The 144,179-nt window shown below is 33.8% G+C and overlaps 9 protein-coding genes, 1 long non-coding RNA gene and 2 pseudogenes across 12 annotated transcripts in view; 2 read left to right on the top strand and 10 right to left on the bottom strand.

Moving 5' to 3' along the window:
- The window catches only part of LOC107175134 (uncharacterized), a 5,865-nt gene extending 5,091 nt beyond the window's left edge, over positions 1-774 (bottom strand). The window contains exon 1 of the mRNA XM_015526509.2: positions 1-774. This exon is cut by the window's left edge and continues 5,091 nt beyond it. Coding sequence (XP_015381995.2) covers positions 1-774 — 774 coding nt within the window.
- A 6,793-nt stretch (positions 775-7,567) lies between these two features.
- On the bottom strand, positions 7,568-8,527 carry LOC127902068 (40S ribosomal protein S2-4-like; annotated as a pseudogene).
- A 20,960-nt stretch (positions 8,528-29,487) lies between these two features.
- On the bottom strand, positions 29,488-32,152 carry LOC127902693 (uncharacterized). Its single transcript, XR_008055133.1, has 3 exons — positions 31,533-32,152; positions 30,873-30,941; positions 29,488-29,956 (listed from the first exon to the last, which is right to left on the bottom strand). It is a non-coding gene; the product is annotated as an uncharacterized LOC127902693 (long non-coding RNA).
- Positions 32,153-33,250: 1,098 nt separating this feature from the next.
- LOC102624846 (probable methyltransferase TCM_000331) lies at positions 33,251-37,313 on the top strand (annotated as a pseudogene).
- Positions 37,314-41,759: 4,446 nt separating this feature from the next.
- On the top strand, positions 41,760-42,507 carry LOC127902202 (uncharacterized). Its single transcript, XM_052441023.1, has 2 exons — positions 41,760-41,763; positions 42,197-42,507. The coding sequence occupies exons 1-2, from the start codon at positions 41,760-41,762 to the stop codon at positions 42,505-42,507; spliced, it is 315 nt and encodes a 104-aa protein (XP_052296983.1).
- Positions 42,508-64,044: 21,537 nt separating this feature from the next.
- LOC127902201 (disease resistance RPP8-like protein 3) lies at positions 64,045-66,603 on the bottom strand. Its single transcript, XM_052441022.1, has one exon. The coding sequence runs from the start codon at positions 66,601-66,603 to the stop codon at positions 64,045-64,047; it is 2,559 nt and encodes an 852-aa protein (XP_052296982.1).
- Positions 66,604-72,562: 5,959 nt separating this feature from the next.
- On the bottom strand, positions 72,563-75,588 carry LOC112495471 (uncharacterized). Of its 2 annotated transcripts, XM_052442156.1 has the most exons (3): positions 75,488-75,588; positions 74,170-74,608; positions 72,563-73,291 (listed from the first exon to the last, which is right to left on the bottom strand). In XM_052442156.1, exons 2-3 carry the CDS (start codon positions 74,569-74,571, stop codon positions 72,875-72,877), a joined length of 819 nt encoding a protein of 272 aa, XP_052298116.1. In that variant the 5' UTR covers positions 74,572-74,608; positions 75,488-75,588; the 3' UTR covers positions 72,563-72,874. The 2 variants fall into 2 exon arrangements, with proteins under 2 accessions (XP_052298116.1, XP_024952834.2); XM_025097066.2 differs by lacking the exon at positions 75,488-75,588 and having other exon boundaries at positions 74,170-74,638.
- A 1,215-nt stretch (positions 75,589-76,803) lies between these two features.
- Positions 76,804-79,538, bottom strand: LOC102618975 (uncharacterized). Its single transcript, XM_025096985.2, has 2 exons — positions 79,140-79,538; positions 76,804-77,194 (listed from the first exon to the last, which is right to left on the bottom strand). Exons 1-2 carry the CDS (start codon positions 79,257-79,259, stop codon positions 77,000-77,002), a joined length of 315 nt encoding a protein of 104 aa, XP_024952753.2. The 5' UTR covers positions 79,260-79,538; the 3' UTR covers positions 76,804-76,999.
- Positions 79,539-100,069: 20,531 nt separating this feature from the next.
- On the bottom strand, positions 100,070-137,734 carry LOC127902602 (disease resistance RPP8-like protein 3). Of its 2 annotated transcripts, XM_052442154.1 has the most exons (4): positions 137,511-137,734; positions 101,646-103,167; positions 100,548-101,564; positions 100,070-100,437 (listed from the first exon to the last, which is right to left on the bottom strand). In XM_052442154.1, exons 2-3 carry the CDS (start codon positions 103,145-103,147, stop codon positions 100,592-100,594), a joined length of 2,475 nt encoding a protein of 824 aa, XP_052298114.1. In that variant the 5' UTR covers positions 103,148-103,167; positions 137,511-137,734; the 3' UTR covers positions 100,070-100,437; positions 100,548-100,591. The 2 variants fall into 2 exon arrangements, with proteins under 2 accessions (XP_052298114.1, XP_052298113.1); XM_052442153.1 differs by having other exon boundaries at positions 100,548-103,167.
- LOC127902200 (toMV resistant protein Tm-2 netted virescent-like) lies at positions 119,870-121,000 on the bottom strand. Its single transcript, XM_052441021.1, has one exon. It carries the CDS (start codon positions 120,998-121,000, stop codon positions 119,870-119,872), a length of 1,131 nt encoding a protein of 376 aa, XP_052296981.1.
- On the bottom strand, positions 121,094-122,173 carry LOC127902199 (disease resistance protein RPP13-like). The gene has a single exon (XM_052441020.1). The coding sequence runs from the start codon at positions 122,171-122,173 to the stop codon at positions 121,094-121,096; it is 1,080 nt and encodes a 359-aa protein (XP_052296980.1).
- LOC112497718 (disease resistance RPP8-like protein 3) lies at positions 133,769-136,750 on the bottom strand. Its single transcript, XM_052442155.1, has 2 exons — positions 134,011-136,750; positions 133,769-133,912 (listed from the first exon to the last, which is right to left on the bottom strand). The coding sequence occupies exon 1, from the start codon at positions 136,565-136,567 to the stop codon at positions 134,024-134,026; it is 2,544 nt and encodes an 847-aa protein (XP_052298115.1). The 5' UTR covers positions 136,568-136,750; the 3' UTR covers positions 133,769-133,912; positions 134,011-134,023.
- Positions 137,735-144,179: the final 6,445 nt, after the last annotated feature.

Below are 144,179 nucleotides of genomic sequence, written 5' to 3'. Positions count from 1 at the left end.
ACACATGGCGCTCTCATCTACACCCTTAATAAGCATTTGGTCACGGTATAGCTCAGCATGCTCCGAGGGATCAGTGGTACCCGAGTATTGGGGTATCTGAGGCATGGCAAACGCCTCGGGGAGAGCTGCTGTCCTAATCTCCATAGTGAATGGCGATTGGTAGGTCATTGGCGTTGGTGCAGCTGTGATGTTTTGCTTCTCGGAGAGGAGCTTCACTTGGGCTTCCAGGTTCTCCATCTTTTCCACAAGTTCGAGGGGTACCCTCGGTGTACCTGATGATGTCGCCGCCATTTGAGAAGCCCTTTTGGCGTTTAACTTCTCACGGAGATCCTCGTGGGTACGCTTTGCACGCCTCGTACCCTGGCTACTGCGGGAATTGCAAGAGGCGGTGGAACGCTCGTCGCGGGAGCCCATGGTTTGAAACTTAGAACGGGTACCCGATGGCCTAGGCTTTGGCTTGCTGGCCTCGGGTACCCCTCTTCTGACCATAGCTTGGTCGTCCGTTTGAGGTGGTGGAGCTTCTAGCGTCACTGGTGGAAGTGAACTTTCGGGTGCCCGAGATCCAACCGCCCTAAGTATTGCGTGAGCAAGATCCTCAAAACGCTTGTGCGAAATAGGTTCTTCTTCTTGGCGAACACCCGTCGACTGCTTGACACTCTTGCCCTTACTGATGCGGGCTACCCTTCTCGCGGGATCACTGCCTTCACTGCTGCTGTCCTCTCTCATCCTTGTAGGATCCCCCATTAAACCTTCGGGAGGTACGTCGGGTGCCATGTATTGGAGTACACACAACAACTAGTTTGGTAACCGTGGAGGAGGCTTTTTGTGCGTCTCCCCACAGACGGCGCCAATTGTTTTCAACTGATTTTGGGGTAGGAAAATCCAAAATCAATCTTCAACAATGAATTTATATTTTTGGGGGAGATGGGGTACCTCACTAGTTTATTGTGTGCGGTGCGGTGTATCTGAAATGCGGGGAGGTGAGAAAGGGAGAGAGAGTGGTAACAATGGTGGAAGATCAGAAACAAGAGAGGTATCCTTCAAAATGAGCTTCACGCCTGCAAAACAATGAAATAGAGGTTAGAGGTGAAGCCAGGGGTACCCCGGCGTTCACACTCCGACGCTCAAGTTAGCAAACTCAAGCTTTTATTGCAAAGAGAGCTAGCTAGCCCTCTGTAAATTAGGGTTTAAGGTTGAAGAAAACCTCTTTTTTGGAGTGTGAGTGTTTTTGGGCGAATGAGAGCATGATGGAGAATGAAACCTAGGCGCCTTTATATATGGAGTACCTTAGCTGCCACGTGGCATACCCTTTTTGGCTAACGTCCTTTTACCGCTTTTATGATTCTTGGGGCCGTTATGTGCATGTTCGCGGCGTATCTCATCTTTTGGAAACGTGGCGTGCGCTGGAGAGTGGTCCAGGGTACCTCTGCAGTAGCTGTCGGGTAGGCGGCTAGGGACCACTGTCCTTGGGACAGTGTCCTTCACTTTTGGCAGAGGTAGCAGACGGCTGTCCCTCCTTTTAGCACGTCGCTTTTGATTCTTAATTCTGACAAAATCAAATGATATCTTTTAGGAGGCGGAGACGTTTCTCATGGCGGATATTTTCGGTGGATTCTCTTGCATCCGCTTTGCCGGGTACCTCGAATTACATGGGGTACCCCCTATTACGCAGGGTACCCCTATCTGTATGGGATACCTCTATTTGTATGGGGTACCTCTATTTGTATGGGGTACCTCTATTTGTGTGGGATACCTATAATTGTGCAGGGTACCTCTATTTATACGGGGTACCTCAAGTCATGTCGGGCACCTCGGATTATGTAGGGTACCTCCGATTGTGCTGATATCATTCCATTGGCTGACACGTGGCGCTCTATTACCTTTCCCATCTTTCCCTCAAACAAATATTTTTAAAAGAAATAAATGTGTGTTTATTAAATATTGAGCCTAAGAAAATGATTTTTTTATCATATATTGAATATATGAAAATGATTTATTTGGAATTATTTGTTATTTTGTTTCATCTTTATTTTTTTAATATTTGTACGGGGCATAGAAAAATATGTCAGTTCAGAGAATAAGAATCATATTTCTATGGGTAAGGTGGGAATAGATTTTACACTCTTTATTCTCATTTTTTATGGGTCCCATAAAATTGATTCTAATTATCAATTATATTTTTAGAAAGTAAACACCATCATTCAATCTGATTTTCCATTCGAATTATATAGTCTAAACACGCCATTGTTTTATTGTCTAAGGATGCCAAAGGATGTCCTAGCAGTAAATTTTATTGTTTTTTGTTTATTGGAATCATGAAGTTTCCTTTTATTTTTATTCTTATAATCTTCAATGCCATAGTTGTATGCATTTTATGACAGGTAAAGCTCACTGCACCCCTTGCTCAGTTGTAATTTTAATTTTCATTTAAAAAAAAAAATTCCATCGTTGTACTTAATTTTCTGCTCAGTAGAAATGACAGAATCATGGTCCAAAAATCAGTCATGTTATTAAACAATCACATTTTCATTTATTTATTTAACTAAGAATATACAGATTACATATACAACACAGAGAGGTAAAAGGATACAATGCAAATATGACTAGAGTGGACCTTTATTTATTTATTTATTTAGATGAATCTCGTTATAGCGAGGGCTTTTATTGAAAAAAAAAGTAAACGGAAACACGCAAATTAATTGCTTCTCAAACACATAAATAAATTATAAAGAGCAGGATGCAATCAAGGGTAAGCCTCAATGAGAGACCATAGCCCCAGATTAGGAGTTATCTTATAGTGGCTGAAACCTGCTGCCAAGAAGAGCTTCTTCCAGTCATAGACACTCCCCTCTTTACCATTGAGAAAAGTCGCCATGAGCAGGTCAAAGCATAGCTGTGTCTCCATTGTTTCTTTGCCTTTCGTTTGGTTTTCGATGGCCATGTCTATGATCTATAATCACTTTTCTTCCCTCATCTTTGCTTGGAATTGATTCTTCACATTTTTTTTTTTAAGTATCTTAAGCTCTCTTCATCACTCCAGTCATGCAGAATCCACTAGGTATGTTGATCAGTTAATTTTGTCAGATTGCAACAGTTATTAAGAATCTGTAATATAATCGGAATGCAAAGGTCAGATACTCATTTAGGCCATAAGGTTTAATTTGAGCCAATTATCTAGTTAACTACGCTTTGTATTTTTTAAAATTGCCAGAACTTCTATAATATATACTTGCTCTATTAGAATTTACTTAATTAATTATTCTCTTCTTTCTATTTATTCCAAGTCAATTGTGTTTGAATTTTTATATCAGATGATAATATTATTTACGTTGAAAAGAAACATCCGACAATTAAGAAAGTCAAGGCAAGGATTTTTAGGTAATTTTCAAGATATATGTATTAAATGAGCAATTGACACAAACTTAAGGACTAAAGGAAAATTACTTAATTTTACAATTTTTTTTTTCCTTTCAAAGATATGGAAGGATGAACAGAAATAAATTATATTTTTTGGCCTCTAACTTCCCAAGATTTAAACTCGGTGTTTGGGGTAGGGAAATACCGCTACTAGATATTGATGGAATGGAACAAAACCTACACCCTTCACCTTGGAATTACCTTTGGGTGATCTAAAGCCTTGAGGAGGAGTCTAGCTGGTTGCATGTGCAAGATCGGCCAGGAGACTAGAACCTGGTCGATCGTTCCAGATACCTCAGTTAAACTCGAACTATCGAGCTCCTCCCAGAAATTTAACCATAGCGTCCATGTACACCTGGGCGTTGTAACCGCAACTTAATAACTATTTTGTAAACGAGCGCATTAATTTACGATTTAAGTGGCGCATTCAATCCGATAACAGCCATGCATTGAAAAGGACGCGATAATCTCGGGCGCCTATACGAACCCTAAAAAATCCAGAAAAAAAGGTTTTTTTTTTTTTCCCAGATATACAAATTTTCTTCCAAAAAAAGAGAAAAAAATGTTTTCCTTGAACCGAAAAAAAAAAAAAAAGATCACGAGAGGAGTGACGTAAGTTTCTTATAAGAGAACCCAATTACTAACAATTCTCAGTCATTGCAGGTGACAACGGAACGGATCGTACGTGGCTGATGATATCCACTCCATCAAAATGGTAGTAGACAATTCCCCATTAAAACAAATTGTAGAGCTGATAAGGCAACCTAATCGCTATCATAAGCTCGACCAGATTTTCACATCAACACTTGGTTCATCAAGTGGTAATTTTACAACTTCTTATAAACTCTTAGTGACATATAGATGATAAAAGTAAAAGATAAAATTCATTGTTTAATTACTTTGAGCAAAACCACATTTGCAGGAGGTATTGCCTCAAACTCCAAAAAAAATTCTAGATTATTAGTCCCCCACCAAATTATCCACCATAAGAGGCAAATTAAAACAATGCATTTTATATCAGGAAATGCTGTAGCAATGGCTCTTGCCATAGTTCCTGTGCCACCACCAACATCGACCAAGGACTTCAAGCCCTTGAAGACCTCTTTACAATCTTCAACCACAATACTTGTTATACACTACTAGAAAAATGGTCTTTACTGACTTTAGAATAGTGTCAGAAATTACTTTCACTGACACTTGTTAATTGTGTCAGTAATCTGGGAGTCAGAAAAATAGTGACACTTGTAAGTGGTGTCAGTGATTACTATTACTACAGTATCACCGATATTATGACACCATAGTGTTAGTAGTTATTGATATTTTATTAGTGTCTATGATTACTGTTACCATGGTATCACTAGTTAATTTATTTTTAAAAAAATAAAAAATTGAATTGAATCATTGCCTATTGATTTATTGGTAAAATTAAAAGCACCACAAAATAACAAAAAGAAATTAATTTATATCACAAAATCTTTCATTTCACATTTAAATATTATTAGTATATATTACAAATTCAACTTCAATAGCCAAAATATGAGATATCCTACTCTCATAACTAAATAATCCAAATTCAATACATAAAATTTCTACCATCCAATCAAATGCCTACTACTTGTGGCTAAATTTAATAAATCTAGAAGCTAAATTGAGAATGATGACTGTCTTTCCCTCTTTGAATATGAGTAGTATAATTGCGTTATCACAGCAGCAGCTTCTCCGTTCAATAGACTGTATGGGTTAGGATACAAGTGAAGTTGAGGAATAAACACTTCAAACACATTGAGCAAATATGCATACATGGAAAAGGGAGAAAAAATTAGCTGCCAATTCCCAACCATTAGAGAAACAATGGTTAATATAAATAAATCTATTTTGTTCTAAAGAAAAAATATTCATACACTATTTATAAGTAAACTCAGTTATTTCAAAGAAAAATTAGTGAACAAGGAAGTTGTAGTTTATTTCCTTAAAAATACCAGAGAAATACAGTTTATTCAACTACAGATATAAATAAGAAAAAAGGGAGTTAATGATTATTCTCTTTTGGTAAGGTTATTTATAATAAGTTAATGACTCTAAATAGAGTAAGAACGATAACTAGGTAAAAATACAATTACTTGTTAAAAATTATTCACTAGATTCCCAGTAACTACATCATAATGTTGAGCAATTAATTACTAAGACATCAGCCAAGTAGTTAGTGTAGGGACTGACTTCATTCATTCCCTTAAAGAAATCCAATAACCTTGTTGCCTCCTTATTTATATGCATACTTCCAATGTTTAATTATTTTGCTGCAGAGAAAGAAAGTTAATAGAAATGACAAACTAATAGCGTTTCTGCAATTTTCAGATAATCACACAAAGCATTTCTTTTATAAATTAACCGTCTACTTGATCGATTAAGCACATTCTTGTTAATTTCCTTAAACTCCTCTATTTTATTTAATAACTTAATTTCAACCTTCATCACTAGGGAAAAAATTTTAAAAAATTAAAAAAAAAACACTTTCGCAGTGGTGAAGGAGATGGCTAAATATATGCACAGCAGAAAAAGAAAAATCCTCACCGTGTTGGAATTGCTGTAGCCTGTACAAAGGTGTAAGCATGCGTAACCTTCACATTTTCTTAATTGACATATCACTCCTGCGGTAAAAATATAGAGTTCTTGAAATAATAATAATAATAATTTTAAAGATTATACAAATAAAATTTTCCAAGGTGAAGTCGCCATTTCTGCATATAGCTTCGGGTGACCAACAAGGAACTGGAATTTAGAATTTTGCAGTTTGAATAATTTTAGCATATATAAACAACTGGAGTAATAAATTATTATATGTATATATTTAAGGATCCTATTGGAAAAGTATGTCAAGCTCAAATCTCTGTATTTCTCAAGGAACAACCAGGAGAGTATAGATTGGTAGGAATATGGTGAATTCAATAAGTAGGGGGGTTTGGGTACTATTTCTCAGTAGAATCACTTGAACTACGTGTATATATACATATATATTTGCACATTTTGTGAAGCTGGGTGCTCTCCTTTGATTTATGCCTTGATGGAAAGCGAATAAAGAAAGAAAGACCGAACTTGGTTTTCTATTTTTGTGGAAAACTAAGAAGACCAAAAATCATCAGAAGCAAGGTTCGGTTGGTTAGAAAAGGAACACGTGAATCCAAATTAGAAAAACCACCAAATGACGGGCACATAAGTGACACTTACCAATTTGATATAATGGCCATGTTTATTCTTGAATGGTTTTGATGGCAATGTTGAGAACTTGTGTAAGTCTGCACCATTCACATTGAAAAGAACCTGTGTAAGTCTGCACCATTCCCTGTGTAATTATTCGACAATTTTTTTTTATTTTTTATTTTTAATTGACAAGTACATTATTTTAGTTTCTCATCCAATGGAAGCTAGCTGCAGTATAATTTATACAACCCAGTACTAAAAAATTACTGCAGCCAATCCAAGAAGTACAGGTAAAGTCCAAGCATGCATCATCACTCAAGCCAGAATAACATCTCACATTATTTTTATCATAATTCGAGCACATAAATCCAAAGAAAAATTTGACAAATGAAGATTATACGAAAGCTATATATTATAAGTGGAGCATTTCATGTCTAGCCTACAGCACAAACATTTTATATGACAGTAGTTTGAAATTCCATAAATATCACTAAATTCTATTTTTAGTGTAAAAAATGTTTAATGTCGTTCATCGGCAAAATAAAGTTAACCTTATAGTGACGATCACCCTAAACACAATATTTTCCAAAGTAGATATAATAAAGGCTATTTGGTGCCAATAAAAGAAAAGAAAGTAGCAGAGAAAAAAACACAATAAAAGCTAAATTTTTACCTTCTTGTTTCTTCCAAGTAGCCAAAGAAATAATACCTTTTAGTTTCTTCCAAGTAGCCAAAGAAACATAGAAGCTCTTCTTCAAATCACTTATTTAAACCTAAAAGAACAATTAAAACAAAAAAAAATCAAGATCTAATGATAATAAGAGAGACCCGAAATCATAAAATAAGAAAAGAAACAAGAAGTTAGGATTTTGAAGGCAAATGGTGAACATGTGCCACCGGTTTAACAGGATCATGGCTAAGCACTTTTTGACAATTTTTTTTTAGCCAATGATAAATAAACATCCATTCAAGAAAACTCTGATTGTAAAACTTTAAAGCAAACAATTGTCCCCAAATAGCAACATACTAGTCCTGCAGCAATAAAAAACAGAAAAGTCTGTAACAAACAAAGCTATACTATAAAGTCGACCAAAATGCCTTTCATTCTAATGCTCTCCTCTCCATGCAGCCATAAGTAGCTTAAGGCTCAACTTGATCAACTTTTGTGACGACTGCCTTGCTGATGGGCTTTGCCGTCAAAAGATCTGTGTACTCTTGGTATGGAGATTTCACAAAGCGAGTCTCCCTCCAAAAGTCAGGTGTAAGGAAGCCATATGTCTTCAACAAACACTCAAAGGTTGCCTTGACAAAGTTTCCAAGAGTCTTGGTCGACCCACGAGAAGATGTGAAAACATCGTCAATACCAGCAAACTGCAACACCTTCTTTGGAACCCTAGCCGCCATAATTCCGGCACCACGTGAGGCCGGAACCATCCTCACGATGGCACTGCCACACTTATCGGTCACCTTACACGGCACGGTGTGTGGCCTCCCGATCTTGTTACCCCAGTAACCCCTTCTCACCGGAATCACCGACAGCTTCGCCAATATGATAGCGCCACGGATGGCAGTGGCAACCTCTTTGGAGCACTTAACGCCAAGACCCACGTGGCCGTCCGTGTCACCGACGACGACGAAGGCCTTGAACCTCGTCCTTCAATTTGTGGTCGATAAGCGTGTCGATGATTTGATACTCCTTGATTGGGAGCGAGTGGAGGTAGATTTGCTCGAGGCTCCTGATCTTGCCTTCTCTCACCAGACGGCCGAGTTTCGTGACTAGGACCCACTTCTCTTCTTCCTCTCTGCGTCTAGCGCGGCGACGGTCACATGGGCCTCCACGGTCGCCGCGGCCACCACGGTCGAAGCCGCGTCCGAATGCACCACGCTCGCCCACTTTTTGACAATTTGGATGTTAGGGATTTTTCAGATCTGGGAAGCTTAGGAGGGAACAAATACTTTGGTAGAGGGAGTTGAAAAGTTGTATTTTGGATAAGATAAGACTTGTCCATTTGTTTTGTTTTTATCCACTCAAAAAACACAACTTTAAAAAAATTAAAAATAATTCGTAGCCTAGTGGTCTTTTGATTCAATGTAGAAGCTCTAGGTTTAAGAGGTCTTGGGTTCGAATTCGGACTAAAACAAAATTAAAATGATAATTTTTAATTCCTGATACCTAAGCGTCATTGATTGCTATTACTAAAGCTATTGATACTTCAGTATTAGTAATTAGTGATACATATCTGTTAAACGCGGAAAATGATCCAAATATATGTATATACTGATACTTTTAAATAAAGTGTCAGAACACAAGTATCAGTAAAGACCATTTTTCTAGTAGTGATAAGCTCAGAGTCAGCAATCATGGCTTCACAGAGGATGCTTTTTAGATTAGGCTCATCAACTACAAAATCCAAAAAGTTTTTCCCATAAGTTGTCTGCTAAACAATCCTAAAAGTTTTTCCCATGAGCTGTCTCAAACAACATCTGACCTGTTGGAGAACATAAAGGATAAAATTCAATTTTTTATTAAAGAAAGCTTAAAAACATTACAAGAACAATTCACACTCTCTCACAAATCACTCTCAAAAGCTTTGATTTGCTTCTTATGCTTTCTTCTTCTTGGAGTTGATACATACAACACAAATGGCATAGGTATTTATAGTAAATAAAACAAAAACATAATCATAACAATACATATGACCTAACATGTTCCACCAAGCTTTGATCATAGCACCAAACACATTCCACTCACCGAACATTCTCTAAAGGAATCCTTTAAGGGCATCCAAAGTGTAAAGCTAATATCTACTCAATTAGATGCTTTATGGACATAACATTATTGAACCATGATGATGGAGCATAAAGATGAAGGGCCATGTACATCCAGCACCTCATTCCACATAAATGAATTATTTATGAAAAATAAGTTTATTGTTTTCAACATTATAGAACTATTATGATGGAGCATAATGTTGGAGATGCCAGGCACAAATAGCCTGTGATCAGGGTCATCGTCGGAGGACCGACATTGGCTGGCGATTCAAATAGGTCCAGGAAGAATGATTCAAGATGTCCAATAACCAGCAGAGACGTTCTATGCAATATACTAGCCACGAAGCGAGCGAACACTAGGCAGGTGCCCATCATGTGGACAGATGGCGATGATGAGGGAGTGTTGTACCGGCATGAAGACGCATTAGTGACTAGTGCTGTTGTCATGAGCAAAATGTTCGTTTGGATATTGGTGGATACTGGGAGTTCAATAGACGTCTTATTCAAGTCAACCTTAGACGAAATGGGAATAATGGACCTGAAGTTGGAGATTACTAGCAAATCCTTGAAAGGGTTTGGTGGGGAAAGATTGATTCCCCTCGGTCTAGTCGAGTTGCCTATCACAATAGGCTCTACCTCTTTCTAGAAGACCATGATGTTGGATTTCCTAATAGTGGATGAGAACAACCCATATCAGATAATCCTAAACAAGCCTTTCTTGAGAGTTAGCAAAGCATAATATCTAATCATTGCCTGACTTTTGAATATCACATAAACAAAGTCGTGGGAGTAGTAAAGGGAGATCAACGGATTGCCCGAGGGTGCTATGCTGCAACAGTGAAGGAGACAATGTAAATCACCTCGTTGGACACTCAAGAAGACTCTAAAAAGAGTTGGTATGAACCAGTTGAACAGTCGAAATAATGAGTATAAAGCAAGAGGAACTAGAAAAGACTATCAAGATCGGATCAAGGCTAAAAAAGAGATTGAAGAGAAAGCTGAAATACTATCTAAGTAACCCAAGAGGGGGGTGAATTGGGTTATCAAAATTTATGTAAAACAAACCACACAATAATTTAAATCTAATGCCTTAATAAGAACAAAAATAATATATTTAATCAAGCAAGATAATAAAAGAGTAAAGGAAGAGAAATCAAACATGTGATTTTTACGTAGTTCGGCTAACCGTGCCTATGTCCACATCTCCAAGCTCACCGGGCTTGAGGATTCCATTAAACAAGTCTCCAAGACTTCAACCGCTCTTACAATTGACTTCCAAGGTGTCAATAAACCTTTACAATAAGAGATTATCCTCAATCTCTTAACCCAAATGTATCCCAACACTTACAATCTCTCAATTTAATTTTCAAGAATATTACAAATTAAAACTCTCTCACACAATATGTTTGATTACAAATGAAAATCTAAAGTGTGAGTAAATGAGATGAATACAAGAATTTAAGGCTTAATGAAAGTTATATACTCAATAATTTGCTCAATGATAATTGTTGGAATCGTTTTTGTTTGAATTTGATTGAGCTTATTTATAGTTGAAGCTGGAATATAGCCGTTGTTGACTTTCTTTTGAATGTCGGATCGTTGTTAATTAGATGTCGGATCACTGTTTTGACTGGTCAATATGACCATTGGACTGAATTTTCAAATTGTCGGATTACTGTTTTTAAGATGCCGGATCGCCGTTTTCAAGATGTCCAGAGGCTACTCTTCAATTCTATTCGATGTCAGCTAGCAGTTATCAAGATGTCGGTTAGCAGTTTGCTAAAATGACTGCTATAGTGAACTATTTTATAGAATTACAATTTGACCCTAAAACTTTATAAAATTATACTATGACCCAAAACTTTATAAAACTTATCAAATAAGTCCATCTCCAGAATTTTAAGCAATATTTGCTAATTTGAAAGTTCTCAAAACTTTTCAATTTAAAACATGAACATGAAAACAACTAATATCATAAAATCACTTTTCATTGAATATAAAACCTTTATAATATAAAAATATATGAAAAATAATTTGAGCATTTAACAATCTTAATCAAGTTTGTTATCATCAAAATCAACATTAAAGAAATATTTATATTAACAAAAGCTGGTATACTGCTTATGAACATATGCTGATGTGTTTACCTGGTTGTATGATGACATGTCAGGGATAAATCCAATAATTGCCTGCCATAAATTAGTAATAAATAAATATGTTCGACCAGTGAAGTAAAAGAGAGAGTGTTTCAACCAAGAGAGGTATGATGCCTTAAACATGGAGGTGGAGAAGTTGTACGAGCAGGCTTTATTAGGGAGGTTAAGTATCCTTAATAGAACTCCAACGTAGATTTAGTGAAGAGAGCAAACGAAAAGTGGCGGATGTGTGTGGATTTCATAGACCTCAATAAAGCATGCTCGAAGAATAGCTTCCCATTACCCAAAATTGACCAGTTGGTTGATTCAATAGCTGGCCATGGTCTGCTAAGTTTCATGGATGCCTTCTCGGGCTATAACCAAATATCAATGTTTGAGCAGGACGAGGAGCATACTGCTTTTATTACAAACATTAATTTATTCTATTACAAGGTGATGCCATTTGGCCTGAAGAACAGAGGCGCAACATACCAAAGATTGGTCAATAAAATTTTTAAACCATTGATTAAATGAACAATGGAGTTGTATGTGCATCACATGATTACAAAGTCTAAAGATTTGGCTGAACACACGCTACACTTAGAGGAGACATTCGAGCTGCTGAGAAGGTATAAAATGAAGCTTAACTCATAAAAATGCATATTTGGGGTGAGTTTATGGAAGTTCTTAGGGTTCATAGTAAGCCACAAGGTCATTGAGGCAAACTCTAAGAAAATCTTAGCAGTCATAGAAATGAAATCCCCTCGCACACTTAAAGAGATATAAAGTCTCACAGGAAAATTGGATACTCTAAATCAATTCATATCGTGGGCAATAGATAAATGTCATGTCTTTTTTTCCAGATGAGGAATGGGAGAAAAATGGAATGGACGGTGGAATGCGACGAGGCGTTTCAACAGCTAGCAATATTTGCTTAAGGCCCTACTACTATCAACGCCTCAAGAAGGAGATAAGTTATACTTGTATCTGGCCGTATTCTAGTGGGCTACGAGCACAGTTATAGTAAGGGAAGAGGCAGGGATTCAATACATGTTGTATTATACCAGTGGAGCGCTACTCGACCCATAAATGAAGTATCTGAAGATGGAGAAGTGGGCTTTGGCTTTGGTTATTGCAGCTCCAAAGTTGAAGCCTTATTTCCACACGTATCTCGTGATTGTAATGACAGATCAGTCGTGGAGACAGGTGCTGCACAAACCATAAGCTTCTGGCCGCTTGGTAAAATTGTCTGTTGAATTGAGCGAGTTTGACAGTAGTTATCAACCCCGGGTTGCAATCAAGGCTCAAGCTTTAGCATATTTTATTGCTGAATGTATTGAGGCAAATAAAGAATCTAGCAGGGGTAATGGAGTAAATAAAGAAGATTCCGGTGGAGTATAAGCAGTGATGGCGGATGGCTCCAATGGGGAATAAGGGATAGGAGCAGGTGTGGTCTTAATCAGCCTAGAAGGTGTGGAAATTTCCTACGCTGTAAAGCTCGAATTTAAAGCCACTAACAACCAAGCAGAATACAAAGCCTTATTTATTAGGTTAACGCTAGCACTAGCACTACAAGCAGAAAGAGTAAAAATTCAAACAGACTCTCAGTCGGTGGCTAATCACTTCAATGAGAGCTTCCAAGTGAAGGATGAAAAAATGAAAATTACTCTAAATATTCCAAACAGATTGTGGCGAAGTTTAAAGAAGTGGAGGTTAAACAGATATCAAAAGGAGAAAATTTTCGAGCAAATATCCTACTAAGAATGGGTGCAACCTCAAATGCGAAGATGTCTGAATTGGTTTTAGTGGAGGTTAAAATCTTTCCAAGTATTTGGCAAGAAGCGAAAATGGTGTATTTAGGTGCAGGAAAGTCATGGATGGATCTGATAATCTCATATATCCGAGATAAAACTCTGCCTATAGACAAATGACAAGCGAGGAAGCTTAAATGTCCGGCGGCTAAATACATATTGGTCGACAGGGTGTTGTACTTGCGAGGGAGGGTATACTTTGCCCCTTTTACGATGTCTAAATGATGAAGAAGCAGATTATGTATTGAGGCAAATACACGAGGTGATTTGTGGGAATCACTTTGGAGCAAGATCTTTGGCTTTTAAAGCCTTAAGACAAGGGTACTTTTGGCCAACGATGTGTCAAGACGCACATGAGAGGAATAAGAGTTGTAAAAGTTGCCAAAGCTTTGCCAACTTCCTTACGTAGCCACCAGAAAAGCTTAATTTGATGTTTTCACCATGGCCATTCACTCAGTAATGGGTTAATTTAATCGGGCCCTTCCCTAAAGGACATGGGGAAGTAACATACGTCATTGTCGCCGTAGACTACTTCACGAAGTGGGCCGAGGTTAAAGTTTTAAACAAGGTCTTAAAAAGAAGACGACTAACTTTATTTTGAAGAAACATTGTGTGCAGATATAGGGTCCCTTATGCTCTCATTATAGATAACAGTAGGCAGTTTAACAATCATAATTTCAGAGAAGTCTGTAAGAATCTAGAAATACATTTGAAACTTTGCTCACCAGTACATCGACAAACAAACGGGCAAACAAAGGTAGTAAACAAAACTATTAAAGCTTCTGAAGACTAGGCTTGGTGGGAAGAAAAGGGCTTGGGTTGATGAGCTACCTAGCGTGCTATGGGCATTTAGAACCACTCTTAAGATAGCCATAGGAGAAACCCCCTTCGCATCGGTCTTTGGACACGAGGTTGTAGTTCCTATTGAGATTGGAATGAGTACTCACCGCCCAGAGTATTTCAATGAAAAGAAAAAAAATGAGTAGATGTGTTTAAACTTAGATCTATTAACTAAAAAGGAAAGAACTAGCCTCAAGAAGAGTAGCAGAATATCAACGAAGAGGTCTCGCTATTATAATCAGAATGTATGGCCGCAGCAGCACAAGAGTGGCGATTGGGTGCTCACGAGGGCAAATCAAAACATAAGAGATCCCAACCACAATGTGCTTGGTCTTAATTGGGAAGGATCATACAGAGTCTTGAGAGCGGTTAGACTAGGGGCATACAAATTGGCTTATGTAGATGAATGGGAAGTAAAGAGGTCCTAAAATGCCGAGCACTTGAAAAAATATTTCCAGTAAGCTTCTTATAAGGATTCAATCATTTCTTTTAGCAGTTTGAATTATTGAGAATCTATGGCATGTAATTTGTTTACTATGAGTAAAATTTATATATGGACGTCATATTATTTAATTTATTTGCAATATGGGAGTGTTTAATAAAAATACTCAAAGTCTCGAAGCCTGCTTAAGGCAAGATAAGAGTCAAAGTCTGCCTCACTAGATTGATATGATGAAATCGAGCGGACATCATAAAAAATTGCATAGCAGATAAAATGCTCGAAGCCTGCTCGAAGTAGGACAAGAGCCAAAGTCTGTGGTTAATTGAGAGCCAAAAATATAATTTGAGTAAGGCCTTAATGAGTTTTTAAAGGAGGATCCACATTTGCTCCCTGGGATTCCCTGTCACAGGAAGGGGCTGCATCAACTGTGGCCTTAGGAGGTCCCCCTGTTTCCCCACCATCGTTATTCTGCTCATTCATGTAAGCATTCACACTAGCCTCGAGCTTCTTTATGTCCAGCTCTGGATACTCAGTCTTTAGCACAAACATGATACAATCATAGCAGAATGATAATCCCGAGTCGTATTCATCAACATTATGCTTTTCCAAGGAGTCAATCTTGCTTTAAAGACAAGACGTTTTTGCTTCAAGATGGCACTCAAAAGCAAACCTCTGGGTATCGAGATCTTTTCTAGAGTTGACAAGTTCACCTTTGACGCTCGATAACTCTCGTTCGAGATGCGATCCTTTAGACTCAGATAGGGTCACGTTCTCTTCAAGCTCGAGGATCATAGTATTAGTTGATTGCTTCTTTTCTTGCTCCAACTCTTTCTTTAAGTTTTGTTTTTTGCTTTCAATTTCTTATCACAATTGGTAACTCTGGACTTATAAAGCATAAAAGCAGCAGAAAGTTGGTATGCACTCCGTTGAATGGTACTAAACAATTCAAGAAGGTTACGATCATTCAGCTCCATGAGAAACTCATGCTTTATGTGCTTTGCGAGGTCCTTCTGGGAGGGGTTCAGGAGATTAGGTTCCTGACTTTACTAAAGAGGTCATGATCGTCTCCTCGAGGGAGTAAAAATCGTTAAGTCTTGGGTTGAAGACTTCTTAACTAAGCCCTTAGTCTCTACAGAAAGAGGAGGAGGAAGTGCTTGAAGGGGAGAAACATCGTTTATGGCACCAGGTTTCTTGGGAGGAGCAGATAAGTTGCTTGAGGTGCTGTTAGTGCAACCTCGTTTCTTCATTTGGCCAAAGATGCTACTCATTATTTCAGCTTTGAATACTAGTTGGAATTTGACCAAGCTGTCAATAGATAACAAGTCTCTGCACGAGCTTGCATTGACCAAAGCTGTCTCAACTCGTAGCTTTGGCTCTTCGTTTATGTTGTAAACCATACTCTAAGAAACTGAAACACAAAAGGATGGGTGAGAAAGACAGTGAAAGCTAAAAAGAGAAGTACAATGGATAGTGAGCAACCAGGAGTACAAAAGCGGGTAGGGGTGCGATTGTCTCCTCTGGGTGTAGAGACTACTTGATTTTCTTTGCTAGAAAAGCTTGCTCTCTCAATTACCCCATGAGGTTGGGAGATCTACAATATGTTTTTTTCTTCTATGAACTGCTCATAAAGTAGTACTAGCCAGCATCTTTTGGGCTACTTCTTAGCAGGTACAAGTTCTTTATCTCTTCCTCAGTAGGTTCGCCCATTTCACACTTCTGGTATAACACGTATAAACCGGAGAGGACCTTCCACCTATTAGGATTAAGCTAGCCAAGAAACAAATTTAGCCTTCCCAAAATTTTAACAAAATAGGTCTGAAGTGGCCGCTTGACACCAAGTTTGAAACATTCTAAGTATAAGGTTACATATCCCTTTGGGGGTCGACTAGAAGTATTGACTTTATTAGGTATCCTAAAATCAATATCATGAGGAATGTTATACACCGCCCTGAGCTTATCTAAGTGTTCTTATGTGGTTTCGCAATCTATAAAATCAGTAGGGTAAGACTCGGTTTTAGCCTTATAAATAGTCTTGACTTTCTTCACTGGTCAAGAATCCTTGGGAGAACTCTCTTCACAACTCTCATCCTTACCAGTGCTTGTTGCTACACTAACACCAAGACTCTCGCCATATCTTGTTTTCCTCTCACAACTCTCTCGTGGAATCTATCTTCTTCCGATGAGGAAGAAACCTCAAGGGACATCCTCATAGAGTTATCTCTAATCCTGTATGGTCTGGCTTCCTCTAAAGGGATTTTAGGGTTAGGAATTGACCCTTTAGATGGGTCAGGTAAAACGCCCAATTCATCCCCACCATCAATGTCTATCATTGTGTGCTTTCCCTGGACATCGTAGCAATGAAAACCAAAAATTAAAAAAAAAAAACGACATGGAAACAACTGAGCAAGATCAAAACAATGAGTTTAGGGAAAAGTACCTGAAAAGATCTGGAGCCGGGAAGATGAGTAGCGCAATATAGCAACAGAGGAGAGGGTACTTGTTTGAAAGTGAAAGGTATAGTTTAGTCGAGATTGAGGAAGTAAGAAAGGGAAGAAAAAGAAGAGGGAAATTAGGGATTTATTAAAAATGAAGGAAAACGTTTTGGGTGATTTCATGATGATTTGAAAAGCCGTACTACGGGAATCCAAAAACTCCATTTTAAGGTTCAAACGCTTGGCCAAGTTTTAGCCACGTCACACACATTTAAAGCGAAGAGATAGAAGGACAGGTCATTAAAGGTTTTTGGAATAGAAATCCATCTCTTCCTGGTTAAATTTGTAGTTTCTAGTCTTATTACATTTCACTTTAAACACTAAAAATTGGGGGACTGGTGTTTAGGGTAGGGAATTACCGCTACCAGATATTGATGGAACGGAACGGAACGAAGCCTACACCCTTCACCTTGGAATTACCATTGGGTGATGTAAAGTCTCAAGGAGGAGTCTAACTGATCGCATGTGCAAGATTGACCAGAAGACCAAGCTTGCTCAGTCGTTCCAGATACCTCGGTTAAACTCAAACTGTTGAGCTCCTCACGAAAAGTTAGCCATAACATCCATGCACACCTGGGCGTTGTAACCGCAACTCAATTAATTATTTTGTTGTGTGCACATTAACTCATGATTTAACCAGTGCATTCATTCCGATAACAGCCAGGTATTGAAAATGATGTGATAATCTCGGGTGCCTGTAAGAACCCTGAAAAATCCAGAAAAATGCATTTTTTTCTAGATATACAAATTTTCTTCCAAAAAAGAGAAAAAGATTCTCCCTGAACCAGAAAATTAAAAAAAAAAATCACGAGAGAAGTGACGTAAGTTTCTTACAAGAAAACCCAATTACTGACTTGAATCGCTGGAAAAATATATGGCATCCCCTAACAACTCTCTATGATTGCAGGTGACAATGGAACGATCGTACATGGCTGACGATATCCAGTCCATCAAAACGGCAGTAGGTAATTCCCTGTTAAAACAAATTGTAGAGCTGACGCGGCAACCTGTTGCTATCATAAGCTCGACCAGATTTTCACCTTAACACTTGGTTCGCCTAGTACTAATTTTACAACTTCTCAGAACTTCTTAGTGACATATAGATGATAAAAGTAAAAGATAAAATTCATTGTTTAATTACTTTGAGCAAGACCGCATTTGCAGGAGGTATTGCCTCAAACATGTTCCTTAAAAAATTCTAGATTATTAGTCCCCCACCAATTATCCACCACAAGTGGCAAATTAAAACAGTGCAGTTTATATCAGGAATCCTGTAGCAATGGCTCTTGCCATAGTTCCTGTGCCACCACCAACATCGACCAAGGACTTCAAGCCCTTGAAGACCTCTTTACAATCTTCAATCACAACAATTGTTATCAGCTCAGAGTCGGCGATCATTGCATCATAGAAAATGCTTTCGAGATTAGGCTCAGCAGCTACAAAATCCCAAAAATTTTTCCTAAAAGTTGTCTGCTAAACAATCCCAAAAGCTTTTTCCCATGAGCTGTCTCAAACAACGTCTGATCTGCTGGTGATCAAAAAATTTGCATTAATCGCATCCATTTTAGGTGATTAAAAAATTTGCATCCACCTTAGAGAATTTAATCTACATTTCTCTTTATATAGTTGTAGAAACTGATGGTTGAACAAAGGATGCATGTGATAGACAACTATTATAGAAGCCCACATGGCTAACTCAATTTCATTGATTGGTTGGAAGAAATAGAAGGAGAGGAGAGGCATGGAAAGGAGAGAGAAGGAGAGAAAATGTTTGGGGGGGGGGGGGGGGGGGGGGGGGGGGAAACAAGATCGATCTCAATTTTATTATTTGGTTTGACATAAAATTTATATTTTTTCCCTTATTTCTTTCCCCTCTTCTCCTCTCCTCTCCTCTCCTCTCCTCTCCTCTTGTTTTATTTCTACAAACCAAACATGCCATTAGGATGGAGAGTTGATGAGCCTTACGTACTATCAGGTGTAGGCTAGTCTTTTTGTCTTACCCTATTTAGTAGTAGACTCTTGTGTACGAGTTTGAATCCAATACCATATAGAAGTTTGCATGGACTTAATTTATACTCAAAATCTAGATCAAGAGGTCAGAGTTGTCTAAGCCCATATACTTGATACAAGATTAATTCTCAACCAATGTCCGGCTAGATGTAGTTATTTATTAGTTCGCTCTCCTCATTATCCACCAAATTCTTGATATGGCGGATAAGAAGTATGGGTTTGGTGGTGTAATTCCAACAAAAATGCAATGACAAATACTACCAAACATGCTTTCCATTTTTAAACACATCATTTTCAGAAAATCATGAATTATTTAAAAAATAACGTCAAACATCCTATCAAGTGGCCATATTTCAACTAAGGTCTCAGATTCATTGTTAGGTATTTGCGAAAGGAATTGAATTATTTGTTTCTTTTTTCTAAAGACGATGAAGACTCCCACAAGTAATGTCGATGTTTTGGTGGGGCCAAAAAAAAAAAAAAAAAGAAGCTGAAAAGGACATCAGAAACAATTATGTAGTTGCTCGATCAATGGAGTGGCCAGGAACTTTTTTCGAGCCGCGCTGGATCTCGACGGTGCAAGAAAATTTATAAATAAAGAGAAACCATACACAACCACTAGGGCTTGCCAAATGGCTACCTGTGAAGAAAGTGGTTCGAGTCCCTGCAAATGCATTACAGAGGTTTAATTTAATTTTTCTTTCTTAAAATTTGAGTGAAGACAGTCTTTCTCTTAAGAGGGGAGTTGCCGTCTCTAGAATATTTAAGAGGGTTAAAATCTGAGCAGTGCCAACGTCCCTGGCAATAATTCTCTCAAGAGGGGAGTTGACATCCCCGGAATAGTTGAGAGGGTTAAAATCTTAGCGGTGTCATATCAGAGTTGATGTAAACTGGTCTCAGTAATTATATGGTTGTAAATATCATTAGTAATAGTCTCTAAAAAAAAAAAAAGAAACGATACACCTAATAAGAGAGTGTTAACATTTTTTTTTTCCAGAAAATCATGAATTATTTAAAAATAACGTCAACCACCCTATCAAGTGGCCATATTTCAACTAAGGTCTTTGCGAAGGGAATTGAATTATTTGTTTCCTTTTTTTTTTTTTCTAAAGACTATGAACAATGTTTTTGAAAACATTAAATAAAAGATACACCTAATAACGTCAAACCATGAATTGAAATATTTTGGCTGGGGGTAGAAGACATCAGAAAACAATAATGTAGTTGCTCGATCAATGGCGTAGCCAGCAACTTTTTTTCGAGCCACTTTGGATCTCGACGGTACAAGAAAATTTATTAATAAAAAATAAAAGATACACCCAATAACAGAATGTTAACGTTTTTCTTTTTCTTTTTTATCTTTTTTACTATTTGTTGCTTAAATTAAAACGAAATAAATGTTTTTGAAAACATTATATTGATATCGGAAATAATAATAACAAATATACTATAAGTAGATTGATTTACTGTATTTATAAATTCAGTATCCTCTATAATTGTTCTTGATGAGCTTTTCTGTTTCTAGACAATCTTAACTAACAATCAATATTTTTTAATTCTCTCATTACAACTATTGGCTTTTTTATCTGTTGGTTTTTGAAGTTTCAAAAACATTTTAAAAAAAAAATAATGCCAATCACCCTTTCCCTGTGGGACTATAGTTTATTTCAGTTTATGGGTAAATACATATCTTGATCTTGGGTGAGCTTGTAATGTAATATTAAAAAATTAGTAAAATAATTTACCAGTAACTATTTCTTAATTTAAATTAGTTTCTTTTAGATCTATCAGGGATAATTTAGGTCATGAGATCATTTAGGTGTCGTGAAGAAACTATAGCAGGAAAAGTACGTGAGGATGTGGAGGTTTGAGGTATCAGGATTTACATGAGAATTGTTAACTTTCGTATTTCATTTTTGAATTATTATGGTGTACACGTTGATAAAATCACATGTTAAAGATTTTACCTTAGATCGTGAGAATAAAAGGTTCCCTTGAAAAATTGTGTATGCTGAATTATTTTGCTCATTTATTTTTTTATTTTCTATTTGTGATGGATTAATGGGCAATTGGTTTAATTTGTTGTGTTGAATTGGCGGCGGAAGTTTGGAATTTGACACAATTTTTTTTAATAATTTTAAACCACCAAAAAGATGAAGGATTAGGTCGGACCCTACCTGTCATATAAATTTGATAAAGATAAAATACATATAGAGGGGATATAGACCAAAAAATCCAAACTAAAGAAAAATACAAAAAACAATCTAAGGCAAAGCTTAATAAATGGAAACATAATAAATGACAAATACACTGATGTATGTTAATGTTTCTTATTTTATGAAATTGGTTTTCTTTAATTTTGCAAGATAATTAGTTGGTGTAAGACTGACCAGAGACTGTTACGGAATTTTCAGGTGATGGGATCTTTAAAATAATTAAACTTAATTTACAAACTTAGACTTGCTTTAGGTTTGAGTTTTTTCAAATCTTAAGAAGTAGATTATGTGTGTTATATTAGACCTAGTTAGCTAAATTGGTATAATAGCTCTTATGGCAGCACACGAAGTCTTATGTTTGAACTGCACTCGAATGGGCGGGGAAGGAAGAGTGAATTGGCATCATACTAATAAGAAAAAATTGGGCTGCCTTGTTCAAGGTTTAGATATCCGAACAAAACTATCACAATGTTTATTTTAAGAGATTTCGATAGATTAACTTTATTATAAATATCAATAGATTCTAATGTAATTAAAAAAATAGATTGAGATACAGGATACACTGTTTTTTAGAACCTTTTGACACCATAGTTAGGGGTAGTTTATTTTTTGTCTAAATTTTGAATTTTACTTATTTTCATACGTGCTCATAAGGAGAATCTAGCTTCGTACAAGAAGGCATTAGAGCACTCACGGGATTTACAATCTTTAAGTTTTTTTTAATTTATTTTCTATCATTTACTTCTGCTTATAAGTTGTTTATGTCTGAATGAAAAAAGTTAAAGATTTTGACTTCTGTTTGAGTGGCAAAATATATATCGTAATGGAACTTTAATATTCTCTCTCATAATACCCTTATTAAATAAATAAATTTCCTATTATATAAATTATTCTTTTGTTATTTTTTTATTTATCCCTCCTTTTTTTTTCTTATATGCATGTATTCAAATACTATTTTTTTTTTTTTGTGAATGAGAATTTTAAACATAACATAACTTTAGATGAGTATGTTTTATAATAGGTCTATCTCTTCTTTATATTTACTATTTTTATAATAAATTTTGAATTTTATTTAGTACATTAATTTTAATTCAAATGATTAAACAATTTTTTATTAGCTTATGTAATTAACAAAAAACAAATATCAATATAATATACTAAAAGGAACATTAGCAGCATCATATATTAGTGTAAAAGACTACATGTGTTAAATATATATTTTATTTTTCATGCTTTGTTATGGCAAACATTGTCAAATTTTTTTTTTACTAATGAAATTATTTATTTATAATTTGTCATGTTTTTAAGTAATAAAATATAAGTATTATTAATATTTATGAGGTTATATATTGTCAAAATATTATATTTTAGATGTTTATTTTTTGAAAAACAAACAACTTAACACTTATATTCAGATATTAAGAAAAATGTCATTTAAATATATGTACTCAGACCTATTCAGACTTTAACCAAATTTTGATCTATTCAAGTTTTAGGCAAAAAGAAAAAGAAAAAAAAGCTACCTTAGTACTATTGGAATCCTTATCATGAGCTCTATACAGCTATATCAATATTTCGGCAACAAAGCTTTTGTTCATCGTAATAGATCTATGACGAATCAAGTTCTGTTGCCGACGATATAGGTATTGTTGTGCAGAGCGATGACAAGGAATTCGTGGCACCAATTATGAAGTCAACGGATAACATCAATAAATTGCAGGCGATGGTTGGTGGTGGCTCCAGCGGCTATTTTATTTTTAATTAATAAATCAAAATAATAATAATTTATTGTAATATAAAACATTAATATATATAGTATAGTCCATACAATACTAAATATGGTATTGTATTACATTTATCACTTTATAATATAAAATAATACAATCTAATCTAATCCAATTGAATATAGTGTGGCACTCCAAACACCCTTGTAAGAACTATGCATTTAACTGAAATGTACGAAGCGACTAGTTGTTTAACGAATGCTTTCAAGAAAGATTAAAGAGACGAACTTGCAAGGGAGTGCAATGAAAAGAGAATGGAAAAAAGTTATGCTTACAAAGAAGTGCACAACACTTTGCAAAAAACGAAAAGTTTTAGGATGGTAAAATTATAAAAATTGATAAATTTTAAAAAATTTGATCAGTTTCACCCCTGTAACTTTTTTATCTCTCATGTAGAGAAGCCTGCACGAACCGGTATCAAAGCATGGTTTAATTAGTTAATTCTAAAGATCCGACCTAACTATCTACAACCAAAAACAATTAACCCATAAAAAAGTATTGTAGCAAGATCAGTTTGTACATGTTTTTTAAAGCTCTTGTTCAATTTCCTATTGTATTCTTAAAAGATATTTCAAGTAAGTAATTTATTCAGCATGTATTATAACTAAATTATTCAGTTCTTCTCTAGTAGAGAAACCTACTCCTTTGTAAACTTTTGTGTGCTTATAAATGAACAAATTTTATGTTATAAATCTTTCATTAAAAATCAAGTTTCATTTTATTGTTCTTAACGAATGTTTTCAATTAGTGAAGCGTAAAATTAAGCTCTAGAGAAAAAACTTATGTTTTCAAAAAAAACCCAAAAACCCTGAAAAAGGACCTTTGAATGCCTAATTTTTACTCATAAAGTATCATTTTAGCTGAAGGATAGGTGTTTTAGGGGAAAAGGGAGGCATTGTGTTTGGATTTCCATGCCCCTAATGTGAAAAAGGCTTTTTTTTTTTTTTAAAGCTTTAATTTTAATTGAAAAGTTTGATTGTAAACTCTAAACTTTTAGAAAACAATTTTCAGAAAATTTTCAAAAGAAACCTTATTTTGGTCAGTATTTGTGACAAAATAATTTGTTAACCAATTCAATAAAAGTTTGGAAAGGAATTGGGGAGTATCTAGTAGAGAAGAATAACTGTTTATGTGATTGTTAGAACTTAAAACTTAACTTGCATGCCTTAATTTAGACAATTATACTTGTTTTACTTTACAGCACTGTTCTGTTGAAGCATTCAGTGAATATATTAAACAAGTTGATAATTTAGGAAGATTAGTTATAATAAGAAATCATATAAATTGTAACATTAAACTTAGAATTATTACTAATAGAAGAATAGAAATAGCATTTAACTAGGGATATAATATAGGGTATAACATAGAGAACAATAATACTGAATGATTAATTTAGAAGAAGTTATAATCAATAATATTATAAATAGCAAGTCTTTAGCATTATTTACTTTCCGTTGTTCGCAACTTAGCAAACCTAAGTTATTAAGTATATTAGAATATCTTCAAAATAGCCTTAGGATAATACATAAAGGAATCCCAATTACTGGTATCAAAATACAAGTTGTTAAGGGAATAATAGGAGAAGTCTAGAAGTATTTACAATTTCTTAGAAAGATTTAGCAAATCTAGCAGAAAGATCCTTTTTGTACTAGGTTTTGTGCTAAGTTTTGTGAGAATATCATTATTGAGAGAAAATTGAGTGGCAGCCTTTTCAAGCACAACTTATTAATACGAAGACGTAATCAACCTTACCCTTCATAACAATAATAATGAAAAGCGGAGAGTTCAAAAGTAAAAGGAATTGACAACAACAAAAAATGTCCAATCCCATAAAAGCCTGAGAAAATAGAAACTAAGAAAAAGCTACCTTTCAAAAGTCATCTCACAAAATTACGTGCAAGTCAAGCAAGTCCTCAATGATCCATAGCCATGGAAAAATATATGGTGAACATCCTCACAGCACTGCAGATTCTCATCCACTAGAGCTGAAGGAAAGTCATCTAAGAGGAACCACCTACCAATCACATGTTCATTTACGGGTTTTCCAAGAGCTGTAGGAAAGTCTTCCGATACACACAATAAATTGAGAATGATAAAACCTGCTTGGATGCATAGATATTTCCTATTTCAAATTTGCTTTGTTATCATAGATGTATATATACACATGGATATATTATGTAATAATCCTTTTGAACGAAAACTTTCTAGAGTGAACGTGTGCTCTTTACAAAATTCATATTGAAGCAATGCATTGCTAAAAAAAATTTGTAAAGTGATGACGTTCGTGGAAGAGAGTAACTTGATGAAGTACCTTTACGGCATCAAATAATCAAATATGGTTCTCTATAATAATCAAATATGGTTCTCTCTCTGTCTTTTTTTTTTTTCTTCCTTAGAAATAAAAAATCTTGTACAAAATATATTACCTTCTCCACTAGATAGTACTCTCCAAGCTCTGGGTGGAATTGAACTGCTTTTTCTCAAGTGACTATTTGAAGAAGCAGTACTCCAAAACTATAAACATCTGATTTTGGATTTAAATGTCCACTAGCTGCATAGTTGGAGTGAGGTAACCTCTAATTTAGAACACAAAAGGTAAATATATGTTAAAAAAATAACAAAATATATGTTAAAAAAATAACATACAGTTTCAATCACTCGTTCATTCATGAGCACAAAGGCTCAATTTATATAAGTATCTAAAACACAAAAAATAAAATGATGCAATTAACATAAATTGAGAATGATAATTCCTAACCCCTAGCAGAATCAAGTTTCTCTTCTTTAATTCCAAAAATATGTGAGTCCTATATATTTCATTCTCATTCTCCCTTCTACTTTGACAAGTAAATAATATCAATCATTTTTATTTTGAATCTCGATTCTCTAAATCACAAGTAACAAAAAATTAGTAATATAAAAATATATTTTTACTTCACGCCCAATTGATGTTAATTTCAATAGTGGAGTACTAAGATGGGGTAAAATGTTGACATAAAACTTATTTGGAGATTCATGGTGCGTTTACCGATTGGTAATTGAAATCAACTAGAATCGAAATGGGCTATAATGGAAATAAAATAAGTTTTTTACATAAGTTATAGGAATCAGAATCGGAATGGGATCTAATCCTATTAATGTGTTCACTTTATCTTAAAATTGGAACGAATTGTTTTAATAATAATAATAATTATTATTATTATTATTATTATTATTATTATTTATAATAATTGTGAATATTATTTTTTAAAAAAATATTATTATTAATTACCATAACAAAAATAATGAAATTAACAACAACAACAACAATGTATAACAACGACGATGATGATGATAATTTTAAACAACAATAACAGTAGCAGCAGCAGCAATAGTAATAATAGTAGTAGTAGTAATAATAATAATTATTATTATTATTTTCATTGTTATATTACTATTACTATTATTATTGTTATTATATTATTATTGTTATTATATTATTATTGTTATTATTATCATTATTAATATAATTAGTGTTGTTGTCGTTCCTCTATGATGCTGTAAATTTTTTTACAGCATCAATAATGTATTAATTGTGAACCATTAGATCTAATCAATGGTATACAATATTTGTGCTAAAAAAATAATTTAAAAATAATGGTAACCGTTCAAGTGGGTGGATAATTTTTGTAAAATAATTGTGACCACCCTTAGAGTTTGAAAGAATTTCACTTAAATAGTATATTTATTTAAAATTATTTTTCAGCCCTCCTTTAAATTTGTAATATGATAATCTCTTTTAAATAAATCTTCCAAAATCAGTTACCATTAAGTATAAAATATAATATCAAGTAGGTTATTTAACACAAAGTCTTGTAATAATTTGTATTGTATGAATTTAATTACAAACCATTAATACCTAAACAATAATGATAATAGAAAGCATTGCAATAAACTATTTTATATGTGTTTAATTAATTATACTATATGAGTCACAACAAATGAGAAATATTTTATTCACCAATTATTATTGAAAAATATATATGTCTATATAACTATAGAGTGAGAAATATTTTGATTTAAATTTTTATCAAAAAATTAAACTATTTATTTCATGCAATTCAATGGTGGAGGATATAACATTATGAAATGTTGCTTTGACTTTCAATATCAACCATTAGACTATGAGATATTAGTGGCTCAAATATTGTGCCAAAATTTTAAGTTAAAGTATCCCAAACCATATCTTTATAATGGAAATATAAAAACATACAATGATTTTTTTCCTCATTTTGTCCATTAAATATTATTTGATGTAATATTTTATTTATTGTCACTATTAATTATCATAATAAAAGTAATGACTCTTCGTAGCATAAAAATTTTATAATTACTATCAAAGAATAACAATAAAATTATCTTTCATGATTCATAAACTAAAGTTAATTAGGAATATGTGTTAGATTTAACTTTTATGAAATTAACAAAGTGACATTTGAAAATAAAATGAAAACAAGCTTGCGAAAGTTAAATTTTATAAGGCTGAGATAATTTCCTACCATGTCAATAAAAATCTAAAAATATAAATGATTTTCTTTCACTTTTTTTTCCACGTAAATATCATTGGAGGCAATATTTTATTTATTGTCACTATTAATTATCATAACAAAAGTAATGATTCTTAATAATATAAAATTTTATAATTACAATCAAAGGATATCAATAAAATAATCTTTCACGGTTCATAAACTATAGCTCATTAGGAATATTTATTAGATTTAACTTTTTTGAAATTAACAAAGTGATATTTGAAAATAAAATGAAAATATATAGGCTTATAAAACTTAAAATTCCTATCATGTAAGGATATTAATTGTAAGATAAATATAAAGTTAAGAGAATAAGTATGTTAAATGGGTGTTAAAAATAATACATACTTCATGATTAATTATACAATGGCCCTTAATATTATATAAAATAATGAGTATTTTAATATACGATATTAAATTTTATTAAAACATGTATGATCAAGTAATTTTTATGTTACAAGCAATCTCAACAATGAGTTTATTGATGTAACTATGACATTTACTTAAGTATATGTACTTAGTTGTGTTATTTATTACTATTATATCATATATAAATTTTACAATTGCAACTTATTTATTTGATTTGTGTTAAATAACCTACCATTTATATTTTATACTTAATGGTAATAGATTTTGGAAGATTTATTTAAAAAAGATTATCACATTTCAAATTTAAAGGAGGATTGAAAAATAATTTTAAATAAAATATGCTATTTAAGTGAAATTGTTTCAAACTCTAAGGATGGTCATAGTTATTTTACAAAATTCTCTACCCCTTACACGTTTGTTAACCGTTTACCATTACTTTTACTTTTTTTTAAAACAAATATTGTGTACCATTGATTAAATCCAATGGTACACAATTAAAAACATTATTGATGCTGTAAAAAAATTACAGCATCATAGAGGAACCCTGTTTATTATTACTAATAATAACAATGGAAAGAACAAGAGAATAAAAATAACAATAATATAATGATATTTTAATTGAGGACAAAAGTCAAATTATGAATGGTGAGTTCAAGAAATTAAAACTTGATTCTAAATTAATCCCAAAAACATGTGGGCTCTATGTTTCATTCCCATTTCTCCTTTTATTTTAGTAGAAAAATACTATCAGTCATCCTCATTTCAGATTTCAGTTCTCCAATCCCATAAGTAAATGTACTATTAATGATGATTCTTAATAAATGATGGGGCAAAATTAAATTTGCTCAACTAAAACACGAAACCTTAGACAATATAACTGAAACTCTAAACATTATACATGAAACACGGATATCAAATATAAAACCAGGGAAATAGGTAAATATTTGGGGGTTTTCAAAACATGAAACATTGAACCTTAAAGATGCAACTTGTGTTGTTAATATGAAACATCTCGTTTATACATGAAATATTAAAAACAAAATATGCAACAGCTAAATTCAGACATGCAACTCTGAATGTCTAACATAAGTACGGGTAAACAGGAACCATTGGACTTTGTATATGTAACTATGAATGTTTTATATAAAACATGAACATCAATTATGAAATCTAGAAATGAAATGGGAAAAAAAGTAATGTTTTGGAGCATTTAGAAAATGAAAATGAACTCTTTACATGCAATAATGAATGTTATATATGAAACAACAACGTTAGACGAAACATTAAAATGGAATATGAGAAAATAAGTAAATCTTTGGAGGGTAATTAGAAAACACCGTGGTTAACTCGATACTTGTAACAATGAACCTAATATATGAAAAAATCAAAATCAAACACAAAATCGAGAAGAAAAGGTAAATGTTTGGAGTGCATTTAGAACATGAAATACTGAACTTCAAATATGTACTCAATACACAATATGAAATATGACATTTATACATAAGACAAACTGAAACGACCCGCCCCGCAACCTCCCCCAGGGCGAGTCTATCTAAACTCGTAAAATCGAATTAATAACAAATCTATAAAAATTTCGACAGAGTCTCCCTTATAAATAAAACATATCCAACCCTGCAAATGACAAAATAACACTCCCGAAATAATTTAATAACCAAACATCCTCCATAACCAACTTCTCAAACCAACTCATCAAATATCACCCAAAACATCCTAATATTAAAATATATCAGTTATCCTTAATTACAAAATATAACAAATAAATACAACTCGCAATAACCCAAAACTCAAAATTATTAAATCCACGACTCCTAGCGCCATCACGTGGCCACAATTTCAAATCTAACTATCGTTAATGGATCGACTGATGTACCTGCAAGTCTCCTGTGAGGGGGGGAAAATATAATAAAAAGTGGAGTGAGCATAAAACTCAGTGAGCTCAGTGAGTGGATAGTAGTTGCTAACAATTTAATAAAATATTTAAAATCATTTAATCTTTCTCAAATCAATTTCTCAAATCTTTTCTTAAATCAATTTCAATTTCGTAAATCAATTCTCAAATCAATTTCTCAAAATATCATAAACTCATTTAATTCAAATTGAATAACTGCAATAATAAATCTGCATAAAATCGATGGAATCACCATACTCATATTAAATACTGAATACTAAAAACTGTTATCAAACAAGTACCCAGGGGATAATCTGATCATATCCGGGCTACAACGGCCAGGCAATGACGCACTATCTGGGTAACGTCACGCCCCGGAGCCACAACGGATAGATGGGGACGATCTCATCTCATATCTCATATCTCATATCTCTTATCTCATATATCTGTACTGTGCATGCATAAGCCCCCAAAAGGCAAAAGCGCCCGAACACACGGCCCAAAGCCTCTATGTGTGTCCCGACGGGCCCCAAAGGCCTCTATCTCATCTTATCTGTATCTCTTTTCTGTATCTCTTTTTATCTGTATCTCTGTATCTGGAGGGAAGGGTACTGTCTAATGATTTCAAAACTGATAGTAAACATATGATCCCATCTGAAATCTCATTTTCTTTCTATTCAACATATCTCCAAGTCTGCTCAATTCTAATATCATGCTTTTACTCAAAAACGCTAATAAAATCATAAATCGAACTCATTCTCAATCATAATAAATATCAACACATAAATAAAAGTCAATTCGCTGGAAAATCATTAAATCAACGCATTAAACATTTATTTCTCAAACATACTGTACTATATAAGAAAATCAGCATATACTATGAAAATAGGTTTTGTATATTCCACTCACAGTGATGATGTCTAGACTCAGTATCAACAACGTCCGCGGGTAGATTCTCGTTCGCGGATGCGGATCCTCCTAATCACGGAAAACACCATAATTATTCTCCGTAAAAACCAATTAATATAATAAATCTCGAAACAAATATCTGTTAACGATAAACTATGCCCGCATGTATAAAATTACCAAAATGCCCCTACATGCCAAAATTACCAAAATACCCCCAACATCAATATTTTACCAACTTATCCTCAAACATCATTATTTTACCAAATTATCCTCAGAATCGTCGATTACCAAATCGTCCTCAATTCAGATTACATAAATAACCAAAATGTCAAAAATTACGAAATTACCATCCGCACGTAAAATTACCAAAATGTCCTTATTGACTTAAATTACCGAATTACCATCGTAATCTCAAATTACCTCATTGCCCTAACTTAAAATTACCAATTTATCCACTGATTCCACAAATTACAAATTCACCCTCAAATTTATGAATTTATCGAATTGCCCTTGAATTCAATATTACCAAAATACCCTCATATCAAAATTACCAAATTAACCTCAAAACCATAAATTACCAACTTTATCCTCAATTACAGCAATTACCAAAATATCCACAACATTTGAAATTACAAATTTGCCCTTGGACTGAGAAATTACCAAAATACCCTTGCCGGTCAACGGTCACCGGAATTCATCCGACGGCGACGGGAAGCTCAGGTCTGATAGCTCAGACCTCGGTGAGTCCAACGGTGGTGGCCGTGACCTCCCACCCGCGGCGGCAACGGCGGATCGAAGCTCCAAAAATCCAAAACTTTCCGCTGATCGTTCGGCGATTTCCCGGCGTCCTTGGTGGTTGTGGCTGGTCGGGAAATGTTGCTGGAGACGTGAGGAACCAGTTCCAAGTGGTGGTACGTCGAAAATCCGGCGGGATCAACGACGGCAAAAACGGGTCTAAGCCGCGAGTTTCCGATCCCAAATCGCCGGCGTTCTGGTCGGTTTCCGGCGACTAGGATGGCATGGATACGTTGCTCGTCTCTCAAGCTTCAAATCAGTACCAAGCTTGCCCGGAACGGTGGCCGGAAATGGGAGAACCGGCCGGGTCAAAGTCGCGGGTCCGGGTCGGTCAAATGGGTCAAACGGGTCAACTCCATCTCGCTCTCTCTCCCGCGTGCTCCTCTCTCTCATTTTGAAAACCAGTTTCCTCCTTTTATATGGAACCCGAATTCTTCTTCTTTCTCTTTTATTTTTTTTTTTTCCACTTAAGCTTGATACAAATTAAACTTCTACCGATCCCGTGACGTAAATAAAATCCGACTACTCGAGCTTTTAATCGCGCTCAATTTATATAGGTGGAGAGTCAAAAATAATCGGGTGTGGGGTATTACACAAACAGTAGAATATATGCAACAATTAATGTAAAATATGCAATGATGGGAATAACACGCGTACGTTGTAACATGAAATATAGAATGCTAGTCATGAGACTTAAAATAATAGATATAATAGTGAACTCTAGCCTGAAATGAGGGAGAAAGAAAAGTTTAGGGTATTTGGAATATACTACATGAAACATAAAACAAAATATATGAATATTTTGGATATACTTTGGTCTTTTTTAGACATACTTTTTTATTTTTTATTTGGACATACTTTTCTCATTTTTAATTAATTTATCTTTTTTCTCATTATTGTTGTCATTTTTAAAAAGTTATTTAATTGACAGTATATTTATTTTATTTTAGTAAATAAATTAAATGGAGAAACTAGTTATAAAAATATTTTGTTGTAGGTTAAGGAAAAAAAAAAAAAAGGTGGTCTAGATGGTAGCCAAACAATTAGGGGCTCTAAAAAGAGATTCTCTCTACCACAAGAAATTCTAGAGTACATTAGAAATATTATACTCAATTATTACATGTATGACATGTGTTGTTCAATTAAATATAACTATCAATTGTATGGTGATTTTTCAAAATAAATACACACAACACATGCAAGCACTAATTGGACCTTGTACCAACAAGGATTTCAAGTCTATGTATGGTAGCCACCCCCAATCATAAAGTAAAATTTCAAAGCAGTACATAAAACAAATTGACAATCAAAACCAAAGCAAATAAAAGGAATTGACAAAAACAAAAAAGTCCAATTTCATAAAAGCCAGAGAAATAGTAACAGTCATATGCAAAATGCATCCACTGAAATTACTGTATAGGTGAACAGCGCATTAATCTATACAAATTTAATTAATGAAAATAACATAACGATATTAATAGGAATTCAGTAAAACTTGATGTAGAGTTTTCTCTATAAAAGGCCAAAGGACGCAAGGCAATGATCAGAATCTAGCACACAGAAGTAGATTTAAGAAAGTAGGCATGGTTGTGGTAAATGTTCCTTGCATGAATGGTGGAGGTGGAGAAACTAGCTATGCGGAAAACTCCGACGTTCAGATGTCCTTTTGCTTTAATACTTATTTTATTATTGAAATAAACAATATTGAATTCCTTTAATCTTTAAGTTTTATACTACTACTTTCTCAGAGAACTGTGATATTGAAGGCGTGGCCATTCCTGGAAGAAACTATCAAAGATATGTTCAGCTCCTCTTTTCCTGGTTGTTTTAACGTTGCGGATTCAGGCTGCTCCTTAGGACCCAATACCCTCTTGGTTATATCTAAAATTATTGACACTATTCATAAACTGTGCCATCAAGCGAACAAAAAATTACCCGAGTTTCAAGTGTTTCTCAATGATCTTCCACGAAATGATTTCAACAGCATCTTCCAGTCTCTTCCTGAATTTTATAAAAGGATCAAAAAGGAAAAATTTGGACCTTGTTTCGTAGCAGGAATGCCTGGTTCCTTTTACGAGAGGCTTTTTCCAAGCAGAAGCATAAATTTCATACATTCTTCTTACAGTGTTCACTGGCTCTCCAAGGTACGCATTATTTTCACCTTTTAACCTTCACGTGCTAATTTAATTTTTATTTTTAATTCACAAGTATTGACTTAAATATGTGCAAAATGTGTTTATGTGTAGGTTCCAGAGAATCTTGAGAATAACAAGAGGAATATTTACATTACTAAGTCGAGCCCTCCCAGTGTGTGTCAAGCTTTTTTGGAACAGTTCCAACGTGATTTCTCAGCTTTTTTAAGCTTACGCTCTGAAGAAATTGTTTCTGGAGGACGTATGTTTCTTACTTTTCTTGGCAGGAGCATTGCAGATCCCTCGAGCAAAGATTGCTGTTGCCTTTTGGAGCTGCTGTTGAAAAAATAGCATAACATGCTATTTTGAGAGCACATTTTGAGTGGGTCCCACTTAACGAAAGTGGAAAATATTGTGAGGTTCGGATTCTACTCCGTTGATATTTCAATAGTATAATTTTATTTTCTCAAAATGGTGCTTGGGTGAATGAGAAATTGTCTCTCAAAGTTCACCCTTGGAGTTAGAAATTTGAAAGGAAATGAAACTTATCCCACATGGGAAAAAGAAGCCTATGAATTAGTGTATATATATAAACACTTAACCATGCATAGGTAAGGATTATAAAGATAGAGGCTCTCTCTACACGTGCGTGCGCAGGGGGAGTGCGAATCCAAGACTGATTTGGTTGAATTCGTGTGCGTCCTGCGTACACGAATGTCAGCCCAAAATCATCCATGCAAGCTAGGCACGTTTTCAATTCCTTTTGATTATTTTTTATTGTAACAGTTCATGTGAATTCAAAGAATTGGTAATAGCTTTTACAATTATTTATTTTTAGCTGTTATTCACGTTTTATTTTTTGAATTCAATTTTGAAATCAATTCATTGATTTGGCTGTTATAACAATTAAAATAAAACATATTGAATTCGGAAATTCAATACAAATAAGCTGTTACATCCTCACATGATTATAAAAAGGGCATATCCTCTTCTGTTTTTAAATACACACTAGAAAAAATTAGCACAAGCACACTTGCTGTTTTTCTCTTCATCTTACTTCGGTTTTCTCTGATCGAGTTCACTGTTGTGGTTCGCCGGATATTCCAGCCTGTGCTTGATTGGAGAATTGTACCCGTTTCATCCTGGGAAACAGATACTAGCAAACCTTAAGCACTCCGTAAAGGTGGTAAATCTGTTTTAAAGAGACTGTTTTTGTGCAGGCCTCGGGTTTCCATTTTTTATTTTTCGTTTCCTTTTCGTCTCTCTTCTGGTTTTGCTTTCTGTTATTTCTTTTGACATTTCCAGTAGCTGGTTTTCGTTGGTTAGCTACTGTTTCATTTGTTATCTCACTATTTTCGTTTTCTTACAGCTGCTAACAAAATCTCTCATTCAACTGGCCAATGAGGTCTATAAATTAATTATTCATCACTTAAAAGTTTTCTCTTATGTATGGATTGTTGATATTTGAACAGAAAAATTTAATAGATCACTGATAGAAACAATGGTATACCCGACCAGAGTTATCATGTTAATTGAAAAATAATCAATTAATACAGTAACGTGAACCGATTTATCGTTTCTTCTGTCAGCCTTTAGCTTCTTTAACATTTTAATATGTGTGTGTGTGTGTGTGTACGTATGTATATATGTATATATGTATATGTTACAACTTACAATCTGTGATTTTTGAGTTTCAGGGTCTTGTTGAAGAGGCTGACGTGGATTCATTCAATATGCCTTGCTATTTTCCCTACGAAGAAGAAGTCAAGTCAATTCTCAGGGAGCAAGGTTCATTCAATCTTGATGACACAACTTAAAAGTAATTTTTAACTCTCAAGTATAAGAGTGTCTTGTTGTATTATAACTCGGTGAGTCCGAGGTCGATCCACAGAGAAAAGATTTAATTAGTTTATTTTATTTTATCTAAAAATTAAAATTAAAATTTGAATATAAACAACTTAATTTAAATGAAACTATGGAATTGAACTAGTTAGGGTTATGGATCCACTCTTAGAAATAAATAAAACTTAATAAATTCTTTTTGCCAATTTTTTTTAGATTTATTACCCAAAAGATTAATTATACAAATTATTATTATTTTCCCTTTAAATTTATGATGGATTAAGTATTTATTGTGCCAAAATTTAATTTGTCTACAATAAGTCAAAATACCATTTCACCATGCCTTATATTAAGATCTTAAGAATTTATTGTGCCAAATTCATTTGTTTGTCTACAATAAATCAAATTTTCAAAATATAAAACATGTATAAAATTAAATAGAAAATAATTTAATTTATAAAATTAAACATAGAATTTGATTAAATCATATTTATTTCTTAAGAGTTTCACCTTCCCCTAACTAATATTATTTAGTTAAGCATAATTAAAATAAAAAGAAGTAGTAAAATTGAATTACTTATAATTAAAAGAAATAAAAACAACTAAAATTGGAAATAAAACTAATTTTATTAATGAAAATAATTATACAAAATATTAAAAACACACCTGGAAATCAAGATTACCAGGAGATGGAGAGAATTTGAGAAGAAGAGAGTTGTAGAGAGATGATTAAAACATATAAATGAGGCCTTATTTATAGAAAAATAAATTCATAATCCAGTGCTTTGCGGTCCATCATAGGCTTCATGCATGTGCTCCTCACAACCCTTAGATCAAGATCCAATGGCTGGTCAAACTTCAAAAGTCAACATCACACATGGCATCATTTGACTCGTCCGATTTGCCCAAAGAACGGTTGAGATTTGGCGGGTTAATGGGTGGATCGGGTCGACCCGAATACAAAGATTCGGATCCTCCAACTTGCTTCACCAACCATTGCCACGTGGCACAATCATGGCCATTGAATCATGAACGGTTGAGATTTAGTCAAGATTGCCAGTTATCCCATGCACTCATATCTATTGTAAGCTCATTTTATCATCCAATCAGTGCTCGGTCAACAGGAAAAGTCAACTTTTTTTACACAAGCCCAATTTTAAGCCGATCTTGACTGATCTTAAGGTTTTCGGACCTCCGGAATCCAAATTTGACCTCCGTTTATTTGTTTGGAGCCTCGAAGTACGTGAAATTAATAATTTTCCTAATAAACACATAAAATACACAAAATTAAATATATTTAAAACATAATTAATAATTCATAATATATTACATAAACACAAATATAAATTATAACATAAGCATAAAATAACATATTATCGCTTGATAATTAAACAATTTTTAATACTAATCACTTGACACGTTCGAAAGTTTTGAGGTGAATTGGGATCCCAGTGACGATGTTAACAACAAAAGTTTTGTATTCAACAAAGACCGGTGTGGACAAAATGTTGCAAATTCTATTAGAGCTGTTACCGAGCCCATGCTTGCAAGTCATTTTGGAAACGCCGTAATCGATCCTTTGTTTGCTCGATTTGCTACGCTTGTGGCTGAGCATTTAGCTGTGGAGAAGACGAAGTATATCAGTATAGTTATCTCCATGACAAACAAGTAGTATGGGTTTGGAAACTACCAAGCGTTTCTTTCAATGGTTTTTTTTTTTTAATTGTTCTCAATTTATGGCTATTATGGATAAGAATAAAAAATTAATGATGGAAATAAAATAATCAGTGAAATGATTGATTGTCCTGTCTGGATTGTTGATTAAGAAAGATTGATAATTAGTCATGATTTCTAAATTATTTTAATTATTTCATTTCCTTTGCTTTGTTTCAAACATTTGTATTGAGCTTTGGTTCTCATGAATAAATAATAGTGAAATTTATCATTTTGTACACCATCCGCATCAACTTTAACCCAACCTACAGATAGAAATAATACAAGCAACTTTGTATAAATTGACATTAATTCCCATGACTCAGAAAAGTTTAGATGAAAATATATAGGAGAAAATAATTTAATTTACTTAAATATTTAAAGTTAAATATTGGAATACAATTTTGTACCTTGTCACTAATGGGTGCCTTTTTTTCCCCCCCAAAAAAAATGGTTAGAGGGTATTCTTTTCCTAATGCAAATTGGTATTTTGACCTCTACCATCATGAGAATTTAAATTGGGGCGATTAGCTAAAAAAATTACTTGAAAACACTTGGTCACTAATGGATACATTTCACAATATTTATTTAAATTGTTGAATTTAATCCTATACGGTGAATAAGAATTTTTTTTGAATTTATTTAAAATAATATTTTTGAGACATACCTAAAGATAAAAGTATATGTTAGAATTTCTTAGGTTAAAATTCCGTTTTGGAAACCTTTTAGTTGTGACATAATTTCTTAAAACTACTCAAAATCTTGCATAATCCCATAGTTAAATTTCATGGAAAATAATTTAATCTATTGCCTTAATCAAATAAAAAATAATAAGTTCAATAATGCACAATAATAAAAGAGTAAGGGAAGAGAGAGCAAACACAATAATTTTTACATGGTTCGGCAATCCCCGCCTACATCTACGCCTCCAAGCCAATCAAGCTTGAGGATTTCACTATCCAAGCCTCCCAAGGCTTCAAGTTCTTTACAATTGACTTCCAAGGTGTCAATAAACTTTTACAACCAAGAGATTATCTCACAATCTCTTCACTCAAGTGTTTCTCACATTTAAACACTCACAAATTTGATGATAAAATAAAGATTACAACAATGAACTCTCTTTTAGAGTAAATGTACCAATGATAGCACAATAGAGATTTAATCTATGATGATTCCAAATTCAGAAGCTCAAAATATGATGTTTGCACTTGTTTATGCTTGCAAGAGTCTTAAAATTGATGTTGGAGTTGAGTTTTTATAACTAAGGCCCGAAAACTAGCTGTTATGAGCAAATTTTAGCGAGCAAGCAGCTAGCCACTTAATTTATCCAGCTCCCTACTTTAGAACAGTAAAGTTACCGTTAACTTTGAATTTGCTACAGTAATACTGTTCATAAAATTATATTTGTGCCCAAAACTTTCTATAATTATACTATAACCCCACACGTCATAAAACTTTACAAACATGTCCAACCTCAGAGTTTTCTATATAATACTTGTTATTCCTAAAAATTTATAAAATTGTGATATGGCCCAATACAAGATAATATTTTTCAAAATAGTCCTTTTCAAATATCTAACATAATATTTACAAATTTCAAAATTTTCAAAACTTCTTCAATTTAGTCCAAATTTTGAAAGTGTGAAGTTTTCCTTAGGCGGCTAGTCCCTAGCCCTCAGGCGGTTAGCCGCTAACTCTTTGTCCATTTATGATATTTACACTCAGGTCCTCAAACGTTCATAAATTACAGTATGGCTCAAAATGTTTCAAATATTTGCAAAAACGTCCAACTCTAGAATTCAAAACAATACTTATTAAAATCAAAGATTGCAAAACTTTTTCATTTTAGTCCACATCTTGAAAAATAACTAACTTCATAAAATACTTATCTTATACTTGTAAAACTTTTGATTTATGAAAAAATAATGATTTATTAAATAAAATCTTGAGCTTCTTAAATGTTAAACCATTCATTTATTAAATCATACCGACTTTACAAGAATTGTCACAATAATGAGTCCGTTGAGCTCTAAACTTTATTCTTGATCACACCATTGTCCATTGAGTATCTTGAGCTTGATTCTACGTGATTTACTTCCTCGTAAATAATATCCCTTAAGAACTATCGAAATGTGAAATACAATATTTTTCAATTTTCTTAAGCATTTTCTCGTAAATAATATCCTTTAAGAACTAGTGAAATATGAAATACAATATTTTTCAATTTACTTAAGACTCATATTTGTGATCATCAAAATTATAATATGTGTAGCCCTTTTAGGCTAACAGACAAAATGTTGCAAATTCTACTAGAGTTGTTGCCGAGCCCATGCTTGCAAGTCATTTTGGAAACGCCATAATCGATCCTTTATTTGCTCAATTTGCTACGCTTGTGGCTGAGCATTTAGCTGTGGAGAAGACGAAGCATATCAATTTAGTTATCTCCATGACTAGGAAGTAGCATGCACAGTTAGCCCTGATGAATGTTGCATGCATGTTAACGTTACACATCTAGATCTAGGCATGCTTTAATATGTTAGTTATTTGCTTGAAAAAGTTGTGTCAAGGAATAAACAATCTAGAAAAATAGAGAAAAAGAACAATGCACTTACAGAGAAGAGGAGAGAAATTAATTAATTATTTTATTTATTTATTGATGATTTTAGTCTTACAATTCAAACTTATATATACTAGCTTCAATCCTTTGACGGTAAGGAGCTAATCTAATATGATCTAGTATTAAACTAGGATTCCTAATATGATTAGTTTTAAATAAATTTGAGCATCATGTTAATTAACATTCTTCCCCTTAATGTGATGTTTTTCCACTCCTAAAAGTTCCTTTAGTTAATGGAATTTCACTTTTAGCAGAGCTTTTGTGAATATATCAGCCACCTGCTCTTCAAACTTGCAATGCTTGAGCTGAATGTCTCCATTGCCAATTGCTTCTTGTATTTGTTAGCCTAAAGGGCTACGCATATTGTAATTTTGATGATAACAAACACGTGTTTTAAGTAATTTTAATAAATATTGTATTTCACATTTTCACTTGTTTTTTAAGGGTAATTTTTATACAAGTGAAATCAAGCTCAAGACACTCAACAGACAACGGCGAAATCAATAATAAAGTTTAGAGCTCAACGGACAAATTATTGTGATAAATTATTGTAAAGCCGGTATGATTTAATTGATGAATGATTTAGCATTTGAGAAGCTCAAGAAATTAATTTAAATAATTACTTTTCATAAACTAAAAGGTTTTATTTTTATAAGATAGAGTATTTTGTGGATTTAAGTAATTTGGACTTAAATGAAAAGGTTTGCAATCAATGAAAACACATTACTCACTCTCAAAGTAATCTTGATTTAAGTCTAAAAGTGTCATAATAACTCTAATTTCATAGAGTTATTAGTGATCATGTTCAATGTAATCGTACTATATCAATAAATTCGTAAATGATTAAGACAAATCATTCAATGAATTTATTACAGTCTATACCTAAATAAAGTGTCCAACTTTTTTTATCAACTGCGAACTTAATTTATTTAATCATAAGATAACTTGTATTTATGTCTTTTGTGAATCCACATGGTGATCACATAAATACATATAATATGATTAAATGGACTTTACTCAAAATATTAATGAAATTAAGATATTTAAATAAAATACCTCATTTATTTTATTAATCATAAATATTATTTATTACGTGCCTGTTTGGTATGGCTTATCTAATGGCCATAAGTGTTTATTTAATTCTTATCATAATTTTTATTGTTATTTGATTGTCTTTTTAGTAGAGCTTTTAGAGCTTAAATAAGCTATTTTGTCTCTACTAGAAAAAGCTCAAAATTTGGGCTTTTGAGAGTAGAGGTTGAAAAATTTTTTTTAAATGTTAAAATATCTTCTACTTATTTGACAATCTTATTTTATTCTTTTCATGACATAATTTAAAAAAAAATTACCTATTAAAGTAATTTCATAAATTTTTAATAAAAGCTCTTATTAACAACCAAACAAATAAATTTTTTTAGGTAAAAACTCTACAGCCAAAAGCTCTACTTAAATAAGCTCTACACATATGCTTTTAAAGAGCATATTTTCCCAACAGTGGTTTCTGGCGGGGCATAGCGCGGCCCCATGGGCAGCGCCAACAAGCCACCCGCGGCGACCACAGTGCGGCAACATGCTCGGTGAAAGCGACAGTCATGGTTGCTGCCTAAAGAAAGATGTTAAAAAAAAATAGGGTTTTTGATTTGGGCTGGTCTGGTCCGATTCGGTTCAATCCGAACCAGTCTAATTCAAACTAGTCAACAGTTGACCATTGATTGGTCAAACTTTGACTTTGACCTGATTTTTTTTTAATTTTTTTGGGTAATTTTTTGTGCATCTTTAAATTCAAATATGGGTAAGTTTATATTTATTTTGAGATAAATTAGTTAAAGCAACATTTTGCCAAAGTGACCTCTCTTGTGAAAATTAAATTATTTTAGAATATAAACGGTTTTGTATATGTAATTTCGGTAAATATTGATAGGCCCAAAGGAATGTCCATATTTAATAGAATTACATGTGCACCTATGGTAATAAACACGTAATGATTATTCGATTATACATATGAACAATATATCGGCCCAAAGGAAGATTAATTGTTTGACATGCTCTTATTATCAATGTTTGATTACTACACCAAGATATCACTTACAAGTTAATATTTTGTCCAAAGATGAAATATTAATGGAGTGTCCAGTATCTTGAGATGGGGTTTATTTTTATTTGAATTTATTTTTGTTTTAAGACTAATATGAGTTTCTTTTGTTTGTTTATTGTTCTATGTTCAGTTATGTCTGCTGCTAATATTACTGCCAACATCAATTATATTCCTATGCTAAATTGCTCTAACTTCAAGTCATGGCATAAGAACCTCTCAATAGTTCTCTCAGTCATGGATCTTGACCTTGCGTCAAGGGTTGATTCTCCCCCACCTCTTGCGAATGAGAGTACCCCTGATGAAAAAAGGGAAATGGAAAGGTGGGAAAGATCAAATCGCATGTGTATCATGATCATGAAAAAGGGCATTTCAGAAGCATTCAGGGGCTCAACGACTGAGAAAGCAACTACAGCTAAGGAGTTTCTTGCACAGATTGAATAAAGGTTTGTCAAGAACGAAAAGGCTAAAATTGGTACGCTCTTGACAAGCCTAATTTCAATGAGGTATATGGGGTAAAGGCAATATTAGGGAGTACATTATGGAGATGTCTCATCTTGCTTCTAAGTTAAAAGCGCTTAAGCTTGAACTCTCTGAGGACTTGCTAGTGCATTTGGTTTTAATATCCTTACCAACACAGTTTAACCAGTTTAAGGTGAGCTATAATTGTCAGAAAGAGAGTTGGTCTCTGAATGAGCTCATAGCACACTGTGTTAATGAAGAGGATAGACTGAAGAAAGATAAGGCAGAAAGTGCTCACTTAGCCTTTACTCCTAAGGGCAATAAAAGAAAGAATGATAAGGAAGCTGTAAATACAACACCCAAAAGAAACAACAAAAGAAATCAGGTGATCCAGAAAGTATTGGTTGTTTCTTCTATAGGGCTGAAGAGCATAAGAAGAAGCACTGCACTAATTATCACGAATGGCGTGCTAAGAAAGGTATGCTTCTTAGTTTGGTTTATTCTGAGATTAATTTAACTTTGATACCTAGAGACACATGGTGAATATATTCTAGTGCAATCACTCACATCAGTGTGTCTATGCAAGGTTGCCTAAGTTGCCGAAAACCCAATGATGGTGAAAGATACATCGATGTGGGCGATGGCAATACAGTTAAAGTATAAGCAATTGGAAAATTTAGATTATTGTTAAAGACTGGATTTTATTTGGATCTCGATGAAACATTTATTGTTCCATCTTTTAGACAGAATTTGATTCTATTTCTACTTTGGACAAATTTGGTTTTTCTTGTTCATTTGAGAATAGAAAATTTAGTTTGTTTCATGATTCAAAACTGGTTGGTTATGGTTTTTTGTCGGGCAATGATAATCTTTATATGCTTGATACAATTGCTTTATTTAATGAATCCCTACAATTAAGTACATGAGGTGTAAAGAGAAAATTAACCAATGAGAATCCAGCTGCGTTATGGCACAAGAGATTGGGTTATATCTCCAGATGGAGAATAGAGAGACTCGTGTCAGACGAAATTCTCGACCCTTTAGATTTCATAGATTTTGACATATATGTTAATTGTATCAAGGAGAATCAAACCAATAAAAGGAGATTTGAGGCCAATAGGACATCGGATGCCTTAGAACTCATACATACAGACATTTGTGGGTCATTTCCTGCAACTGCTTGGAATGGTGAATAATATTTTATGACGTTCATAGATGATTTTTCTAGATATGGCTACATATATCTCCTCCATGAAAAGTCACGGTCTTTGGATATGTTCAAAATCTTTAAGGTTGAAGTTAAGAACCAACTCGGCAAAAAAATCAAAAGCATCAGATCTGACTATGGTGGCGAATACTATGACAGATATGATGGTTCATGTGAATAACGTCCAAGACCATTTCCTAAATTCCTAAAGGAATGCGGTATCGTTCCACAATACACTATGCTGGGTTCATCCACTATGAATGGTATTGCTGAAAGACGATACAAGACGCTTAAGAACATGGTGAGGAGTACGATTTTCCATTTCACCTTACCAGAATCATTTTGAGGAGAAACACTTAAGACTGCAGCATATATCCTTAATAGAGTTCCAATTAAAGCAATTGCCAAAACCCCTTCGAGCTTTGGACATGTAAGAAGCCTAGTCTAAAGTACTTGCATGTTTGGGGATATCCAGCTGAGGCAAGGCCTTATTGGCCTAATGAGAAAAAACTAGACTCAAGGATGGTAAGTTGCTATTTTATTGGATACTCAGAACAATCTAAGGGGTATAAGTTTTGTGATCTCATGACTAAGTCAATTTTTGAGTCGGTAAATGCTCAGTTCTTTGAGGATGTCGAGTTTGCGAGGGGAGATATGGCTAGAGACTTTGTTATTAGCATTAATTAGGGTCACATTCCTGACTTTGTTCAAGACACAACAGATCAAGACAATGTTGAAGAACCTCCCATACAAGAAGTTATTCCAGAAGAACAAACTTTATCACCTCAAGAACCTATGCCATTAAGGAGATCCACTAAAGAAAGGAGAAGTGCATTGCCAGATGATTACATTGTATTTCTCCAAGAACATCAGGTAGACATTGGAATAATGGAAGATGATCCAATCAATTTCCATCAAGCCATGAAAAGTTCTAACTCTCATAAGTGGATTGATGCCATGAATGAGGAGATGAAGTCCATGAAGGACAACGACGTATGAGATTTTATCTCATTGTCAGAAGGCGCAAAACTTATTGGTTGCAAATGGATATTTAAGACCAAGAGGGATTCAAAAGGCAATGTGGAGAGGTACAAAGCGCGTCTTGTCACAAAGGGCTTTACACAGAAAGAAGGCATTGACTATAAAGAGACTTTCTCTTCGGTTTCTTTGAAAGACTTTGTTAGATTATAATGGCATTAGTGGCACATTTTGATCTTGAGTTACATTAGATGGATGTAAAGATAGCATTTCTCAATGGCAATATTGATGAGACGATTTATATGGTGCAGCCAGAAAACTTTGTGTCCGAAGACCCAAAAAATATGGTTTACAAACTTAAATAATCTATCTATGGACTCGAGCAAGTATCTCGACAATGGTATTTCAAGTTTAATCAAGTGATTACCTCATTCCGTTTTGAGATGAATTTAGTCGATGATTGTATATACCATAAGTTTTGTGGGAGCAAGTATATTTTTCTAGTTTTATATGGCGATGACATTTTGCTTGTCAGCAGCGATATATAATTATTGCATGACAGCAAAAGATTTCTAGCTAAGAATTTTAGGATGAAATATCTTGGTGACGTTTCTTTTGCATTAAGCATACATATATACCGCGATCACTCCCAGGGTATTCTTAAATTATCTCAAAAGAGCTATATCAAAACGGTTCTCAAGAGATATGTCATGCAAAATTGCAAACTAGGTGATACCCCTATAGCTAAGGGAGACAAGTTTAGTCTCAATCAGTGCCCTAAAAATGATTTTAAGGAAAAAGAAATGCAGAAGATACCTATGCGTCAGTAGTAAGAAGTCTGATGTATGCTCAAGTTTGTACGCGACCAGATATTGCGTATGTTACTGGAATGTTGGGCAGATATTTAAGTAATCTAGGAGTAGATCATTGGAAATCAGCCAAACGGGTCTTGCGATACTTACAAAGAACAAAAGACTACATGCTCACATATCGGAGGTCGGATAAGCTTGAGATCGTTAGGTATGCTGACTCCGATTTTGCTGAATGTCAAGATAGTATGAAATCCACTTCGGGTTACATCTATCTATTAGTTGGGGGTGCGGTCTCTTGGAAGACTGCTAAATAGTGTCTTATAGCCTCTTCTACGATGGTTATAGAGTTCATAGCATGTTATAAGGCATCTAATCATGAAATATGGCTATGAAATTTTGTCACAGGGCTGCGTATAGTAGATGATGTTGATAGACCACTTAGATTATTTTGTGACAATAGGTCAGCAGTGTTGTATTCAAATAACAACAGGAGTTCGCCGAAGTAGAAGTACATAGACATCAAGTTCCTAGCTGTTAAAGAAAGAGTTCAAAGTGGACAGTTGTCTATTGATAACTCTATGAAATGAGAGTTATTATGACAATTCTAGACTTAAATCAAGATCACTTAGAGAGTAAATGATGTGTTTTTATTGCATTTTTATTACATTTTACATAAACATTCATTTTAGTTTAGTCTTAATAAGTTTTGCTTGATTTAAAGTAATTCGTGCTCAAATTGTGTGCATAATTATAGGTTTCCAGAAGTTTATAATTCATGGAAGGAATGCTGATGCAATAGGCTGGCAAAAAAGAGGAATAACATGGCTATAAAAGAATTGAAACAAATCTAGAACAGTGCTGTTGCTGTAGTAACCATTGCTGTAGCAATCCTGGAACAACGACAGAGAAAATTTCGTGCGGGATACTTACAGAATTGCAATCTGCAGTTTTCTAATCTGACTTATACGCGCCCTAGGCTTCTGTTTACCCTAATGTTCAACTATAAAAGAAGCACACATCATAAAGAAAAGGGAGAGCCGTCACTCTAGGAGAAAAACACAAAGAAACAAAAGAAAAGCAAGATTCAAGAGAGATTGAAGGCTACACAAGAGGAAAAATTGCACAGATCAATTAGGAGCTCAATCCTTCTTATCCTTCTCTTGTTTTCGTGTTTTCTATTTATTCATTGGGATATGTTTCATGGCTGAAACTTTGTTCTTTATTTTTCTTTTGAAAACCATGAACTAAATTTATTTGTGGTTGAGTGATAAACAATCTTGATGGTTTATTGACTGAATATATGTGTTGCTGCATGTTTGCTGTAGCAGTTTATTTTGATAGTATTTATTTTTATTCATTATTTCGGTTGATCACTCATTTAATGGTATAAGTTAGGAAAGAGCTGCAAAATGACCTATCTTAGTGGAACATATCAGAGCAATACTTGGTTTTAGATTGGGTTTCCTGGATTGAGTTTAACTTATCCCAAAAGGATCATGCTTAATCTAAAATTAGTGATGAACTAGACATAGGGATTCACCTTGTAGGGTAAATAGAACCTAAGCGTGTAATGCTATATCTTATGTTGGCATAACAATTGATCACTGTTAGATTACATATAGATATAAGATATCCAACATGCAATGGCTAAAGATGCATAAGGATTCTGCCCAGTGTTGTAGCAAATACTACAGCAACCGAGCCAACCATTAGAAAATAGTCAAGACCATTAGGGGAGTTTATTCACTCAACTACTTTATATTCCCATTGATTTTATCCTTGAGATTGACGTGATAATTTACTTTGTTGCATTTTATTTATTATGTTTTTATTTTAATTAGTATATTAGTTTCATTAATTGTTTATTTTATTTTAGCACAAAATCTGCACTGTTAAGATTGTTGTAGCAAATCTGATAACATCAATCCCTGTGGAGACGATCTTGAATACTCATCACTTTAATACTTGTTGTGTACACTTGCACATTGACACCAATAGCATTAGTATTTATACACCAACATCTATAGACCACATCAATACAGACTCCATGATTGCGGATCCACTTACTAAGGGATTGCCACCCAAGACGTTTCATGAACACACTGCTCATATGGGTGTCATGTCATTGAAGGATATTAAGTTTTAGTGGGAATTTATGATTTTAGATGCTCTTGTAATATAGACATTTTTCAATTATTTTGGTTTATGGATATTTAGTTTATTTTCTGCATAAATAAAGTTTGGTGTATTCACACTCTGATTTTGGTATGATTTGATCTCACTAAGGTTTAAGGTAGACCGGTTGGAAATAAGCATGTTAAGATCACATTGCATGAAATTTCCATGCTACACATCCACATCATGATCCATGTCGTTCAATTGTATTGACATAGTGACCATTGATGGGTCGAGTTACGATAATTGTAACGAAGGCCTCTTTGATCGTATGTTAGTATGATTGATGGACCGGATTGGTTATAGATACATTTTGATAATGACAGTAAGGTTAAACTCATATGGTTATTTTTGTCCAAGTGGGATATTGTTGGATTTTTTAATCTAATATTGTTGGATCCTTAATCCAACGTTGGCCTTATATGTGAATAATTATGTGTTGCAGACTGTCATATAAGTTTAAGCCCAATTAAAAGTGATCTATTTAGGTTTTCGGTATTATGGGATTTAATGTATCTAATAGGGTGTAGGCCTTTAATGTGTTAAGACTCAATAGTATTCTAATTCTATTATGGGCCGAATTAGGAATACCCAATGACAACAGGAAAAATTTGTTGATATAAATGGTTATGGTTCCAGGTCACACGTATCTTTCTATTCTCTATTGATGTCCCATCATCAGAGAAAAAGCGCAGAGAGAATTAAAGGACTCTCTAGGAGAACGTGTAGATTTGAAAGGCCAACTACACTATTTCAAAGAGGAATTAAGCGCTATGAATTTAGGTACGCTTCCGCATAATTTTATTATTGATTCTTGGTGATACAACATGAATGTTCTTGGGTTTATAGGTGATGGTTTTCACCAAAAGTTTTCTTACCCCAACAGATTAGAGATTTATTTTTAGTCACCCAGTAGTCCCAACAAAAACGGATCGTCTTACCATCCCCATCATTCCACTAAATCCCCTTCTTCATGTCATTCCAAACTCGCTAAATAGATTTCCAAAGGTGAGAACCATACCTGGTTGGCAGTTTGTGTGGCAGGTTCTCATGGTTCACGCCATGTTTCGTAAGTAGTGCCTGCGACTATATGCTTTTTAGATCGGCAACTAGGTTCTAGTTCACTTAATCAACAAAGCTTGATTCATAAAATCCAGGTTCTTGAACCCCAAGCCACCGCAACACTTGGGCTGACAAATCCTCCCAACAAGGCTCATCTTCCTCCGGTTATTAGCACCGCTCCAAATAAATTTTCTGCAAGCTTGATCGATTTTACTTTTAACACTAGTAAGCAAATTTAGTGTTTGCATTGCATAAATAGGAATAGCCTGCAGCACTGACTGGGCAAGAGTGACTCTACCCGCTAAAGATAATGAGTGGCATTCCAACCAGATAGCCGTCGCTCGACCTTGTCAATAATACTTTGGTAAGTATGCTTGGAGACCTTAGAATGCAGGAGGGGCATTCCAAGATAAGTTCCTAGATCATTTGTTGTAGAAAAACCGAACAAATCACCTATTTGTTTAGCCTCATCAACTTTGACATTCTTGAAGAAAAAAATTGAGTTTTATCCTTGTTGACCTTAGCTCCCGAGCCTGAACAGAAAACATCAAGAACAGAACAAATAACTCTAGCTTGATCACATGTTGCCTCAGCAAGTAGGAGAAGATCAGTGACCAATATCAATACTCTGCTTCCATTCTGATTATCAGGAAGAACTTCTTCAAGATCACTCCATATCTCACGATCATCGAAGACATCATCAAGCACAATAAAGTACTTCTTGTCTGTTAGGTAATCTCGAAGAACAGATTTCTTCAATTGATAATCTTCACCGATAATTACACTAACCCGAGATGGAGGCATCACAGATTTGATTATGTCATCCAATATCTTGCGAAAATCGTAGAGTAGAGAAACCCTGACCCAAGCAAGACAGTCAAAATAGAACTTGACATGATTATTATTGTAAGTATCTGCAGCAAAAGCAGTCTTATCGAAGCCACTGCTGTCGAGAATTGCAACCACTGAAAGCTCAAATGGTCCCTCAATCAACAAATCAAACAACTCCTCTCTGCCCCTTTTAAATTCATTGATATCAAGTTGAGATTGTCCCTCAATCAATAAGTGAATGAGTTTGTCCCTTTGTTCATTGATATCAAAACCATTGTCGCCAGGTGGAAGCTGTTGCATCTGATTTCTAATATCAATGATTTTACCGTGGAGTCCAACAAGAAGAGCCATACTAGTACTGCTTTCACTTTCACTTTCATTGTTTTGCTGCTGCATGATGTTGATGAAGAATGTGTCAATGGCTTCCTCAGATTCATGGACAAAGTCATTGATGTCTTCCAGAATTTCCAAAATATCTTGTCTTTTAACGTCTTCATCACTTTCTTCTAAGTCCAACAGTTGCAAAAAAGGCCAAGATATTTTGGGTTCATCGAATTCTTCTCTAATGAGTTGAAACAAAAGCCGAGCCATGTCAGCTTCATAGTTTTCCAGTAGAGTAGTAGCAATAATTTCGGACTCCGTAAGAAGGTTTTGAAAAAGCGGGACTAAATTTGTTGAATCAGGCAACGGCAACGTGCCTTCTTCACCTGCTAACACCCGTTTCAACCTCTCACAAAATAGTCGGAGGTAAACGTCCAGCATGTCTCCTTCTCTCACTTATACTGTTTAGCAGGAATTTTCAAAACAGAGCTAGTAAAAATATATAAATATATGCAAAACAGAGTACTTGTGTTGTCAAATAACTATATGTAACTAAGGAGCTGTTTGGTATTGTTTTTGGTAAGTTATTTTGTATGTTGCAAAAATATTAGAATGAAGAACATATTTTTTTTTTTTGTATTAAATCATCAGGTATTCGAAAACCACATTGAGCCCTAACAAGTATTCTAACATATTTCACAAAATGCTTTTTTGACATGTAACATTGAAAAAGTCTTTGCACTTAAAGCACTGTTATTTTTCATTAATTCCTTACCGCATGTATACTTTAATCAATCACCATAATGCATTGTGCAAAGAATGAACGGAAATAAGATGGATCTCACATATAATTTATTTTATAATTTTTCCAAAAGAATTGCCAAACACATTTTTACAAATTTCATTTTCAAATGCTATTTTAACACAGGCTACCAACGTGCTTTAATATTATCAAGAAACTAATCGTATCTTTATTATAAAATGAATACAAAAACAACATTTGAGGATAAAAGAAAATATAACCAAGAAGATACCAAATACATCCTAAAGAATATGCACTGGAGGGATCTAGCTACGGTGGAACGGGTACACCGTACCCATCTTTGTGTCTTTTTGTTCTGCCACCATTGGATCTGACACAAAAGGAGTTTCAAGGGCAGGGATGTGTTTGTTTATGAACAATGCAATCCCATAATATTTACTAAAAATTTAGAAAAGTTAAAGTTTACAAAATTTTGTGCCAATATCTTTTTTTCCCAAATTCTCTCAGCACGAATCACTAATCATCATCATTGTGTTATAGTGCCCACTTTTGCAAGTTATAATCAAGAAATCAAACATGCCAGATGCGTCAAAGACAATGAAAACTAAGACAGATTTTGAATTTTTGTTAAAGCTCTCACTTTTGATCATTTGCTAAAATATTATTTTTTCCTAAGAAAACAAACTCATTAACATAATAAGAGGAGCTTTACTGATAAAATAATAATAATTATTATAATAATTATCCAATTATTAGAAAGCCCTAGAGTTAGATTATTTAAGGAGCAAATGGAGAGACACATGGAAGAGAAGAGGGGAAGAAGACGCGTAATAAAACATCAAAAATTTCAATTTTCTTACACCTAAATTTCACTGTATGATGAATATATTGTGGATACAAAAATGTATCTATGTGATTTTCTTTTATATAAAAAGTTTAATTCATTATTGCTTATGTGATGTGGAGCAAATGAATCTTAAGGCAACAAGGAAGTAGCTTCAATGAGAAAGTCAAGTTTCTCTTATTGATTGCAATTGGTTTATTTAATATTATTTGTGGGTGATGATTTTTACACAATAAAAGTGCAAGCAACGTGTGCATGATAGTGATGATTTTGATACTTATGAAAATGAAAATAAAAAATATAACTTGTGAAAAATAATTAATCACAAACCTAAAGTGGATCTAACATTCATGAGATAAAAATAAATAAAATGAAGTTATTATATGAATAATTCAGATAATAAAATACCTGTTATTGATTGTTTGAGTAATCAAAGATTTAATGTCCCGATGATATCTAATTCTGACTGAAAGCACCACAATCAAACAATTATGTGGAAGAAGCAAAAAAAAATCAAATTGTAGAATTTTATTCAAACTGGATATTGATAAATGAATGGTGTTGGTACGATGGAAAATGATTGCATAAGAAATCACAAGTTAAGAGAAAAGGGAAATATCTTGGTTAAAGGCAAATATCTTGGTTCAAGAAATGAAAGAGATACCAAACTAGCAACAGGAAAAAGGAGGAAGGTTAATAAAGACTTAGTTCAAGAAAAGAATAAGGTGCTGATGTCCTGCAATCTTGTTTAATTATTATTTTTCCCTGTTTTTGCCATCTAAAAATGAAAGCAATGTACATTTGCTAATGAGAATTCAAAAACAATTCTTTTGTCTCAAAATAAAATGAAAATAAATCATGATGACCAGATTGTAATGCGAAGATTCTTAAATAAATTAACTGAGATAAAGTATGGGAATGAAAAAAAGTTAGTCCTTGATGCCTTTTGAAAATAGGACATCTTAAATTTCTTAAAGGTAAAGTTCCATTATAATATAATTGTATGTCATTACCGCACTCCTGTACAAAGATTTCTGTCGACATTTCCAAAATTGGAAGGTGATTGCTTTAATTATGATTATTTGTTAATCTAGTGATGATTACATCTATGTTTAAAGTACAAAACAGAAACTGCATAAACAAACTTTGCCGCGATTAGTAACAACTTTGACTGAAGTTTGACGTGGTCAAATGAGAATGAGTGAGTCGCGTGCGCAACACATTGGAGGGCTAATCTGCAACAATACTCGCAGTCTCACTTTCATCAAATTCGCAAATCCAATTCAAAACAACTTCTCGAAATGACGGCTGAAATGAAATGTATGTAAAGGATCGATGCTGAATTACAGTTGTCTTGGGAAGCCTGGCTGCGGTTATGCTGAATTACAGTTGACTTGGGAAGCCTGGCTGCGGTTATGAATGTAAAATAAGAATCATAGATGAAAATGCACATTGTGTGGCTAACCCCCTCTGTTTCGCTACTCGAGTTGAGTCTTGCGTTAGAAGTAACTTTAACTACTCTGGCATTTTTATGGTTTTGCTCAAGTTGATTGTTAATTTCCACTTTTATGCATCAGTAATCTTATCTGCACTAACTCCAATAGTTGATGCAACAATTAAGAAGCATCCAAAAGAAAGAGAGCAAGATGCAGTAAATAGCTCAGTTAGTGGTCATATCATTAGGATTTGTCTCTTTCTAGTTGGACTCTTTATCTGGATATAAAAAACTTGTACGAATCCTCGCATGCATTATTTTTTTTTAATACAAAAAACATATATAGTGAACGGCCGGACCGTCGATGACTCCAAAGAAATTAACAACACTTTAAGACCAGTTTGTACACTATTATATACATTTGTATAATATGCAAGCTTAAACTGTGGCATTTGTCACAACGACTCATATGTTGTTGACTAATTGCATCTTGAGCACTTTTTTTTTTTAATTTGGTGTTTATTATTACAATCAGCCATCTGTTGGGACCTATTCTTAACCGCCTAAATTTTTATTTTCACTAATAATCAAGGGAAATATGTTCTAACTCAGAGAACTGTCTAACTCCACCATATTAATAATTAGGAGAGAAAAAATACTGTGGGCAGCCGATTGCGAGAGCAACAGGCGGAGTGAGAGAAGCATCTATAGCAAATTTGATTTTATATTTGTTCTTTCCGTTGCCAAATGATAGATTTATATGAAGTCTTCCAATAGTAGGAGGCCCCAAACCATCTATTCAGAATCATCATTAATAAAAAAAGTTTAAAAAAAAGAACAATAAGAAACTTAAAACCCTTTCATCAAAAGAAACTTAAAACCTTGAATCAAAACCTAAGATATTTTTTAATTTTATATTATTAAAGCAAATATAATAATTTAAAATTTTAATATTATTTTAAATGTTAAAAAGTAATTTAATATTATTAGTGTACTAGATAGAATATATTATTTATATGAAATTTGTATTAATTAAAAAACTATAAAATCAATTTTCTAATTACTAAAGGGGTTTTGGTGTCCCTTTTTGAAAACTTAGGTGTCTTTGTGACCAGTGGCGGATCTAGAAAAATAATTTACCGGGAGCTAAATTAAATGACAACAAAATATAAAAACTAAAACTTGAATATATAATTTTTTTGATAACATAATTACAATTGTTCTCTATGCGATTTCATATTCCGAAAACGTTGTGCAATAGATTTATTATCAATACTATTAAATACATATTTTCTACATGAACAATCAAATTATTATTTATCCATTTATCTCCCATCCAATTCTGAAGTTCATTCTTCACAAATTTCATTGCTGAAAATGTTCTCTCTACTGTAGTTGTAGAAACTAAAAAAACTTAGACTATTTAATAATATGACAGGGATTATTTAAAAATTTATTAATTTTTCTTTTAAACAAAAATGAGTTTTTTTTTTTTTTTCAGTGGGGGCTTGAGCCCCCACTAGTCCTACACTACATCCGCCTCTGTTTGTGACCATTTCCTCAAAGCTTGAGAGTGTAGGTGTCTTTTTCCTAATGAAAAGTCATGAGGCTTTCGTAAATGATCACACACACCTCTGTTTTATGATTATACCCTTCAACTATTACAATAAAAAATCACTTAAAAAATTCTATATTAAAATGATCTAATATAAAAAAATAATATAAATTTATAAATCATTTTGAATATTAAAAGAATTGTATTAATACTATTAATATAACAGATATGTTTTAATATTAGTAAAACATGTTCATGCAAAAGTTTATAATATTCAAATAATTGCATTTAATATTCAAAATAACTTACAAAATCTGTATTATATATTTTATTAATAAATTTTTTATTACGTCTGTATTAGATTAATATTAAAAATAATTTTCATATCATATATATGTCATTTAATTAATTATATTTAATATTTTATTTTTATTAATTATTTTATCTTAGTATCTATCGTATTTATAATTAATATTGAATTTTTATTTTGAATTTATATGACTATTTATAAAACTCATGGGTGTGACCATTTATTTATAAAAAAAAAAAAAAAAATTGGGGTGCGGGCGACTTTTTCCATTTTGTAAAACATGAGCTATATTCTTACATAATTAGCTTAGGTTAAATGACTTCATTAATTAGTGTGGTATTCGAGCGAAAGTCCTGTGTTTGAGCATAACCTAACCCCTTGCGTGTGCGTATGCAGTAACGTGTCAATTTAAAATAAAATTAACTGACGAATCCTGGATAGGGGAATTTATAATAATATCGTATATGTGATATATGCCACGATAAAGCTGCACGGACAAACATTCTCTCATCTGTGATCATAGTATCATACCAATATTAATTCTCCAAATAAAGACATGCATACCAAGACAATTTACCTAGAAACCATCGTTGGCCTGATCATTATCCGTTTCGCCAAGGGTTATTTTCAAACCCTCCTCCCTTCAATTTCATTCTAATTAAATGTTGTTGTAAAAAACTAGAGCCTCGATGCCCAGCAATTGAATGCACTGACAAATTAATTAAACAGAGGAAACAGTGGGCATGCAATATAGTATATGTAAGAGAGTGAAAAAAGACTAATTTCTTACTACATTAAAAAATGGATAAGTTTTTGAAAGACTTCAGGGTCGATATCAAGAGTGCTACCAGAGGAGGTCGAAGGAAAATGAGAGCTGCTGTTGCTGAAATGAAGAAACGACATGACAAGCTGCTTAAGAAGACTAAACTCAACAAGCGATCCCGATCCCAAGTGATCGAGGTTTCTATTTATCATAACCATACGACTGTCCCCCATCAATAAACCCCAAACCCACTCAATCTTTTTTTTTTTTTTTAATTGTATATCAAATTTTCTTTTTTGAAAACTATTTTTGCTCGAGTGGGGTTCAAGGTAAGGGCGTTTAGCAGTGGGGTGAGTATATCACTATTCTCTATTTGTTCGTATTTTTTATTTGCGTTGAGCATAGATGAGAATAGAGAAATGATGAAACTCAATAATTAATTATCAGATTAGGTCTCAAAGAATATTAAATGACACATAAATCGCATTAGTTAGGATACAAATTTAATTTGTGTCACAACTCTGTAAATCTAACATTATTGTATGGCAATACAAGACCAAACTCAAGAAGGCATTCCCCATCCTGGCAATCGAGTTTCAATTTATTCTTTTTCCGTACATACTGTATATGTGGAATTTTCTTCTCTACTATATATATATGTACACATGCATTAATTGCACATTGATTGATTGGCGGAATCTGTGTGAGTGCCATCTCTTAGTTAATCGCATTATTTTTTTAATGATGAATTTCAGGGTAGTGGCTCAAGCACAAATGAGAGTGATGGCACCCATTCTGATGTTGGGTCATCACCCTCTTCTATTTACCTGAGCATAAATGCGGAAGAGGACGATGATATAGATCTCAAGCCTACGGAACCACATATAGAAGATGACTTGAGTCCAGAGGTCAGTCAATCATCGTCCCTTTTAATTTATGAGTACGGTCAGGTATCTCGGTGTGCCGATTACAAATACACTGTTACATCAATTCAAACTCAAATACTGGAACAATAGTTGGCCTGCATTTGTATTTAATTCGTAATAATTGGTATGCATTTGTATTCCAGAGTAGTAGAACAACTGAGGACAATGACCCTCATTCTCACGCTGATCTTCCTCCGTTCGTACCTGAGGCGACTGATGAGAACTCCAAATTTATAGGAATCAAAACAGAAAGAGAAAATGCTTTTGGCGATATTGAAGATCCGAAGGCGGATCTCAAGAGAGATCACCCAACTCGAAAGGTAAAGAATTTAACCTTTCCAAAAATATATTAATGGTTTGCCTCCACATGTTTCAAAATCTATCAAAACTCTTATGCCCTTTAAAAACAAATATTCTTAGTTTCAACTTTCTTTTTTCTCGTACTATTTTATAAATAGAAAGTTTTATTGGACCAATTGTGAGATTTTACAGCACATCTTGGGTAAAATAGTAGATACACAAAAACAGTTTTTTTTTTTAAAAAAAATTACAAAAGGAGAGTTTAATATTTCAACTAATAAGCTCATTATTGCCATTTGTATTAAGTAATTAATTATTAAGCCTTGATTTTTTAAAATGAAAAAAATTACTCTTTTAGTATTAGATTTTCACCGACAGTATTTAGCTTAACACCAAAACTATTTAATCATTACCATTTGTCAGGAACCCATTTCCGGAAAATTAAAAACAAAATGTTTGTATTTTTTGTAATGATGAAGAAAGATAAGGATCTGTGTTATTATCCCATAAATCTACATATCTTCAATATACATCTCAGAAATCAGTTTTAGGTCCGGAATTAAATTCCAAGATTAATATTTAGGAGGAGTTTATAGTTATAAATTATTTTTTTAATATTTTGCAGTAATAATGTAAAGGTCCATTTACAATGTTATAAACTCATCCCGGACTACAATCGCTAATTTTAATTTCGGATTGAAAAATTTTCGTATATCCTAGTTCCTTGTATAACTAGATGATAAATTTGTAATACAGCTTACGCCAGAGCAAACCTTTGTCATTGTCAATTTCATGCTAGAGGTTCCGTCGGCTATTTTCGACCAACTTTCATCGGCCCATAAAATCCAGTACGCATTACTTAGCATGTTAATGTCTATGGCCACCATGATCGTTTGCATTTCTGAGCTTATTTACAAAGTGAGAAGTGAAAGAGTTGCATGGAAATGGAAGGAGAAAATAATTATTCCTTGGCTATATTATCCACCACCGAGTAACAAGCCTTTCGGTTCTGTCACTGTATTTATTGGATTATTTTGTTCCATTTTTCAGTGTATTTTCACAATAACTAATTATGCTTGCTTCCTTAGACACAGTAATAATCCTATCAAAATTTCCATGTGGCCCATAATTTTTTCCTTCGGATTATTGTGTTCAAAACTTCAGCAGAAGTCTCAAAGTGAGGATTAAAAAATAATAAGTACTTAGAGGATGGTTTTCCCGTTGTACTATATATAATGATTTTTTGATTAATTTGTTGAAGGGTTAATCCCGTTTTAAATGACTGCCACATCATTTAGAATCCAAATTATTTATAAATATCCCAAACTCATTTGTAATTGAGTTCAAATGCACCCATTTTTTATAAATATCCCAAACTCCTACTGGCCTGAGTACGATGTAATTGTTTTCACTCACCCTCAGACAAATTCTACTTGCGATTACATAACTCGTCAACTTTTAATCAGCTAGCAGCTTAAAAGTTTGTGTTAGGATTTTAACCCCCCTCTTATTAATAGAGTTGAGGTAGTTTTGGAAATATTGAAAATAAAATAAAATAAAAGAACTTCTTTCGACCTTTTCCGTTTAAAGTCCTCAACTCACTGAGTGCACTCGCCTATCTCTGACCTTGACTTGCTGGCTGGTGATTCGTCTCTCTTTTGCATGCATTTTTTTTCGATGTTTCCACTTGTATTTCGTTCATTGCACAAAATTTTCTGCAATTTGTACCGAAGTAAGGTTTAGCTTTCATTTGAGAATTCTTGTCGGATTTTAGAACTGATTTTGGTTCAATATTAGAGTTTCAGAAGCAAAAAAGCTGTTCGGAGTTTTTGTTCCGTGCACTGAGACTCTATTCCGCTCCCAATTGTACAATTGGTCTGGAATAGAAACCAATATAGATTTTCTCCAATACCAATATAGATTTTCCTCCAAAATTATTAATTAGTAAGAGCAGAAATTTAGGTTGCGCCATAATAAATTTATTTATTGTAGTCTCAGTTATAAATATATCACTGTTGGAAGGAAAAGGAGCATCTATACTCCTAAGACTTAAGAAAATAATAATGTAAATCTTAAGTTTAAATTAAGGAATACAACCATTTAAGTCTCTAGAAAATATTTACTGCAAAAAAGGCCCCACTTATAGCAAATCCTTGAAATCTACAAAGCAAAAACAATGCCTTGCCTCGTGAGGACTTATTTTGTGAATAGACAGCTGAATACGGAGACTGAATGGATCAAAGCTGATTTTACAGTTGAAATTGAACGTTTGGCCTGTGACGTTTCCCACTGTAATTTAACCTACACAACAAATAAAGGGAAATAAGAATCATAAAAGACAATATGCTTTCACTGTTCTTATTAGATAGATTTCGGAGGGAGGGATCTTTCTTTGTTTGTCTGCTGTAATACGTGGCTATCCCACTCTGTTTTGCTACTCAAGTTGAGCCTATGTTGAGACATAATTTTGAGATTGAAGCAATCACACTTAGTTGGTATTTGTATGGCCCCTTGAAGGTTTTACGATATATTTAAATCTGACGATATATTTAAATCTAATGAGGAAGTGCGGAAAAAATGGCATACAAAAATTAGGCAAGTAACTAAAGTTTGAGTTATCCGGTAATAGTAAAAAACTTTTCGAAAACTTTCAAAAACTTTCTAAATTAGTGTTAGATCATAAACTTGATCCATACAACATTGAAGCCCAAATGATCTAGTCCATGGAAGCTTCTTTAGGTAGTTAAGATTTATAGTGTTAAATGTAGTAATGTGGTAAGTAGAATTTGTATGGTTGAGTAGGGTTGTTAGGTTTGGTTTGTGCAGTAGGTTGGTTAATATATGGTTATGATTAAGTTGTAACAAGCATAAATACCTCCTCTCTTAGTTGATTTAAGCAACAAGAAGTAGTAAAGCTTCTTAGTTTTAAAAGAGTTGTAATTGAGGAGTTGTATTGAGTTCATAAGAAAAAAAGAGTGTTTTTGAGTGTTTAATCATTCAAATTCTCCAAAAATTAGTCCATATACTTGAAGGCAATCATTTTGATAAAAACACTTTAATCTTCATTTTATTCAAGAATAGACACTTGTCAATATGAAAACAAAACAAACTTAAGTTCCATGATCATGATGATAAATTGAGCTTTTAAATGCTTAATCATACACACATTTAATCATACTAGCCTTACAAAAAATGCGACAAGAAATATCACCTATGATAGATAGTATCTCTAATGCTTGTCCTTGACTTTACTGAGCTTTGACCATGAATGTTTTGAACTGAGTTCACGTAGATGATATATGTGTTGGGGAAAAATCAGGTTTTTAATTTTTTTATAAAACATTTTGAAGATCACTCTCATATAATATATAAGAATTTATATTCTAGAAATTGTACCTTAAAAATCCAATTGGACTTTTTCCATTGAAGTGATTTAGGCTCCTAGATCACGATCCGCCACCACCACTCCTGTTAGATCACGATCCGTCACCACCACGCTTGTTAGATCACGAACTGTCACCAATGATCTTCCAGGTTATGACTCAGGTTCGATCTGCACTTGACGTGTGGGCGCCTTTATCACTACCAAAGCAACTAGCACGGGAAAATTTTTCTCTCAACAACAGAGAGAAAAATCTTTTTCTCTGATCTGTATAAAGTGGCTGTTATCTTTTTCTTTAGAGAAAATAAGCTTTTTATATCTCCCTTTAGTGAAAATCCTAGGCTCCAAATAATCCCCAAAATAAAACTCACGTTACTTTTTATTTTATAGGGGATCCACCATGTAAAATAACATAAGGCCCCTTACACATAAGCTAATTAAATGGAGCCTCCCACTAAATGATATGTTTAGGCTTTTGACCCAAATAGCTAGTTATCTTGCTTATTAGTCCAGAAGTGGTGCAGTCAATTAAATGAGCTAACCCGGGGATCATTTGGGAACATACAATAGTGGCTACAATAATTAGGCCTATAATTAAACTAGCCCAATTATTTAATTCCAAATCTACTCCACTAAAAGATTGGAACTGACTTCCATAATTGTATGCTCAAATAATAATTCGTCCCAAGCCACATTGATTTCTTTACTGCACAATCCTTTGTACCACATCGTTAATTAAATTGATATCTCAACTGTCCAATCAATTTAATAACATCTTATTCCTTGATACTTACTGGTTTTCTCCAATGATCATTTTCAACATACTAAATATGTTGACACACTCTGGCCAGAGAATTCTATGATCAAGTGCCGAAAACCCATCAAGAGATGTGTTGTACAAATTCTATATTGTTAATCTATAACTCCAATACTCATAAATGCTCCCACCAAGATACCGGGTAATCTAGACTACAAGTATGTGTCATGCCCATTGGTAACTCAAATGGAATAACAATTACAATCATGAAATCATAATTAACTCAAGATTAAGATTACAGTAAAATCAATGCCTATGAGATTTAATAAGTCTGACAGTTATTACAAAGTTAATTAAATCTCATATGTGATCATGTTCAATGTAGTTGTACTACATCAATAAATTCATACATGATTAAGACAAATCATTCAATGAATTTATTACAGTCTATACCTAAATAAAGTGCCCAACTTTATTTATTAACTGCGAACTAAATTTATTTAATCATAAGATAACTTGTATTTATGTCTTCTGTGAATCCACATGGTGATCACATAAATACATATAATATGATTAAATGGACTTTAATAAAAATATTAATGCAATTAAGATATTTGCATAAAATACCTCATTATTTTTATTAATCAGAAAAAATATTTATTACAATTAAATAAACACATATGCTTTTAAAGAGCATATTTTCCCAATAATATGTCCTTCAGAAACTAGTGAGATTAAAATAATATATTTTCTATTTTACCCTTAATATGTAGTTTGATATCGTCTAAATCAAGATTTATATAACCTTTAGGTCAACTTGGTTGAATCAATTTTTTTTTAATTAAAGCAATATTTTTTACCGCCAAAAGCCCTTTATCAAGATTAATTCTCTCGTAAAACATTTCAGATTTTTTGCCAGGATGAGATAATGTGTTAAACATCAGAAAGCAAAGGTTACAGATCGAGATTGGTTGGGTCATAAGGTTAAAAGATTAAATCGCTGGATCTGTAGGATGCTTTTCTGATTGTGCAATTTGTGCATACTACATCTGATTCTGTTATTGGGTGGGTCATAAGGTTACACATTATTTGTTCCATCATGGACTTGGCATAAATTGTGCCGGTGAAACATGTGTTTGGGAGGGATACTGTTTGGGATAAATGCGTCGAAGGGACCAGGAATGACGAGCAGATATCTGATGGCGGAGTTCTGCGAACCGGTGTGTTCCGTTAAAGCCTGGTGCGTGGAAGAACAGGAACAGAAATATCCTGCTCATCCACGATGTTGTCATCCGCGAGGCCAATTTCCTATAAGGGGCATAAGGCCATTCCGGCTAGAGATCGAGAGGCGAAGAGACCCGGTCGACGGCAGTTGGCAAGACGTGCTCTCCAGCACGAGAATCTAGGCACAACGGCCACGCTTTCCCCAGAACCGCGACGTAACACGCAAGATCTCACAGAACCATGACGGCCACACTTTCCCCAGAACCGCGACGTAACACGCAAGATCTCACAGAACCATGACAGCCACACTTTCCCCAGAACCGTGGCGTAACACGCAAGGTCTCACAGAGCCATGGCAGCCACGCTTTCCCCTGAACCGTGGCGTAACACGCTAAATCCCGTGTTTTGCCCATAACGCAGCAGTTGGAGTCCCATACCGTCTGAAAAAAGAGCGGAAGACTGAGATTCAGAGGAAGCCTATAAAAAGGTAGCCAACGAAGGTAAAAGGGTTGGCATTCTGGAGATTAGAAGAGAAAAAACCTAAAAAGAAGAGAAAACCACAAAAAACGCCATAAGACCTGTGGCAAGCTTTTCCCGAACCTTCATATCTGACTTGAGCGTCGGAGGGTTTGCGCCGGGAAAACAACCGGCGTACTCTGACTTATCTGTGTACGCAGGGACCTCTGGAGAAGAAGCCTGGCGAGGAGACCTCCTGGTCGTGACGAAGTTGATCGAGCAGAGATCCTGATTGTAGAACGAGGGGAACCGGAATCTCGCATCAACAACATGTAACTTGAAATATCCGTAAAACTATCTTATTTTCTCTTTTCTAATAAATAATTCAAATGAATTATAGCTTGCATCACATGGGCTGAAATAAAATGCTGGCTATACATGGGTGTTACTTTGGAGCTCAAAGACTCTATTTTGGGTAGTTTTGGTTCGTGGATTTGTTTTTTAACATGCATATTTGCAATTTTGGATGTTTTAATACTTACACAACTGTTTAATGGTAAATATATTAATATCAATTAAAGATATGTTCATTTCTAGTCATTGTCGACTTTTCCTTAGAGCAATATATTTTGAGCAATATTGAAACTTATCTACATTACACCAATTATTGATTTAACTTAAGTGATGTTTATTTTCTTGGACCGATCAAACGGTTCAAGATCAAGCATTTCTGGTCTGCAGTTAAGCCAATGAATGTTGATCTGAACTTTACCTTACAAGTTATATTCTTGCTGGTGAGGGATTACAAGTAACAATACTACTTTACAAATTTTAATTCATACATATCCTATTGCCATACAATTAAAATTCAAATAAGGTATGAGTTCACTAAGGCATCATTTACATTGTTGCAATTTCCTCAGTCAATTGATGAAAATTTGACTCGATGTCTTTTTCCACACGGTCCAAAGACAGCCAAAACCATACATTCATGAACAACACTAATGAAACTTAGACTAGATGTCTTTTTCGTAGAAGTCGGATCACACAGCAGTTCTTAATACATTCATGAACAACAAAAACGTACCTTATTCAAGTTTATAGACAATAGACTAACCATGGCATCTCTGGCGGCAAATCCGCTACAAAATAATGTCCCCAAAGGGGAGCTGAAATGAAGAGAATTGAACGGATCAATGCTGAAATTACAGTTGAAATTGAAAGCCAGATTGCAGATATATATGATTCTTCCCCTTTGACTTTTCCTACACAAGTCAAAGGACACAGAATAATAAATTAAAATTTGAACCCTTGAAGGTTTTACTACATAAGCACATTTATAAAACCTATTGAGCAGGTGAAACAAAGTCATACCAGATCAGTAATTATCAAGTAAAACTCTCACCCCTTTCAATCCGTTATATTCCAGATGGATATAACTGGATGTCATACCGCCACTCCATATCCTCAAAAGCTCGTAGCCTTTGTCTCAACTCTGGCTGAGGCCAATGTAACTCCAATTTGCATAAGCTCTTTATGCACCAAAGCTCCTCAGGAAGCTTTCTCAAGTACGCGCAAGGGTTCAAAATTAAGCTTTCAAGTTTTGGCATTGCTCCTGCCCCTATCGTCCACTCCTCCAGCCATAGCATTGATTTTAGGTGCAAAATCTTGAGCTGCGAAAAACTGCTACAGCCAACACAAGCCAGCTTTCTTTCTAAGTACGAGTTCTGCTTTAGTTTCAGCACCTCAAGGTGTGGAAGCTTTTCTAGTGTCGGCATAGGATCCTCCATTAACTCAGTATTTGATAGGCTCAGTTGGGTCAGACTTGGAGGAAATTTGTATTCGGACAGGACCATCCGTGAGAGCTGCCACATCTTGCCTTTATTCACCAGCTTCAAGCATTCAAGTTTGTGTAGTTTGCATAGGCTTTTGGAAACCCCAGAATGATAGTAACTCAAATCTCCAGAGATTCTAAAAGTTCGAACATTAGGGAGTCTGCCCAATATATCTGGAGTACAACTACTTGGGTGTAAGGCTGATATGAAAATGAGATTTTTCAGAGAGCTGGAATAATTTTTTGGAGGTGCAGGCAGAGTGATGGAACCAAAGTTTAGATGCATGAGTTTTTGCATCATCCAAATATCCTCTGGTGACTGATCTATGTAGCTAGATGGCATTTCTAGTGTTTCAAGGTTTAAAAGGGTGCATAGCAGTGAAGGAAAACATTGGAGCGAAGGAATATTCAATTTCAAATACTTCAAATAGAATAAATTTTCTAATCCCGGTGGATATTGGTCGAGAACTGCAGAACCCATGTTCAATACCCGAAGGTGTTTGAACCTTTTAAAAAAATTCTCGCAATCTATCAGAGCAAGATGATCACTTTCTGAACTGTGATTCAGAAAAGATTGGAGATCCATATCAGAATGTTCTACAGAAACGAACTCAATCAGATCTTCAAAAATGAAGCACCGTTTAACATTTGCCAGTGATTCCTCTTCCATTTCAGGCATCCATACAAATCCCGTCTTCTCTGCCACCACAGCCAATGAAGAATATACAAAACTTGGAACATAACACGCTTTAATTGTGCCGCCGGCGCTTCTCTTACTCACTTGAATGAAGCCGCGATGGATTAGTTCTTTCAAGTAATGTTCGGCAGTTTCTTCACCGTTGTATGGTATGAAACCTTCAGCTACCCACAACTGATATAATTGCCTCGTAGATATCTCAATACTTGGACGGAAGACACACAAATAGATGCAGCAGACTTTCAAGTGAAAATGTAACTCCATCACAGAAAAAATTTGTCTCCAAACTGTCGGAATCGCTTTGCCTTGAAGATAATTTTCTAATGGCATACTTCCATAGTGTAGGATGAAAAATTGCAAGCCTTCATACTTTATTCTAATCAGTGGTCCTCCAACGAGCACTGAATCAAGCCGAATCTTCTCTCCGTTTTCCATTTCCAACGACGTAAGGAGGTCGGGATCAGTGACCAATATCAATACTCTGCTTCCATTCTGATCATCGGGAAGAACTTCTTCAAGATCACTCCATATCTCACTGTCATCGAAGACATCATCTAGCACAATAAAGTACTTCTTGTCTGTTAGGTAATCTCGAAGAATCGATTTCTTCAATTGATAATCTTCACCGATAATTACACTAACCCGAGATGAAGGCATCACAGACTTGATTATGTCATCCAATATCTTGCCAAAATCGTAGAGTATAGAAACCCTGATCCAAGCATGACAGTCAAAATAAAATTTTACATGATTGTTGTTGTAGGTATCTGCAGCAAAAGCAGTCTTATCGAAGCCACTGCTGTCGAGAATTGCAACCACTGAAAGCCCAGATGGTCCCTCAATCAACAAGTCAAACAACTCCTCTCTGCCCCTTTCAAATTCATTGATATCAAGCTGCGATTGTCCCTCAATCAATAGGCGAATGATTTTGTTACTTTTTTCACTGATATCAAAACCATTGTCGCTGGGTGGAAGTTGTTGCATCCGATTTCTAATATCAATGATTTTACTCTGGAGTCCAACAAGAAGAGCCATATTAGTACTGCTTTCACTTTCGTTTTCACTGTTTTGCTGCTGCATGATGTTGATGAAGAATGTGTCAATGGCTTCCTCAGATCCATGGACAAAGTGATTGATGTCCTCCAGAATTTCTAAAATATCTGGTCTTTTAACGTCTTCATCGCTTTCTTCTAAGTCCAACAGTTGCAAAAAAGGCAAAGATATTTTAGATTCATCGAAATCTTCTCTAATGAGTTGAAACAAAAGCCGAGCCATGTCAGCTTCATAGTTTCCCAGCAGAGTAGTAGCAATAATTTCGGACTCCGTAAGAAGGTTTTGAAGAAGTGGGGTTAAATTTGTTGAATCAGGCAACGGCAACGTGCCTTCTTCACCTGCTAACACCCTTTTCAAACTCTCACAAAATAGTCGAAGGTGGACGTCCAGCATGTCTCCTTCTCTCACTTGTACTGTTTAGCAGGAATTTGCAAAACAGAGCTATTAAAAATATATAAATTATATGCAAAACTCAGTACTTATGTTGTCAAATAATTATCTATAGCCAAGGAGTTGTTTGGTATTGTTTTTGGTAAGTCATTTTCTATTTCGCAGAAATATTAGAATGAAGAATATATTTCACAAAGTGCTTTTCTGACATGTTCTTGGATTTGGTGAAAATAACATTGAAATAGCACTTTAAAACAACACTTTAATCAATCAGGATAATGCGTTGTGCAAGGAATGAATGGAAATAAGATGAGTCCCACAATAATTTATTTTATAATTTTTCCAAAAGAATTGCCAAACACATTTTTACAAATTTCATTTTCAAATGCTATTTTAACAAAGGCTACCAACGTGCTTTAATATTATCTAGAAACTAATCGTATCTTTATTATAAAACAAATACAAAAACAACATTTGAGGATAAAAGCAAATATAACAAAGAAGATACCAAATGCATCCTAAATCATATGCACTTGAGTTGCTAAAAGCAAATATAACAGAAAAGATAATAGTAATGCAGAAACTCGAAACTAAATAAATACTAATTCCTATTCACAAACAACTCCATCAAGTTATTTATCTATTTATTTATTTTGTGTACTAATAATAGTAAGCACCAAGGGAGAATAATGGTTTTACAAAAATATTAGATGCACATATTTTTTAATTTGCAAGTAAATTTCATTTAATATTATTTGTGGGAGATGATTTTTACAAAATAAAAGTGCAAGCAATGTGTACATGATAGTGATGATTTTGATACTAACGAAAATGAAAATAAAAAATATAACTTGTGAAAAATAATTATTCACAAACCTAAAGTTGATATAACATTCATGAGATAAAAATAAATAAAATGAAGTTAGTTTATAAATAATTCAGGTAATAAAATACCTGTTATTAATTGCTCGAGTAATCAAAGATTTAATGTCCTGATGATATCTAACTCTGACTGAAAGCACCACAATCAAACAATTATGTGGAAGAAGCAGAAAAATCAAAATGTAGAATTTTATTCAAACTGGATATTGATAAATGAGTGGTGTTTGGTACAATTGAAAACGATCGCATAAGAAAACACAAGTTAAGAGAAAAAGGGAGGAAAGGCGAAAGAGCATTTAAGCTTTACTTCCAAGGAAAGGCAAATATCTCGGTTCAAGAAATGAACAATGATACCATACTAGCAATAGGAAAAAGGAGGAAGGTTAATAAAGCATCTTAACAAAAGCTAAACAAAACAAAGACTTGGTTCAAGAAAAGAATAAGATGCTGATGTCCTGAAATCTTGTTTAATTATTATTTTTCCCTGTTTTTGCCAATCCAAAAACGAAAGCAATGTACATTTGCTGATGAGAATTCAAAAACAATTCTTTTGTCTCAAAATAAAATGAAAATAAATCATGATGACCAGATTGTAATGCAAAGATTCTTAAATAAATTAACTAAAATAAAGTATGGGAATGAAAAAAAGTTAGTCCTTGATGCCTTTTGAAAATAGGACATCTTAAATTTCTTAAAGGTAAGTATGCTTGGAGACCTTAAAATGCAGGAGGGGCATTCCAAGATAAGTTCCTAGATCATTTGTTGTAGAAAAACCGAACAAATCACCTATTTGTTTAGCCTCATCAACTTTGACATTCTTGGAGAAAAAAATTGAGTTTTATCCTTGTTGACCTTAGCTCCCGAGGCTGAACAGAACAAATAACTCTAGCTTGATCACATGTTGCCTCAGCAAGTAGGAGAAGATCATCAGCAAAAAATAGATGGGTAATGGGGTTCTCGTTTCGAACAAGGCGCACTGGTCTCCACTCTCCTATATTAAGAGTTTATTGTAACCTAAGCAAATTGAAGATTTAGACCTAACCTTACACCTCAGAAGGTAAACATTATCATAGTAACCCAAAATGTGCAAGCCCATAAATCTACCATACGACGAAGAGTAGTATAGGTAATTACTCAGGATATGTGTGCCGCGCAGGTAATTAGGAAGCGTTTCTTTTGGTGTGACTAAAGTACGTACTTTCAACCTTTTTTTCTTTAAATTCAAATATTGCTAATGCATGTTGGGTTGGCAATTTAAAAACTTAGGCTGACCTTTTTCAAGCCCATATTATTGTCATTACGTCCAGACTCCTTAAAAGGCCATCCAAGTTTGGACAGACTAGGCTTGGGGTGGGCTAGGCCTGGGCCGGGCTTAGGCTTTCATGAATTTTTAAATAAAACTAAAAAAAACTTAAATTAGAGATGATTATTCAATACATAATAAACTAATGGCCCAATATACAAAATATTAGCAATATAACATAATAAATCACAAATATGAATATAAAAAACAAATTGATCCAATATTTGTGACAACCCTCTGTTTTCCTTTTTGTCACTCCATGTTTCTTCTTGAGCATTTTTTGTCTCCACAATCGGATTCGGAGGTAAATTAGAAGATTCACAAGCATTTTCATTATAATCCTATACAAAGTTAATATCCACATCATAAGGCAAGTTAACAATTCAATAACAATAAGTTAAAAGTAAATTGTAAAGTATACAGACAAATGGAAGTAAATAGCAAACTACAAATTTTGGATAGTCAATAATTGCACAACAACAAATACACAACTAATCTCATTGTTTGAAAATATATAAAAACTTATATGTAAATTATCATATTCAAACTAATGAATAGAAAACAAAAGCTGAAAAAATGGGACACGTCATAATAGGCAATTAAAAAAGGAAATAGCATCACAAGTTTGCAACCAGAAGGAGATCTCATGCTGATCAAGCTGCAAAACACAAGCTATTATGAAGAAAATGAACAATCATTCAAAAGTTTCAATACCGAACGAAATTGATGATTATAATACTGAACAACAGCATATATATAACCTTAGCTTACTTCAAGTTCTACAATAATTTCTCTGAATTTGTACAATAAAAAAATTTAAATCTTACTTGAGGTAAAGTTGATGATGGCTGCTGCTAATTAGGGTCGCGTTGGCGCTGGGTTAGCTACTGCTGCGTCGCGCAGGGGTTCGAGAATCAAGTGCATGCTGCTGCGTCGCATGGGCTCCATTGGCTACTGCTGCGTCACCTGCTAGTGGCTGCGTCATGTTTGAGAATCGAGTGGATGCATCACTTTGGCACTAGATCGAACTCAATTAAACGGTGACGAATTCACAATAAAGATAAACTTCAAAAGAAAATTTTCTAAAATATTATTAATAAAAGGTCTGAAAGTTACGTAAATAATAATCTAAAATAACAAGTCTATTTGTTATTAAATCTTGATCCTACCCCTATTCAAATAAAATGAATTATCTTAAATTTAAACTAATCCAGATTACAAATACAACTAAAATAAAATAAATATTAATAAAATACTAAAATATTAAACTAACTCAAGTACTATCATTCTATAATATATTTTACCTATATGCTTCCTACATAATTCAATACTAAATTGATTTTTTTATTGATCACTAAATTATGGTAATTGGCAGGAATTATTTTAATTCAGTGCTCGACAACAAACAAGTTCAGGGCTGAATCCATTTATTCGGAAAGTTGTGGCAGAACCCAAGCAAATTGAAGAACTAAATCTGGCCTATCACCTCAAAATGTAAAATATCATAGAAACCCAAAATCGTAATGTGGACCAAAGTGATGAATAAAAAACTTAAGAGTCATGCGGTTTAGGTGTTTTAATGACTTGAGAAATGATGTGCTGCACACATGCATCACTAAAGGTTGAAAACGGCAATGCTCAAAGTCGTTTAAGAGCCGTGGTTTAAGTAACGCAAGTGATTAAGCATGTGAAGAAAAGAATCAAGTTGGTTACAAAACCGTTATCCACGTGGGTGAATCTGGTGCGATATGGGTTTGCTATCACCTGTTATACGAGCTGATTGTGGAGGCTGTTTCAAGGTGATCTAGAGAGCTTTCTAGAGAAAATTAAGAAAGAGAGAGAGAGAGAGAGAGAGTGTCATCTTGTTCCTTGATATATATAGTCTTTGTAAAAAAAATTATGTAATCAAAACTTGAATCATCAATAAAACTCATTTTGATGGCTTCTCCCCCTGATGTAGGCTGTGCCTCCTTACACAACTGAACCACGTAAATCAGTCTTCTTCTTGTGTGTGATTGCTTGGCAACTTTGATCAATTATTGTGTTTCTGGTCTCTAAAATCTTGTTACTAAGTTCTTAAATAGTCATTGAGTAATCAAGTTCATATGCATCTTGATTGATCTTGGCAATAGTCTTGGGCGGGCAGTGTTTGATTGCTTGGAATTTCTGAGGCGTGAATTCAAACACTCATGGTTAAACGGCAGCGTTCCAGCAATGGTGATTGGTTAAATGAAGTCACAAGATTCAAGCATGATCACTTAAACGGCATTCACATGCTGCGTTTCAATCATAACTGATTTTAGGAATTCACTTGCTTAAGATCGTGCCTACTTAAGTGATTCAGTTTGTTATAATAGTCGTGGGAGCACGTGGCATTCATCTGTACAATCTGGGTTGCTGTGGTTGTTGAGCAGCGTCCTTATAAGCTGAGTTTCCAGCTTGTTTTGAGAGAGATTGTAGAGAGAGATTTGTATGGGAGAAAGTTTAACCTTGTTCTCTATAATGTCAGTTTCGCATTCTTGTAACTCATTCCTTGATCAATCATCAATAAGGCTACCACTGGTGGTTTCATCACTGAACCACGTAATTCTGAGTGTTCTTTGTATTGAATGCTTGATTCAGTTTCTTGTTCATCTTGATTGTTTTACAAATTTTTTTGTTTCAGATTATAGTCATCGTTGAATCATTCTGATTGATCTTTGAGTGTGTGAGCAACTTGAATTGGTCTTGAGAGTGGTCATGGGCAGAGTTTCTTTATCTTGTTAAGAATTAAGAGCAGATCAAACTCTACAATAGTATAGCTAATTACTCTGGACATGCGAGCCGCTGGCTTCCGCGCCCCGCGTCCATATGCTGATAGCAATTATGATGCCTGCTTCAACGCTGTTTGGCGGTGGCTGCAGCATCTCGTTGAACGATGAAGAGCCCATTTTTCTTTGCTGAATCCAAAAGTAACCTTGATTCTATATAAAAGATTAACAGAGGGTGCGTTTTGATCAGATAAGTCGACTTGTTTTTTTTCTTTTTCCTTCCCCCTCTATTTCTTCGTCGTCAATAGATTGGAGATGGAGCCCATTTCTTGTATGCAGATTCACGGAAATTAAATAAGATTTTTATGTGAAAATTTTCCGTGGGGTTAATTTTGAAAATATTCCCTTTTCTCTTTTTTAGCAGGATCCTTGTTTCCAAGGTGACAGAGTCAAAGATCAAAGAATTGAATAGAAGACACTTCAGGCTATAGTTTGGATTTTAATTACTATTATTTGAATTGCTATGATCTGTAAGTGGGAGTATGGATGACATTAATTATGTTTGAATACTCGATTTTATTTGTTGGATTTTTTCTTATTAATTAATATTTGTAAATGAATTTTAAATGAACACAAATTCAATTCGATTCATTTATTAATTGTGCAAAATGAATTAAATAAATTATAAATAAATCTAAATTCAATTCGATCGATTTCTTCTACAAATTAAATGAATCAAATGTTCATTAAGTAAACAAATTGAAATCGAATCTATTGAATTTTCACTTAATATTTCATTTAGGATTTGATTCAAATTCGATTAGTTTACTCATTTTGCCACTAATTGGTGGCATAAATAAGAACTAGCTAAATAATAAATTATCTATTTAGTTTAGCGTGAATTTATAATTTACAAATTAGAAATTAACTCTTTTCCTTTTTTGCACAACCAAATAATTAGAAATTAAAATAACACAATATGAGGTAGTAAAGTCGACTGCAACAGACACAAATTTTATGTAGAAAACCTAAATTGAAAAAAAATACGGGACCGTAGTCCAATATGACATTCCACTATATAATTAATGGGATTACATCTCTCTAAATAATACTAGATACTTATGATATCAAGAATCTTACCACTTTTTGTTTACAGCAACAACTTTCAATCAGCTACACTCACATGTGGTTATCTCAAGTAATAATCTATATAGAGAACAAAATCAAAATCAAGATCAATATGAATGTTGAGGGTGATGTCGGGAACTTAACCTTCCAATCAGTTGCTCTTGCATAATTTTCCATACGGTTAATGGCATCTCATCTTTATTTAATAGTCCTATCTGGATTTCCCACAAAACTCAGAACATAATTGACCAAAGGCAAAAATAATGGGCAAAAGTGATACTTTGATAGGATTATCTGCATGTCGATGAACGAAACTATAATCAATTGCTGTCACAGTACACTGACAAAGTGCGCATGCCAATCCAAAAATATCCTTGAAGTTACCGAAAGGCTTCTGATTTTGTGATGGATAATATAACCACGGCAATGTACCCCTCCATTTCCATGTAACTTTTTCCTTTCGAGCTTTATAAACAAGCTCTCCAATGCATAAAAACAAGGCTGTGAATGACATTAACATACCCAAGAGAGCGTACAGAGGTTTATGCACTGAAGACAGCTGGTCAAATACAGCTGAGGGAAGCTCTAGCACAAAGTTTGTGATTGAAAGGATCAACCTTAAATCAACCTATGTTGAAAGTGGAAAACAAATATGATTATAAATAAAGAACGAAGTTAAAGAAAAAAAAAACATTCGTGTGCATTGTGATTATATATATACATATATATATACATATATATATATATATATATATATATAGGACAGTGATCCAATTCGGGAGTCCTGGATTGGATCACTTTGCGGAAATCTACCAAGGGCCTTTAGATTTCAATCCAGCGGCCCCTATGGCTTTTTTTTTTATTCGTTGGCTGCACATGGTGGGTTCCACTATGTGCAGCCACTGGTGGCCTTTGTCCACAGAAATTGTTTCAATCCGAGACTCCAGATTAGAGCACACTGTTAAGTTATAAAGTTTAATAAAATCAGTTTTTAATATTATTGAACCACACAACTTTATAGTGTATTGAAAATCAATTCTATTAAATTGCATGACTTAACAGCATGTCTGTAATTAATAAAATGGAAACGCCTATACTTGAGAATGATTATATATATAACTAGATTATAATCTAACTAAAATTACATTTGAACAAAAACTGATTTAATAATTAAGTACTTAAGCAAAAATATAAATTCATTGGTTCCTGACGCTAAGCCGAAAGGATTATAATACAAATTGAAGTCTGTGGGTTTGACTTGATTAGGATGACAGGGATTATTAATCATGTGTCATCAGTTCCAACATGTTTTACGATGAAATTTTACATGAAAAAGGTAAGGGCCAGGTGTTTTATTAGATAGTCAAAAACTAGCCGAGAACTTATGAATTAATGATTAGATCAAGTCTAAAAAAATAATGATGATATGCATTATTAAAAGTTCAATAAAATTTTTAAAGAAATAGTGATTTGAATCATTTAAAATAATGGACCACATCTGCTCACCTCCCGGTGCCCAACATTGACATCAGTTGAACCAATATCCGAAAGATTTTCACTCTCCTCAGCTCCTAAGTTGATAATACTCGGTTCATCTTCATTAGTTGAAATATTAGTAATGGTCTGTTCTAAGGAACCATCAATTTCTTCATCTTCATGAGAATAAGGCACTGCTGCCTCACCAGCTTCTATTTCAATATCTTCATAATGATGATCACCAAAATCACCTTGTAATCGCTCTATTTCAATATCCTCGGCTCTGAAGCTGACATTATTCTGTTCATCTTCATTAGTTGAACTGGTAGTAGTGGTCTGGCTTAAAGAACCATCGATTTCATTATATTCATGAGAATAAGACACTGTCTCATCAACTTCTATTTCAATATCTTCATAATCATCACTACTCATCGATAAGGAGGGCAGGGTATGTAGTAAGCCATGGTACCTGCAGAGGTTGAATTTTTTCTTTTTTTGAATTTCCTAATAAGATATGATAAGTATAAAAAAGCTAAATTAACCCCTGCACACATCATCCATAACTTTTATATATTAGATAAACATATTATTTTATCTTTTCCATTAACATTAACTTCAAAACAAAATCACGTGTTAATGAATAAAAATAGTTAAAAACAAAAAAACAAAAAGAATAGCAAGCGACGCAAATGATCAAGAAAACATATCCTCAATGACGACCACGAAGAGAAATTAAGGGCAGAAACAATTCGTGAAATGAAATATATAAAGTAAATAAAATGATTCTGTGGGGCCAAGGATGCTCAAACATTTACTATTTTTATTGTTCTGACTACATGGTCATAACTATCAAATTTTATAAATTTTATGTCTTAATTAATCCTTAGCATTCATCTTAATTATTCCTTTACTTAATTACGATTTGGGTTTAAATCTCTAACATTACGATTTTAAAAAAAAATAGTAGATAAACAAAATTCAAATCGATTTTTTAGCCCCTACCTCCTCAAATTTGAACTTGAATGACAAGTTAAATAAAATTACTTAAAAACCATTTAGTTGAGCCACTATGATCTATTACAACACTTTCTTACTAATATAATTAAAACACATCAATTGAAGTTTTGTTACCAAACACTAACAATATCTTTAGAAATACAAGCAAATTAAAATTGTGAAGTTTTACAAGATACATTAACAGGGATAATTCTAGAATTACGTTAGAAAAAATTGTAAACTTATGGCTTAATTGGGATGTTTTAAAATCTAATTTAAATTTCTTTTTCTCCCAATGTAATTATAGGAAAAGAAATAGTTGGATTTTTATCAATTTACAGATGTTACATACCTTTATAATTAACATAGGCAGCTTCGTTCTTCATTTATTCCGAGCTAAGTAGAGTAACTTGCAATTCTCTCCCCATGGACTCTCCACCTTGGCAAGTATCTAGATTACATTGAGAAAAAGATAACTGAAAAATGTTAGTTCTTGCCATCTAATACAATGTTATGATCAAGAAATCATATCCTCTATTACGACCACAAAGATAACTAAAAGCAGAAACAATTCATAAAATAGTATATACAATAATTAATTGAATGGGCAAGGATGCTCAAAGATTTAATACATACATGCTTTGCGTTGCTAATATTGTTCTCACTATACTTTCATAACCATAAAACTTCTAAAAGTAAAACCATTGTAAGCTTTTATCTTGATGGCATAATCCTTACCTTTCATTTGAATAATTCTTCTTGTTAATATGGGCTTAGGGTTTAATTCCGTGGCATTACGTACCTTATTTGAAAAAGACCAAAAAAGAGAGTTGGGCAAACCAAAGTTAATTTTTTACTTGAGTAGGACTATTAGCACCCCTCCAAAATCCTTTTGAAACCTTCTTTTTCAATTATACTCCATTTAATACCAAAAGTACCATTTTCTAAATAAACACTATTTTTATTCATAAATCTTGCAATTTTAATAATTTTCTCACTCTTTCAGTCTTAATAATTGCATTCCTCTCTTCAAACTTTCTTTATTATTTAATTTCTAAAAAAAATATCTAAAAGAAAAAATAAGAAAAACCTTATAAAATATTGAATATTTTATGAGTCCAATACAATTTTATCGGACATATAAATTTTGGGTGCAATAATTAATTTGAGAATCCTTAAAAAATTATTTGTAGTGAGATAAAATTTTATTTAATTTATTTTCTCACAATGCTGTATCCTAATTTTGTTGCTACATATATTACCAGAGTATTATTTTGGCTTAAAAAATTACTTCTTAAATTTAGATTATTTTAATGATTAAAAAAAATTATAGATTGCTTCTTAAATTCAGATTTTTTAATGATTACAAAAATTTATATTGTGCAAGCAAAATGAAATTGAAGAGAGAAAGAAAATATAAATGGAGTTAATTCTATTTATATTTGTCCTTAAATATAATTATAATATCACAGGGTTTTATAAGATCAATGAAGGGGTGTCAATAGTCCAACTCTTTTTACTTTACTCAAGTTGTGAGTAACAAAATTATTTAAAAACCACTCAGCTGAGCACCTGTGGGCCATAACATTACCTAATGAAACTTTCTTACTTATATAATCCTTCGTTCAAACACTTAAATTGAAGTATTGTTACCGATCACTAACAATATCTTTTGAAAGACATGTAAATTAATATTGTAAAACTTTTACAGGATCTATACATTAACGGGGATAATTTTAGAAGTTACTAACGTTTGTCAAAGTTAAATCTTTAGCTGGATAGTCTTGACATGTAATTAAATTATATTATTTTTTCTCCAAATATATTTGTGGACAAAACAAAAAAATATGATTGCATCAATTAATTAACTAATATCATATGCCTTCACAATTAACTCGTCGATAATGAAACCATCATCCGAAGCAGCTTTATTCTCCTTCGCTTCCAAGTCAAGCAGATCAACATCTTGTTCATATCTTTGAATTGATATACTTTCATTAAATTTTTGTTCATCTCTTTGAATTGATAAACTTTCACTATCATTGCTTTGGAGTCCCTCCTGTGAATTAATTACATTAATTAACTATACAATTAATGTAAAAGATCAAGAGTAACAGTGATATTGCGTCTACAAAGCTCGGGAGTAAATTTCGTGAGGCAAAACTATATGATATTTAAGCTCCTAAAAATAATTGTGTCCATTTTTATCATATATATGTCCAACAAAATGCCCTGGAACATCAATTATTGTAATGAACTTCAAGTGGAAAATAAAGATTATTGTTTCCAAAGAACTTTTGTAAAAACAACTTTCCAAACACATCTTTAATGCATTTCTGTCTAAGGAAATGGAAAACATTTTTTTTTTTAAAGTAGATCTAATAGTCCACCACTATGTAAATTAAATCCCTACAGTAGAAATAAAAATAAAACACAAACAGCACAAAACAAAAGCAATGACATTTGGATATATCTTTATTGAGAAATTTGCTTTGAAGAAAACACTCACACCAATCACACTAAAAGCGAGATAAAGAACCTCTTAGTTTCACAAATGACAAAAGGAAAACAATAATAATACCTCTTTGACTATACTATCCAAAAAATCGACTTTAAATTTTTATATTTAATACAAATTATTAGTAAAGTTCTTTTCTAATTGAGTGTAATTCATTGGCATAATTAAAACATAAAAATCTGAAGCACCAAAAGCAACACAATCTTTTATCTATGGTTAATAATACGATTAATGCTTTGTAATCCACTAGAGTATGTAGATCAGAATTGAAATTATCAATACATTAATAATTAAAATGATTCCTTGGATACTCAAAGCTTTACATATATGCATTTCGATTTAATGTTTCTCTGATTATATAATCATTTTGAGTTTGAGGGGTATTAAAAAAAAAAAATCACTCATACTTAAAAGCTAAGTCGATAATTGAGAGTTGCCCAAACATTTTATGTACTTAACCCAAGATTCATTCACAGTCAATATTGGATAATGTAACCAAAGATTCATTCCCAATCAGTATTAGCTAATGTCCCTAGCTAGCGAACCTCATGATTGGTATCTTTGCACAGTCCTTGTCACAAGCAAGGATATTACGGGCCTACTCATGCATAATTTTAGCTCTAATATTAGATAGAAGCTTATAAGCTTAGATAGAAGCCTAACTTATTGATGTAGGATGTTTGTGTACTTTTATGAGATTATAACTTAAACTACATGTGTCCGTATGGGACGTATAATTATAATATATTGTTCCACTATTTGCGATGAGACAAATCAACAGTGCTACTATTTTATTTTGGCCCTGAATTTGATTATTATCTCTTTTTTTAGATATCGAATTTGATTACTATTTATTTTATTTTCCTTATTTCAGTTGGTAGAATTCTATTATGTAAAATAATTCGGGTCTGTCTATTTTAACAAGTTCACGTTATTTAAGTTAGTACAAAAATAGAGTTAACACCCTAGTTCTATCATTCAAACTTTAAACCCTAGTTTTATAATTCAATCTTTTATCAATGATATTTTAGATTTTTGCAAACTTGCGTTTTTCTTTCTTTACTGTAAAAATCAAGAGTAACTGTGATATTGTGTTTACAGAGCTCGGAAATAAATTTCGTAAGGCAAAGGTAAATGATATATATTTAAGCCCCAAAAGATGATTTTGTGTCTATTTCCATAATGTATAATGTCCAACAAAATGCCCCCAAACGTCAACTATTGTAATGAACTTCAAGTGGAAAATAAAGATTATTGTTTCCAGAGAAATTTTTGTAAAAACAACTTACCAAACACATCTTTAATGCATTTTTGTCTGAGAAAATGAGAAGAATTTTTTTTTTCCATGCAGATCTAATAATCCACCACTATATAAATTAAATCCCTCCAGTAGAAACAAAAAAATAAAAAAATAAAAAAACACAACAAAAGTAATAACATTTGGATAGATGGTTACGGGGAAATTTGCTTTCAATAAAATACTCACACAGATCACACTCAAAGAGAGCTTGCATGCCTGTTTAACACGAGTAGACATATATATATGAAATTGCTCATTGAGGGGCCTCTTCTCCTTCTTCTTCTTTTCTTGCTTATGCTTGCCCATAATCTTTACAGAAGAAATGGTTAATGAAATTTTCCACTCTTTTCTAACCAATATATATTTGTGTGTGTGTGTGTGTGTGTGTGAAAGCTTCTCAAGAGGAAAACATGACTTCAAAGCAAGTCAATAGTATAAATTTCTTTTTCTCTTTATTTTAGTCTTCGTCAAATACATGGAGCCCATTTTTTTTTTTTTTTTTTGAGAATACATGGAGCCCATTTGTATGTGTAATAATCTGTACAGCTAATGTTGATTTACTGACACGGCATAAGAATAAATGGCCGAAAGACATATGAAAGCTATTCTGAATAGATAACGAAAATGAGAAAGAAAAGAAAAGGGCTTCACAAATATACCATGGCCCTTAAAGACGACTCGACCCGAACCGTCGGTTAACTTGGTTTTGATTTAATTTCTAAATTTAAAAAAAAAAACTATTGGTTTAATTGATTAAATAAAAAATAAATGATGAGCTGAATAATCGAAAAAATAAATTAGGTTCTTAATTTTAATTATAATTATTCAATCAACTTAATTTAGTAAAAAACTGAACCTAAGTGCACACATCCCGAGAAAAGAACTAGAAATTTCTTAGCTTGTGCAATTTTACAAGAAGTTTCAGTTCAGAAAATAATTTTAAGGAATCAATTTTATCCTTTAATACATTTCCACACATTTATTATTACATAAAATAAAAATCATCTTTATTTAATTAGGATATAAAATCAATAAATTTAAGTAAAAATAAATTATTTCTAGTAAAAATAAATTATTTTTTATTAAGTCACTGAGGGAAAGATGAATAACAACAAAACAGCAGTAGACACAATAAACGGAAGCAAAGTATATATTTGGAATCAAAGGAAGTAATTAAAGCAAAAGGTTCCTTAGCTAAATGTGATAGCAAAGAATAAATAAATTAAAGTTAAAGTTTCATGAGAATATAATTGCACAAAGATTTCTGCAGATATTTTCAAATTTTTGGAAGGTGATCATTTTGGTAGATGATAGTACACCAGGTAGGTCTGTTAAAATATAGAACTGTTGAAAAAAAAAAGTATTTGTAAATGTCAATAACAATCGAAACTAAAATTCGATTAATAAAAAGTGTATTTTAATATTTTATAAATAAAATTTATCATACTCTTAATTAATTCTCTTTATAAGTAATTATATTTATCACATAGCTAACATTAATTACTTTAAAAACTGCATCATTAACAATCGTGCTCAACGTCTAATTTTTCATTTGTTATTGACTAGCTGTTTTGTTATTGGCAGATTGGTATTTTATTCATTGATTGGAAAACTTTTTGAGACGGAGAAGTTTCCGGACATTGTTGCTCTGCCGGGGACTAAAACTAAAAATCGGTAGTGCAAATTAAACTAAAAATTGGTAGTGCAAATTAATTAACTTTAGACAATTTTACTTTTGTTGGCTTATATCCCGATGTCTGCTTTTGACAGAAACTTTTGACCGACTCAATTTATTCCTTCCCAGTTGGCGTACCACCCAAGAGTGGCGCTACGGGACCCCTCAAAAGTCCCCTCAACATCTCTTTCCTCTTTTTACCAAAAAACAAATATTAAAATGATCATAATTTTTTCTAAAGACACCTACCTTATTAGGGATGGGTATTATTTCGGTTCGGTTCGGTTTGATTTCAGTAAATTTTTATTTTTGGTTCGGTTCAGATCTTAAAATCAAAAAATCTGTTTGCTTGTTAGAGAAAATAAAAACCGAACCGGAACTGATAGTTCGGTTCGATTCGGTTCAGTTTCGATTTGACTTCGATTTTTCGGTTCAGTTCAGTTTCGATTTGACTTTGGTTTTTTTGTTCGGTTTGAGTTTTTCGATAATGGATCATATTAACAAATCAATTTTTCGGTTCATCTTAACTTGCACACAAGGCCTACTATAATCAATGTGTAATCAACAACAAAAAATATAATTTACGGATTTGTATACCCAAAAAAGTTTTGGACTAAACTGAATACTTTTCAGAATCATCGTCATTGTTTTTAATATCAAAACTCTTGGCTCAAAACGTAAATAAAATAAAATAAGTTTATGCGCCGTAATATAAGTTATAAAAAAAAAGAGATCAGAATGTTATCTTGCATTGTTGACTTTTGGTCAAGGTCCCTTTTGAAAAGTCTGCAAAACATATTAGGCCATAATAGAATTTCTATATGCAAATATTTTCTAAATATTGTGTCAGACTAAAATTTTATAAAAGAAAGGGACTTGAATGATATTATCGGTTCGGTTCGGCTTTTTTAAAGTTTGATCCGAAAACCGAACCGAACCGAACCGAATGATTTAGTTCGCTATCTCTATATTCGATTTTTTTGAAATAAAAAACTGAAACGAAACCGAAAAAATGAACCGAACCGAATTTTTTTTGTTCCGGTTTAGTTTTGCCCACCCCTATGCCTTATTTTAAGAATAACCGTTAATAACTTTAGAAGTGAGAGAAGACAACGATTAATTAAAGAAAAAAGTTAGATTTTATGATTATTTCCTTGAATTTGTAAAAGAATAGAAATGAGATTCACAAGTAAGAAGGCTAGCAATGCCAGAGGAGAGGGGAAACTCCAGGCTCTTGCAAAAAAGAAGACTTAAATTTGATAACTCAACAACTTAGCCTTTTTTTTTTTTAAATCGTTCACTTTTTTTAATCTTCAATGATGAGCTCCATTATTTGAAGTCACGAAAACTATACTCTTATTAGGTATGTATTCTTTTCTGTATGAAAATTTTTTATTCAATTTAAAATGATTATAATTTTTCCTCTGCTTAAAAGAGAAAAATATATATACATATACATACGTACATGCATACACACACACACACACACATATATCCACCGGAGACAGAGTGCCTTTGAAATATCGTTCGTAGTTAAAAGAATAGTTGGGGTTAAAAGAATATATAGATGAGGGCTACGGACACCCAAAAATATTGAAGAAATCTCTTTAGAAAAGCACTTTGAATGATTTACGAAACACACGGTCAATATTTGTTTGCTTAAAAGAATTGTACGGGTCTAAAGATACTGAATGATTTGAGGAAGAGTGGTACTATTACCACCCCTTAAATAACTTAATGAAACCCCTTATGTGGATTTACAATTTTATCCGTGCGTAGAATCACATGAAATCCCGCATAATTTCATCTGTGCAAACTTTTACATCTTCAAATTTCAAACTTTATATTACGAACATTTGGTTATCACCTGTAGAATATCCTCTATTTTTTTTTTCCAATCCAATTTAATATATATAGTAGAAGAATTGCAAAGAACTTGCTATTGCATGTGTTTATAAATTCTGTTTTTACTTATTTTTTATTCTTAATTTGTTGTTACGTTTGTCAAGAACACTTGTGAAGAACAATTACTCCTCATTGTCTTAGTTCCCTCAACTACAACTCTCATAGTTCTCAAAATTTGTTAGTTGACTGTCGGGTCCTTCATTTGTGCCATTGCTGATAACTACAACCACTTAGCTTTTTTTCTTCCATCATTCATCTTATTTTGAATTATTATTTTAGCCTAGTTATTCTTAATGTAAGTAATATAGAGATAATATATTAATAATTAATTAATAGAGCAAATCAATTCCATGAAACTCTAAACATGCTTCATAAGCTACAAATCTTTTGGCTTGTACAAGAAAGTGCCCATATTAACGAGTTACTATATGCCCGTAAGTTCAAAGATATGGTAACAACTCTAAAGAATAAATCAATATCTCAACAACTTTAGACAAATATTTTATTCCATGTTAAACATGTAATGTTACATATATATTTTTGTATTATACAAATCATTATTATTATGCGGAGATAAGTTATTTTAGATAGGATCTAGAAAACTTATAATTTATTACAAAGTATAGTTTATTATTATTTATAAATAATTTAAATTGAAATCATAATTTGTTTGGCTGGATAAAAATTATTCATTCATAAAATAGGGTAATTATCCATTGACCAACCGATTTTTTGAGCATTTTAAAAAACATACAAACATCTTTTTCCTTTGCACAATTCCACTTGAAGCTAATAATGTTTTTCATTTGTCTATTTTATCTCAACTTTGTTAGAACCTTGTTGACGTCATAGGGCTAAAATTATCATTTTACCTGAATAGCCAAAAAGACATTGTTCAAATGTGATTGAATAGAGAGAGAGAGAAAAAAAAAGGTAATTATCCACCGACTGCCCAATCTTTCGAGCTTTTTTAAAAATACACAAACACTTTTTCTTTTGTAGAATTCCACCTAAAGTTGACAATATTTTTCACTAGTCCACTATCGTCTTAATTCTGTTAGAACCTTCACATGACTCAAAAGTGGTTGGTTCCTCCCAAATATAAGAGTGTCTAGTTACAATATAACTCGATGAGTCAATGATTGAACCACAAGAAAATAAAAATTTGTTATTCAATTATTAAATGAAAATAATGGTAGAAAAAGATGTTGATTCTGAAGTCAAACCACAGGGAAATAAAAATTTGACAGTCAAAGGGAAAAAGACGCCTGCACCCTAAGGTTTGGGAAAATGGTCACAAAGACCCTAAGTTTCCAATAAGGGATACCGAGTCCTCTTTTTTATCATAATACCCTTTGACTCTAGAAACCAAAAAAAATGAACCCGCAAAATTTTATAATAAATAGAAATATGGCATTACAATAAATGTAATAATATATACATTTTAAAAATAATTTTAATCTTTAAAAATATTTTAATATTTTACAATCTATTAGTTGTATGTTATTATATTAAAGTAATTTTTAATAATAAATAGAAAAATAATATTAAAATAAATAAATTAAAATTGTTATGAATATTATGTAAAAGTTAATTTTAATATTATTAATAGGAAGATATTTTGTTAATTGTAAAATCTATTTAACCCGAAGAATTATTTAAAATCTTTATAATAAATAAAAATATATTGTTAAAATAAATATGATAATTTAAAAGTTTAATATTATTTGAAATGTTAAAAATAATTTAATATTACTAGTCTATAGATAGGTTATATTATTTTATATTAAATTTGTATTAATTAAAAACCTTTAAAGTCAATTTTTTAATTACTATATTCAAAGGGTATTATGGCCAAAAAGGGTCTTAGTGTCATTTTTTAAAAACCTGAGAGTTCTTGTGACCATTTCCTCAAATCTTGGGGATATAGGTATCATTTTCCCATTATTAAATGAAAATAATTGTAGAAAAAGAAGTTAAGAAAGAATAGTCTAAGTAAAAAAAAATGCTAAGATTATGAGATCCACTTTTAGTATTCAAATCATGGTCATAATACTTTTCATATTTATCTTTTGTATTTTTTACTAGTTTAAAAACTATATAACTCAATTCTTAATTAACCACCTTATGCCACAGCTGTATTGGAGTGTTTCCACTATCATATTGGTGTGTTGAAAATCTAAACATTCACATAGATCCAAGGGAACTTAGATCTACAAATACAAATTGCTCTATTGATAAATATAAGGATTAAGTAGATAATGTGGCATAGCAGTATTGGAGTGCTTCCACTATTGTATTGGTGTGTGAATATTATGTCTAAACACTCATATAGATCTAAGGGGGTCTAGATCTACAAATAAAAATAAAATGAAAATAATGGGTAAAAAATATAAATTATATACATGTAATTAGTGCAAATCAATCAACGGCTACAATATGCAATATGATTTTTCCATTTTTTATGCTTTCAATATGTCATTGCACCGCTCATATAAAGTCCAGGTATAACAAGATTATTCCCCGGATGCTTGTTTAATGATAGTTTTAGAATCATAAACATATGTTCTTTTTTTAATAATTTTGGTATCACGTATGACATTTTAATACTTAGATTTTCATAGTTATTAAGTACAACATTAGTTTTTCTTTTCCATGCTAGCTGCTTGATTTTAATTTAAATACTTTTATTCTACATGATTATGGTTTTACGCATAGTATGCTGAAAGTTGTATATTGTAGTAATATACTTATTCTAAAGTAATATTATTTTCAAAACCTATTATCCACTAAACGCATTTTATATGCACCTTGTTTTCCTATATTTTTGTTAGAGTGCAATTTATACACTAGTTTTGCATTGTTTACTTCTTTTACTATCGATGTTTTGCACTTAATAATAGTGATTTACTTGTGTTTTATTTCTGTCGGTGCAATTCTATTGATTGGTGCTAAAATTGAGCTACAAGATGATTTTTTTTAGGATGATTGTTTTCCTAGAGAAATTATGAGCTTCAAAAGAACTTTGTTGATAAGGCGTGGGCGCGTGCTGTCAACTACGGACCTGCAGTTTTTAGTTTAACGTGTTTTGTCTTTTTGGTTATTTTTGTAATTCTAAATTTAATATTTAGATAATATTTTAGATATTAGTATTCTATTTTAAAAAGAACTCTAGAGGAGAAGAGGGGGGAGAGAATTAAAGGGGGGAATCTATTGTCAAAAACCCTAGATCTAATTTTTTATCTTCTCTCTATGAAGAACTAAACCTATTATTCTGGTTGGAGGTTAATAAAGCTTTGATTCGTCATTACTGTGAGATCTTTCTTATGCTTTAATTGTTTTATTGCTTTTTGGGTATTTGTTTATTCTCTAAGTTATTGTCATGATTATGTTTGTTAATTAGATAATTGGCCACTATTTAATTATCAACTCAATCTATTGTCAATTAAAAGATTCATTGTATGAAGATTTTAATGTTTGTGACAAATAGCATAGCAGTGCGTTGTGTTATGAGAATAAACAATCTGATTTAAATGAACCATCGTATGCATTTGTTGATTAGGATTTGGGTCTCTCTGATTTTTCAGGCTATCAATTGATTAAATCCTATGATCATATTTAGGGTTGTCTATTGATTAAGGAAATAACCAACGGTCGTACCTTGGTTATCGACTAGTTAAGGAGAGATTGGCTATTAGAGGGTCTCAGTAGCTATAACCGGTCTATTCATAAGTAGTAATGATTTATATTTGAATTAATGATCAGTAGTCGAATCAAGCTGAGTTAATTCCTTCAACCAGAGCTTTCCCCAATTTGAATTACAAATTTTAATTTGCATTCTTGTTATTTTAATTTGATTTTTATTATTGTCAACAATTCCCCCATTTTGCATTTTACATTTTAAAAGGATTTAAATAATTACTGATCTCTGTGGACACGACCCTGCTCAATCACTATGCACAATTTATTTAGAGTAGACATTTATTTTTGCTGGCTTCGACAACCGTCAATTTTCCCCCAACAGAGGTTGCAAGTACACCAATTAACTTAACAACTATATTTATTTTGAGTTCTAGCCACGCGATGGTGCTAGGAGGCATAGATCATATTATTACAGCTTTTGGAACTCCTCGTCTAGATTGTATAATTATGTTATGAATATTATGGATGTTTAATGTAAAATGAAAACAATGGGTGATATTTGAAGGAGATAATTTAAGCATATTACTAATAGTGATGTGTGACATTATGTTGAGGAGATTGATCAATTAAGTTAGCTGAATATTAGATTATTTTGGAAGCGCATACTCTACAGATTGGCAAGTTGGAAATGTCATAAATATGGCGGGGGATTTTGCCAAATTTTTGAAAAAGTTCTTATTAACGACTTTATTTAATCATGTTAGATGAAATTAATCAGACTCGCCCTTAGAGTTCAGGATGGTCGTTTCAGAAAAAACAAATAGCACCTTCATATGAAATTATGATCAATTTAGGCATATCAAATTATGCGGTTCTCTTTAAGTAGGTGGGAAAAACCGAAACATTTACCCAACTTAGGCATATGTAATCAATAAAAGATATCTGTTTTTATTACTTATCGGTTTTCCTTTTGTTGTTTTTGTGCTTATATTATGATCGGATTTAATTTATTTCATGAAGTTTATAAGAGTACTCTGAAAAGTTATAGATTGCAAACGATTTTTACTGAAGATCCAAAATTGTATATGTATTAGAGCAAATACTAGTGGCAAATAGTATATATGTTGACAAAATTAAGGATTTCCAAGTGGAGCTCCAGTCTATTCTGTGCACATGATATCTATTGTGCACTAACTAATGCTTTTTCTGATTGAATACCATAATGGATTAAATGTATCAATATTTGTTGTCTGCTATAAACTTTGTATTTGGTGGGATGAAATTTCTATTTGCTTTATTAAAATAGAGTCTGGAGAGAAATCACCAATATCTTCTATGGTCTTCAGTAATTAAATGGCTTGTCCAATTGTATACCGTAATAGATTAAATTTATGAATATTGTTGTCAACTACAAAACTTGTATTACATGTGATTATTTTCACTTTAAAAAATTAATGCTCTAAATGCTTTATTATTTATGACATTTTATAAAAAATTTTGAAAGAATGAGATTATTTGAATCTATTAAAATACTGAATAAACTCAATTTCTCATAGTAGCCATCAAAAAAATTTAAAATTTATAATTGTTTTAAGCACCCAACTTAATTCCCAAAATATATCTATTTCTTCATCAATATCAGTAAACATCAAAGAACATTCTAACTTTCCCGAAATAATTTAAGATCTGTAAATTTTATGAGTGATCCTTGCAAAACTATTACTTTTAGAAATAATATAGTTTTAAGTATTATAAAGATTGTAATGGAGGGTGATCCGTAATTTGGATTTGTGATTAAGCAAAGAGACTTTTGGAGCTTGTGCAAATATGAATTTAATACTACCCTCGGCAATCAAACTGCCACTTGTGTTTTGATCATGATTTTATATTCATGAAACTTGAAAATGAAGTTGTTGCTGGTTCAATAATAATTGAGATTTTATTTTACAGTTTTTTTTTAATTATAAGAAATGGGATTTCTCTATGGTGCTGTATATACTTTTATAGCATTGATAGTGAGGTTATAATAGATCCTTAGATTTGTGTGTTTTAATCTTAGTCATTGATTTAATATAATAGATAAATAAATAATTAATTAAAAGATAGTAGGTAACTTATAAGTTGCAAGTAAATATTAGTTTTTTACTTTTAAACGAAATCCTTCCCATGATTTACAACACTAAACTTCAATTATGCTTGGGATACTTCGTTTCCGTTCAAGCCAATTTCTTCCCAAATTTCATGTTCTTGAAGGCTCTACAATAAGTGCTTTTTTACGGTTGTTAGCATATAATAAGAACCGCACGAGAGCCAAAATTGATCGGCTCCTCACCTTCTTTGACTACTTCAATATGCAAAGCAAGAGCGCTCCTAATATCCAACTTCCTGCTGATGATCAAATTCACTGCAAAACTTGCTTTTGTTCCTACTGCATAGCGGGTTTTTTCCCCGAACTTTTGCATGAAACCTCCAGAAACTGGTTCAAATAATAAATAAACATCACCAAGCAATCAATAGAACATCCCACTAGCTATATTCATATTGCTAGTAAATGTACATTGGATAATTATTTCCTTGTGCTTGAAGATTCATGTGAACAATATGGACCCATATGTAAAATAAATAAATAAATAACAAAAAATGCAGAAGCACGAACAGAAGATTTTATATTTTTCTAACAAAATAAAGAGACAAAGATATAAAGGGAATTACAGGGAGAGGCAGTGGAAGATTGATTTTTGATGACTCTTCGTCCGGCATTACAGAATGTCTGCAGCCAATTTATGTTTTTCACTTCAATTATTATTATTAGTATTAATAATTAGGGTTTACAAGGATTCACTGTCAATTTGATTAGAATAACTGTAGCAATTCAGATTAGCAAAGAAATATTATAGAATAAACAATACTTATGAAGAATCCAATTTCAAATAAAAGAATTTTAGATATTGTATTTCATCATATCCTTTTTGCTTATTTTCCTTTTAACCAGTTTTCTAATAAGTTACATTATATTAAAAATAATTAAAGTTTTTATTTAATAAAATTAATATGCACCCTTGATCAAATCTAATGGTGTATGTTTTTTACATTATTGATGCTGTAAAAAAATTACAGCATCATAGAGGGCAATGCTTTGTAAATAAATTTATTTAAGAGTATTAAACTTTATAGAAAAATAGGTGTTGGGAGTATTTTACTGTTCTCAAATTAAGTATTGCTTAGAACTCTTTGAAATTCCAAAAATAACCCTAACTTAAATCGTTATCATTACATGTTTTTATTTTTTTTAAAACATAATATTAGTTTTTTCTTCTTTTTTTATTCGTTGAAATCCATTTATATAACGATTCTTTCTCTAGACTCAGCCATCACCAATCTAGCCAAAATGGAAGAACAAAAATCATATTTTGACAAATAAAAAAATATAATAAAATAAAGGAAAGTCAGATTAAGAATGATTAAACCACAATTCTATGCCAACTCATCTCTCCGATATATTCTCTTGTATACTCACACTTTGCAATTTCAATTGATAAGTCAGTTGAGAAGAAGAAAGAAGAGGAGAGAGACTACCGGTGATGAGATGAGGAAGTGAGACAGAATCATTAAAATTTAAGAAGAAAACAAATATATGGCGCAAGATGGATGATGAATGAGTAAGAGGAATGGGTACCAAGAGTAATCATAATATATTTTCCTTAATAACAAATTAACTTACTAGTATTAAAGGAATAAAATAAAATTTAGTTAAAATATGAGTGATCTGAATAAATTTTCTGCGTCCAAATAGTCCTTCCCATTTATATATTTGGTGGGATGAAATTTCTATTGGAGAGGAATTTGATATAAAAAAAAAATTAAAATACGAGTGTTCAACCTTCAGTTAACAGCCACGTGCTCGAGCCAATAGAGCTACTCCAGCTTGCTTTTCATTAAAATGCTATTCTTAGCGCCTGTTTGGTATAGCTTATTTAAGAGTCATAAGTGCTTATTTAATCGCATAGCACTTTTTAATTTTTTTTTATGGTGTTTGGTTATTTTTTTAGTAGAGTTTTTTTATCTTAAATAAGCTAATTTACCTCTACTAGCAAAAGCCCAAAATTTGAGCTTTTGGGAGTAGAGGTTAGAGAGCTTTTCCAAAAAATATATAATATCAAAAATATCCTTGACATATTTCATTAATTACATAATACCCTTTGTATAAAACCTACCAAACGAAAATTGTTGCCGCCATATAAACATATTGCTGCCGCCACTTCACTTTATCTCTTTTTGTTTTTTTTTTAAATAACCAGCACTTTAATTTTGCAATCTCTAATACATAACCAACACTTGAGAGAGTAATCATAGTCATAGCCAACGTTTTTTGGTGATGAGGATGTCAGGTAATACGACACTTCTCATGTTCCGTTAACATTTCAATTATATTATTAATTATCATTTTAATTTGGATAGTATTATTTGTTTAGGAGAATATATCAATTATGAAATTTTTAATTTTGAAAATTAAAGAAATGATTGAACTGATTTTTTCTTATTAATTGATAGCTTGGATGCATTTTGTTACATGTTAAAAATTATAAATACATATCCTTTTTGGTAATTTAATTACACAAAAGCACTTTTAATTTTACACAACCAAACTGTTTAATGGTTCAAAAATGTTTTTTTAATTGATAACCAAACACCCAATGACTTTTTGTCCAAAAGCTCTATTGGTATAAGTTCTACTTCTATAAGCTCTACTGCTATAAGCTCTATTTAATAAGTTCTATATTATTCTTGTTCTTTAAGAAGACAACAACAATTAAGAAGCATCCAAAAGAAAGAGAGCAAGATGCAGTAAATAGCTCAGTTAGTGGTCATATCATTAGGATTTGTCTCTTTCTAGTTGGACTCTTTATCTGGATATAAAAAACTTGTACGAATCCTCGCATGCATTATTTTTTTTTTAATACAAAAAACATATATAGTGAACGGCCGGACCGTCGATGACTCCAAAGAAATTAACAACGCTTTAAGACCAGTTTGTACACTATTATATACATTTGTATAATATGCAAGCTTAAACTGTGGCATTTGTCACAACGACTCATATGTTGTTGACTAATTGCATCTTGAGCATTTTTTTTATTTGGTATTTTTTATTACAATCAGCCATCTGTTGGGACCTATTCTTAACAGCCTAAATTTTTATCTTCACTAATAATCGAGGGAAATATGTTCTAACTCCGACAACTGTCTAACTCCACCATATTAATAATTAGGAGAGAAAAAATATAAGTTTATAATATTCAAATAATTGCATTTAATATTCAACATCTATAGCAAATTTGATTTTATATTTCTTCTTTCCGTTGCCAAATGATAGATTTATATATAGCCTTCCAATAGCAGGAAGCCCCAAACCATCTATTCAGTATCATCATTAATAAAAAAAGTGAAAAAAAGAACAATAAGAAACTTAAAAACCTTGAATCAAAACCTAAGATATTTTTAAATTTTATATTATTAAAGAAAATATAATAATTTAAAATTTTAATATTATTGTAAATGTTAAAAAGTAATTTAATATTATTAGTCTACTAGATAGATTATATTATTTGTATGAAATTTGTATTAATTAAAAAAATATAAAATCAATTTTCTAATTACTAAAGGGGTTTTGGTGTCCTTTTTTGGAAACTAAAGTATCTTTGTGACCATTTCCTCAAAGCTTGAGAGTGTAGGTGTCTTTTTCCTAATGAAAAGTCATAAGGGTTTCGTAAATGATCACACACACCTCTATTTTATGATTATACCCTTCAACTATTACAATAAAAATGACTTAAAAAATTCTATATTAAAATGATCTAATATAAAAAAATAATATAAATTTTATAAATCATTTTGAATATTAAAAGAATTGTATTAATATTATTGATATGACAGATATGTTTTAATATTAGTAAAACATGTTCATGCAAAAGTTTATAATATTCAAATAATTGCATTTAATATTCAACATAACTTACAAAATCTGTATTATATATTTTTTTAATAAATTTTTTATTATGTCTATATTAGATTAATATTAAAAATAATTTTCATATCATATATATGTCATTTAATTAATTATATTTAATATATTTTATTTTTATTAATTATTTTATCTTAAAATCTATGGTATTTATAATAATTATTAAATTTTATATTTATAATAATTATTAAATTTTATATTTATAATAATTATTAAATTTTTATTTCGGATTTGTATGACCATTTATAAAACTCATGGGTGTGACCATTTATTTAAAAAAAAAAATGGGGGTGCGGGCGACTTTGTCCATTTTGTAAAACATGAGCTATATTCTTACATAATTAGCTTAGGTTAAATGACTTCATTAATTAGTGTGGTATTAGAGCGAAAGTCCCGTGTTTGAGCATAACCTAACCCCTTGCGTGTGCGTACGCATTAATGTGTCAACTTAAAATAAAATTAACTGACGAATCCTAGGTAGGGGAATTTATAATAATATCGTATATGTGATATATGCCACGATAAAGTTGCACGGACAAACATTCTCTCATCTGTGATCATAGTATCATACCAATATTAATTCTCCAAGTAAAGACATGCGTACCAAGACCTTTTACCTAGAAACCATCGTTGGCCTGATCATTATCCGTTTTGTCAAGGGTTATTTTCAAACCCTCCCTTCTCTTCAATTTCATTCTAATTAAATGTTGTTGTAAAACACTGCAGCCTTGATTCCCAGCAATTGAATGCACTGACAAATTAATTAAACAGAGGAAACAGTGGGCATGCGACGTAGTATATATAAGAGAGGGAAAAAAGATTAATTTCTTACTGCATTAAAAAATGGTAAGTTTTTGAAAGACTTCAGGGTCGATATCAAGAGTGCTACCAGAGGAGGTCAAAGGAAAATGAGAGCTGCTGTTGCTGAAATGAAGAAACGACATGACGAGCTTCTTAAGAAGACTAAACTCAACAAGCGATCCCGATCCCAAGTGATCGAGGTTTCTATTTATCATAACCGTACGACTCTCCCCAATCAATAAACCCCAAACCCACTCAAGCTTTTTTTTTTTTTTTTTTGGAATTGTATATCAAATTTTCTTTTTTGAAAACTATTTTTGCTTGAGTGGGGTTCAAGGTAAGGGCGTTTAGCAGTGGGGTGAGTATATCATTTTTCTCTATTTGTTCGTATTTTTTATTTGCGTTGAGCATAGATGAGAATAAAGAAATGATGAAACTCAACAATTAATTATCAGATTAGGTCTCAAAGAATAGTAAATGACACATAAACAGCATTAGTTAGGATCCAAATTTAATTTGTGTCACAACTCTGTAAATCTAACATTATTGTATGGCAATACAAGACCAAACTCAAGAAGGCATTCCCCATCCTGGCAATCGAGTTTCAATTTATTCTTTCTCCGTTCATACTGTATATGTGGAATTTTCTTCTCTACTATATATATATGTACACATGCATTAATTGCACATTGATTGATTGGCGGAATCTGTGTGAGTGCCATCTCTTAGTTAATCGCATTATTTTTTTAATGATGAATTTCAGGGTAGTGGCTCAAGCACAAATGAGAGTGATGGCACCCATTCTGATGTTGGGTCATCACCCTCTTCTATTTACCTGAGCATAAATGCGGAAGAGGACGATGATATAGATCTCAAGCCTACGGAACCACATATAGAAGATGACTTGAGTCCAGAGGTCAGTCAATCATCGTCCCTTTTAATTTATGAGTACGGTCAGGTATCTCGGTGTGCCGATTACAAATACACTGTTACATCAATTCAAACTCAAATACTGGAACAATAGTTGGCCTGCATTTGTATTTAATTCGTAATAATTGGTATGCATTTGTATTCCAGAGTAGTAGAACAACTGAGGACAATGACCCTCATTCTCACGCTGATCTTCCTCCGTTCGTACCTGAGGCGACTGATGAGAACTCCAAATTTATAGGAATCAAAACAGAAAGAGAAAATGCTTTTGGCGATATTGAAGATCCGAAGGCGGATCTCAAGAGAGATCACCCAACTCGAAAGGTAAAGAATTTAACCTTTCCAAAAATATATTAATGGTTTGCCTCCACATGTTTCAAAATCTATCAAAACTCTTATGCCCTTTAAAAACAAATATTCTTAGTTTCAACTTTCTTTTTTCTCGTACTATTTTATAAATAGAAAGTTTTATTGGACCAATTGTGAGATTTTACAGCACATCTTGGGTAAAATAGTAGATACACAAAAACAGTTTTTTTTTTTTAAAAAAATTACAAAAGGAGAGTTTAATATTTCAACTAATAAGCTCATTATTGCCATTTGTATTAAGTAATTAATTATTAAGCCTTGATTTTTTAAAATGAAAAAAATTACTCTTTTAGTATTAGATTTTCACCGACAGTATTTAGCTTAACACCAAAACTATTTAATCATTACCATTTGTCAGGAACCCATTTCCGGAAAATTAAAAACAAAATGTTTGTATTTTTTGTAATGATGAAGAAAGATAAGGATCTGTGTTATTATCCCATAAATCTACATATCTTCAATATACATCTCAGAAATCAGTTTTAGGTCCGGAATTAAATTCCAAGATTAATATTTAGGAGGAGTTTATAGTTATAAATTATTTTTTTAATATTTTGCAGTAATAATGTAAAGGTCCATTTACAATGTTATAAACTCATCCCGGACTACAATCGCTAATTTTAATTTCGGATTGAAAAATTTTCGTATATCCTAGTTCCTTGTATAACTAGATGATAAATTTGTAATACAGCTTACGCCAGAGCAAACCTTTGTCATTGTCAATTTCATGCTAGAGGTTCCGTCGGCTATTTTCGACCAACTTTCATCGGCCCATAAAATCCAGTACGCATTACTTAGCATGTTAATGTCTATGGCCACCATGATCGTTTGCATTTCTGAGCTTATTTACAAAGTGAGAAGTGAAAGAGTTGCATGGAAATGGAAGGAGAAAATAATTATTCCTTGGCTATATTATCCACCACCGAGTAACAAGCCTTTCGGTTCTGTCACTGTATTTATTGGATTATTTTGTTCCATTTTTCAGTGTATTTTCACAATAACTAATTATGCTTGCTTCCTTAGACACAGTAATAATCCTATCAAAATTTCCATGTGGCCCATAATTTTTTCCTTCGGATTATTGTGTTCAAAACTTCAGCAGAAGTCTCAAAGTGAGGATTAAAAAATAATAAGTACTTAGAGGATGGTTTTCCCGTTGTACTATATATAATGATTTTTTGATTAATTTGTTGAAGGGTTAATCCCGTTTTAAATGACTGCCACATCATTTAGAATCCAAATTATTTATAAATATCCCAAACTCATTTGTAATTGAGTTCAAATGCACCCATTTTTTATAAATATCCCAAACTCCTACTGGCCTGAGTACGATGTAATTGTTTTCACTCACCCTCAGACAAATTCTACTTGCGATTACATAACTCGTCAACTTTTAATCAGCTAGCAGCTTAAAAGTTTGTGTTAGGATTTTAACCCCCCTCTTATTAATAGAGTTGAGGTAGTTTTGGAAATATTGAAAATAAAATAAAATAAAAGAACTTCTTTCGACCTTTTCCGTTTAAAGTCCTCAACTCACTGAGTGCACTCGCCTATCTCTGACCTTGACTTGCTGGCTGGTGATTCGTCTCTCTTTTGCATGCATTTTTTTTCGATGTTTCCACTTGTATTTCGTTCATTGCACAAAATTTTCTGCAATTTGTACCGAAGTAAGGTTTAGCTTTCATTTGAGAATTCTTGTCGGATTTTAGAACTGATTTTGGTTCAATATTAGAGTTTCAGAAGCAAAAAAGCTGTTCGGAGTTTTTGTTCCGTGCACTGAGACTCTATTCCGCTCCCAATTGTACAATTGGTCTGGAATAGAAACCAATATAGATTTTCTCCAATACCAATATAGATTTTCCTCCAAAATTATTAATTAGTAAGAGCAGAAATTTAGGTTGCGCCATAATAAATTTATTTATTGTAGTCTCAGTTATAAATATATCACTGTTGGAAGGAAAAGGAGCATCTATACTCCTAAGACTTAAGAAAATAATAATGTAAATCTTAAGTTTAAATTAAGGAATACAACCATTTAAGTCTCTAGAAAATATTTACTGCAAAAAAGGCCCCACTTATAGCAAATCCTTGAAATCTACAAAGCAAAAACAATGCCTTGCCTCGTGAGGACTTATTTTGTGAATAGACAGCTGAATACGGAGACTGAATGGATCAAAGCTGATTTTACAGTTGAAATTGAACGTTTGGCCTGTGACGTTTCCCACTGTAATTTAACCTACACAACAAATAAAGGGAAATAAGAATCATAAAAGACAATATGCTTTCACTGTTCTTATTAGATAGATTTCGGAGGGAGGGATCTTTCTTTGTTTGTCTGCTGTAATACGTGGCTATCCCACTCTGTTTTGCTACTCAAGTTGAGCCTATGTTGAGACATAATTTTGAGATTGAAGCAATCACACTTAGTTGGTATTTGTATGGCCCCTTGAAGGTTTTACGATATATTTAAATCTGACGATATATTTAAATCTAATGAGGAAGTGCGGAAAAAATGGCATACAAAAATTAGGCAAGTAACTAAAGTTTGAGTTATCCGGTAATAGTAAAAAACTTTTCGAAAACTTTCAAAAACTTTCTAAATTAGTGTTAGATCATAAACTTGATCCATACAACATTGAAGCCCAAATGATCTAGTCCATGGAAGCTTCTTTAGGTAGTTAAGATTTATAGTGTTAAATGTAGTAATGTGGTAAGTAGAATTTGTATGGTTGAGTAGGGTTGTTAGGTTTGGTTTGTGCAGTAGGTTGGTTAATATATGGTTATGATTAAGTTGTAACAAGCATAAATACCTCCTCTCTTAGTTGATTTAAGCAACAAGAAGTAGTAAAGCTTCTTAGTTTTAAAAGAGTTGTAATTGAGGAGTTGTATTGAGTTCATAAGAAAAAAAGAGTGTTTTTGAGTGTTTAATCATTCAAATTCTCCAAAAATTAGTCCATATACTTGAAGGCAATCATTTTGATAAAAACACTTTAATCTTCATTTTATTCAAGAATAGAAACTTGTCAATATGAAAACAAAACAAACTTAAGTTCCATGATCATGATGATAAATTGAGCTTTTAAATGCTTAATCATACACACATTTAATCATACTAGCCTTACAAAAAATGCGACAAGAAATATCACCTATGATAGATAGTATCTCTAATGCTTGTCCTTGACTTTACTGAGCTTTGACCATGAATGTTTTGAACTGAGTTCACGTAGATGATATATGTGTTGGGGAAAAATCAGGTTTTTAATTTTTTTATAAAACATTTTGAAGATCGCTCTCATATAATATATAAGAATTTATATTCTAGAAATTGTACCTTAAAAATCCAATTGGACTTTTTCCATTGAAGTGATTTAGGCTCCTAGATCACGATCCGCCACCACCACTCCTGTTAGATCACGATCCGTCACCACCACGCTTGTTAGATCACGAACTGTCACCAATGATCTTCCAGGTTATGACTCAGGTTCAATCTGCACTTGACGTGTGGGCGCCTTTATCACTACCAAAGCAACTAGCACGGGAAAATTTTTCTCTCAACAACAGAGAGAAAAATCTTTTTCTCTGATCTGTATAAAGTGGCTGTTATCTTTTTCTTTAGAGAAAATAAGCTTTTTATATCTCCCTTTAGTGAAAATCCTAGGCTCCAAATAATCCCCAAAATAAAACTCACGTTACTTTTTATTTTATAGGGGATCCACCATGTAAAATAACATAAGGCCCCTTACACATAAGCTAATTAAATGGAGCCTCCCACTAAATGATATGTTTAGGCTTTTGACCCAAATAGCTAGTTATCTTGCTTATTAGTCCAGTAGTGGTGCAGTCAATTAAATGAGCTAACCCGGGGATTATTTGGGAACATACAATAGTGGCTACAATAATTAGGCCTATAATTAAACTAGCCCAATTATTTAATTCCAAATCTACTCCACTAAAAGATTGGAACTGACTTCCATAATTGTATGCTCAAATAATAATTCGTCTCAAGCCACATTGATTTCTTTACTGCACAATCCTTTGTACCATATCGTTAATTAAATTGATATCTCAACTGTCCAATCAATTTAATAACATCTTATTCCTTGATACTTACTGGTTTTCTCCAATGATCATTTTCAACATACTAAATATGTTGACACACTCTGGCCAGAGAATTCTATGATCAAGTGCCGAAAACCCATCAAGAGATGTGTTGTACAAATTCTATATTGTTAATCTATAACTCCAATACTCATAAATGCTCCCACCAAGATACCGGGTAATCTAGACTACAAGTATGTGTCATGCCCATTGGTAACTCAAATGGAATAACAATTACAATCATGAAATCATAATTAACTCAAGATTAAGATTACAGTAAAATCAATGCCTATGAGATTTAATAAGTCTGACAGTTATTACAAAGTTAATTAAATCTCATATGTGATCATGTTCAATGTAGTTGTACTACATCAATAAATTCATACATGATTAAGACAAATCATTCAATGAATTTATTACAGTCTATACCTAAATAAAGTGCCCAACTTTATTTATTAACTGCGAACTAAATTTATTTAATCATAAGATAACTTGTATTTATGTCTTCTGTGAATCCACATGGTGATCACATAAATACATATAATATGATTAAATGGACTTTAATAAAAATATTAATGCAATTAAGATATTTGCATAAAATACCTCATTATTTTTATTAATCAGAAAAAATATTTATTACAATTAAATAAACACATATGCTTTTAAAGAGCATATTTTCCCAATAATATGTCCTTCAGAAACTAGTGAGATTAAAATAATATATTTTCTATTTTACCCTTAATATGTAGTTTGATATCGTCTAAATCAAGATTTATATAACCTTTAGGTCAACTTGGTTGAATCAATTTTTTTTTAATTAAAGCAATATTTTTTACCGCCAAAAGCCCTTTATCAAGATTAATTCTCTCGTAAAACATTTCAGATTTTTTGCCAGGATGAGATAATGTGTTAAACATCAGAAAGCAAAGGTTACAGATCGAGATTGGTTGGGTCATAAGGTTAAAAGATTAAATCGCTGGATCTGTAGGATGCTTTTCTGATTGTGCAATTTGTGCATACTACATCTGATTCTGTTATTGGGTGGGTCATAAGGTTACACATTATTTGTTCCATTATGGACTTGGCATAAATTGTGCCGGTGAAACATGAAACTTGAAATATCCGTAAAACTATCTTATTTTCTCTTTTCTAATAAATAATTCAAATGAATTATAGCTTGCATCACATGGGCTGAAATAAAATGCTGGCTATACATGGGTGTTACTTTGGAGCTCAAAGACACTATTTTGGGTAGTTTTGGTTCGTGGATTTGTTTTTTAACATGCATATTTGCAATTTTGGATGTCTTAATACTTACACAACTGTTTAATGGTAAATATATTAATATCAATTAAAGTTATGTTCATTTCTAGTCATTGTCGATTTTTCCTTAGAGCAATATATTTTGAGCAATATTGAAACTTATCTACATTACACCAATTATTGATGTAACTTAAGTGATGTTTATTTTCTTGGACCGATCAAACGGTTCAAGATCAAGCATTTCTGGTCTGCAGTTAAGCCAATGAATGCTGATCTGAACTTTACCTTACAAGTTATATTCTTGCTGGTGAGGGATTACAAGTAACACTACTAATTTACAAATTTTAATTCATACATATCCTATTGCCATACAATTAAAATTCAAATAAGGTATGAGTTCACTAAGGCATCATTTAAATTGTTGCAATTTCCTCAGTCAATTGATGAAAATTTGACTCGATGTCTTTTTCCACACGGTCCAAAGACAGCCAAAACCATACATTCATGAACAACACTAATGAAACTTCGACTAGATGTCTTTTTTGTAGAATTCGGATCACACAGCAGTTCTTAATACATTCATGAACAGAAAAAACGTACCTTATTCAAGTTTATAGACAATAGACTAACCATGGCATCTCTGGCGGCAAATCCGCTACAAAATAATGTCCCCAAAGGGGAGCTCAAATAAAGAGAATTGAACGGATCAATGCTGAAATTACAGTTGAAATTGAAAGCCAGATTGCAGATATATATGATTCTTCCCCCTTTGACTTTTCCTACACAAGTCAAAGGACACAGAATAATAAATTAAAATTTGAACCCTTGAAGGTTTTACTACATATAGCACATTTATAAAACCTATTGAGTAGGTGAAACAAAGTCATACCAGATCAGTAATTATCAAGTAAAACTCTCAACCCTTTCAATCCGTTATATTCCAGATGGATATAACTGGATGTCATACCGCCACTCCATATCCTCAAAAGCTCGTAGCCTTTGTCTCAACTCTGGCTGAGGCCAATGTAACTCCAATTTGCATAAGCTCTTTATGCACCAAAGCTCCTCAGGAAGCTTTCTCAAGTACGCACAAGGGTTCAAAATTAAGCTTTCAAGTTTTGGCATTGCTCCTGCCCCCATCGTCCACTCCTCCAGCCATAGCATTGATTTTAGGTGCAAAATCTTGAGCTGCGAAAAACTGCTACAGCCAACACAAGCCAGCTTTCTTTCTAAGTACGAGTTCTGCTTTAGTTTCAGCACCTCAAGGTGTGGAAGCTTTTCTAGTGTCGGCATAGGATCCTCCATTAACTCAGTATTTGATAGGCTCAGTTGGGTCAGACTTGGAGGAAATTTGTATTCGGACAGGATCATCCGTGAGAGCTGCCACATCTTGCCTTTATTCACCAGCTTCAAGCATTCAAGTTTGTGTAGTTTGCATAGGCTTTTGGAAACCCCAGAATGATAGTAACTCAAATCTCCAGATATTCTAAAAGTTCGAACATTAGGGAGTCTGCCCAATATATCTGGAGTACAACTACTTGGGTGTAAGGCTGATATGAAAATGAGATTTTTCAGGGAGCTGGAATAATTTTTTGGAGGTGCAGGCAGAGTGATGGAACCAAAGTTTAGATGCATGAGTTTTTGCATCATCCAAATATCCTCTGGTGACTGATCTATGTAGCTAGATGGCATTTCTAGTGTTTGAAGGTTTAAAAGGGTGCATAGCAGTGAAGGAAGACATTTGAGCGAAGGAATATTCAATTTCAAATACTTCAAATAGAATAAATTTTCTAATCCGGGTGGATATTGGTCGAGAACTGCAGAACCCAAGTTCAATACCCGAAGGTGTTTGAACTTTTTACAAAAATTCTCGCAATGTATCAGAGCGAGATGATCGCTTTTTGAACTGTGATTCAGAAAAGATTGGAGATACATGTCAGAATGTTCTAAAGATAAAAACTCAATCAGATCTTTGAAAACGATGTACCGTTTAACATTTGACAGTGATTCCTCTTCAGAAAAGATTGAAGATACAAATTCCGTCTTTTCTGCCATCAAAGCCAATGAAGTAAATTCAAGACTTGGAACATAACACGCTTTAATTGTGCCACCGGATCTTCTCTTACTCACTTGAATGAAGCCACGATGGATTAGTTCTTTCAAGTAATGTTTGGCAGTTTCTTCACTGTTGTATGGTATGAAACCTTCAGCTACCCACAACTGATATAATTGCTCCGTAGATATCTCAATACTCGGAGGGAAGGCACACAAATAGATGCAGCAGACTTTTAAGTGAAAAGGTAACTCCATCACAGAAAAAATTTGTCTCCAAACTGTCGGAATCGCTTCGCCGCTAAGATGATTTCCTAATGGCATACTTCCATAGTGTAGGACGAAAAATTGTAAGCCTTCATACTTTATTTTAATCAGTGGTCCTCCAACGAGCACTGAATCAAGCCAAATCTTCTCTCCGTTTTCCATTTCCAACGATGTAAGGAGGTCTGGATCAGTGACCAATATCAATACTCTGCTTCCATTCTGATCATCGGGAAGAAGTTCTTCAAGATCACTCCATATATCAGTGTCATCGAAGACATCATCTAGTACAATAAAGTACTTCTTGTCTGTTAGGTAATCTCGAAGAACAGATTTCTTCAATTGATAATCTTCACCGATAATTACACTAACCCGAGATGGAGGCATCACAGACTTGATTATGTCATCCAATATCTTGCGAAAATCGTAGAGTAGAGAAACCCTGACCCAAGCAAGACAGTCAAAATAGAACTTAACATGATTATTATTGTAAGTATCAGCAGCAAAAGCAGTCTTATCGAAGCCATTGCTGTCGAGAATTGCAACCACCGAAAGCCCAGATGGTCCCTCAATCAATAGATCAAACAACTTCTCTCTGCCCCTTTCAAATTCACTGACATCAAGCTGAGGCTGTCCCTCACTCAATTGGCGAATGATTATGTTACTTTGTTCACTGATATCAAAACCATTGTCGCTGGGTGGAAGTTGTTGCATCCGATTTCTAATATCAATGATTTTACTGTGGAGTCCAATAAGAAGAGCCATATTAGACCTGCTCTCACTTTCGATTTCACTGTTTTGCTGCTGCATGATGTTGATGATGAATGTGTCAATGGCTTCCTCAGATTCATGGACAAAGTGATTGATGTCCTCCAGAATTTCCAAAATGTCTGGTCTTTTAACGTCTTCATCGCTTTCTTCTAAGTCCAACAGTTGCAAAAAAGGCAAAGATATTTTGGATTCATCGAATTCGTCTCTAATGAGTTGAATCAAATGACGAGCCATGTCGCCTTCATAGTTCCCGAGCAGAGTAGTAATAATTTCAGTCTCCGTAAAAAGGTTTTGAAAAAGTGGAGTTAAATTTGTTGAATCGGGCAACGTTAACGTGCCTTCTTCACCTGCTAACACGCTTTTCAACCTCTCACAAAATAGTCGGAGGTGGACGTCCAGCATGTCTCCTTCTCTCACTTATACTGTTTAGCAGGAATTTGCAAAACAGAGCTATTAAAAATATATAAATATATGCAAAACAGAGTACTTGTGTTGTCAAATAACTATCTCTAACTAAGGAGCTGTTTGGTATTTTTCTATTTGACGAAAATATTAGAATGACGAACATCTTTCACAAAGTACTTTTCTGACATGTTCTTGGATTTGGTGAAAATAACATTGAAAAAGTCTTTGGTGCCCACTTAAAGCACTGTTATTTTCCATTAATTCCGTAACGGGTGGATACTTTAATCAATCAACATAATTCATTCTTCAAAGAATGAATGGAAATAAGATGGGTCCGACAAATAATTTATTTTATAATTTTTTCAAAAGAATTGCTAAACACATTTTTACAAATTTCATTTTCAAATGCTATTTTAACACAGGCTACCAACGTGCTTTAATATTGTTGGGGGACTTAACATAAGATTTCTACGTATTCAACTTAAAAAATTAGTCTTTTAGTCAGAGTGATCTACCTCCTTATAAATCCAATTATCTCCTCTTTTCTAACTAATGTGGGACACAACTCAATAATCCCCCCCTCGAACGAAACCACCACCGCTAGACGCCGGTCCTTTCGTCCGACACACTTGAGTTGTTTTAACCACATTCCAACTACTAGGGTCAAATTCTGATACCACTTGTTGGGGAGATTTAACATAAAATTTCTAGGTATTCAACCCAAAAGACTAACATTTTAGGTGGAGTAACTTACCTCCTTATAAACTCAAGTAACTCTCATATTATAGCCAATGTGTGACACAACTCAACAAATATTATATAGAAACTAATCATATCTTTATTATAAAACAAATACAAAAACAACATTTGAGGATAAAAGCAAATATAACAAAAAACCCTAAATCATATGCACTTCAATTGCTAAAAGCAAATATAACAGAGAAGATAATAGTGATGCAGAAACACAAAACTAAATAAATAGTAATTCCTATTCGCAAACAACTCCATCAAGTTATATATCTATTTATTTATTTATTTCGTGTACTAAATAATAGTAAGCTCCAAGGGAGAATAATGGTTTTAAAAAAAATTATATGCACATATTTTTTAATGTGCGAGTGAATTTCATTTGATATTATTTGTGGGTGATGATTTTTACACAATAAAATTGCAAGCAACGTGTACATGATAGTGATTATTTTGATACTTACGAAAATGAAAATAAAAAATATAACTTGTGAAAAATAATTAATGACAAACCTAAAGTGGATCTAACATTCATGAGATAAAAATAAATAAAATGAAATTATTATATGAATAATTCAGATAATAAAATACCTGTTATTGATTGTTTGAGTAATCAGAGATTTAATGTCCCGATGATATCTAATTGTGACTGAAAGCACCACAATCAAACAGTTATGTGGAAGAAGCAAAAAAAATCAAATTGAAGAATTTTATTCAAACTGGATGTTGATAAATGAATGGTGTATGGTACAATTGAAAATGATAGCATAAGAAAACACAAGTTAAGAGAAAAAGGGAGGAAAGGCGAAAGAGCATTTTAGCTTTACTTCTAAGTAAAGGCAAATATCTTGGTTCAAGAAATGAACGAGATACCAAACTAGCAATAGGAAAAAGGAGGAAGGTTAATAAAGCATCTTAACAAAAGCTAAACAAAACAAAGACTTGGTTCAAGAAAAGAATAAGATGCTGATGTCCTGCAATCTTGTTTAATTGTTTTTGTTTTCTGTTTTTGCCAATCCATAAAAGGAAAGCAATGCACATTTGCTAACGAGAATTCAAAAACAATCCTTTTGTCTCAAAATAAAATGAAAATAAATCATGATGACAAGAATGTAATACGAAGATTATTGAAATAACAGCATTCATTTTTTTAAAAAAAAAGAGAAATAAACTCTACCTTATAGTGTGAAATAAACTCTACCTTATAGTGTCTAAAATAAATTAAATAAGATAAATGATGGGAATGAAAAAAAAGTTAGTACTAGATGTCTTTTGAAACTAGAACTTCTTAAATTTCTTAAAGCTAAAGTTTCTTGATAATATAAAGATTTATCATCACACTCCTAAACAAAACTATCATAAACTTCATCATACGACACGAAAAAGTCTTGTCCTTCATCTGAAAGCCTATAATTTTTACCCCCAAAAAAAATGCCTAAAAGAACATTTATATGTATATATAAGGTAGGAGTGGGCAAAAAAACCGTAGTGTTAAAAAAACCAAACCGAACCGACGGTTTTTTCTAATTCGGTTCGGTTTTTATTTTTTTTAAAAACCGAATATACCGTTTGTAAAAAAACCGAAATGTCGGTTCGGTATTCGGTTCACTTAGCTGAACCGAAAAACCGAACCGAAAAACCGAATTATTTTTTGATTTTATTCAAATCAAACATGTGTTAATAATTTTATTCAAATCAAACATGATTTTATTAAAATCAAACATGTGTTATTTCTCTTTATAACATTATGATTATGTTTATATAGATGGAGTATTGAAGTTTGGTTATGTATTTTTAAATTTTAATATTTCATATTTTGGGAGTATCTTATTAATAGTTAGTAAGATATTAGTGATAAAATGTGTTTTGAATACTTTGTATTTATTGTTAATATTTGTAATAAAATTAGGATAAATTAATTGTTGAAAAAATTTTTTACATTCATGAGGCCCAATGGACTAAAAAATTAAAAATTCAAAATAAGCCCAATAGGCCCAGAACCGAAAAAACCGAACCGAACCGAACTAATCCGAAAAGAACCGTTTGAGTTCGGTTCTTATTGAGTTCGGTTCTTATTCGGTTCTTTTTATAAAATAACCGATTTAAATCGGTTCTACTTAATTTCGAACCGAACCGAACCGTGCCCACCCCTAATATAAGGCATCTTTTGTTTAATATTTTTGTGCGCATAAGCGTATGCTTTACTCAATATCACAGTAGACACAAGTCATCATAGGTGCCAATCGCTTTAATTATGATTATTTGTTAATCTAGTGATGATTACATCTGTGTTTAGTACAAAACAGAAACCGCATAAACAAACTTTGCCGCGCTTTGTAACAACTTTGACTGAAGTTTGATGTGGTCAAATGAGAATGAGTGGGTCACGTGTGCATCACATGGGAGGGCTAATCTGCAACAATACTCGCAGTCTCACTTTTATCAAATTCGCAAATCGAATTCAAAACAACTTCCCGAAAAGACGGCTCAAGTTGATTGTTAATTTCCATTTTTATGCATCAGTAGTCTTATCTGCATTTACTCCAATAGTTGATGCAATTCTGGTGGCTTCTGAAAATTTGTATCCTCTTTAAACGCTTGGGTTGATTGTGTTAGGGTACTATTGGCTTGTTCGGAAAATTGGAAATCAACAGTCAATTGTCGATAGGCCAGAACCAGATGTTAATTTGTGCAAAGATCAGATTTGCAGAATAGCTGCATATTCAACAAACTTTACCTAACATTTTTAGAGTCTTGCCGTTGATGGACTACAAGTAACATTGCAAATTCACAATTATAAAAGCAGTCTGCTGCACAAATCTTGAGATGGTAAATGGCATAAAGCTGAAAAATAAGTAGAGATAATACACATCAGAATTTAGGTGCTTAATTGGCATATTAATGAAGAGTGTCATATTCACATTGATGAATTTGAGAGAGCAGAGCAAACCACACACGAATGAAGAAAACTTAATTGGAACTAATCATACGACTGTTAGAAAATTCAATAAAAAGGAAGGCCTTATTCAAGTTCATAGACAATAACTTAAGCATGGCAAATCCGATACGAAATAATATCTCCAAAAGACAGCTCAAAAATGCTAAATTACAGTTGCTAAATTCTCCATAGACCACAACTGGATTTTAATTTGCAGAAAAGCTGCATGGTCAATGAACTTAACCTTACTTATTTAGTCTTGCCGTGGAGGGACTACAAGTAACAATACAAATTTACAATTATAAAAGCAGTCTTCTGCACAAATCTTGAGATTGTAACTGGCATAGGGCTAAAGTTATCCAATAGCTAAAGGCATAAAGCTGAAAAATAAGTAAAGATAATACACATCCGAGCGGAAGTGCTTAATTGGCATATTAATGAAGACTGTCATATTCACATTGATGAATTTGAGACAGCAGAGCAAACCACACCCGGATGAAGAAAATTTAATTGGAACTAATCATACAACAGTTAGAAAATCAGGAAACGGAAAAAGGCATACCAAATCAGGCAAGTAACTAAAGGTTGAGTTATCAGATAAGATAGTATAACTCTCCTCAATTAATCAATTAGGTTCCATAAGGCAATATGTGGATGTCAAACCGCCACTCCATATCCTTAGTATTTAGGCCATATCAAGCATTTTTGGACTGTTTTTGGGGATTGAAAGTACAAATTGGCAGTGGAAATTAATTTAAATTTAGATAAATATGTTTTAGTACCTTCTAGTGAGATTACTAGTAGCTTATCTTTGACTTTTGATTGCTTTGTCTTCATTTCCCCACTTTATTGCTCTTCGATGCTTTCCAAAAGAGATTCCTTTAATCCTTTTGGTGTCAGCAGGCCACCACTTTTCTTTTAAGTTTTAATCGAGTCTGAGGTAGCAAGTTATAGCAAGTTATGTTCATTTCTAATCATTGTCTCTGTTTTCTTTGAACCATTTATTTTGAGCGTCAGTGAGCTTATCTACATTACTCCAGTTATCGATGAAACTCAAGTGATGTACATTTCCTTCGACCGATCAAACGGTTCAAGATCAAGCATGTGATGGTCTGCAATTTAGCCCACGAATGCCGGTCCAGACTTTACCTTATAATTTGTAGTCTTGCGGGGAGGGATTACAAGTAAGACGGCAAATTTGCAAATTACAGTTCATACATATCCTTTTGTCATGCAAATTAAAATTCAAATAAAGCATGACGGCACTGAGGATTATTTACATTGGTGCAATTCCCTCAGTCACTTGATGAAAATTTGACTAGATGTCTTTTTCCATACAGTCCATGGACAGCCAAACCCTTTATTCATGAACAACACTTAACTGGAGTCCTAATCGCACAACAGTTCCTAAAACACAAAATCCACATCAACAAAAGCAAAAACATACCTTATTCAAGTTTAAAGACAATAGACTAACCATGGAATTACTAGCGGCAAATCTGCTTCAAAATAGTGCCCCCAAAAGGCAGCTGAAATGAAGATAATTAAACGGATCAATGCTGAATTGCAGTTGAAATTGAAAGCCAGACGGCAATTATATATGATGCTTTCCACTTGGATTTTCCTACAAGAGTCAGGAAATTACGATAAAAAATTAAAATTTGAACCTTTGAAGGTTTTACGATAAATTATACATTTATAAATCTACTGAGTAAAACTCACCTCTTTCAATCCGTTAGATTCCAGAAGGATCAAACTGGATGTCATACCGCCACTCCATATTCTCAAAAGCTCGTAGCCTTTGCCTCAACTCAAGCTGAGGCCAATGTAAGCTCTTTATGCACCGTAGCTCCTCAGGAAGCTTTCTCAAGTATGCACAAGGGTTCATAATTAAGCTTTCAAGTTTTGGCATTGCTCCTGCTCCCATCGTCCACTCCTGCAGCCATAGCCTTGATTTTAGGTGCAAAATCTTGAGCTGCAGAAAACTACCAGAGCCAACGCAAGCCAGCTTTCTTTCTAAATATGAGTGTTTTGCTTCAGTTTCAGCGCCTGAAGGTGTGGAAGCTCCTCTAATCTCGGCATAGGATCCTCCATTAGCTGAGTATTTGATAAGCTGAGTTGGGTCAGACTTGGAGGAAATTGGTACTCAGACAGGACCATCCTTGAGAGCTGCCACGTCTTGCCTTCATTCACCGATTTCAGGCATTCAAGTTTGTGTAGTTCGCACAGGCTTTTGGAAACCCCAGAATGATAGTGACTCAAATCCCTAGATATTCTAAGATGTTATTCGGTTTATGAAACAAGTTTAGGAAAGCAATTAATCTAAAACTAAGAAATATGAGTGTGATGGGAAGATTCATCACTTACATCTACCTTATGTTTTTCACTGGTACCGATTGTATAATCTGGGATTAATACAATTGTGATTACATAGAGTGTATATTGTCAAGCATAGGCTTTGATATGGGCCTTAGTATGCTTGAGTTTGATGTAATAATATGGAATCTATGATATATGATGAACAACTCTTTTGTAAAGAATACAATTGAGATTCAAAGCAAGATAGCTCCTGCTTATTGGTCACGGCTCGCACATTGCATTTGCTAGTATGATAATTGAGTTTTGAGGCTTGAATAGAGAGTTCTCGTTGCACCATAAGCATCCCATCATGTGTGAGTGGGAGATGTTGGAAATATATATGTAAATATATATTAATATTTAGGGTTCTATAACTTTGAGGTCACCCATGAGGGATGCATGACCAAGAGCAAGTGATTATTTTGAGTTAGAACTCTCTAATATCTTACAATATTATATTGAAAGATATTAAGTGATCCTTGAGAAGATGATCACTTCAACAATTGTTTAAGCTTATTAAGTGATAATTGAGAAGATGATCACTACTCTTGGAATGCTACAAATAGAGGGCAAATCCATAGAGAAAAGTAAACTTAAGTGAAGTTAAGCAAAAGTGCAATTTAGAGAAAATTTAAGTCAAGGGAAGCTTAGAGGGTTCTTGCAACGTGAATAGAGAGGATCTTCCGACTTTGTGATCATCCTCCGACCATAAATCAGTAGCACAATCTTGGTGTATTGGTTTTCAGCATATAATCTGGGTATGTGTTTAAATTTGGATTTTCAAGTTTTTATGTTGATTCTTGTTCGAAAATCAACATTGGTATCAGAGCTAAATAGGTTGTGTTCTGATTTAAGCATGTAAAGCATGAAACCCAAGCATGTTCTTTAAGAAAATTAATTTTTCATCTAGAACACATATTAATGGCATGTAACGATTTACTTGTTTTTTATTCCATGCACCTGGATTAATAAACATATTAAGGTGTATAGATTAATTCCTATTTTCCATGAGAATTAATATGATCCGTGTAATGAGTAAAATGAAAACCTAGGATATGAACCCGTAAGTTTATTTTACTCATATCTTTCATGATACATAACATACAAATATGAAATTGGTATCATTAGAAAGAGCATGAAAAGAGCTTTCCAACGGTATATCATATGAAAAATTCTTACGTGTATTTAGAGAAAACGGAGCGTTTAAAGTTCCGGTTCAAAAATCTGGAAAAAATTTTTTGAGGTTGAAGATGATGAACAGTGCTTTCACTGTTCATGCCCACTCGCGGTGGTGGAGAGTATAATCCACGCACCGCCTTCCCAATTGAATTTTGAGGCGCCGGTTGCGGCGACTATTTCAAATTTTTATTTACTGAAATTTAAAAATTAATTTATAACATGATTATATATTTAATTTCAATTTTATTCAAATAAATGCTTTAAAATTAGAGAATAATACTTTATGCAAGTATTAAAAATATAAAATTTTTTTGCATATGATGATACATCCTTAAGAGGGTTGTGCTTCAGTGGGAGCATAACAAAACTACTTAAAACATAAAATAAGAATAATCCTGGCGTAGTAATATGGACGAATTGCATGTCTAGGAAAATTCTGACAAAAGGGCATGAGTTTAAGGAACTTTGGTATTTATAGGGACTTTTGAAATCTCCACCATCTTCCTGGGAATTTTCCTGGTGCACTATCCACGTGAACAGATGCATGATGGATGTATTCTTATGACATGTTTCATAAAGTGACAGTTTTATTATTGTTAAAATTCTGAGGGAATAAACAATAAATGAATTAATATTTGGCGCAATATACTAAAATTATGTTAACTTAATGTTTGAAAATGACGATGATTGGAAGCCTTGACAACTTTTCGAATCAAATCTTTACATTAAACTTATCATATTTTCAGTTATTTGTTTGCAACAAAATAATTAAATATGTGTAAGTAAAATCAAGAAGTTTTTCTTATCTCTGTGTTTTGTGTTTTTCTTAGAAGAAATGACAACAAACAGTGTCGTGGCTCAATTAAACAAAGGAATTAAACTGAACGGTAACAATTATGACATTTGGTACCATAAAGTTTAAAACCTCCTTGAATTACAAGACTCACTAGAAGTAATTACAAACATTATAACTGAGCCACCAAAGGGTAACACTACTCAACATAAAAAAGATCATGAAGCTTATGGAGCTTGGAAAATAAAAAATCGTAGTGCACGCATTTTGTTGTTGAGCACTATGGAAGATGATTTTATGTGTGAGTATGACAAACTTAGAAGACTCACTATTAAATTTGATACTTATAAATTGCGCCCCAATACTTCGATGGAACAACATTTGAGAGAAATGTCACTTTTAATAAGAGAGTTAAAAAATGCTAATAGCATTATAATTAATGAACAGCAAGTTCAGGCAATTATTCAATCTCTTCCAGACAGTTGGGAGCATATGAAAGTTAACATGACACACAATGAGAGTGTCAAGATGTTTAAAGATATTCAACATCACTTGGAGTTAGAAGATGAGCGCCTAGAGGCAGCTAAATCTTCTGCTCAACTTTATATGGCTGATACCAACTCGCGACAAGCTTCGGGCTTTAAATGCAAAAGAGGAGGTAAAATCTCCTCTCAGAGTAGGAAGAAATCTGATCAAGGGCAATCCAATTTGGGTAAGCGCAAAAGAGGCAAACGCGCTGGTCAGAAGAAGGACATGAGCAAAGTGACATGCTACAATTGTAGCAAACTTAGCCATTTCACTCATGATTGCACTGAGCCGAAAAAGGTACATACTAAATCCACAAAATTACATAATATGTATGTAATAGGCTCCATTTATATGATTGAAACTCATCCTTTGTGGATTGTAGATTCAGGAGCAACGGAACACGTAGCCAATGAACTTGGAGCCTATGTAGAATATCGTCGATTTAATCAAGGGACTAAGTGGATATACGTGGGGAATAGCTCAAGGGATGAAGCTTAAGGGATTGGCACTTGCAAATTACAATTGCATGGTGGCCAAATACTTTATCTCCACGATGTGTTATATGCACCAGAAATCCGACGAAACTTAGTATCTGTCACTGTACTTCTAAATATGGGATATCATGTGATATTCCATGATGTTTGTATGCAATTAGTTCTTAATAAAACTCTAATCAAAACTGGTTATTTACTTAATGGTTTTATGATTTTGAATGTAATTAATCAAAATTATAATTGGATTGTTTTTCATTTATCACATCTTCTGATTCTGTGGATGTTAATATATGGCATGCCAGACTAGGACATATAGGGAAAGACAGAATGCATCAATTATCTAGAGAGGGCTATTTGGGCTCACTCGATAAAATAGAATTGTCTATAAGAGTTGTCTAGTTGGAAAAACAACAAGAAAACCATTTGGTAAAGGAACTAGAGCTGAAAGTTCTTTGCAAATTATCCATTCTGACATCTGTGGTCCAATGAGTGTAAGGGCCAGACATGACACCTCATACTTTATTACATTCATTGATGATTACTCACGTTTTGGTCATGTCTATTTGATTTCTTACAAATATAAAGCATTAGATTGCTTTAAAAAAATTTTAAAATTAGTTGAAAATCAATTAGACAAAACGATCAAAGTCTTAAGAACAGATCGTGGACGTGAATATCTTTCTTAACAGTTCAAGAAATTGTGTCAAGAGAAAGGTATTGAGAGACAATTAACTATTTCTGGGACTCCACAACAAAATGGTGTTGCGGAAAGGAGAAATAGGACATTACTTGAGATGGTTAGGTCTATGATGGCGCAAGCAAATCTCCTAATATCCTACTGGGGATTCCTCCCTTAAATATTCTCTCTCTCTTCTCCTCTAGAGTTCTTTTTAAAATAAAATAATAATATCTGAAATATTAAATTCATAATTACAAAAATAATCAAAAATACAAAACACGTTAAACTAAAAACTGCAGGTCCGCAATTGACAACGCGCGCCCACGCCTTATCAATAAAGTTCTTCTGACGCTCAAAATTTCTCTAAGAAAATAATCATTCTCAAACATCATCTTGTAACTCAATTTTAGCATCAATCTATAGAATTGCACCTACAAAAATAAAACACAAGTAAATCACTATTATTAAGTGCAAAACATCGATATTAAGGGAAGTAAACAATGCAAAACTAGTGCATAAATTGTACTCTAACAATGGTGTTGCGGAAAGGAGAAATAGGACATTACTTGTGATGGTTAGGTCTATGATGGCGCAAGCAAATCTCCCAATATCCTATTGGGGGGATGCATTGTTAACTGCTGCCTACATACTTAATCGAGCCCCAAGTAAGTCAATTAGTTCCACTCCATATAAATTATGGACAAACAGAAAACATGTTCTAACTCATTTACGACCCTGGGGGTCTGCAGCTTATGCTCACAATCCTTCCCATACACATGGAAAATTGGGTGCAAGAGGAAAAAAAATGTATTTTCATAAGATATCCTGAGCACTCAAAAGGGTATGTATTGATTGGTGAATGTGATGATAGAACTATAACTGAACTAGAATCACGAGATGTCATATTCTTAGAGAATGAATTTCCTTGCATAACATATGTTGACAAAGATATTCGTTTATATGAAATGAATTATCCATCGAGTATTGCCAATCGAATTGAGGAAAACCCAGATTTACCTGGGATTCTTATCCTAGTGGGAGTCAACCATTTTATGGAATGACTTCACAGGATACCTCAATTCGAAGGAGTAATCATATTTCCATCCCACATCGTTGTTTTGAGATTGAGGGGGAGGCATTTATGGTTGCTTCACAAGATAGCAATGAGCCAAGAACTTTTAGTGAGGCTATTGCGTCATCTGCTAAGGAATTATGGATGAAAGCAATGAATGAAGAGATGGAGTCCATGAAATCAAATCAAGTCTGGGACTTGGTTGATTTACCGCCTGAACGAAGAACCATTGGAAATAAATGGGTTCTACGTATCAAACGAAAGGCGGATGGCGCAATTGAGAGATATAAGGCACGCTTAGTAGCAAAAGGATATACCCAACAAGAAGGTATAGACTATGAGGAAATTTTTTCCCCTGTGGTAAGGTTTGCCTCAATATGATTGATTCTAGCAATCGTTGCACATATGGATCTTGAATTACATAAAATGGATGTTAAAACAACATTTCTCCATGGAGAACTAGAGGAAGAAATATATATGGATCAGCCTGAGGGTTATATATTACAAGACCAAAAGTGTAAAGTTTGCAAGCTTAAAAGGTCAATATATGGGCTGAAACAATCCTCTAGACAATGGTATCTTAGGTTTCTTGAAGCCATAATTTCTTATGGATTCTTGATGACCGAAGAAGACCATTGTGTATATGTTATGTTAAAAGATCAGAAGATAACTTTGTTATCTTATCTCTATCTGTGGACGATATTTTGTTGGCTAGAAACAATCTAGAGTTTGTCAAAATCATAAAAGAATGGTTATCCTCAAATTTTGAAATAAAAGATATGAGCGAAGCAACTTATATTTTGGAAGTTAAAATTCATAGGGATCGTTCAAAAAGACTTTTATCTCTTTCACAAGAGACATACATTAAGAGAATTCTTGAACGATTCAATATGTCAGATTGTAAACCTATGGATACTCCTATTTCAAAAGGACAAACTCTAAGCCTTGAAATGTGCCCTAAGACTCCTGAAGAACTAAAAGCAATGGCACGAGTTCCGTACTCAAGTGTCGTTGGCAGTCTTATGCACGCTATAATGTGTACTAGGCCAGATATTTGTTATGTTGTGGGGTTAGTGAGTCAATGTAACATATGTGAATTTAAAATGAATAAAAGAGGTGGTTAAGAAGTTAACAAAAGAAGAAGCTGAAAAACAGAGCAACATAGAGCCACACATATGTGAGAGAGTGAGAGAGAAGCTGCCAAACCGACCCAACTACAGACCCAGAAACCAAACCCGACCCGACCCGCGAACGTGACCCAGCCATAACTTCCATTTCCGGCCATCGTTTCAGCCGAGCTTGGTACCAATCTGAAGCTTAGAAGCCGGCCGTCGTTCCCCTGCCATCCTCGCCGCCGAAAACCAACCGGAACGCCGGTGATCGAAGTTTGAAACCCGCGATGGTTTCACCTTGCTCTGCCGGGATTTTCGCCGGTTTTGGGTGACACCACCGGTTGGATTTTGTTCCTCATGACTCCCTCTTCCATTTATAATCCATAGGCACCGAGAGTCACTGTTTTGCCGCCAGTCGATTGTTGGAATTCACGGCTGCCGAGCTAGATTCTGGCATCGTTGCCGCGCGTTGGAGCTCATCGCCGGTACCATTGAACTCAACGTGATTGAAACTTTCAAATTTGAGCTTCCCAGCCAACGTTGACCAAATTTCGGTGACCGTTGACCAACAAGGACATTTTGGTAATTTCACATTATGAGGGCAATTTTGTAATTTCTAAGCATGTGGATATTTTAGTAATTCTTAGAATTGAGGATTGGGTGTAATTACGATTCCAAGGGTAATTCGGTGATTTATGATCTCGGAGTGTTTTAATGATTTACAAACTCAAGGGCATTTTAGTAATTTGATGGACATGGGAGTTGTAAATTATGGATAGATGTTCGTTTCAAGTTTATTGCATAAAATTTAGTCATATTCCGACTTACAGAAAATAATTATGTCGTTTCCTTGATTTAGGAGGATCCGTGAGTGAGAACCGGTCCGCGGACGTGGACGATAACCGAGCGTGAACACCGTCACAGTGAGTGGAATATACAAAACCTATTTTTATAGTTAATTATGATAGTAAAGCATGTTTGCGAAATAAGTGTTTTAAATGTTCTGATTTAATGATTTCTCGAAATGAATTTTATTCACGCATTGATATTATATTAAAATGTTTGGTTAATGATTTTGCGTATCGACTTTGAATAACGCATGATAGTATTTTAAAGACAAGAAAAGTGAATTCAAATGTGGTATGATTTAAAATATGGTTAAAAGGTATGTGAATATGAGTATAGTGATTGTTTTTGAAATCATTAGACAATACCCTTCCTTCTAGATACATGTGATACATATGAGATGAGAGGCCTTTGGGGCCTGTCTGAACACACATAGAGGCTTTGGGCCATGTGTTTGGGCACTTTTGTCTTTTGGGGGCATATGCATGCGGTATGATGATTACAGATATACTGATCTGAGATACAGACATATATTGAGATACAAATGATACAGATGATACAGATGAGATACAAGTCTTTGGGGCCTATTTGAATACACATAGAGGCTTTGGGTCGTGTGCATGGGCGCTTTTGTCCCTTGGGGACTAGATTATGCATGCACAGATATGATGAGATATGAGATGGTATTTTCCTGTTTATCCGTTGAGGTTCGGATATGACGAGATTATTTCCCTGGGTACTTGTTTGGTGATGATTTTCAAAATTGTGAATTCTATATGATATATTGATATGATTTCCATGGTTAGTAATATGATTTAAATGTTTAATGATTTATTACTGGTTTCTCGCTTATGGTTTAATGAAATCGTGTTTGGAAATGATATGGTTATTTTTTTAAAGTAAGAATTAATTTTCAAAACTACTATCCACTCACTGAGTTTTAAACTCACCTCGTTTTTATTATATTTTCCCCCCTCACCAGGAGGTTGCAGGTACATCAAACCGACCCAGCGACTGTAAATATATTTTGAGTCTTGGCCACGTGATGGTGTTAGAAGATATAGATGCTTTTTTTTTTTGTTTGGACATCTTGGTTATCTCTTCCTGTTGGGATTGTATAATTTTTTGTTATATTATTCTTTTGGGATTAAGAATAAACTGAAATATTAATATTAATTATAATATTATCTTTTGAGACTCTGGAGATATAAAACTCAGCAGTTTGGTTGAGGATGTTGATCATTGGAGTTTGTTGTATATTGGATTGTATTGGGAGTGTTATATTCATACTTGTAGATTGAGAGTGTTATATATATAAAGGAGACTCTGTCGAATTTTCGGAAGAATCTTTACTAATAGTATTATTATCAAGTCTGTTTTGATGAGACTAGATAGACTCGCCTGGGGGGGATTCGGGGCGGGTTGTTTCAATCGATACCAATAAAATCCGGGACGAAAGCATTGGAATGCAGTCAAGAGGATTATTGCATATCTAAAAGGCACTGCCGACTATTCTTTATGCTATCAGGGAGGTGATTTGCGCTTAATTGGTTATACAGATGCTGATTGAGGTGGCGATCTAGATGAGCGAAAATCGACCTCCAGATATGCATTTTTACTTAGTCATGGTGAGATTTCTTAGAGTAACAAGAAACAAACATGCATTGCTCTATCTGCGATGAACGTTGAATACGTGGCATGTTCAGCAACAGTGCAAGCAGCTGTATGGCTTAAGAGATTTATTAAAGATCTCAAAATAATTACTGATTCTTCAAGACCAGTAATTATAAATTGTGATAGTCAAGCAGCCATATCTTTTACAAAAAATGCCAAATACCACAGTAAGTCAAAACATATAGAGACCAAGTGCAATTTTGTGAGAGAAATTGTAGCACAAAGAGAGGTGCTAATACAATACACATCTATACATTTTATGGTAGCAGACCCATTTACTAAAGCCATAACACGAGATGTTTACTTGAAACATACTCGATCATTGGGCTTACATAAATTGTAAAATTGTACTTGAGGAGATATTATTTTTTTGAGTAATGGACATGTATTAAATTTTTCATATGATTAAATTCTTCTTATCATTTGTCCATATAAAAAAAAAATTTTTGATTACACATATTTAGAGTAAAGTTATGTCGTTAGGTTTTGATCAGCTTTCTTACACAAGCGATCGCCTCAATTGCTAGAAAAGCAAGCTGAGATGAGACAATAGAGAGAGAATTAGATACTATGTACATTCTCATGGAGCATTTATAAAATGTATCGCCTTGACTGGGTCAAGATGAGGTTTAATAAATATAAAACCGACCATGATATACCCAATAATCATGGAAACCTGATTAAAGCCAGATGTGAATCTTCAATTTGGTGCTTTAGATAAGCGAGCTTATTAAAAGCTCAAGCTAGGCGCTTGAGTAGCGACTGAACTAAGATCTGCACAGTGAAGTAATTTAGACATACGCTCTCAGAAAAAAGAATTCACTGTAGCACGTATTCATACAACATGTGCTTTAATGACCAAAAAAAGAAAAATGAGAAAATTTCCCTTATTTCTTATTGTGTAAAGTTTCTTTGAGGTATTATAAACCTTAATGGGTATCCTTACATACTATCAACTATATTTTGAGGAGATAGATTAGTGTTTGCTACTTTAAACTTGTTTTCTAAAGCTATGATGTTATTCAGTTTATGAAACAAGTTTAGGAAAGCAATTAATCTAAAACTAAGAAATATGAGTGTGATGGGAAGATTCATTACTTACATCTACCTTATGTTTTTCACCGGTACCGATTGTATAATCTGGGATTAATACAATTGTGATTACATAGAGTGTATATTGTCAAGCATAGGTTTTGATATGGGCCTTAGTATGCTTGAGTTTGATGTAATAATATGGAATCTAGGATATATGACGAACAACTCTTTTGTAAAGAATACAATTGAGATTCAAAGCAAGATAGCTCCTCCTTATTGTTCACGGCTCACACGTTGCATTTGCTAGAATGATAATTGAGTTTTGAGGCATGAATAGAGAGTTCTCGTTGCACCATAAGCATCCCATCATGTGTGAGTGGGAGATGTTGGAAATATATATGTAAATATATATTAATATTTAGGGTTCTATAACTTTGAGGTCACCCATGAGGGATGCATGACCAAGAGCAAGTGATTATTTTGAGTTAGAACTCTATAATATCTCACAATATTATATTGAAAGATATTAAGTGATCCTTGAGAAGATGATCACTCCAACAATTGTTTAAGCTTATTAAGTGATCATTGAGAAGATGATCACTACTCTTGGAATGCTATAAATAGAGGGCAAATCCATAGAGAAAAGTAAACTTAAGTGAAGTTAAGCAAAAGTGCAATTTAGAGAAAATTCAAGTCAAGGGAAGCTTAGAGGGTTCTTACAACGTGAATAGAGAGGATCTTCCGACTTTGTGATCATCCTCCGACCATAAATCAGTAGCACAATCTTAGTTTATCGGTTTTCCGCATATAATCCGGGTATGTGTTTAAATTCGGATTTTCAAGTTTTATGTTGATTCTTGTTCGAAAATCAACAAAAAGGGTGCATAGCAGGGAAGGAAGACATTTGAGCGAAGGGATATTCAATTTCAAGTACTTTAAATAGAATAAATTTTCTAATCCAGGTGGGTATTGGTCGAGAACTACAGAACCCGGTTCAGATATGATTAAAACTCACCCAATTCCATCCATCAGATTCCGTAAGGATATAACTGGATGTCATACCGCCACTCCATATCCTCGAAAGTCCGTAGCCTCTGTCTCAACTCTGTCTGAGGCCAATGTAAATCCAATTTGCGCAAGCTCTTTATGCACCACAGCTCTTTTGGGAGCTTTCTCAAGTAAGCACATGGGTTGACAATTAAGCTTTCAAGTTTTGGCATTGCTCCTGCCCCCATCGTCCACTCATCTAGCCAATGCATTGATTTCAGGTCAAAACCTGAAGTTCCGGAAAGCCACCAGAGCCAACGCAGGCCAACTTTCTTCCAAAATACGAGTTCCGCTTCAGTTTCATCACTTGAAGGCGCGGAAGCCTCTCCAGCATTGGCATGGGATCCTCCATTAGCTCAGTATTTGATAAGCTCAGTTGGATCAGACTTGGAGGAAATTGGTATTCAGAGAGGACCATCCGTGAGAGCTTGCTTCCATTCACCAATTTCAGGCATTCAAGTTTGTGTAGTTCGCACAGGCTTTTGGAAACCCCAGAATGATAGTGACTCAAATCTCCAGATATTCTAAGTGTTTGAACAGTAGGGAGTCTGCTTAATATATCTGGAGTACAACTACTAGGGTGTAAGGCTGATATGAAAATGAGATTTTTTAGAGAGCTGGAATAATTTTTGGGAGGTGCAGGTAGAGTGATGGAATCGAAGTTCAGATGCATGAGTTTTTGCATCATCCAAATACCCTCTGGTGAATGATCTATGTAGCCAGCTGGCATTTCTAGTGTTTCAAGGTTTAAAAGGGTGCATATCAGCAAAGGAAGGCATTTGAGCGTAGGGATATTCAATTGCAAATACTTCAAAAGGAATAAATTTTCTAATCCGGGTGGAAATTGGTCGAGAACTGCAGAACCCCAGTTCAGTACCCGAAGGTATTTGAAATTTTCACAAAAATTCTCGCAATCTATCAGAGCGAGATGATCGCTTTCTGAACTGTGATTTAGAAAAGACTGGAGATACATGTCAGACTGTTCTAAAGAAATGAACTCAATCAGATCTTCCAAAATGAAGCACCGTTTAACAGTTGCCAAAGATTCCTCTTCCTTGTTAGGCATCAAGACAAATCTCGTCTTCTCTGCCACCAATAACAATGAATAATATACAAGACTTGGAACATAACACGCTTTGATTGTGCCTCCGGCTCTTCTCTTACTCACTTGAATGAAGCCGCGATGGATTAGCTCTTTCAAGTAATATTCGGCCGTCTCCTCACTGTTGTATGGAATAAAACCTTCAGCTATCCACAACTGACATAATTGCCTGGTAGATATCTCAATGCTCGGACAGAAGACACACAGATAGATGCAGTAGACTTTCAAGTGAAAAGGTAACTCCATCACAGAATAAATTTGTCTCCAAACTGTCAGAATCGCTTCGCCTTGAACATAATTTTCTAATGGCATACTTCCATAGTGTAGGATGAAAAATTGCTAGGATTCATGCTTTAATCTGATCATTGGTCCTCCAATGAGCACTGAATCAGGCCGAATCGTCTCTCCGTTTTCCATTTCCAACGGCGCAAGGAGCTCTGGAGCAGTGACCATTATCAATACTCTGCTTCCATTCTGATTGTCAGGAAGAACTTCTTCAAGATCATCCCATATCTCACTGCCATTGAAGACATCATCGAGCACAATAAAGTACTTCTTGTTTGTTAGGTATTCTCGAAGAACAGATTTCTTCAATTGATAATGTTCACCGATAATTACACTAACCCGAGATGGAGGCATCACAGACTTGATTATGTCATCCACTATCGTGCCAAAATCGTAGAGTAGAGAAACCCTGACCCAAGCATGACAGTCAAAATAGAACTCGACGTGATTATTATTGTAAGTATCTGCAGCAAAAGCAGTCTTATCGAAGCCACTGCTGTCGAGAATTGCAACCACTGCAAGCCGAGGATGTCCTTCAATCAATAAATCAAAGAACTCCTCTCTGCCCCTTTCAAATTCTTTGATATCAAGCTGATGTTGTCTCTCAATCAATAAGCGAATGAGTTTGTCACTTTGTTCACTGATATCAAAATCATTGTACCTGGGTGGAAGTTGTTGCATCTGATTTCTAATGGCAATGATTTTACCGTGGAGTCCAATAAGACGAGCCTTGCAAGTAGTGCTTTCACTTTCGCTGTTTTGCTGCTGCATGATATTGATGAAAAATGTGTCAATGGCTTCCTCCGATTCATGGACAAAGTGATTGATGTCCACCAGATTTTCCAAAATGTCTAGTCTTTTAACGTCTTCATCGCTTTCATCTACGTCCAAGAATTGCCGGAAAGGCAAAGGCAGTTCGTCTTCATCAAATTCGTATCCAATGAGTTGAATCAAATGACGAGCCATGTCGGCTTCGTAGTTCCCGAGCAGAGTAGTAATAATTTCAGTCTCCGTAAGAAGGTTTTTAAAAAGCGGGGTTAAATTTGTTGAATCGGGCAACGGCAACGCGCCTTCTTTACCTGCTAACACCCTTTTCAACCTCTCACAAAATAGTCGGAGGTGGACGTCCTGCATGTCTCCTTCTCTCACTTACACTGTTTAGCAGGAATTTGCAAAACAGAGCTATTAAAAATATATAAATATATGCAAGACAGAGTACTTGTGTTGTCAAATAACTATCTGTAACTAAGGAGCTGTTTGGCATTGTTTTTGGCAAGTTATTTTCTATTTGGCGAAACTACTAGAATCAAGAACATATTTCACAAAGTGCTTTTCTGACATGTTGTTGGATTTGGTTAAAATAACATTGAAAAAATCTTTGGTTAAAATAACATGGAAGAACATATTTCCATTAATTCCTTGCCGCTTGTATACTTTAATCAATCACCATAATGCATTGTGCAAAGAATGAATGGAAATAAGATGGGTCCCACATATAATTTATTTTTTAAATTTTTCCAAAAGAATTGCCAAACACATTTTTACAAATTTGATTTTCAAATGCTATTTTAACACAGGATACCAACGGCTTTAATATTATCTAGAAACTAATGGTATCTTTATTATAAAACAAATACAAAAAACAACATTTGAGGATAAAAGCAAATATAACAAAGAAGATACCAAAAACATAATTTGTGAAAAATAATTAATCACGGACCTAAAGTGATAGGTCCCAATCAGAAACGTTCAACAATGGCTAAGTATACGTTGCTCTTCTTATGGTGAGAACGACCACGAATAGTAAGTTGAGATAATTTTCTGGATAAACCTTTTATTAATTGCTGGAGCTTATTTATAGTAGTTAATACAAACACTACTAATGATTTGTAGCCACAACTCACGGCTAAAATCAATTTAAACAATCTTAAATAACAAACTAGAAACATAAATAGAATCCCACTTGATTTGATTCTCCCCATGATCCGCAACGTGGCTTTGATGTGGTAATTTCCTTGGCTTGCTCCAACAAACAACTACTCTTTATTCCATACGTAAATAAGTCTAGCATGGTATTGCATGCAACATGCATGACCACATGCATGGCTGCATGAGACTCTTACGAATGTTCAAACAAACCCCTCATATCTGGAGTTAGGCTTGTGGACCCTTGCTGACCTCCTTGGTTCTCTATCATAAAGTGCCTCTAACATTCATCAGATAAAAATAAATAAAATGAAGTTATTATATGAATAATTCAGATAATAAAATACCTGTTATTGATTGTTTGAGTATATCAAAGATTTAATGTCCCGATGATATCTAATTCTGACTGAAAGCACCACAATCAAACAATTATGTGGAAGAAGTAGAAAAAGGAAGTAATTAAAGCAAAGGGCTCCTTAGCAAAGAATAAATAAATTAAAGTTGAAGCTTCATGATAATATAATTGCACAAAGATTTCTGCCAATATTTTCAAACTCTTGGAAGGTGATCAGTTTGGTAGATGATAGTACACCTGGTACATCTGTTAAAATACAGAACTGTTAAAAAAAAAAGAGTATTTGTGAGTCAATAACAATCGGACCTAAAATCCGGTTAAAAAAAGAGTATTTTAATATTTTATAAATAAAATTTATCATACTCTTAATCGTGCACCACATCTAATTATTCACTTTGTTATTTACTAGCTGTTTCGCTATTGGCAGATGGGTGGTATGCTTGTCGTTTTTGCTCCTTGAAATTCATTCGTTGATTGGAATTTGGAAAACTTTGTGAGACGAAGAGGCTTTTGGAACTGTTAAAACGACAATTTTAGTTTTGTCGGCTTATCACGATGTCTGCTTTTGACGGAAACTTTTGACCGACTCAATTTACTCCTTTCCAGTTGGTACACCACCAGAGTGGCCCTACGGGACCTCTCAAAAGTCCTCTCAAATCCCTTTACTTTTTTTACCAAAAAATATTAAAATGATCATAATTTTTTCTAATGACACCTACCTTATTTTAAGAATAATCTTTAATAACTTTAGAAGCGAGAGAAGACAAAAATTAATTAAAGAAAAAAATAGCTAGATTTTATGATGATTTCCTTAAATCTGTAAAAGAATAGAAATGAGATTCACGAGTAAGAAGGCTAACAATACCAGAAGAGAGGGGAAACTCCAGGCTCCTGCAAAATCAAGATGACTTAAATTTGATAAGTCAACAACTTAGCCCTTTTTTTTTTTAAATCGTTTCTCTTTAATCTTCAATGGTCAGTTCTACTGTCTGAAGCCATGAAAAGTATACTGTTATTAGATATGTATTTTTTTCTATATGAAATCTTTTTATTCATGCTAAAATGATTAGAATTTCTTTTTCTGTTTAAAAGAGAAATATATATATATCCATCGGACACAGAGTGGCTTTGAAATATCGTTCATAGTTAAAAGAATAGTTGGGGTTAAAAGAATATATAGTAGAGGCCTAGAGGGCTACCGACACTAAAAAATATTGAGGAAATCTCTTTAGAAAAGCACTTTAAATAAAACGGGTTTATCAAAAGTTCCCGCCAGAAGCGACATCATAGGATAAAAAAAAAAAAAGGGTAATCCCAATCATGATAAACCAGCATAAGTAAAAGGCACTAGAGTATATTATGATATTTTATATAGAAAGAATTTTTATCCAATGATAAAAAATTATGATATTTGTAAATAAAAATAAATTTTTCATTGTAATAAATAATAATTTTTTTAGATCCGGTAACTTATTTTCACATGATAATAATTATTTTGTATATTACAAAAATGTATATGTGACATTAAAGGTATAACATGGAATAAAATGTTTTTCTAAAGTTGTTTGAAACATTGATTTATTTTTTCGAGTTATTACCACATCTTTAAACTTACGGGTCTAAAATATGTTAAGACCTTCATGGAATTGATATGCTCTATTAATTAATTATTAATATATTTACTTCTATATTACTTACTCTAAGAATAACTAAATTAAAATAATAATTTTTAAACTAATTCCTACTAAGTTATAATCTCTTTATACTAATAAAATTAATTAGTTCTAACAATATAACTATTAAAAAAATTTACTGTGCAATTCTCTAAAATTAATTCCACTACCAATTTGTATTTTTAGTCTACAGCGATGGTCCAAACGCATCTTATAAACGAAACGTACGGTCAATATTTGTTTGCTTAAAAGAATTGTAGGGGTCTAAAGATACTGAATGAATTGAAGGAAGAGTGGTAATATTTGTTTTTGAGTGTTCAATGAAAACAAAACATTTTGATAAAAACTAATTGTAGGGGTCCAAAGATATGGTCAATATTTGTTTTTGAGTGTTTAATCATTCAAATTCTCCAAAAATTAGTCGATATATTTGATGGCAATCATTTTGATAAAAACACTAAATCTTTATTTTTTATTCAAGAATAGAAACTTTTCAATATGAAAGTTCCATGAACATGATAATAAATTGAGCTTTCAAATGCTTAATCATACACGCATTTAATCATACTAGTCTTTAAAAAAATGCGACAAGAAATATCACTTATGCTGGATAGTATCTCTAATGCTTGTCCTTAACTTTAATAAGCTTTGACCATGAATGCTTTGAACTTGAGCTCGCATAGATGATATATGTCCTTCAAGAACTAGTGAGATTAAAATAGTATATTTTCTATTTTACCCGTAATATGTAGTTTGATATCATCTAAATCAAGATTTATATAACCTTTAGGTCAACTTGTTTGAATCAATTTTTTTATAATTAAACCAATATTTTTTAACTGCCAAAAGCCATTTAGCGAGATTAATTCTCTCGTTAAACATTTCAGATTTTTTACCAGGATGAGATAATGTGTTAAACATCAGAAAGCAAAGGTTACAGATCAAGATTGGTTGGGTCATAAGGTTAGAAGATTAAATCGGTGGATCAGTAGGATGCTTTTCTGATTGTGCAATTTGTGCATACTACATCTGATTCTATTATTGGGTGGGTCATAAGGTTACACATTATTTGTACCATTATGGACTTGGCATAAAGTGTGCCGGTGAAACATGTAACTTGAAATATCCGTAAAACTATCTTATTTTCTCTTTTCTAATAAATAATTCAAATGAATTATAGCTTGTATCACATGGGCTGAATTAAAATGCTGGCTATGCAGGATGACACTATCTTATTTTCTCTTCAGTTTCCCACTTTATTCTTTTTGAACGCTTTTCAAAAGAGATTCCTTTAATCCTTTTGGTGTCTGCAGGTCCCTACTTTTCTTTTAAGTTTTAACCGAGTCTGAAATAGCAAGTTATGTTCATTTCTAGTCATTGTCTATTTTTCCTTTGAACAATATATTTTGAGCAATATTGATCTTATCTACATTACTCCAATTATATATTGATGCAACTCAAGTGATATTCAAGATCAAGTATTTCTGGTGTGCAGTTTAGCCAATGAATGCTGATCCGAACTTTACCTTACAATTTATAGTCTTGCGGGTGAGGGATTACAAGTAACACTATTAATTTGCAAATTTTAATTCATACATTTCCTTTTGCCATACAATTAAAATTCAAATAAGGTATGAGTTCACTGAGGCATTATTTACATTGTTGCAATTCCCTCAGTCACTTGATGAAAATTTGACTAGATGTCTTTTCCATACGGTCCAAAGACAGCCAAAACCATACATTCATGAACAACACTTAACTGGAGTCCTAATCGCACAACAGTTCCTAAAACACATGAAATGCAAGTTATGCAACCCAAGAGGGGGGGTGAATTGGGATTTTAAATTTTATGCAATACAATTCGCACAACAATTTAATCTACCGCCTTAATCAAATCAAAAACAATAAATTCAATCAAGTACAATATTAAAAGAGTAAGGGAAGAGAAAACGAACACAAGGATTTTTACGTGGTTCGGCTATCCCCGCCTACGTCCACGCCTCCAAGCTCACCCGGCTTGAGGATTTCACTATCCAAGCCTCCCAAGGCTTCAAATGTTTACAATTGACTTCCAAGGTGTCAATGAACCTTTACAACAAGAGATTATATCCCCAATCTCTTCACCCCAAGTGTTTCCCACACTTGTACACTCACAAATTGATGAGAAATGAAATTCACAACAATAAAACTCTCTTTAAGAGTGAATAACAAATTATAGCTCAATGATGATTCAACAAATGATGATTTACGAAATGGAAGCTCAATATATGTTATATGATCTTATATTTGCTTGTGTTAGTTCTTAAAATGAAGTTTGAGTTGAGTTTTTATAGTGAAAGCCCAAAAACTAGCCGTTATAGGCAAATTCCAGCGCTCAAGCGGTTAGCCGCTTGATTATCCGGCTAGCCGCTCAGGAACAGTAATATTACCGTTATTTTTGAATTTTGCTACAGTACTACTGTTCACTAAAATTACACTTTAGCCCAAAACTTTCTATAATTATACTATGGCCCAAAACGTCAGAAAACTTTGCAAATAGGTCCAATTTCAGAACTTCATAAAAATAGATGTCTTTCTCAAACTTTCTGAAATTATGATATGGCCCCAAAGATTTTCTTGTTTCACACAAAGGTCCTTTTCAACATAATACCTATATTTTTCAAAGTTCTCAAAATCTTTCACTTTAGTCCAAAATATTCATAAATTATAGTATGGCCCAAAACATTTCAAATGTTTGTAAAAACGTCCAACTCCGAAATTTAATACTTATTAAAATCAAAGATTTCAAATCTTAGCATTTAAGTCCAAATTACTTAAATTCACAAAATACTTTTCTTTATAAAAACAAAAACTTTTAGTTTATAAAAATTATTTAATTAAATTAATTTCTTGAGCTTCTCAAATGCTAAATCATGCATCAATTAAATCATACCGGCTTTACAAGAATTTGTCGCAATAATTCGTCCGTTGAGCTCTAAGCTTTATTCTTGATTTCGCCGTTGTCCGTTGAGTGTCTTCAATCTTGATTTCACTTGATTCACTTGCATAAATATTATCCTTAAAAAACTAGTAAAAATGTGAAATACAATATTTATTAAATCACTCAATACATATGTTTGTTATCATCAAAATTACATTATGTATAGCCCTTTAGGCTAACAATCTCCCCCTTTTTGATGATGACAAACATCTCATGTATTTTGACATTTATACTCCCCCTTAATACATGGCATATATAATTAAACATATAAATCAAATTCAAAACAAAAACTCCCCCTTAATATTTCAAAACCATTCATAAATACTTCAATATCAAAATACATATTATATGTCTCTATATTCAAAATACATGACTTCTCCCCCTTCATCATCAAAATTATTAGAAATTCATGCTAAGATCAATAATATGTCAATGGTTAATAAAAAAATATATATAATAACCAAATATCCAATTAACCATTAAATGATCATGAACCATCATGCCATCAAAAGAATGCTCAAAATGCATATTATCCAAAATCATATTATATGCTCCCCCTAAATATATGGCCAATTAAAAAATTTATCCAAAATGCATATTATCCAAAAACATATCATTTTTATCTCCCCCTTTATCATAAAAAAATAGATAGATACAATTGAAACAAAAGCATCAAAAATAATTCGATAAAGATATTACCAATTTTGTGCGAGAAAAAATTTCGTCAGAGTCTCCCCTTAAAATGGACAAATCATCAAATACACAACATAGTTAAAAACACTTCCATATAAGGTTTAATAAGTATAACAAACCAACAACTCCACCAAGTTATCAAGCAACACATAAGACTTAAGCATAAAACATCATCCAAATATAACATATCCAAATATTAAACAACCATCATCCACAATCCATAATTATGCATATGAAAATGTAGGTGCATATACCCAAAATGCACAAATTCGGTTTTGTAAAATAATGAGTGAAATGAATGATTTTAAACCGATTATATTGATCCAAGAGATGATTTAAGATAATGGATGGTGATGATTGGATCAAAAGTGGATTAAAAAGAGCTTAAATATGCAATTTCGGGTTTAACAAAAATTGAGTGAAATGGATTTGTTTGAGCCAAGAAAATTGATCCTAGAGATGAATGAAGCTAACATATGAGTTAGATTGGATCAAAAATGGGCTAAAGGAAGCTTGAAAATGTAGAGAGAGAAACGGGTAGAGTTAGGTTTTTGATTTTGGGTTTAATGTGGAGAGTTGATGAAATGAAGTTTTGAGAACGAAAATTGAAGGAGTAATGGATGAATAATGATTTGGATGATTGATTTTAACAAGAAAATGAGTGAAAGATGAAGAATTTTGAGAGAGAAATGGTGAGGTACTGTTCACTCGTGAGAGATGATGATGAAATGGTGAAAAATAAGTGAAGAAATCATGATGGAGAAGTGTTTAATGAAGATGAAATGCATGGGTATTAGTTTGAATGGTTGATTTGGGCATGAAAATGGATGAAAAAGGAAGAAAATGGAGGTGAAAATGGAGAGGATGTTCACGGTTTTGGTGAGAGAAGAGAAACATGTGCAGAAAAATCACGAAGGAAGAAGAACAAGCAAAAAAAAATTTCCCAACCAGTGACCAAGCGGCTAGCCGCTTGCTCTCGGGTTTGGGACAGTTTTCCAAGCGGCTAGCCGCCTGGTTGCTGTCTACTTGCACTCTACTTGCTTTTCGGCTTGTTTCTATCAATTCCGTGATCATTTTGTGATCCCGAAACATCTCAAGAGCCAATTTAATGCACAATTCATGATTTTAAACATCCAAAAGATAATTAATTCAAACAAATAATCCATCCATCAAGCATACAATCATGAAGCATATAAGCATTCAAAACTTAAGAAAATGCAGAAAGGTCAACTTCGAAATAAAAACTGTATTGATTGAGCCAGAATTAACATGCAAGCTATATACCGTTGGAAAGATAATTAAGTTAGCTTTCCAATAAATTTTACAGAGATGGATTTGGAGTTCTCTAGAAGGAGTTATGACCAATTCATTACAGCTTGTGCAAACTTGGGATTTACACAATAATTAAACATATAAGCATTCAAAAGTTAATAAATCAAACACACCACTTAACTATCATGCTTAAACACTTCATAAACATTAACATCAAACAAATCCATCATGATGAGTTGATAAACTATCATCATTTATATATAACCTTGCATCATGATAAAACACTCAATGTTAAACACAATGATAATTCAATCATGTAAACATACAAGCATATTTTCGCAAATTCATTTATCATAATTCATTCAACAAAATTAATATGGCAAGAATTATTACCAAAACAATTAAATCATCTTGCCTCATCTTTTTCTCCTAGATCATGCTCAAATGATTATCCTCACAAGCTTTCATCAAGGAACTTCTCCACCATTCCTTGATTGTGGTACCTACAAAAAATTGTTCAAGTTGTGTATTTTGGTACCCAAATATTCTTGGGTCCTTGAGTGTTAGCAATGGTTCCTTTTGGAACCCAAATACATTTTGCTCCATAATATGCATTTCTTTTCACTGAACATCTAAAACTCATATGACCATTTTGATTGCAATAATGACAAACAATTTTATGATCACTTGTGGAGGTAGCCTTAACAAAATAATTCTTATAATATTTTTGTTTCAAATAAGGCTTATACCCAAGTCCTCCTTTATCAAACACACATTTTTGAGTGCTTAGTAATTTTTCTAAGTTCTTTTGACCATTTGTGAATTTTAACACAATTTCATTGAGCTCATTACTCTTTTTCTTAAGCACTTCATTTTCTTTTATCAACTTATCAACATGTGATTTTTCATGCTCATATGAAATACTTTGTTTACCTTTAAATGATGCAATTCTATCATGCAACATTTTATTATCTAATTCTAGTCCTTTAATCTTTTCATTTAATGAATCATTGCATTTTTGTAAAGCATCCTTTTCATTTTTCAAGTCATCTACATATGATTCTAGATGCTCATGTGAAGTGCTAGGTTTCTCATTCGATAATGCAACTTTATCATGCAATGTTTTATTCTCTAATTCTAAGCATGTAATCTTTGCACTTAGAGATTCATTCTCATTTGTGAGCTTTACCATTTTCTTTTTAAGACATGCATTCTTTCTACCAATTTTTATCCAATTATCATGCAATTCTTTAAAAGCATCATATAATTCATCATAAGTAGAAAGATCATTTACCTTATCAAGTTCATCATCCAATTCATCTCCAATTGCCATGAGAGCTAGATTTGTCATTTCTTGATGTTCTTCACTATCACTTGTTTCCTCATCGCTATCATCCCATGTGGCTACCATTGCTCTCTTCTTGAGCTTATTGAGAAGAGGGCATTCCGTTCTTATATGACCGGGCTTCTTGCACTCATAACATTTGATTACTTCCTTCTTCTCCTTTCGGTTCTTGAGGTCTCTAGATTTTCTTCGCTCACCGGATTTCTTAAAAAGTTTTCTAAGCCTCCTAGCCAGCATATCCATCTCTTCCTCATCCAGCTCGCTTTCCTCATCACTTTCATGTTTCATGGCTTTGAGAGCAATGCTTTTCTTTTTCTCCTCATTGCCTCTTTCGGCTGCCAAATCTTCCTCATAAGAAATAAGAGAACCAATTAAATCGTCAATAGATAAAATATTTAAATCTTTGGCTTCCTCAATGGCAGTCCTTTTTGGTCTCCATTCCTTAGGTAACGACCTAATGATTTTCTTAACTTTCTCACTATTTGAAAAGGTCTTTCCTAGGGCTCCTAGAGTGTTCACTATGTCCGTAAATCTAGTATACATAGAATACACACTCTCATTTTGTTCCATTTGAAACAATTCATATTGTCGAGTGTACCTACTAATTTTAGACTCTTTCACTTGATTCGTGCCTTCATAAACAACTTCAAGTTTGTGCCAAATTTCATTAGCACTTTCACAACTAGATACTCTATGAAACTCTTTCTTATCTAGTGCACAAAACAAGGCATTCATAGCTTTGGAGTTTAGAGAAGCTTTTCTCTTTTCCAATTCATTCCATTCCCTTGAAGGTTTTGGAATATCTTCCCCAACTTCGTTTTTAATCAAAGGCATAAATGGACCATCACAAACAATTTCCCAAATTTCATAATCTAAAGCTTGTAAATAAATTCTCATCCTAGTTTTCCAATATGGGTAGTCATTACCGTCAAAGAACGGTGGTCTAATTGTGGATTGTCCTTCCCTAAAGGTTGAGTCACTATGGGTTGCCATGGATCTTTAACTCTAGACGATTAAGTCTACACAAGAGCACCTTGCTCTGATACCAAATGAAATGCAAGTTATGCAACCCAAGAGGGGGGGTGAATTGGGATTTTAAATTTTATGCAATACAATTCGCACAACAATTTAATCTACCGCCTTAATCAAATCAAAAACAATAAATTCAATCAAGTACAATATTAAAAGAGTAAGGGAAGAGAAAACGAACACAAGGATTTTTACGTGGTTCGGCTATCCCCGCCTACGTCCACGCCTCCAAGCTCACCCGGCTTGAGGATTTCACTATCCAAGCCTCCCAAGGCTTCAAATGTTTACAATTGACTTCCAAGGTGTCAATGAACCTTTACAACAAGAGATTATATCCCCAATCTCTTCACCCCAAGTGTTTCCCACACTTGTACACTCACAAATTGATGAGAAATGAAATTCACAACAATAAAACTCTCTTTAAGAGTGAATAACAAATTATAGCTCAATGATGATTCAACAAATGATGATTTACGAAATGGAAGCTCAATATATGTTATATGATCTTATATTTGCTTGTGTTAGTTCTTAAAATGAAGTTTGAGTTGAGTTTTTATAGTGAAAGCCCAAAAACTAGCCGTTATAGGCAAATTCCAGCGCTCAAGCGGTTAGCCGCTTGATTATCCGGCTAGCCGCTCAGGAACAGTAATATTACCGTTATTTTTGAATTTTGCTACAGTACTACTGTTCACTAAAATTACACTTTAGCCCAAAACTTTCTATAATTATACTATGGCCCAAAACGTCAGAAAACTTTGCAAATAGGTCCAATTTCAGAACTTCATAAAAATAGATGTCTTTCTCAAACTTTCTGAAATTATGATATGGCCCCAAAGATTTTCTTGTTTCACACAAAGGTCCTTTTCAACATAATACCTATATTTTTCAAAGTTCTCAAAATCTTTCACTTTAGTCCAAAATATTCATAAATTATAGTATGGCCCAAAACATTTCAAATGTTTGTAAAAACGTCCAACTCCGAAATTTAATACTTATTAAAATCAAAGATTTCAAATCTTAGCATTTAAGTCCAAATTACTTAAATTCACAAAATACTTTTCTTTATAAAAACAAAAACTTTTAGTTTATGAAAATTATTTAATTAAATTAATTTCTTGAGCTTCTCAAATGCTAAATCATGCATCAATTAAATCATACCGGCTTTACAAGAATTTGTCGCAATAATTCGTCCGTTGAGCTCTAAGCTTTATTCTTGATTTCGCCGTTGTCCGTTGAGTGTCTTCAATCTTGATTTCACTTGATTCACTTGCATAAATATTATCCTTAAAAAACTAGTAAAAATGTGAAATACAATATTTATTAAATCACTCAATACATATGTTTGTTATCATCAAAATTACATTATGTATAGCCCTTTAGGCTAACAACACAAAATCCACACCAACAAAAGCAAAAACATACCTTATTCAAGTTTATAGACAATAGACTAACCATGGAATTACTAGGGGCAAATCTGCTTCAAAATAGTGCCCCCAAAAGGCAGCTGAAATGAAGATAATTGAACGGATCAATGCTGAATTGCAGTTGAAATTGAAAGCCAGACAGCAATTATATATGATGCTTTCCACTTGGATTTTTCCTACAAAAGTCAGGAAATTACGATCAAAAATTCAAATTTGAACCTTTGAAGGTTTTACGATAAATTATACATTTATAAATCTACTGAGTAAAACTCACCTCTTTCAATCCGTTAGATTCCAGAAGGATATAACTGGATGTCATACCGCCACTCCATATCCTCGAAAGTCCGTAGCCTCTGTCTCAACTCTGTCTGAGGCCAATGTAAATCCAATTTGCGCAAGCTCTTTATGCACCACAGCTCTTCTGGGAGCTTTCTCAAGTAAGCACATGGGTTGACAATTAAGCTTTCAAGTTTTGGCAATGCTCCTGCCCCCATCGTCCACTCATCTAGCCAATACATTGATTTCAGGTGCAAAACCTTAAGTTCCGGAAAGCCACCAGAGCCAGCGCAGGCCAACTTTCTTCCTAAATACGAGTTCCGCTTCAGTTTCAGCACTTGAAGGCGTGGAAGCCTCTCCAGCATTGGCATGGGATCCTCCATTAGCTCAGTATTTGATAAGCTCAGCTGGATCAGACTTGGAGGAAATTGGTATTCAGACAGGACCATCCGTGAGAGCTTGCTTTCATTCACCAGCTTCAAGCATTCAAGTTTGTGGAGTTCGCATAGGCTTTTGGAAACTCCAGAGTGATAGCAACTCAAATTTCCAGATATTCGAAGAGTTTGAACACTAGGTAGTCTGCCCAATATATCTGGAGTACAACTACTAGGGTGTAAGGCTGATATGAAAATGAGATTTTTCAGAGAACTGAAATAATTTTTGGGAGGTGCAGGCAGAGTGATGCAACCGAAGTTCAGATGCATGAGTTTTTGCATCATCCAAATATCCTCTGGTGACTGATCTATGTAGCTAGATGGCATTTCTAGTGTTTGAAGGTTTAAAAGCGTGCACAGCAGCGAAGGAAGGCATTTGAGCGAAGGGATATTCAATTGCAAATACTTCAAAAGGAATAAATTTTCTAATCCGGGTGGAAATTGGTCGAGAACTGCAGAACCCCAGTTCAGTACCCGAAGGTGTTCAAACTTTTTACAAAAATTCTCGCAATCTATCAAAGCGAGATGATCATTTTCTGTACTGTGATTCAGAAAAGATTGGAGATAGATATCAGAATGTTCTAAAGGAAAGAACTCAATCAGATCTTTCATAATGAAGCACCGTTTCACATTTGCCATTGGTTCCTCTTCCCTCTCAGGCGACCAGGCAAATACCGTCTTCTCTGCCACAAAAAGCAATGAAGTATATACAAAACTTGAAACATAACACGCTTTAATTGTGCCTCCGGCTCTTCTCTTACTCACTTGAATGAAGCCGCGATGGATTAGTTCTTTCAAGTAATATTCGGCCGTCTCCTCACTGTTGTATGGAATAAAACCTTCAGCTATCCACAACTGACATAATTGCCTGGTAGATATCTCAATGCTCGGACGGAAGACACACAGATAGATGCAGCAGACTTTCAAGTGAAAAGGTAACTCCATCACAGAATAAATTTGTCTCCAAACTGTCAGAATCGCTTCGCCTTGAACATAATTTTCTAATGGCATACTTCCATAGTGTAGGATGAAAAATTGCCAGGATTCATGCTTTAATCTGATCATTGGTCCTCCAATGAGCACTGAATCAGGCCGAATCTTCTCTCCGTTTTCCATATCCAACGACGAAAGGAGGTCTGGATCAGTGACCAATATCAATACTCTGCTTCCATTCTGATTATCAGGAAGAACTTCTTGAAGATCATCCCATATCTCACGTTCATCGAAGACATCATCAAGCACAATAAAGTACTTCTTGTTGGTTACGTAATCTCGAAGAACAGATTTCTTCAATTGATAATCTTCACCGATAATTACACTAACCCGAGATGGAGGCATCACAGACTTGATTATGTCATCCACTATCCTGCCAAAATCGTAGAGTAGAGAAACCCTGACCCAAGCATGACAGTCAAAATAGAACTTGACGTGATTATTATTGTAAGCATCTGCAGCAAAAGCAGTCTTATCGAAGCCACTGCTGTCGAGAATTGCAACCACTGCAAGCCGAGGATGTCCTTCAATCAATAAATCAAACAACTCCTCTCTGCCCCTTTCAAATTCTTTGATATCAAGCTTATGTTGTCTCTCAATCAATAAGCGAATGAGTTTGTCACTTTGTTCACTGATATCAAAATCATTGTACCTGGGTGAAAGTTGTTGCATCTGATTTCTAATGGCAATGATTTTACCGTGGAGTCCAATAAGAAGAGCCTTGCAAGTAGTGCTTTCACTTTCACTGTTTTGCTGCTGCATGATATTGATGAAAAATGTGTCAATGGCTTCCTCAGATTCATGGACAAAGTAATTGATGTCCTCCAGAATTTCCAAGATGTCTGGTCTTTCAACGTCTTCATCACTTTCTTCTATGTCCAAGAATTGCCAAAAAGGCGAAGGCATTTCGTCTTCATTGAATTCGTCTGCAATGAGTTGAATCAAATGACGAGCCATGTCGCCTTCATAGTTCCCGAGCAGAGTAGTAGCAATAATTTCGGACTCCGTAAGAAGGTTTTGAAAAAGCGGAGTTAAATTTGTTGAATCGGGCAACGGCAACGCGCCTTCTTCACCTGCTAACACCCTTTTCAACCTCTCACAAAATAGTTGGAGGTGGACGTCCAGCATGTCTCCTTCTCTCACTTATACTGTTTAGCAGGAATTTGCAAAACAAAGCTATTAGAAATATATAAATATATGCAAAACAGAGCACTTGTTTTGTCAAATAACTATCTCTAACTAAGGAGCTGTTTGGTATTTTTCTATTTGGCGAAAATATTAGAATGAAGAACATATTTCACAAAGTGCTATTCTGACATGTTCTTGGATTTGGTGAAAATAACATTGAAATAACACTTTAAAATAACACTTTAATCAATCAGGATAATGCGTTGTGCAAGGAATGAATGGAAATAAGATGAGTCCCCCAATAATTTGTTTTATATTTTTTCCAAAAGAATTGCCCAACACATTTTTACAAATTTCATTTTCAAATGCTATTTTAACAAAGGCTACCAACGTGCTTTAATATTATCTAGAAACTAATCGTATCTTTATTATAAAACAAATACAAAAGCAACATTTGAGGATAAAAGCAAATATAACAAAGAAGAAGCAAATAAGATGAATCCTAAATCATATGCACCTGAGTTGCTAAAAGCAAATATAACAGAAAAGATAATAGTAATGCAGAAACACGAAACTAAATAAATAGTCATGCCTATTCGCAAACAACTCCATCAAGTTATTTATCTATTTATTTATTTATTTTGTGTACTAAATAATAGTAAGCTCCAAGGGAGAATAATGGTTTTAAAAAATATTATATACACAGATTTTTTAATGTGCGAGTGAATTTCATTTAATATTATTTGTGGGTGATGATTTTAACACAATAAAAGTGCAAGCAACGTGTGCATGATAGTGATGATTTTGATACTTATGAAAATGAAAATAAAAAAATATAACTTGCGAAAAATAATTAATGACAAACCTAAAGTGGATCTAACATTCATGAGATAAAAATAAATAAAATGAAATTATTATATGAATAATTCAGATAATAAAATACCTGTTATTGATTGTTTGAGTAATCAAAGATTTAATGTCCCGATGATATCTAATTCTGACTGAAAGCACCACAATCAAACAGTTATGTGGAAGAAGCAAAAAAAATCAAATTGAAGAATTTTATTCAAACTGGATGTTGATAAATGAATGGTGTTTGGTACAATTGAAAATGATTGCATAAGAAAACACAAGTTAAGAGAAAAAGGGAGGAAAGGCGAAAGAGCATTTTAGCTTTACTTCTAAGTAAAGACAAATATCTCGGTTCAAGAAATGAACGAGGTACCAAACTAGCAATAGGAAAAAGGAGGAAGGTTAATAAAGCATCTTAACAAAAGCTAAACAAAACAAAGACTTGGTTCAAGAAAAGAATAAGATGCTGATGTCCTGCAATCTTGTTTAATTGTTTTTGTTTTCTGTTTTTGCCAATCCATAAAAGGAAAGCAATGTACATTTGCTAACGAGAATTCAAAAACAATCCTTTTGTCTCAAAATAAAATGAAAATAAATCATGATGACAAGATTGTAATACGAAGATTATTGAAATAACAGCATTCATTTTTTTTTTAAAAAAAGAGAAATAAACTCTACCTTATAGTGTGAAATAAACTCTACCTTATAGTGTCTAAAATAAATTAAATAAGATAAATGATGGGAATCAAAAAAAAGTTAGTACTAGATTTCTTTTGAAACTAGAACGTCTTAAATTTCTTAATGCTAAAGTTTCTTGATAATATAAAGATTTATCATCACACTCCTAAACAAAACTATCATAAACTTCATCATACGACACGAAAAAGTCTTGTCCTTCATCTGAAAGCCTATAATTTTTACCCCCAAAAAAAAAAAAAACACCAGAAATTAACTGTCAAAAATTACTGTGTAGAGTGAAATCTTACAAGTTGTTCATATTGCAAAGTGCATAGAGATAACTGTCAATCAACTATTTCATTAAGTCCAGACATTATAGACGCTATAACTCACTGGTCACTCACTCACCATAATAATGCCTAAAAGAACATTTATATGTATATATAAGGCATCTTTTGTTTAATATTTTTGTGCGCATAAGCGTATGCTTTACTCAATATCACAGTAGACACAAGTCATCATAGGTGCCAATCGCTTTAATTATGATTATTTGTTAATCTAGTGATGATTACATCTGTGTTTAGTACAAAACAGAAACCGCATAAACAAACTTTGCCGCGCTTTGTAACAACTTTGACTGAAGTTTGATGTGGTCAAATGAGAATGAGTGGGTCACGTGCGCATCACATGGGAGGGCTAATCTGCAACAATACTCGCAGCCTCACTTTTATCAAATTCGCAAATCGAATTCAAAACAACTTCCCGAAAAGACGGCTCAAGTTGATTGTTAATTTCCATTTTTATGCATCAGTAGTCTTATCTGCATTTACTCCAATAGTTGATGCAATTCTTGTGGCTTCTGCAAATTTGTATCCTCTTTAAACGCTTGGGTTGATTGTGTTAGGGTACTATTGGCTTGTTCGGAAAATTGGAAATCAAACAATCAATTGTCGATAGGCCAGAACCAGATGTTAATTTGTGCAAAGACCAGATTTGCAGAATAGCTGCATATTCAACGAACTTTACCAAACATTTTTAGAGTCTTGCCGTTGATGGACTACAAGTAACATTGCAAATTCACAATTATAAAAGCAGTCTGCTGCACAAATCTTGAGATGGTAAATGGCATAAAGCTGATAAATAAGTAGAGATAATACACATCAGAATTTAGGTGCTTAATTGGCATATTAATGCAGAGTGTCATATTCACATTGGTGAATTTGAGACAGCAGAGCAAACCACACACGAATGAAGAAAACTTAATTGGAACTAATCATACGACTGTTAGAAAATCAAAAAATACATACCAATAGACGCTAAAATTCAATAAAAAGGAAGGCCTTATTCAAGTTCATAGACAATAAATTAAGCATGGCAAATCCGATACGAAACAATATCCCCAAAAGACAGCTCAAAAATGCTAAATTACAGTTGAGTTACATGATGTCTCCGCCTCTGATTTTACCTAGGCAAGTAAAAGGAAATAAGAATCATAAATGAAAATGTGCTTTTACAGTTCTTTTGAAATAGAATACAGAGGAATCTTTCTTTGTTTCTCTGCTGCAAAGAGTAATCTCCTGTGTTTTTCTACTTGAGTTCAATCTACGTTGAGACATAATTTTGACATTTTGAAGCAACCGAAATTAGACAGGCATTTTTATGACCCTCGGAGGTTCTACAATAGATATAAATCTACTAAGGAAACGGAAAAATGGCATACCAAATCAGGCAAGTTACTAAAGGTTGAGTTATCAGATAAGATACTTGTTTAGGGAATGAAATGGGGTGACCAAGATAAAGGTGTTTGCTCATACATTATCGTGCTCTCCTCAAAGTAAAAGTGAGCAAATGGTTGAGCAGATCATCTCGACCAGAAAAATATGTGGTGACCTCGAGCACATCACCTCGACCAGGATGCTATTGGTCACCTCGACCAGGAAGTCACCAGGAAGCACGTCATCCGCGAGGCCAATTTCCTGCAAGAAGCATAAAGCCATTCCTGCTGTATTCTTGCTAAGGGTTGATTCGAGGAGACCCGGTCAACGACAGTTGGCGAGGCATGCTCTCCAGCCCGAGAATCTAGGCACGAAGGCCACGCAACCACCCATGACTACGGAAATGGAAAATCCACGTTCGAGAGGTGGGAGGATAACGGATGTAGGCTGCGGAAAACTGGGATTCAGAAGAAGCCTATAAAAAGGTAGCCAACGAAGGTAAAAGGGTTAGCAATTTTGAGATTAGAAGAGAGATAAAAGCAATTCTAAAAGAAGAGCAAACTACGAAAAAGCCATAAGATCTGTGGCAAGCGTTCCCCGAACCTTCATATCTGACTTGAGCGTCGGAGGGTTTGCGCCGGGAAAACAACCGGCGTACTCTGACTTGTCTGTGTGCGCAGAAACCTCTGGAGAAGAAGCCTTACGAGGAGACCTCCTGGTCGTGGTGAAGTTGATCGAGCAGAGAGCCTGGTCGTAGAACGAGGACAACCAGAATCTCGCATCAACATTTTGGCGCCGTCTGTGGGGAGCTGAGCAAAAAGCTTCTGTTGATAGCAAGAAGTGAGGGGAAGTAACTGAAAAGCAATGGAGGCAGGAGGAAGTAGTGCACAAGGGGGTGATATGAGGCTTAATGATTCCGTGACACTGAGGGAGATAGCCAGTGAAGCACGAGAAAAAGCCATGTTCGACCGGATGGAACGAATGGAAAAGCAGATAGAATCCTTGACAACCATTCTGCATGAGCGGCGGAACGAACGAAGGGTAACCCAGGAAGAAAGGGTGAGAGGAGGTGGAGTGGCACCAGATCCCGGTAGTACAAGGAGAAGTCAAACCATCAGGAGACTTGGTGGTGAGAGAGGTAACATACCCCTGCGGGGAGAATTCCATAGAGAGGAAGAGCAGTCCCCGGCAAGGCAGATTTTTGACGAGGACGATGGGGTGGTGAATGCAGAGGAAACGGAGTTGAGGCAACATTTGCATGATGTAGAGCAAGAGCGGGATCAAGTTGCTGCACGTGACCCTGGTCGTGCAGTGCAGCTGGAGGAGGAAGTGCGCAGACTAGCGCAGATAATTGACGACATGCAAGGAAGGAGCAGAGCTCCTGGTTGGAGGATAATGCTGGATGGAGAATCACCGCTCGCAGCAGAGATCATGAGGGCAATTATTCCAAGGGATTTCCGCCTCCCAGACCTTAGATACGCGGGAAGAACTGATCCGCTGGTGCACATAGAGCGCTTCAACGACATAACTGGAGTACAAGGATTATCTCAATCCCAAAGGTGCAGGGTGTTCCCACTATCCCTTGAGGGACGTGCACGAGAGTGGTACAGGAAACTTCCTCGGGGCAACATTAAAACCTTCGAGCAGATGTGCCAGGAATTCGCAGAGCAGTTTAGTGGGGCGATGGCACCAGAAGATGACATGATGGAGCTGAAAAGCATGAAACAGGGGGACCAAGAAACCCTTCGGGAATTCATCAAGAGGTTTCATCGTGCTGTCCTCGATTTGGGAGCCTTCAACCATCCTCAGGCACTAAGGGGATTGAAAGAGGGAGTGAAGATAGGAAGGTTGTGGTACAACTTGAGAAGCCCAGCTATTCAGTCATATGCGGCCGCATACGAGCAGGCTAAAAGAGACATAGAGATCGAGGAAGAAAAGTCGGCTCGGATTAAGACTGACCAGCTAGAGGGGTTGGAAAAGAAAGAGAAGAGGGCACCACCAGGGAATGGGCCAATCAGGAGAAGGGACCACCAGGCCTCAGGTAGTGGAGCAGGAGGTCGGGTAAAAGCTTACCAGCCTCATCAGAGGCCACTACAATATCAGCGCAGCAGGGCGCAGCCTCCTCGTTCCCCAGCTAGGGAGCTTTGGAGAAGGCATGATTCGACATATGGTGGTCTTCATCAACACTCCCACGACAGTAGAGGGAGCAGACCAGAAGTGCTGCCACTACCCCCAACTCAAAACGGAGCAAATAGAGAAAGGGCAGTACACTTGATCGACCAAAACCAGGACTATGGGCGGTATACTTCATTGAAGATGTCCCTGGACGAGGTGTATGAGGCCATAAAGGACCGAGGATTGCTGTACCTCCCTGCCCCAATAACAAAGCTACCCGGCAGGAGAGATAGGGGACGCTATTGTAAGTTCCATGGCACTCATGGCCATACCACAGCAGAGTGTAGAGATCTCAAGACCCAGGTAGAAGATTTGGTGAGAAATCGGTACTTGGACGAGTTTATAGATGGGACCTTCCCAATGGTAGCCTTGACAAGTGAAGGGGAGCAGAGAGACAGGAACTTGAGGCGCGAGCAGCCTGCAGTTAGGGTGATAGCTGGGGGCCCAACATTAGCCAGAGATTCCAACAGGTTGAGGAAGAACTATGCTAGATACGCCATGACCAGCAAAGAGGTATTCTTCAACACCCCAGCAGCCAAACGTGCCAGAGTCAGGCAAGTGCCAATTATGTGGACAGATGAGGATGAAGAAGGAATTCTGTACCCCCACGAGGATGCTTTGGTCATCAAGGCCACTATCGCTAGCAAGAAGTTTGACAGGATACTGGTTGACACAGGGAGCTCAGTTGACGTGTTGTTTAAGTCAACCCTGGAGGAAATGGGAATAGCAGACCTGAAGTTGAAATACACCAATACCTCCTTGAAGGGATTCGGAGGAGGAAAGCTGGTCCCACTGGGTGTGGTCGAGCTGCCTATCACAATTGGGAGCTCCCAGACAGAAAGAACTATGATACTAGACTTTGTGGTGGTGGATGAAGAAGGTCCATACCAGATGATCCTAGGTCGGCCATTTCTGAGGATGAGCAAAGCGGTGCTGTCCAACCATTATCTGGCTCTGAAGTACCGGGTGAATGGGGTAGTTGGAGTGGTACGAGGAGACCAGAGGATCGCAAGAAGCTGCTACTCCTCGGCAGCAAGGGAAGCAATACAGATAACATCCCTCGATACCCGAGTAGAAAACAAGAAGGGCCATATAGAGTCAAGCCGATGGTGGGACCCGGAGCTTACAAGCTGGTTCGCACGGACGGCCACGAGGTGAAACGCCCATGGAACGCAGCACACTTCCAAAAATACTTCCAGTAAGACTTGTTCACATTTTAAAGCAATTTCTGCTTGTGCTCTTTATCTTTTATTTTTATGTTTTACGTCAAAGCAAGTTCATGTAAAATCAAAACTTGCAATTAATGGAACGTCGAGGAATGTCATTCACTTGAAACTGTGATAAATTTTCTAAGGCATGCAAAGGCTCGTGAAGTCTCAAAGCCTGTTTTATGGCGAGACAGAAGCCAAGCATGCCAGGATCTGCTCGACCACGTGAAGGCGAGCAGAATCCCCAAGCATCGAAAAAGTCACTAAAGCATGCAAAGGCTCACCAAGTCGCAAAGCCTGTTTTATGGCGAGACAGAAGCCAAGCATGCCAGGATCTGCTCGGCCACGAGAAGACTAGTAGAATCCCAAGCTTTGAAGAAATCATCCAAGGTATGCAAAGGCTTGTCAAGTCTCAAAGCCTGTTTATGGCGAGACAGAAGCCAAGCATGCCAGGATCTGCTCGGCCACGAGAACGCTAGCAGAATCCCAAGCTTTGAAGAAATCATTAAAGGCATGCAAAGGCTCGACAAGTCTCAAAGCCTGTTTATGGCGAGACAGAAGCCAAGCATGCCAGGATCTGCTCGGCCACGTGAAGGCGAGCAGAATCCCCAAGCATCGAAGAAGTCACTAAGGCATGCAAAGGCTCACCAAGTCTCCAAGCCTATTTTATGGCGAGACAAAAGTTAAGCATGCCAGGATCTGCTCGACCACGTGAAGGCGAGCAGAATCCTCAAGCATCGAAGAATTCACTAAGGCATACAATGGCTCGTCAAGTCTCAAAGCCTATTTTATGGCGAGACAGAAGCCAAGCATGCCAGGATCTGCTCGGCCACGAGAAGGCTAGCAGAATCCCAAGCTTTGAAGAAATCATCCAAGGCATGCAAAGGCTCGTCAAGTCTCAAAGCCTGTTTATGGCGACACAGAAGCCAAGCATGCCAGGATCTGCTCGGCCACGAGAAGGCTAGCAGAATCTCAAGCTTTGAA

Source organism: Citrus sinensis, chromosome 5 (assembly GCF_022201045.2).
Source record: "Citrus sinensis cultivar Valencia sweet orange chromosome 5, DVS_A1.0, whole genome shotgun sequence".
Classification (NCBI taxonomy): Eukaryota; Viridiplantae; Streptophyta; class Magnoliopsida; order Sapindales; family Rutaceae; genus Citrus; species Citrus sinensis.
This window is presented reverse-complemented; position numbering and strand designations above follow the sequence as displayed.

Excerpts from the sequence above, each read along its gene's own strand:
- LOC127902201 (XM_052441022.1), bottom strand. The coding sequence starts at position 66,603 with ATGCTGGACGTCCACCTTCGACTATTTTGTGAGAGTTTGAAAAGGGTG.
- LOC112495471 (XM_052442156.1), bottom strand. The coding sequence starts at position 74,571 with ATGAGTAGTGATGATTATGAAGATATTGAAATAGAAGTTGATGAGACA. Across the intron at positions 73,292-74,169 it reads TCAATGTTGGGCACCGGGAG|GTTGATTTAAGGTTGATCCT; the intron begins GTGAGCAGATGT and ends CTTTCAACATAG.
- LOC102618975 (XM_025096985.2), bottom strand. The coding sequence starts at position 79,259 with ATGGGCAAGCATAAGCAAGAAAAGAAGAAGAAGGAGAAGAGGCCCCTC. Across the intron at positions 77,195-79,139 it reads TCTCTTTGAGTGTGATCTGT|GAGGGACTCCAAAGCAATGA; the intron begins GTGAGTATTTTA and ends ATTAATTCACAG.
- LOC127902602 (XM_052442153.1), bottom strand. The coding sequence starts at position 103,147 with ATGCTGGACGTCCACCTCCGACTATTTTGTGAGAGGTTGAAAAGCGTG.
- LOC127902200 (XM_052441021.1), bottom strand. The coding sequence starts at position 121,000 with ATGGAGTTACCTTTTCACTTGAAAGTCTACTGCATCTATCTGTGTGTC.
- LOC127902199 (XM_052441020.1), bottom strand. The coding sequence starts at position 122,173 with ATGCAGGACGTCCACCTCCGACTATTTTGTGAGAGGTTGAAAAGGGTG.
- LOC112497718 (XM_052442155.1), bottom strand. The coding sequence starts at position 136,567 with ATGCTGGACGTCCACCTCCAACTATTTTGTGAGAGGTTGAAAAGGGTG.